The 144,179-nt window shown below is 47.9% G+C and overlaps 2 protein-coding genes across 2 annotated transcripts in view; both read left to right on the top strand.

The window, feature by feature from the left end:
* Positions 1-24,026: 24,026 nt before the first annotated feature.
* Positions 24,027-100,914, top strand: LOC126527777 (glutathione hydrolase 1 proenzyme-like). Its single transcript, XM_072286854.1, has 7 exons — positions 24,027-24,266; positions 52,310-52,530; positions 79,689-79,811; positions 80,729-80,829; positions 98,239-98,437; positions 100,634-100,797; positions 100,904-100,914. Exons 2-7 carry the CDS (start codon positions 52,322-52,324, stop codon positions 100,912-100,914), a joined length of 807 nt encoding a protein of 268 aa, XP_072142955.1. The 5' UTR covers positions 24,027-24,266; positions 52,310-52,321.
* Positions 100,915-107,237: 6,323 nt separating this feature from the next.
* LOC126527758 (scoloptoxin SSD20-like) overlaps positions 107,238-144,179 on the top strand; it is a 62,685-nt gene continuing 25,743 nt past the window's right edge. The window contains exons 1-3 of the mRNA XM_072286732.1: positions 107,238-107,436; positions 128,944-129,019; positions 138,549-138,739. Coding sequence (XP_072142833.1) covers positions 107,240-107,436; positions 128,944-129,019; positions 138,549-138,739 — 464 coding nt within the window. The 5' untranslated portion in view covers positions 107,238-107,239. The remainder of the gene's footprint in view (positions 107,437-128,943; positions 129,020-138,548; positions 138,740-144,179) is intronic.

Below are 144,179 nucleotides of genomic sequence, written 5' to 3'. Positions count from 1 at the left end.
CCAGTGGCTTTTGGGACACTGCAAAATCAACGAGAATGACCACGCCGATGAAGCCGCCTAATCTGGCCATGAAAATCGTCAATGTGTTTTGAATCCGCTTTCGTGAAGAGACGCTGCGGCTGGGCGGCGATTGATGTCCGTTGAATGAGCATTGACTTTGTGAGGCTCGAATGTTGTGTGAATCCTGTGTAAATAAAGTTATGCAGACACCATGGAAAGTGATTGTCAAAGTAAGCTAAAAACTTTCAGAATCCTCTGAAATATTTTGTCAGGAACCGAGAAGTCGCAGTCAAGCGCGAGAACAAGAGGACCAGTGTAGCAGGCTTCTAGCACAGAACTGCCCGTGCCGTGCGTGCGCATCGAGCACGCGCAACCATTTGTTCATTTTTTTTTCATCTTGCTTTGGTGCACATTGGAGAACCGTAGGAGGGTGAAATTAACGCTGGACTCTCCCACTACAACATGCTTCATAACCATATTGTAGTTTTGGCAAATAACATCTCAGTAATTTTGCAACTAAGAATCATTTCTGCGGCAGCTTAATGCTTATTAAGCCTTCGCTTGATGCATATTTTGCCTCTTTCACCGGTCCCTTAGGCAACGGTGTATGTTTTTTATAGTTTCCTGAGTTGAGTTGAGTTGAGTTGAGTGGTTGTAGGCTACTGGTGGGATTAGCCTTGCAGTAGCTGCCGGCAATTGCTCCACCGTAGCGACACCTAAAATACATAAATCATATAAATCAGACACAGACCTCACAACTACACATAGTCACTCCTAAGGTCACCATGTGGAGGCCAAATACGTGTCCTGCAGGTAATTTAAAAGAAGGCGAGAAACCTCCTTCCTATCTAACTGGTTCCCGCGCGGGAAAACAATGTCCTGAGGAGAACTGTGGGGAATTCCTGTCTTTTTGAGGGACCCGAATAACACGCTCCTTTCCGCGTTATACAGAGTACAGCACATAAGGTAATGTTCTATGTCACCGCACACACCACACGTTGAACATAATGGAGACAACGCCAGGTCAGTCTTACACATCCACGCAGGGGTACGAGCAGAGCCCGTGCGAATGCGGACCAGTAAAGTGGCTTGGTTTCTTTTGAGACCCTTAGTCACAAATGGCTTGTGAGGTGAGCTCCACAAAGAGCTGAAGTGGCACGACACCGCTTCTCTGAAGAGTCTCTTGTCCTCTTGAGGCACCTTTCTCAAAGGATTCCCAGACAGCGCTCTATGGGCGAGGCTGTCCGCCATCTCGTTGCCTATGATACCTATGTGCGAGGGCACCCATTGGAATCGTATGGAGAAGCCTTTGATATGCAGATTGTGCACCGAGCGTAGGGAGCTTAGACATAAAGCATCAGTAGGGAACCCATGCTCTAACCTTTGAAGGGCGGATTTCGAATCTGTAAGAATGACAACGGGTTGGGGCGTACAGAACCGTAGCTTCTTTAGAGCTACCTCAATGGCAACGCTTTCGGCCGTTGTGGAGGACGCGACTGCAGTGAAGCGAACCGACCAATCATACTTTAAAGAGGGAATGTGAAAAGCAGCTGCACTAGATCCTCTGACCTTGTCCACAGAGCCATCAGTAAAAATTTGAAGATAACGTGCATATTCAGTTTCAAGATGTTCCAGTACGAGCGAATGCGTTGCCGCCAAAGGAGAACTCCGCTTAGCACGAACGTGAGGAATTGTCAACGAACAATCGAGGCTCGCGAAGACCAAGGTGGTTTCAACCTCTTAGTTCGACCTCTAGCGTCAAGACCCAGGTAACCAAGAGTATTAAGGGCCAAGTACGCTCGGGACTCGGATCTCTTTCGAAAGCTCTGTAGAAGGGCTCGACCGGCTATCGTCTGTTTGAGGCGGCCAATTTGCGTCAATAACCTTTGTGAAGCGACTAGGCTAAGAGGTCTCGATAGAGGCTCATAAAGTACTGCATTGTTAGGAGCAGTCTGCGGAACGCCAAGAGCCCTCCTTAGGCCCTTTCTGTGCAAAACCTCGAGTCGTTCCAGCTGTGATAGTGAGGGGGAAATTAAAGGGAGCTGGTACATTATTCGACTCGTCACTAGTGCATCATGCAGCCTGATCATTGAAGAAGGGTGATTTCCCCATTGCTCACTTGCAACTCTACGGATCACATTGAGACGCGGAGATAGTGCTGTCACAATAGAGTCCACAGCTCGTCGCCACTGTGGACGGTAGTCAGTAATGACGCCCAAAAAGCGCTTGTGCTTCAATTGACGAAGGCAAGATTGATCAAGGTCTATCTTCAGCCGCGCATACCGTCTTCCTCTACCTGGAAACATGATGAAGCCAGATTTTTCCACCGAGAGAGTCAACCCTACACCTTGAAGGTAATTTTGAACTGAAAGTAATGCCTGTCGAGCTATGAGAGCTAAACGCTTGTGTTGATATCCGCTTAACCAAATACAAATGTCATCCGCATATATCGACATATGGATATGCCTGCAATGTTTTTGCACTTCAGCGGGAAGACCAGCCATTACAACATTAAACAGCGTCGGGGAAAGAACACTTCCCTGAGGTACACCTCGCCATACCACCCTTTCGGTGCTTATGGTACTTCCTAACCGCACTTGAATTTTACGTTCACTGATGAGTGAGTGAATGAATCGCAGAAGATAGCCCTGTACGCCTATGTCCATCAAGCTGTTTAGTATTGAACTCTGAAGGACGCTATCATAAGCCTTTGATACGTCTAGGAAAATAGCTAGTGTTGAGAGGCCGAAAGCTCTTTGATGTTCAATGTGGCTTATCAAGTCCAAGACCCTATCTTGCGCGCTTAAACCTGTGCGGAATCCAGTCATGCATGTTGGCAGAGCTCTTCTATCTTCGAGCCACCATGCTAAACGCTTACTTGCCAGCTTCTCCATGAGCCTAGCCACACACGACGTCAATGCTACAGGACGATACGAGGCCAAGTCTGTCATTTCTTTGCCGGGTTTCAGCACTGGGACAACACAAGCCACCTTCCATGAAGGAGGAACGTCGCCAGTCTCCCATAGTTTCCTGAAATTAACGTCAACCTTCAAACTACTAAGAGCGCGGAAATCGCCCCTTCTGTGACCTTAGCACCTACTGTTATTTCCTTGAGAGCAGGACTTCAATACTGCCAACTTGAAGCACGATTTAGCGATGTACATTAAGTGGCGTACCAACTATTTCTCAAGGGTGGAAGAGGGGCATACCGCAGATGATCTCACCCCCTCCGTTCTCTCTCTCTCTCTCTCTCTCTCTCTCTCTCTATATATATATATATATATATATATATATATATATATATATTTACAGGCGTATTAAAATTAAAATAATTGAACAAGCCTGGAAACGCTTGTGTCAGTTGTATTTTTTATATTTAACAAAGACAGACCTGTTCACCAATCACACATAATGAACCATGGGAGCCCGAAAAATTATTTGAATTTGAATTTATTTCTGACAACTATATGAAACCTCAAAATATTGCGCGGACTAAATGCAATGAGTGCCTCACAGAGTTCCGGGATACCGCCCAGTAGCAGAAGTGCAGCGCACATACAAAATGCACATTTCCTACAAACAATTTTAATAGTTAAACAAAGAATTTTACTTGGTGTTTAAGTGTACAGCATAAACGTTTCTGTAGTTTAGGTAATATTATTCGCCAACAGCAATCAACATAACTTACCTGTGATATTCGCAAGAAAAAAAAAATCAGCAGATGTGTGCGATCTTGAAGAATTACAACCCGATTTCGAATGAAGCTGTTCATTTCAAACAGTTGCAATAAACGTTCCAGTTTCTTGTAAGTCTATCGCATACCTTAAAGTGTTGCCTGTATATATATATATATATATATATATATATATATATATATATATATATATATATATGACCTTTCCATTTGAAAACTTGTCCGTATATAATGCTTTGGAGCTCGCCTTAACGAAACTTTTAAAAAGCCAGTAATTCATGAAACACGCATGTTAATTTGCCATAACACTTACCATGGTGTCGTGCCTCCCTGCCCTCCCCCCCTCGTTCCTGTAGTTTTGATATCGGTTGGGTTCGCTGTTCTCCCAGGGCAATGCGATAAATACTTAGTTCGCAAAATACATTCATAAAGCTCCGGATCGCTTGAATGCGTAATCTACTGCAAATATTATAATTAGACCCTTTATTTGAACTTTAGTAAATATTGCCCATATTTTCGGGAAGTATAAAGGAAATGTCTTGTTTAGTTCACCAAGGACATCGCTAAAACCAAGTGGGAACGTGTTATAACGCTTTAAAGTAGGGAAAGAAAGAGGATGGCTCAGTACTTACTTGTAACGCTTCTAACTGGACATGGAAAGTAAAAATTTCGCACATGGCACTTACCATGTCCATCCTCCCTTTCCAAAAAATATAAACATATTGTAACCTATAGCTATGTCGAGACACTGGAAAGCATAGGTGATAGTAGCAATATCACATGCTCTAAGGCTTGAGTAACAAATTATTTACAAAGGCTGTGTTTCATCCCGCCGCATTGAACTTCGCGCAGAGAGTTTTCCTAGCACACCACCAATTTTCGCTAATGTTCATCCTGGTGGATTTTCTGGTTCTGCCAGGGCAGCGGGCTGATTTCTTCCCCGCTTGTTAGGCACGCACATAACACTCTAAAGTGCTTGCATACGTAATTTATTGTGAAAGCTCCAATTACCCGCCTGCTTTGAAGTTCACTTACACATCAGCCATTAACGTAGTTTTACAGTCACCGAACATAAAGAAGGTACCTCCTTTAGTTCAGTGAGGACACCAGGCAAAACTAATGTATCACGCATAAAAAAGTAAAAAGGAAAAAAAGAAGAGGATTCAATGATTATTCGTAATACTTTTAAATAAGCTAGAAACGTAAAAGCTACGCGACACATACCACTTAAAGTGCTCCCTATTCCTTCAAAGTATAAAATATCTGCAGCGCAGTGTTCTCGTTGTACATTGGGAAAAGTTGCTAATAAAAGCAGCGTGATACTTTCGAACAACTTGCTTACAATTTTTTAATGCTGTATTTAATCAACACGCATTTACCATCGCACATAAACTTGGCTCATTCTTCCCAATTGTTCGCAAAATTTGACCTCAATTGTAGTTGTAACTATGCCAGCGCAGCCGTCTAAGTTTTACACCGCTCGCAGAATAACGCTATGAACCACTTACATGCATATTCTTCTGGAAAATACGCTTTTTACTCACCCATTTGGAACAATGCCTACACATTGGCCATAGCGTGCCCCTAATTTGCCCCTGATATAAAGAAGGTGCCTTCTTTAGCTCACCGAGAGCACCGGAGAAACAAACTAAGAATTTCGTGTGATACACGAACACATCAAAAAAAGAACAAAAAAAGAACGGGGGTTTAGTAGTTATCTGCAACTTCTTCATATAAAGCAGGAAAGGGAAAGTTTCGCAACGCATTGCGTTTAATATTCTCTCTGTTTTAATGGAATTTCAATCATCGATCTCTTGTGCTGTTGTTTTAGGAGTCTGTGAAACATTTCGGCTAGCGCCACTATAAAACCCTGAAGCGCTTTATTCAGTAACTTTCTACACCGGCTGTAATGAACCTACACAGAATAAACATATATCGCTCGTCAGTCAGAAAGAGCATTGCTTCCTACTTTGAATAAATCTAAACGCCGTGCCCCGCATATTTTACCGAGTATACCTGGGGAAAACAACTAAACGACGTGTATAACGCGTGATAATTGGAAGAAAGCGACTATTTTGTAATTGTTTCAGAGCACATAAGCAACCTACACAGTGCAAAATTTCGTTACGCTGACCAAAGAGCGACCTTCATTTTTACAGCGAAGCTGTATACCTCTACCATCCAAGGAACTTTTCGTGTCGTTGTAAGCAAAAACTTCCCATACGTGGGCCGATCCCGGAGATAATGCAATGCCGGGCCGATCCGCAGCGGAAGCGCAGTTCGTCATTACGGGGCCCGCATACGCAGCTTCGCTGGTCATCCTTCTTCACAGAGTAGAAGGGCACTGAGATGTTTTTCAAAATACACATACCTTCTGCGTTCGCTCCTGCCGGGAAACAAGTAATAGTATAGTTCTTATTTAGAAACAGCCTGTAAATGAAATCGTCAGTCAGAAGTGACACATGTATTTAGAAATAAGTCAAGTCAGTGTTCTACTGGCATTGAAATGGCTCTGCGAGTTCGACCAAGGTCATTTTCACGAGCATATCTACAATAAGTCATGATTACACAATGAAATTGAACAGTCATACCTGTAAAAAGTTTGATTATATTTAGATGGTGATAAGATACTCAGACTCTAACGCTATGTAGACTATCTCTGGGCAGAAATTAAATAGATCCAGCATTTGATAATTTAACGATTTCATGCAGTAAGGCACATCAGTCGTTGGGATCGGCTGATTATAATACTGTATCGGAACTTCCATCTCGCCCGAAGGTAAAAAATAGCAAGCTGATTCTGTTTTCCAATGCGCATATAGCTGTCCCCAAAAAGCTGGGCATGATGCAAGCTGCGCAAGGTGATATTTGTTAGGGCGGGGACTGCCCAGCGCCAGCAGTCCTCCGCAACGCTAGCGTACATGGCGAATACCATGCGTCCTCCACTACAAGGCATCCCGAGAAGTCACAAAAGATAATCCTCACTACCAGAGCAGGAGATGCACAGTAAAGAAAAGCATTACTTATGTGATCACTCCATTGAGAAAGAAAATTTAGCTTCAGGTGTAGTTTTGTTGAACTTTCCAACGTGCAGCCGAAAGTGCCTGCTTTCAAAAGTGCGTGTCGTTGGGGGGGGGGGGGGGGGGGGGGAGGGTTGACATATTGTGCCCACCCACTTCTGCCTCAGAGGAGAGGGGAGAAAGTGGCCCCCTTGCCCCCCCCCCCCCCCCCCGTATTTGCGCCTATGTTTACCTTTTACTCATTTTAACATGTGATGAATAAGACGGTAAGACGGCCTCCTGAGTTCTTGACATGAAAACGTAACAGGTGTGGTCCGTTTGAGTAATGTCTACGCAGAGGTCTGAAAATATGATGGATTGTGCCTACTAGAGCTCAAACGAGAGCAGCAGTGACGCTGAGCACTTGCTAATTATAGTTCTACAACAGATGTAACCGAAGGCTGTGGTGAGTCGACATTCAACATAAGTAAAAAAACACCGTCGCATGTACATACATTACCTACGCTGAGTTTCGCTGCATCGAGCTTATACTCGTGTTGGCAGTCAATGCTGATATTCGGGAACCCACACAAAGACCCTGCTTTTCATGGCACTGCAGTAGCGTGCAACAAAATGTTCACGCCGTCGAAGTTGAAGCCAGCCAAGATCAAGTCGGCTGCACTGACTCTCCTTGAGTGAGCAAGTGAAGGACAGTAAATCAAGTCCTCTGAAAGTATAGTTTAGGACTGCGCACTGTTGTGCTAGTTGGCGAAGCATATTGATGATCGCGCTGAGCAGAAAAAAAAATTGTCAGGAAGCGACAAGCCTGGGTGGGTAGGACAGACGCTCACAAGCAACAGAGGATTCTTGGCTTAGGAAGGGTATGGGTGAAGATAACGTCATCGTCTAAAATACTAAGGAAAAGAAAATGTATTATAACATTTGATCGCCTGTACCTGCCCTACCATTTGTTGTATTTTGAGTTTAACATTCACCGACATTTAGTAGGGAGAAAATCTGCTTATGTGGAGCAATATGTCAGTGATTACGTTCTTTCCGAAGCAGATGCACTCATCGGTGCACTTTATTAAAGATTATCCAAGTCTGTTTTGATGACAGGGGCGGTGCGATATGGCACACTAGAAAATTATGGGGGGCTTGCTGGCGAGTTTGCACTCCATTCTGGGGGCGAGCATACGAAAAAAAAAAAAAAAAAAACTTGGCACAAAGCAATGCGCCGTGTTCGATGTGATCAGCGTGTATCCGCCTTCCCTGCCTTTGTATTTTCACACAACTCGCGTCAAAAAGTAGAGAACGATGAGACTGAATTAAAAGCTCAAAAAACTTGCTCACAATCCTCGCTAACAGTTTACATGCTTCGTTAAGGCATGCGTCCGCCTCCTTCCGCGTAAAAGAATGGTCAAGGAAAGACACGCAACAAAATGAAACAGACGGCGCTGGAGAAGGTCACATTATGAAGAACTCAAAACAGATACCAGGGAAAACAGTTCAGGGAAGCTCTCATCGTCTCGTTCCCTCTGGCAGTGAATGTATTTTAAAATGTTGTCATAATTTGAACTATATTAAAATGTAAGTTCCTTAACAATTTATTAAGTTAGTCCGTCACCAGCCTGATGTAGTTTTCAGCTTTGCTTGTGGTTAGGCTGCAGCTAATACAAAAAAAAAATGCAATAAAATGAGAGCGGATGATCTTCGGGGCAAGAAGTCTTGGAGAGGCTGCATTGAGATGAAATATAACCGTCTGACATATATACTGATATTTTCTTGGTGAGACAGTGGCAGTGTACTTTTAATAAACTGTGATAAATAGTTATCTTTTTTTCTAATGCAGTTTTGCAAGAGCGATGTCGTGTTTTGTAAAACACACAAACACACACACACACACACACACGCACACGCACACGCACACACACACACACACACACACGCGCGCACGCACGCACGCACGCACGCACGCACAAACAAACAAACATACCTGGAGCATTTCTGTCGAAGTGTATGTGCAGTAAAGGCAGCACAGCCGGCATGAACGTTGTCTCCTGCATATTATTGTTTGAACACATATATACAATTAACAGGACAGGGAAAGCGAGGAGCAGGCTGACTGCATACCGCAGTTGGCCGGTAATCACAATACGTTGTGACGCAGTGTACAGGCTTTGATGCACAGGCTTTTGATGTCCATGACAAGTTGTTCCTGCGTGCGTGGCGACTTGAGGGACTTGCAGTGCCGCTCATGAAGCTGAGACGATCACCCAAGACTCAGATCTGAGTCTTGGGTCCGAGTCTTTGTTTTTTTAATCGAATTGCGTGACCTGGCGATCTATCGAAATCACTTCCGTACACATTATGGATGCTTTTTTTCGTACAGCCATCACCATGTCAAATACTTGCTGCTAAGCATGAGGTCGAAAGTTCGATTTCTCGCCATAGCAGCCGCATTCTACCTTAAGCTGCTATCAATAAAGCTGTTGTGCCATATCTGAAGTGCGCGTTAAAGAAACGGCATGTTATGGCACGAAAAGCTTTATTCTGGTCCTTCAGGTCGCGCTAGGTTCCTAGCCCGAAGCGGGCCGGTGCCATGTCGGGACCGAAAGGAGCATCTCGGCCGCATCGCGGGCCCGATGGACTGCCCATGACGTGCCCATGTGTGTTCTTCTAGTTCGGGGATATGGAGCGCCGCGGCCCAACGCTCTTTGGTGTTGTCTTTGTAGTTGCGTAACGCGGATCGCCGCCAGAACATATGTTCTAAGTCTGCGGCGCTACCGCATTGAGGGCAAGTGTATGAAGCCAAGGCTTCGGTAAATATTTTGCCTATTAAAAAGGGGTTGGGATAGGTTCCCGTCTGCTATAAAACGGTGACAAAAATTAATATTGAGCCCTCCACCTTTGAGCCAACGTTTCGACTAGTGGGCTTCTCCTTTTCAGGGCGACATATGCTTTCCTCGGCACAGTATCGTCTTGACTGAGTTCATCGTCTTGAATTTCCTTCTCTCGCCTTCCCCGTGTTTTCCGCGAAGCAGAAGAGCCGTTTATTTAACGCTACATCCTAAAGAAAGATATATGCACGCGTGTAGAGCATTTAAAGCTGCCAGAATGTCATTTAAATGCCTTCTTTCCCGTCTTTAGCAGATTATAATATCTACAGAATGATATTCAGCTGCGAAAGCAGCGGTTCTGACTTCAGTTTTAAAGCCATAAGTGTGGTTCGGCATCACCTCTGCTCTTGTTTTTCGAATCTTGCTTCAATAAATGTTGAGAACGTAGCTGAACGGACAAAGTTATATGCAAATGCCGCACTGCACGTCTCACTCGCCCTTCGAAGAGTGAATGTCGAATAGTGCATCGTGTGCTTTGTCATCACGTACTACCACGCGCCTATTTCTTAAGGTCCGAGGCGCACCATTTGATGAATTCTGTCTTGCGGCACTAAAAAGAGGGGCACAGTGTTGAAGCGTGCAGGAATTTGGAACTGCTTCGGCCTCGCACTGGCACGCACTGAAACCGTGGCTAGGTAAGTAGGCTGGATGAATGCCAGTCAAGCTACTATATACTGCCTGTTTCAATCGGCCTTTAAATGCGTTTGTCTGTACCACGGAGTTCACTTTCCAGACGTCAAGCTACTTTCCAGATTTCTGCTTTTCCGACATGAAAAACAATGGCAGTTTCAACGATTAGAGTGAAAGAAGAATTATTTGTGGCCACTCCCAATAAAATTTTTCCATCCGTCCATCCATTCCTAAGAAGCCTCCTTTTGCAGAGCGCGTGTTTTCCCCAGCATATAGCAGTCTTTTTTTTCACTGAATTATAGCATTTTGTCGACGACCAATATTTTGAGTAAAACCTGTAAAACTGTTACGCAGTGAACGCTATTGCTATGGAGACTTCGGAGAATCGTGTTACAATTTCTAATCTTTCATTGAGTGAGTCTACCTTCGCACTTGGAAAAGCGCTGCTGAAACTGCGCACCATGTCAGTGTGACATCCTCCTCTCTGTTGTTCTTTTTTTTTTTTTTACAATTGCGGTTTGCTTGTCTCGGCACTGATACGTGCTCACTAAAAGGCTGCAAAAAGTAGCGTCCCCTCCTCTCTACCGTCACTCTCTCTCTTTCCATTCTTCTCTGTTGTGTAGAAATAGTCGCTCCGATGGACCTCATTGACATTTAATAGTTTAGTTTTTGCTGGAAATGGTGCTTACAAAGCTGTTGTTTCAGAAGGCTCTGTCACTATGCTTGCATGAACCATTAGTGTTTGTGCGTGACTTGTGTTGGCTGCGAAGTCTGGCGGTAACTACATTGTACAAGACGGCGCAAATTTGAACGAAGGAGGCAAAGAACGAACGGTCACAAGCGCTGACTTCAAATTAAGTGGTAAAAAATAATACATGCTCCTAATATAAGCGTACTCTCACACGTGATCCCAACAGAACAGTCATTTTACCAAGTTGTTAACGTAGCTCAAACGAGTAAGAACCAAAGAGAAGAAGCGGACAAAAAGCCACTGCATGAGGCAAGCCAACCGATGGCTTGCTAGCACAAGGCTTGTGATCACGTGGCGTGTATGCTTATATACATTTATGTGCCCTTGATTACTAAACACTCAGTTGGAACTCAGTGCTAGTGTTCCTTTGTTCTTTCCGTACTCCGTCTACCTTTGCAGTGTGCTCATTTACAATTATTGCCAACTAGCTAGGTCACACGCACTGTTTACTCATCGCCAATTCTACCCAGAGATGTAAAGTTGAATTGCGGTTGAATCCGCAAGAAGTCGGTAACGACTTGTATTTTCAATGCCTGCGCGTCGAGCTGCCAACATCATACCACGGCAACAGCACGATCTATCTTAATGTTAAGTTCAAGCACTTATTTTTGTAACGAAGACTGGTGGATACAGTCTCTTCCGTGTCCTGCTCATGCCCTTGGTTATGTGAGAATCGATCTGTACGCGCCACTTACGATGCCATCCACTGGCAAACTATGCGTCATTGTCGTAGTCTACCATATGGTAGTGCGCCGGATCGTGGCCTCTACAGCTGTAAACGTAACCAGCGCCGTTGGATGCTTTCTGCTCCACCGCGTCATTGTTCGCCATAACGAGCCTCGGAAGCTGCTGAGAAATAGAGGCCGCGTGTTTTTGTCGCAGGTGGTTGAAGCCATGCTTGCTCAAGGCCACATTGACCACCTAACCCCCCAAGGTGTGCCATCCTCAACTAATCACCTTACGGAGTGTTTCAGTCGAACCTGCTGTGACATGCTCAGAATGTACGTTCTACAAGATGATGCCAACTGGGACTTCTCTTTATTTATGTAACAGAATGACACGCCAGCGCACAAACAAGACGCTGGTTTGTCTTTCTCTCTTGAACAGGTGGCGAATATACTTAGTTTTGTATATCTTCGCATACAGGTTTGGAAGAGAAATATCATATCTGTTAGTGCACACAATACAACGTCATCTTGGCTTCATTCTCCGGTTTTTATATGTATGTATATGCTTTTTCTACTAAGGTCCTCTTCCTGAGTTAAAGTCTAATAACTGTTCTGTAGCTTGATCCGGAATTTCTCTATTTTCCCTCTTACCAATTACTCATTGATCGGCTTCTTATGTACCAGTTTCTTCCGTTCCGTCCTCAAGTTTAGGCTAATTGGACATGTTACCATTCTATGGTCACTGCAGCACACCTTGCCGAGCACGTCCACATCTCGTATGATACCAGGGTTAGCGCAGAGTATGAAGTCTATTTCATTTCTAGTTTCGCCATTCGGGCTCCTCCACGTCCACTTTCGGTTATCCCGCTGCCGGAAGAAGGTATTCATTATCCGCAAATATTCCGTTCTGCTAACTCCACTAATAACTCTCGCCTGATATTTCTAGAGCCTATGCCATATTCCCCCACTGACTTGTCTCCAGCCTGCTTCTTGCCTACCGTGACATTGAAGTCGCCCATCAGTATAGTGTATTTTGTTTTGACTTTACCCATCGCATATTCTACGTCTTCATAGAAGCTTTCGACTTGCTGGTCATCATGACTGGATGTAGGCGCGTAGGCCTGTACGACCTCCAATTTGTACCTCTTATTAAGTTTCCCAAGACCTGCCACCCTCTCGTTAATGCTATAGAATTCCTGTATGTTACCAGCTATATCCTTATTATTCAGGAATCCGAATCCTAGTTCTCGTCTCTCCACTAAGCCCCGGTAGCACAGAACGTGCCCGCTTTTTAGCACTGTATATGCTTCATTTGTCCTGCTAACCTCACTGAGCCCTATTATATCCACTTTAATGCCCGCTAATTCCACCAATAGCATTGCTAGACTCGCCTCACTAGATAACGTTCTAGCGTTAAACGTTGCCAGGTTCAGATTCCAATGGTGGCCTGTCTGGATCCAGAGATTCTTAGCACCCTCTGCTGCGTCACAGGTCTGATCGCCGCCGAGGTCAGTTGCTTCGCAGCTGCTGGGGACTGAGGGCCGGGGCTTGATTGTTGTATTCATACAGGAGGTTGTGGCCAAGTACTCCACCAGGGTGGACAATCGAGGTTGCCATTATCCCTCAAGAGAAAAGTGTATAACAGCTGTGTCTTACCAGTACTAAGCGATGGGGCAGAAACCTGGAACCTGGAAGTTGAGGACGACGCAAGGACCTATGGAAAGAAGAATGATGGGTGTAACGTTAAGGGATAAGAAGAGAGCAGATTGGGTGAGGGAACAAACGCGAGTTAATGACATCTTAGTTGAAATTATGAAAAAGAAATGGTCATGGGCAGGGCATGTAATGAGAAGGGTAGATAACCAATGGTCGTTAAGGGTTACGGACTGGATTCCTAGTGAAGGGAAGCGTAAGAGGGGGCGGCAGAAAGTTAGGTGGGTTGATGAGATTAATAAGTTTGCAGGGACAACATGGCTACAATTAGCACATGAGCGAAGTATGGGAGAGAAGTAGGAGAAATATTGGAGAGGCTTTTGCCCTGCAGTGGCCGTAGCCAGGCTGATGATGATTATTATTATTGCTACGCAACGTCCTCTAGGTCTTTCTATAGACTGTCTTTTCTGTTGCAATGCTCCTCCCCGTACTATTGACATTATTTTGGTCTATCAACCAGACGCGTCATGCTTTGCCTCCCGTTTCAGCCGTCAGCAGATAAGCTTAAGGATGCCGTCACTTCGTCCTCACTTTCTTTGCCGACGTTCAATAACGGCAAAAAGGTGCCGCAATGGCGATTATGCCAATACCGATTTCGTTCCAGGCATAGTTGCCTGTTCCTGGACTTCTGCGCCTGGGAAGCATGCTGAAGTCCTTCCTAAGTATGGCAAACCTATCACACCGTTGAATGCACCTCTGCAGTCAACTACATAATAGAGCAAGTTGGACCAACATTCAATATTAGAAGCCATGGACAGGAATTTTTGCACCTCTCTCGCCTGAAATAATAATACTGCCCACTCGTTGGGACGTTTTAAGTAGCCAGCAGGCACGTAGCTAGTCCTTTTTCCCCACTCATAATTGCCTAACTTGCCTCATAATTGCCCAACATTGTCAAAAGCACTCTTGATATCAAGAAAGAAAACAGCCGTTCAACAGTCGTTACTAGGTCAATAACGCTGTCGATTGACGACCTACCCTTTCGGAAACCTGTCATCGCGTGTTGATAAATTCGATACGAAAATCTGCTCAACGTAGGCAACGTTATTCGGTTTGAAAAAAAAAAATGAATTCCCATAAAGGAGGAGCACATTTGGTTGGGCTTTGCAAACAACGCTGCGGGTTACCATCTGATGCTTGCATCGGTGGCTACCTCTCTTTGAAGTTAGGAGATTGGAATAAAAGTAGATTGGAATAGTTTTACGTTATAGGGACCCTGTACTGCAGCGGGGGCTGTCCATGGTGCAAGGAAAGGGCCTAGTGCCTAATGCCTAGTGACTCGGTACAGTTGCAACTGTGGGCTGGTGAAATAGCAAGGAAAAATCGAGAGCTAATGTTTCGCCACTATGTTTGCCGGAAGCAGTTCACTGAGAGAGACGCGGAGAGCATCGTTGCTCACCTGCGGCAAGTTGTTTTTTCATCCACTTTCATTTCCATTAATTTATCTTTTCTTTATTCCATTCTTTAAGCACAAGTAATCTCCCCTATGCTGTTCTTGGTGTCAGTGTTTGTTTTCCTTGGTGTCCACACACAAAAGCAACAATACATACAGCAACACTAGTATTGCTGTCACAGCATATTTCAGCAAGATGATGTCACTATACTTTGCTAGAAGGCACTCATCCGCAGTAATCAGACTTATAACATAGTTGTAAACATAAAGACATGCACACAAAAAGTGCAACTACCAAAAAAAGTGACTTGGAAGATGACTGCGAGGTAGCCTAATTTATAAAGCACCACACGCACAATGTGGTAGATGTTTTATTGACTTCCAATAACGACAAGATGCCATTTCGTCCACATTTTCCTTATTATTTTTTCATTTCATATGTACACATCAACCAACTTTCCCGCAGTTGCATTGAATGGCTTCATTGCTTATTTTTCTTTATATTATTATGGTTCCTAGTGATGCTGGTATTTCATTCCGTTCGCTGGTAATTTCATGTTAAAAAAGTAAAAATACCTAATCATATGAGAATGTGGTATGCTAATTTTAAGTTACTTGACCACGATGGGCAAAAGAAAAGGGGTCTTCATGGTCCCAAACTATATATATATATATATTCCCTAATTAAAGGTAAAGAAGTAATAACTACATAACTACACAAGGTTTAACAAACGCTTGAACTTGCCCACTGAATTAAAAAGGACGCTGTAATGGAGCGCTCAAGATTAATTTTTATCACCTGGGCGTTTTGTGAACCGCAACTAAAGCAGGACGCAAGAGTATTGTTTCTATAAGGTTCAGTCATAATGCAGCCGCTATATAGGACTCGAACCCGAGATGTGCTCCGCGGCGGCAGCGACAAGGCATGCTCCCGATTTTGGAACCTCGCTTCCATAAACGTCTAGAACATAGACGAAGGGATAAAGTTCAATGCAAATGCCGCGCTAGACTTGTTGTTTGCCCTTTCGACGGAACATAATTCTTCGTATCTAACAGTGCGTCCATTGCTTTGTTGACGAGTACTACCGCGCATTCTATCCATCATTTCTGAAGTCCGCGGAGCGACATTTGAGGTGCTCTGTCTTTGAATTACTAAAGAGAGACGCGCAGTGTTAAAGCGTGCACGTATCTGCAACTGGTTCGGCCTCGCATTGCCGTGCCCTGGCACCGTGGCTAGGTAAGTAGGCTGGATGAATGCCAGTCATGTTAATATATACTCCCAACCTGAATCACGATTTTAATACGTTTGTCTACCACGGAGTACACTTTGCAGGCATGGAGTTGCTTTGCAGACTTCTGCTTTTCTGACACGATAAACAATCGTAGTTTGGACGATTAGAGTGAAAAAAAGAAAGGAATTATTTCTGTCCATCCCTAAGAGGCCTCCTTTTGCAAAGTCATCCGCTGTCCATAGAAGCCCAATTTTTTTAGTGCATTGTGGCATTTTGTCGACGATCATTCGTTTGAGTGCGTCTGCAAAATTTGTACGCAGGGAACGCGATGGCTTGTGTCCGTTGTTTTGCGCTAAACAAAGTATTCATGACTATGGGGGCTTTGCAGAATTGTGTTACAATTTCTGGTCTCTGATTCAGGCCGTTTACCTTCGCACTTGGAAAAGCGCTGCTGAAATTGAGCACCATCTTAGTATAGTATGATGTTCTCCTCTCCATTGGTCTGTTTCCTTGTTTTTTACAATTGTAGTTGCCACAGAAAGGCTGCAAGATATAGCGTCCCTTCCTCTCTACCGTCAGTATCGCTCTTTATCTTATTGTCTGTTGCGTAGAAATATTCGTTCCAGTGAAACTCATTCACATTAATTATTTAGTTTTTTTTCTGGCGATTGCGCTGACAAGGCTATTAATTCGGATGGCCCTGCCGCAATGCTTACATGCACCCTTAGTATTTGTGCGTTAGTTGTCTTGGGTGCGAAGCCTGACGCTAACTACATAAAAAAAAAAAAACTTCGTAAAGGTGGAGGGAAAGAACAAAAAAACACAAGTGCAGAATTTAAACTAAGATTTTAAAACATAATACAAACTTCTAATATAAACGTGCTCCCACATGGGATCACAATAAAACAGTCACTTTGCCAAGTTCCTAAAGAAGCTGAAACAAGAAAGTACCGAACAAGAAGCGGACAAAATGCCACTGAGCCAAGGCAACTGACAGTTTGCTAAGGCATGGCTTGTGATGGCTTGGCGTGTATGCTGATATACATTTATGTGCCCTTCTTTAATAAACACTTAGTTGGAACTTACTGCTTGTGACCGTTTGTTCTTTCCCTCCTCCGTCCAGTTTTGCAGTGTGCTCATTTACAATTATTACCAACTAGCTACGTCACTCACACTTCTTACTCCATCGCCAATTCTACCCAGAGATGTGTAGTTCCTGGTAAATGCGCATGAAGTCGTCAACTTGTATGTTCAAAGCCTGGACTACGAGTTGCCGACATCATATCACCACAACAGCGTGATGTATCCTAATGTTAAGTTCACGCATTTATTTTTGTAACATAGAATGGTGGATACAGTCTCTTTTGTGTCCGGCTCATGCCTCCGGTTATGTGAGAATTGATCTGTACGCGCCACTTACGGTACCATCCACTGGCAAACTATGCGTCATTGTCGTAGTCTACCATGTGGTAGTGCGCTGAATCCGTGGCCTCTACAGCTGTGGACGTAACCAGTGCCGTTGGATGCTTTCTGCTCCACCGCGTCATTGTTCGCCATAACGACCCTCGGAAGCTGCTGAGAAATAGAGGCCGCGCGTTGCTGTCGCAAGTGGTTGAAGCCGTGCTTGCTGAAGGCAAGATTGACCACATAACCCCCCAAGGTGTGCCATTCTCAACTAATCACCTTACGGAGTGTTTCAGTCGAACCTGCTGTGACATGCTCAGAATGTACAGTCGCGGTCAAAAATACGCGGCCCACGGCTCCAGTCGGCGGAGCGGCCGCGAGCCGCACCGCGGCGCTCGCGTCGGCGCTGCGAGAGTTTGCGCTCTGACGACAGGTATCTCCCTACGTATCGTCCGTATCCGTTACGTATCCGCCCGTTACGTATCGTCCGTTACGTATCCGCCCGAGAGCGAGGGAGATACCTGTCGTCAGAGCGCAAACTCTCGCAGCGCCGACGCGAGCGCCGCGGTGCGGCTCGCGGCCGCTCCGCCGACTGGAGCCGTGGGCCGCGTATTTTTGACCGCGACTGTACGTTCTACAAGATGATGCCAACTGGGACTTCTCTTTACTTATGTAACAGAATGAGACGCGAGCGCACAAAGACGACGCTGGTTTGCCTTTCTCTCTTGAACAGGTGGCAAATATACTTAGTTTGTGTACCTTCGCATATGGCTTCGGAGGAGAAATATCACATCTGTTAAGTGCACACAATTCAACGTCATTTTGACTTCATTCTCAGTTTGATATGTTTGTATATATTATTGCTACGCAAAGTCCTCTAGGGCTTCATAGACTGTCTTTTCTGTCGCAATTCTCCTCCCCGTACTATGGACATTATTTTGCTCTATCAACCAGAATCGTCATGCGTTGCCTCTCTTTTCATCCATCAGCAGATATGCTTAAGAATGGCGTCAGTTAGTCCTCACTTTCTTCGCCGACGTTCAATAACGGCAAAAAGGTGCCGCGGTGGCGACTATGCCAATACCGATTTCGCTCCCGGCATAGTTGTTTGCTCCTGGACTTTCGCTACTGGAAAGCATGCTGAAGTCTTTTCTCAGTACGACAAACCTATCACGCCGTCGAATACACTTCTCTAGTCAGCTACATAATAAAACCAATTGCACCAACATTCAATATTATAAGCCATGGACGGGACCTTTTGCACGTCTCTTGCCTGAAACAATAATACTACCCACTCGTTTGCACGTTTTAAGTAGCCAACAGGCACGAAGCGAGAATATTTTCCCTTTCTCACAATTTCCTCCTAACCCGGCCGCTCTGGTCTGAATTCAAAGCAAAACTCACCCGCTTGCCTCGAGGGGAAAGAGAAACCGATAAAGTGATACCAGACGATATGATCGTAGCGAAAACTATGGCGATAATGTCGCTTAGTTGCCAGTCTATGACAATATGTTGGATAAGTTCGTTTCTTTTAACCTGAACAGATGCGCATCTCGTGCCAGAAAAGTGAGCACGTAGCTGCTCGAACTTGTGCTCGTATTTTGCTTGCGAAAATGAGCACATTTCTGAAGTTTCTGAGTTTCATTTCTGAAACAAAACATGGGCGGGTGGGTGGGGAAGCACACACTTTTTTGTCTATGTGGTTAGTCGCCAGGATGATTCGCCCCTTTCACCGGGGTTGTTACGAGGAGCAAGAGGAGCGCACGGACAAGGCCGATGATATCAGTCGTACCCGCAGTGCACCGATTTGAAGAAGAATTTGAAAGCGAAGCATTCTTTGCAAATCACCCCGCCTTTCCTGACCGCGGTTGCATGCCTCCTCCTGCACCGCTGGCTCACACTGTTTTTTTTATTCAGTTACCCTAACGGCCCTTGCAGGCATTACATAGGGGGGAGGGATAACAACAAGATAGTCCAACTCAATTGGAGAGGAAAGGCAATATAGAACACTGTAGTATAGGTAACCGAACACAACAAAAAATAAAGTAGAAAGAAAAAGAAAGAAATGCATACAACAAGAAAAAAAAATCCACGAGGGTGGCCATATGGGCTTGTTGGTCGGTCATAATTAAAAGGCATCTGTATAGCGCAACAAAACAAAGACACAAGAAGAAACGAAGACAACTTCTTTTCTTCTCGTGTCCTTGTTTTGTTGCGCAATACAGATACCTCTTGATGAAAAAAAAAAAAAAACTCTGTACAAGACATGTAAATGCACTTACAATGGGTCAAAGGCACAAAATTCTGTTTTTTTCTTGACATAAGTATTTAAAGTGTGCTTCAAATGGCTTACAAACGTGTCAGGATCATGTATAGAAGGAATTTCTTTTGGCAGCTTGTTTCAGTGATAAATACCAAGAAAGAGCGGTTATTGTCGAAGGAGATTCGTACGCGCTAACATGTGAAGCACTTTGAAGGGATGGTCGAGGCGGGGGAAAGTTCGTTGCGAGGGTTTGATATGGGTTGCAGTAAAGGATGACGGGGTATGATACACTCTGTGGAAGTGGAGTCGTCGTTTTCATAGAGAGGGTAATTGGAGGGACTCTTTGATAGCCGCGATGCTGGAAGTTCTAGAGCAGGTCTTAGCGATGGAACGTGCTGCTTTATTTTGTAAAGATTCAAGCTTGTTTATTCGGTAGGTCTGATTTGGATTCCGTATAATGGAAGCGTATTCCATCTTTGAACGAACTAGAGCTGAGTAAGCTAATAGTTTAGTTGACTGACTTGTTAAAAACAAATTCCGCCTAATCAGGCCAAGGGCGTTATTTGGTTTCGAAGTTACTTCATCAATGTGATCATACCATGCAAGGTTAGAAGTTAAATGGAGGCCCAAATATGTTAACGTAGACACATTCTCTATGCATATGTTGTTAATAAAATATGAACATAACTGAACGTTGCTGGCTCTGGTAAATGTCATTGTTTTTGTTTTAGAAACATTTATGTCCATTTACCATTGCTCGCACCAAAGTGAAATTATATTTAGGTCTGCCTGTAAAATATTAGTAGTGGTAGGTAGAGGGGGAATGCCGGCCGGCGCATGCGGGTGGTGGTGGAGAGGTCGAGGAGGACGTGAGGCGGAGAGGAGCGTTGAGACGGGAGAGAGGGCACTGGAGGAGATGGCCTGACATAGCACATGCGTCGCGCCGCCTACGAACCACGTGGACGGTCACATCTGCGCCACATAGGGGGGGGGGGGGGGGGGAGTACGCCAATGAAATGGCGCAGAAAGCCAGCTTGCCGCTTTCAACCTCCATAACGCCGAATGTGTTCAAAGACGCATTGCATGTGAATGTGCGTGTAAACACGGCCTCGTGAGCTTCACTGTATATAGATTAGAACACGGCACATTGGACCTGCTACATTTTAGGAGGGATATCTGTCCGTCTGCGACAACGCGCGCTAGCGGCGCGATAGCGTCACGGCTCGGGAAGGAGGAGATGCAGTTTTAGTTGTGGCGCGACAGATAAGGCGGTAAGAGTGCTCCCATTGTTAACGTGCTCTTCTATGAGCACGACGCAAAATATGTCCATATCGTTCCATATGCTCTAAATTTTCCCAGAAATCAATCAATAGAGTCAAGAAGACGAAGTGACGGACATTTTAATAGCAGTAATTGTAATTGCTCAATAATGCTCGGATGATTTGCCACGCTGCTCCTGCAACGAGCGATGAACAGTTTTCATTAGCATACGACGTCTGCCAGCCCCACATGCGTTGTGCGTACGTGCCTAAGCGACATTGGGAAGATGTTCGGTACATCCATAAATGTAAGCAATGTAGGATAACGCGAAATGCTTGAGCCCACCAAGCGGAATTTTCAACTTATTCGTTGTTTTGGGGATTGAGAGTTTCACCGATGGCTTTGCTATTGTCGAGAATGGAACTTCTGGTATGTCATGTGGTTCGAAATCCGACGGCAATAACTCTTGCTGCGACAGCACGGCTTCTGAGTAGGCGGCGACAGGCCGTATGCTTGTGACGTTAGTCAGTGGATGATTCCTGTGTCTAGTCAGTCGCCTTAGATGCACTCGCAATGACTCATGTTGCAGATAAACTCGAGTTGGGCACGCGCGTGCCTCTGCAATAGTGACCCCAGTAGACGGACATCGTGGTAGTCCTAGGCTAAATATCAGTGCGCGAGCCTGAGCACTTTCAAGTGTGCATACAGCAGTTGTACTAACCAGAGAAGGTACAGGCGCACTGTAGCAGAGGTAGCCAATAAAAAGTGCCTGGTACAGCTGTAGAAGAGATGATGTGGATGGCCGCCACGATTTTCCAGGCATTTGTCGAATGATTTGAGTAAAGATGTCCAGCTTTTTTCTGAATGTAGAGATGTGCTTCGACCAAGATAAGTCATGGTCGATTATGACTCCGAATAACTTGTAGCGGCTTACCGAAGGTATAATCATCCCATCAATCATAACGGGGTAGCAGGCCATTGACTTCTCTGTAAATTCAATGGTTACACTTTTTGTCGGTGAGAGCTGCAGTCCGCGACTGTTTAGGTATGTCGACGTTATTGACACCGCAAGCAGCAGCTTCGTTCGCACTTGCAAGCGCATTAAGCTCGTGGTCCATATGCAGATGTCATCTGCGTATATAGATACTGAGACTGTGCCTGCGAGTGTTTTAACGAGTCCAATGAGAACGACATTAAGTAAAGTTGGGCTCAGTACACCTCCTTGAGGCACCCCACGATAGGCGGGATGATTCCTTGTTTCACCGTCTTGAGTTCTCATGAATATCGTTCTCTCTTGAAGATAGTTGGCAACCACTGATCCATACGGTCACTGATGCCATATGCTTCAAGGACATTTAAAATTGCATCATGTAGAACATTGTCAAAAGCACCCTTGATATCAAGAAAAGCAGTAGCCGTCAATCGACGGCTACGTTTCTGATGTTCAACAGTCGTTACCAGGTCTCTAACGCTGTCTATTGACGCTCTATCCTTTCGGAAACCTGTCATCGCGGCTTGATAAATTCGATAAGAAAATGTGCTCATGTAGGCAGCGCTATTCGCTTTGAAAAAAAAAAAAAAAAAACTGACTTCCTATAAACAAGGAACGCATTTGATTGGGCTTTTCAAACAACGCTACGGGTTAGTGGAGGCTGTCCGTGGTGCAAGGAAAGGGACTAGTGCCTGCCTATAGTGCCTCGGTGCAGTTGCAAGTGCGGCCCTGGTAAAATCGCAAGGGAAGATCGAGAGCTAATGTTTCACCACTATGTTTGCAAGAAGCAATTCACGGAGAGAGACATAGGGAGAAGGTGTGTTACGGTGAAATAGAGAGGGAAGTTCTTGCAGAGAAGCCGAAATGAGCCGTTTGATTGCTCGACGGCACGCCGTAAATATTTCCGGATTGCACCAGATACTTGTCTTCTGTTCGCAAACAAAGACAGCCAACTGATTGCGACGTGAAGTACGTGAAGCATGATATGATGGAGGACTTCGGTGGGCCAAGATACGAAGATGAACGCTCCTTGCGACGGTCAACAGGATGAGATGGGGCTTCTTTCCGCATTCCAAGTTTCGCACGAGTCTTAGGACTGATTTTTCTTTCACTGCTTCGAAATTTGGGGAAGCAAGAAGCGGTTTCAGGAAAGAGCGCTTCCATTCACGCGTAGAAGCCGCTAGCGGCGGATGGTTTTAAATGGCCTTGGACTGGCTAGCGGCTGCGGCGAGCTAGGCGAGCGCGCCGCGCTTGTTTTCGAAGCTTGCTTCGAGAAAAGTGGGGAGCGTAGTTGAACGGATAAATGTCAATGCAAAGGCCGCTCTGGACGTCTTGCTCGCCCTTTAGACGGAATATAATTATTCGTATCCGACAGTGCGTCCATTGTTTTGTCGACGCGTACTACCGCACACTCTATCCAACCTTTCTGAAGTCCGTGGAGCACCACTTGAGGTACTCTGTCCTTGCGATACTAAAGAGAGGCGCACAGTGTTAAAGCATGCAGACATTTGCAACTGCTTCAGCCTCACATTGGCACGCACTGGCACCATGGCTATGTAAATGGGCTGGATGAATGCCGGTCAAGCTACTACATACTCCCTCTTTCAGCCGCATTTTTAATTCGTTTATCTACCACGGAGTTCACTTTTCAGACTTCGAACTGCTTCGCAGACTTCTGCTTTTATGACACGATAAGCAATGGCAGTTTCAACTAATGAAGTGAAAAAAGGATGATTCGTGGCCATTCCTGAGAAGCCTCCTTTTCCACAGTTATCTGCTGCTCATAGACGCCCCTTTTTAGTGCATTATAGGATCTTGTTGATGACCAATATTGGAAGTAGTGTCTGCAAAAATTTTAAGCAGTAAACACCATTGCTGTGGCGGATTTGGAGAATTGTGTTACAATTGCCGGTCTTTGTCATTGTATGTTTAAGTTCTGGCTCAGATAAACGCTGTCGTAACTGCGCGCCGTGCCAGTCCTCCTGTCCGTCATCCTTTTTTTTTCTTTTTTCCCCCCTTGTTTTTCAGTTGTGGTATTCTTGTCTCGACATTGAGACGTGCTCCCTAAGGAGCTGGAAAACATAGTGCGTCCTCATGTCTGCCCTTCATTTTCTATTCTCCCATGTCCTCCTATTCTTAGGCCTCTCTGCAGGACCTATTTGACATTTAATAATTTAGTTTTTGCTTAAAATGGTGCTTACCAAGCTGTTATTTCAGAATGCGTTGTGGCTAAGCTTACGTGTGCCGTTAGTATTTGTGTGCGAATTGTCTTGGCTGCGTAGTTTGGGGGTAGCTGCATCGTAAAAAAGACTGCACAAATCTGAACGGAGGACGGAAAGAACAAACGGACATAAGTGCTGATTTCCAAGTAAGTGTTTAATAAATACTTCTAATGTAAGCGTACTCGCACACGTGGTCACAATAGAACGTGCACTTTGCGTAATTGCCAACGAACCTAAAATGAGCGAGAACCGAAAACAAGAAGAAAAAAAAAAAGAAAACCTCTTGGTAGAGAATTTTGACAAAGGAAGTTAGATTAAGAGCGTACATCATTCTCTGTTCAGTTAAGACAGTCCAATTATTCTTCAATCAAGGGGCAGCTAAGGGCTTGCTAGCACAAGGCTTGTGATCCAGTGGCTAGTATGCTGTTGGAATCTCAGTGCTGACGCCCGTTGTTGCAAATGGGTCGCAAGCCCCAAGGGTAGCGTTGGCCTGGCGGCCTGGGGCACTGGAAGCATCCGAAGGTCCCGGCAAAGCATGAGTCAACTGGTAACAGAACAACTTGTTTATTCTAACATCGCAAAAGAGCGGCCGGTCAGGTCGACCGAAGTGGAGAGACGGGAGTGCACGTTACCCAACAGAAGAAATCGGAGCCTCTCTCGGCGTCCGGGGGCAGCTGCTTTTATAGTCTCGGAGTCGAGGGCAAGAGGGAACGCCTGATAGAGGCCCACGTGACGCGCGGCACGGACAAGCTGAGAGACACGTTGGGACGAGTGTAGTGACGCATCCGCCGGCCCGGCGCCGGACAGACCTCCTCGCTTCACACTTGGGGAGCTCCTCTCCCCGGCTGCCGCGCTTTGACAAGCGTGGGCACACACACACACACGCACACACGAAGACACGTGGCACTGAAACACGCCTGGACGCGCTTGGCGGGGAGGCTTTGCGGGAGCTCCGAACGGGCCAAAATGTCCGCCGCTTTGAACGAAGCCCCGGCGTCCGTTGCATCCGCGCCGGCTATACCGCGCGTCGTAGGCGAAACGTAACAGACCGCCCCGCCGGGGGAAGGAGATCCCGATGGTCAGGGGACTGCATCCGCTGTCCGGAGGGATGTCGCTTGATGATGCTCATAACCGAAGTCGGTCGTCCTTCGGCGTTTCTTGAGCGTAGCGCACAGAGAAGGCCTCGTTCTCTCGTTCAGGTTCACACAGGACACTGCAAAGTGACTTCGGGAGAGTTGACATTTTTGTTCTCGTTCCCGGCAAGCGTTAGAACTACGCCGAAACTCAACCGCTCAGTCAGCAAGCACGAAACAACCCTCACTAAGCCCTGCCAGGCTCTTTCCCCTTTTATACTACTGCCTAGTTCCTTACAGTAGTTTAGCAGCACTCAGAACGCGTCCACAAATCGGAAAATTGCACTAGAAAGCACATCATCACTTTGAAACACTACACAAAAGCAATATGTTAAAAATCCTGCCTCAGGAAGAAAAACATCAGTAACAAACAATTTTGAGGTTGATTCCCACGTTAGGGGCTTCGACTTAAGCCATCGGCGTTACCGTTGAGACTCCCCTTTTTGTAACGCACCTCAAAGGAATATTGTTGCAAAGCGAGGCTCCAGCGCAGGAGGCGGCCATTTTTGGGAGAGATGGTCTGCAGCCATTGGAGAGGGCAGTGATCCGTCTCAATGATAAACCTCGAGCCGGCTAGGTAGCATGACAATTTCTGAACGGCCCACACGATACACGCACACTCTTTCTCGGTGGCGCTGTACGCCTGCTCACGACTGGTCAGCTTACGACTAGCATACAGGACGGGGTGTTCTACTTCTCCATTTTCCCGTTGGCACAGTACAACGCCCATGCCTCGCTCACTAGCATCGCACTGAACAACGAACCCTTTTGTGTAGTCGGGCGATCGTAGCACAGGCTGGCTTGTTAGGGCGCTCTTTAGGGCGCTAAAAGCTCTTTCTTTTGTCTCGTCCCAGACGACTGTTTGCGGCTCTGTCTTTCTTAGAGCATCCGTCAGGGGAGCCGCGATATCAGAGTACCTGGGGATGTACCTCTGATAGTAGCCGGCGACACCTAAGAACGACCGAATATCGGTCTTCGTGCGCGGTTGCGGGAAGTCTCGCACAGCGGCCACCTTTATTTCAGAGGGGCGGCGACGACCCCGACCAATCACGTGACCGAGGTAGACAACCTCGGCCTGTGCTAACTGGCACTTGGGAGCCTTGACTGTCAAGCCCGCTTCGCGCAGGCAGGTTAGCACTGCCCGCAAGTGTGCCATATGCTCAGACCAGGATGCGGAGATTATCGCTACGTCGTCTAAATACGGTAAACCGAATTCTTGCTGTCCCCGCAACACTTTATCCATGAGGCTTGAAAAGCAGTATGGCGCGTTCTTCAAACCAAAACTCAAAACTTTAGGACGGAATGTCCCCATGGGTGAAATGAACGCCGCATACCTACTAGCCTCTTCTGTAAGTGAAACCTGCCAATAACCCCTGACAAGATCTAGGGTGGAAATAAACTGAGCACTACTAACTTTCTTAAGGCGCTCCTCGATGTTAGGGATCGGATAAATTTGATCCTTAGTGATGGAATTAAGCCTGCGGTAGTCGACGCAAGGACGAGGTTCCTTGCCCGGTACCTCAACTAAAATCAAAGGGGAGGTATAATCACTCTCACCCGCCTCAATAACACCGAGCTGTAGCATTTTCTTTACCTCAGCCTCCATAATATCGCTCTGGCGGGGTGACACCCGGTACGCCTTGGATCGTACTGGCTCTGGGGAGGTAAGTTCTATGTCATGAGTAAGGACAGAAGTCCTACCAGGCCTCTCAGAGAACAGACCTTGAAACTCTTGTAAGAGCTGGTGTAGTTCGGTTTTCTGCTCAGGCGACAGCGATGCTCGTCACTGAGCCTAGTCCCGGAAGCTCGACCGGAAGCTCTTCGGGAGCGTTTACCATCATACACACTACTGCTTCCCGTTGCTTATAGGGTTTGAGCAGATTACAGTGGTAACCTTGCTGTGCTTTCCGTTTTCCTGGCAGACTGACCACGTAGTTCACGTCCGACAGTTTTTGAACAATCCGTGCTGGGCCCTCCCACTGCACGTCGAGTTTGTTTTTTAGCGATGTGCGCAATATCATGACCTCATCGCCCACCTCAAAACGACGGGCCCTGGCTGTCCGATCATAATAAACCTTGGCCCTCTGCTGGGCCTTTGCCATTGCTTCACCTGACAACTCCTGTGCCCTTCTTAAGCGTTCGAGGAGCTTAAGCACGTACTCCACCACGACTGGGTCGTCGCCCCTGCCTTCCCACGATTCTCGAAGCATGCGAAGCGGAGATCGCAGCGAGCGACCGTACACTAGCTCAGCTGGCGAAAACCCCGTAGCCGCATGCGGCGCGGTCCGTAATGCAAACATCACCCCAGGCAGACACAGCTCCCAGTCAGTTTGATGTTCAAAACACAATGCTCTCAACACGCGCTTCATGACGGAGTGGAGCTTCTCAACGGAATTCGACTGGGGGTGGTGCACTGAGCTGTGTAACAGCTTTACCCCGCACCTTTCGAGAAAGGCTGTCGTCAAAGCGCTAGTAAACACTGTGCCCTGATCTGATTGGATTTCCGCAGGAAAACCAACTCGCGCAAATATGGACAGTAGTGCATTGACTATCTCAACTGAGCTGAGTTCCTTAAGCGGTACTGCTTCAGGGAACTTTGTCGCTGGGCAGGTCACAGTCAAAATGTGTCTGTACCCCGTGGTTGTTACCGGCAGAGGTCCCACTGTATCAATAACGAGCCGTCTAAAAGGCTCCGTAATGATAGGTACCAATTTCAACGGCGCCCTCGATTTGTCCCCTGGTTTGCCCACCCGCTGACAGGTGTCACATGTCGTCACAAAGTGGTCTGCGTCCCGAAAACACCCTGGCCAATAGTGCTCTTGCAAGAGACGGTCCTTAGTTTTCTTAACTCCTAGGTGTCCGGACCACGAACCCCCATGCGACAAGCGCAACAGATCCTGACGATAGCATTGAGGCACGATCAGCTGATCGAACTCCACTCCCCTGCGGTGTAGATACTTCCGGTACAGGACCCCATCTCTTTCCACAAAGCGAGCATTTTTCTTGGCGATACCTTCCTTGACAATGCAGCGTATGTTTTCTAGGCTGCCATCCTTCTTTTGCTCGGCTATCAAAGCCGACCGGCTGACTTTTAGCAACCTATTAAGTCCGTCTGACGTAGGCGCGATGAGCAAATCTGCAGATAGCTCTTCTAACTTTCCCGCATCGGGAATTTCCTCTCCAGTATCTGGTGCCTTTAACGCTACAGGCTCAATTTTATTCAGTTCAGGCGTGCTCTGAATATGAGCTTGCTGCGCCTCTGACCCTTTCTCATCGTTCGACAACGTCGGCCCCGCAACTACCGCCTTTGCAGCGAGCTCCCGAACCTTCGATCTGGTTAAGGCCTGAACGCTAGCCTCACCAAATAAAAGCCCCTTCTCGCGCAGGAGGTGATCGGACCTGTTCGAAAATAGGTACGGGTACTGGGGGGGCAGCATAGATGACACTGCGGCCTCCGTCTCAAGTGCTCCGAAAGGTCCTTCAATAAGCACTTTTGCTACGGGCAGACACACGCTATGAGCTTCCACTGCTTGCTTGATCCATGCGCACTCGCCCGTGAACATATCGGGTTCTACGTAAGAGGGGTGAACTACATCCATTGTAGCTGCGGAATCGCGAAGCACTCGGCATTCTTTCCCGTTCACGAGGAGGTCTCGCATGTAAGGCTCGAGAAGCTTCATGTTCTCGTCAGTGCTGCATAATGACAAAAACACGACTTTTGTTTTTGTTTCTGGACACTGCGCCGAAAAGTGACCCGGCTTCTGGCACGTATAACAAACGCGCGCTTGCCTCGTCTCGAACCTCTTTCTGCGTTCGGCTTCGGTTGCCGCCGTCTCCTTACGTTCGGTCGGACTGCTTTCACTCGCATCCGCACTACGTGTGTCCCCCTTTGCTCTCATGGGCGTGAACTTCGGCCTCTCAAACTTGGAGCCAAATTCACCCTTTTGACCGTCCTTAGCTCCGCGAGCCCGACGCGTCACAAACTCCTCGGCTAGCTCAGCGGCTCTAGCCACCGTACTAACGTCTGGCCTATCCAAGACCCAGTACCGCACGTTCTCAGGTAACCGACTATAAAACTGTTCTAGCCCGAAACACTGCAGAACTTTCTCGTGGTCACCAAACGCTTTCTCTTCTTTGAGCCACTGCTGCATGTTTGACATTAGCCTGTAGGCAAACTCTGTATATGACTCACTTTTGCCTTTCTCATTTTCCCGAAACTTCCGACGGAACGCCTCCGCTGACAGCCTGTACTTTTTTAGCAGACTCGATTTCACTTTGTCGAAATCCTCTGCCTCCTCTCTCTCCAAGCGAGCGACTACGTCGGCCGCCTCGCCGGGTAGCAAAGTGAGCAAGCGCTGTGGCCACGTTTCCCGAGAGAACCCCTGCTTCTCGCACGTTCGCTCAAAGTTAACCAGGAACAAACCAATGTCCTCTCCAAGCTTAAACGGCCGCATCAGGTCAGTCATTTTGAACAATACTCGTTCTCCTGCACCGTGTGCCTGACTTCCATTACGAGCGCGTTCCATCTCTACCTCGAGACGCTTCATTTCCAAAGCGTGTTGATGGTCGCGCTCTTCTTTTTTCTCTTGTTGCTCTCGCTCTATCTGTTCTTTACGTTCACGCTCTTCTTTTTCTTTCTGTTCTTTTCGTTCGCGCTCATCTTTCTCTTTCTGTTCTTTAAGTTCGCGCTCCTGTCTTTTTGGCCGCTCCTCAATGGTCTCAAGGCATTCCGACAGCTCGTCATCCTCAGCTTCTAACTCAAGAATAGCCCTCAGCAGTTCTGGTTTTCTGAGTTTGTCTGAGACATCCAGACCCAACTCTCTTGCAAGCTCCAGCAATTTCGGTTTGCGCAACGACTTCAAATCCATGGCTGCTCTGAACGCTGCTTTCTCTACTGCCTACTATTGTCTTGCCGCAAACTAACCCGGCAGCAACGACAACCACAATTACCAGCTCTGTTTCTGACACTAACAAAAGCCTGGCAAAACTCAGTAGAAGAAAGTCCCGCACTCACCAAACCTCGCAGCCAAGAATTCAGCGCAGTCGTTCCGCTGCAGGCAACCAGTCATCACACAGGGCTCGTTGCACTGCTCCCGGAGGGTCGTTGTGCTGCTCAGCATACAGTCAACCGCATATCTTCGCTGCTGGCCTCCGTTGTCGCGATCTCACCGCTGGCAACCAGATGTAGTAATCGCACCGCTGGCACGAGTTGTTGGAATCTCAGTGCTGACGCCCGTTGTTACAAATGGGTCGCAAGCCCCAAGGGTAGCGTTGGCCTGGCGGCCTGGGGCACTGGAAGCATCCGAAGGTCCCGGCAAAGCATGAGTCAACTGGTAACAGAACAACTTGTTTATTCTAACATCGCAAAAGAGCGGCCGGTCAGGTCGACCGAAGTGGAGAGACGGGAGTGCACGTTACCCAACAGAAGAAATCGGAGCCTCTCTCGGCGTCCGGGGGCAGCTGCTTTTATAGTCTCGGAGTCGAGGGCAAGAGGGAACGCCTGATAGAGGCCCACGTGACGCGCGGCACGGACAAGCTGAGAGACACGTTGGGACGAGTGTAGTGACGCATCCGCCGGCCCGGCGCCGGACAGACCTCCTCGCTTCACACTTGGGGAGCTCCTCTCCCCGGCTGCCGCGCTTTGACAAGCGTGGGCACACACACACACATGCACACACGAAGACACGTGGCACTGAAACACGCCTGGACGCGCTTGGCGGGGAGGCTTTGCGGGAGCTCCGAACGGGCCAAAATGTCCGCCGCTTTGAACGAAGCCCCGGCGTCCGTTGCATCCGCGCCGGCTATACCGCGCGTCGTAGGCGAAACGTAACAATGCCTATATACGTTTATGTGCGCTTCTTTAATAAACGCTGAATTGGAAGGCAATGCTTGTGTCCGTTTTTTCTTTGCTCCCTCCGTTTAGTGTTGCACGGTTTCCTTTTATAACTAATTATCATCTAGTCAGGTCACACAGGTTGGTTACTACATTGCCATTTCGACCCAGAGAAATGAGGCTCAGTTCCTGGTAAAACCCTAAGAAATCTTCAACGACTGATGGAGTGTTTCAATCGAACCCGTGGTGAAATTCTCACCATGTACGTTTTATCAAATCATGCCAACCGAGCTTCTTTTTATTGAGGTGATAGAACAGACTGCCAGCGCACATACAAGGTGCTAGTTAGTCCTTGTCTCTTGAATAGGTAGTACCGATACTCATATAGTTTTCTATACTTTTGCACATAGTCTTGGAGGAGAAAGACCACTGAGAAAGACCATTTAATGTACACGACGGCATATGGCCTCTGAGATTCGAAGATCCCGCAGGCCAACTAAAACTGCAAAAAGAAAAAAAACGTGCGCTGTTTAGCACACGCTACACTATAGCGTATAGCGTACGCTATAAGTCGCGTACGCTAAACTAAAACTGTCTAATAACAGCCGTGACAGCCTTTACTCGCAGCTGGCACACATGGGTGAGGAAGGGTGAAGGTAACAAAACGCTACCACTAGACAGGGCACTAGACACTGAATACATTTTTAATTTAAGGTACAGTACCGCACGTTTAAAATAAACAACATGCAAATTTGCCCGTGGACAAATGCAGGAGGGCTTACAGACGCAAATCCGCATTAATGCACCGCACCGTCTTGACCAAGTAGGATATAGAAATAAATTCTGGAGTGGAAGCTCTCACAGATTCTTACCAGCAGAGGTGAAGCCAGCACTTGCCCCTACTTCACCCTTGAACGCGTGCTGAACTACACGGCGAACAATCGCATTTAAATTGCTCTTGATCAGTTAATATAAAATTTAGACTAATGGGTAAGTAATATAGTGTTGCCTAGGGCTAAAATATTGCCATAGGCTGAGTAGTGACACCCTGATCTTCCATACAAGTTGCCGAGATTTTCAAGCTTCATCCTAAGACCAGCGACACAGACAGGCAGATCGAGAAGCGTCTTTACGGCAAAACTGGTATTGCGAAGGCACTGGAAGCGAGAAGAAAAGGCTTCTTGTTCTCCGCCAAATGCCAACGTTAATCTATTCTCCTGGTACAATGGAGGTGGCTGGGCTCACCTTTAGGACACCATCTTTACTCAAGAAGTTTTTTTGAACCTCATTGGTCTAGACGACACTATACCGAAGCGGCTGCCTAGCAAATAAACACTTTTGTACCCGCCACGGTATCTTTATGGCGATGGCGTTGCTTTGGGTCGCTGATACGAACCCGACCACGGCAGCTGCCTTTCGACAAGAACGAAATGCGAAAATGCTCGTTTACTTCGATTAAGGTGCACGGTAAAGGATCCCAGGTGGTTAAAATTAATATGGAGTACCCCCCCCCCCCCCCCCCCCATACCGCGCCTCATAATTAGATTATGAGTTTGGCAGGTAAAGCCCCATAATTAAATTGATCGTGTGAGACAACGGCAGTGCTTATTTCGCAAGCTGGGAAGAATGGCGCAGTACACGGCCTCAGGCAAACGCGTCGTCTCGCTGTGGGTTATGTGCACTGCGCGGACAATTACAAGTTGTGCACGCAAGGTTACGTTTAACATCGACACACCTCTCTCGTGTTGCACTAAACTCTGAAGAACTTAGGCATTCGCCGTAAACATCGCTGCCAGTTATTGACCATCGACGCAAGCAGCGCACAAAGTTTCGCTTACATCGATGCCCACAGTGCATGGGATCCACACAATATTTGGCCTGGCAGTAAGTGTCGCGCAGTAGCAAACCCTGAGTACAAAATCAACCTGATGAATTGTGTGCCAAGAAAATTTGTTTAGCCTGTGAAATGAGTTTAATTGGAAGACCATGACAGCCAAAGACGGAGAAGTTCTAAATTACATGGACTGCACTGGGAATCCCACCTAAGTTAAAAACATTGTAGTTAAACATGCCCTCAGTGACTCAACCTCAGCATTTGCTCAAAAACGCTACAATACACAGACCTGTACATTTTTTCTAGGGAAGTTTCAATGCGAAAACGTATTGATAAAGTGCTAGTTTATTTCGTCACATTTTGAACAGCTGACAAAGAAGTCGTCACTTTTGCCGTAACGTTCTTACCTTAGGCCAGTCTCATGAAACGTCATTGTATGGCTAAAACTTCGCGGCGCCATTCATTCACTCATGCAGAAGAGGAAACGCTTTTTCTTATACGAACGCATTATAATCCTCCCAAAGGTGTTGTATGAAAATGATAAATTATTTACCATCTCTTCTGAGACCTGAATTGTTTAATGAGACACGTACGTTTCTGCATTGAAACTGAGGAAATTTTCTTTGCGTTGACGCAGTTCTTGAACATTAATATGACACAGAAGCGCGACATGTTACAAGGCGACAGCCTTGTAAAATCAAAACATCGACGTATACTCTGAAGCCTCTTTCCATCTGTCTGAACTCTAGAAAAAAAAAAAAAAGAAAAAAGGAAAACGCGCCGACGTTTACGATGCTCCCTAACGCGAATTTTGAGCGCAACTGCTCAGGTGTTTTGAATTCGCGATATATTGTGGCAAATAATTTGACCCTGGACGACAAGGTGCTCTTGGCGGCGGCGTGGTGCCTCTGCTCGGGCAGCTCGTTTGGCACCGGCGGTAGACCAAGAACTTGCGCGGTTTCATCGCTCATTGTCAAGAAAAAATAAAAACGAAATGAAAGCGTGAACACGAGGAAAGCGTGGCTCGCGCGGAGCACATTTTCTAGCGGCGGCGACGCAGGCGAAGTAGCGCATGCGTAGTAGGTTGGAGCCCACGCCAGCGCTTTGTTTCCTTGTAGGTGTTGCATCTGGGTCGCAAGCCCCAAGGGTAGCGTTGGCCTGGCGGCCTGGGGCACAACTGGAAGCATCCGAAGGTACTGGCAAAGGATGAGTCGATTGCTAACAGAACTTGTTTATTATAGCATCGCAAAAGAGCGGCCGGTCAGATCGACCGAAGTGGAGAGACGGGAGAGCACGTTACTCGACGGAAGAAATCGGAGCCTCTCTCGGCGTCCGTGGGCTGCTGCTTTTATACTCTCGGAGTCGAGGGCAAGCAGGAACGGCTCGGGATGAGGCGCACGTGACGGCGGTGCACGGACACGCTGAGACTAGAAGTGACGCATCCGCCGGGCCGGCGCCGGTCAGACCTCCTCGCTTCACAGTTGGGGAGCTCTTCTCCCCGGCTGCCGCGCTTTGACAAGCGTGGGCACCAACATGTACACACACACACACACACACACACACGAAGGCACGTAGCATTGAAACATGCCTGGACGCGCTTAGGAGGAAGCGTTGCGGCAGCGCTGAACTGGGCCAAAATGTCCGCCGCTTTGAACGAAGCCCCGGCGTCCGTTGCATCCGCGCCGGCTATACCGCGCGTCGTAGGCGAAACGTAACAGACCGCCCCGCCGGGAGAAGGAGATCCCGATGGTCAGGGGACTGCATCCGCTGTCCGGAGGGATGTCGCTCGATGATGCTCATAACCGAAGTCGGTCGTCTCTCGGCGTTTCTTGAGCGCAGCGCACACAGAAGGTCTCGTTCTCACGTTCAGGTTCACACAGGACACTGCAAAGTGACTTCGGGAGAGTTGCCATTTTTGTTCTCGTTCCCAGCAAGCGTTAGAACTACGCCGAAACTCAACCGCTCAGTCAGCAAGCACGACACAACCCTCACTAAGCCATGCCAGGCTCTTTCCCCTTTTATACTACTGCCTAGTTCCTTACACTAGTCTAGCAGCACTCAGAACGCGTCCACAAATGGGAAAATTGCACTAGAAAGCACGTCATCACTTTGAAACACTAAACAAAAGCAATATGTTAAAAATCTTGCCTCAGGAAGAAAAACATCAATAACAAACAACTTTGAGGCTGATTCCTACGTTAGGGGCTTCGACTTAAGCCATCGGCGTTACCGTTGAGACTCCCCTTTTTGTAACGCACCTTAAAGGAATTTTGTTGCAAAGTGAGGCTCCAGCGCAGGAGGCGGCCATTGCTCGGCTATCAAAGCCGACTGGCTGACATTTAGCAACCTATTAAGTCCATCTGACGTAGGCGCGATGAGAAAATCTGCAGATAGCTCTTCTAACTTTCCCGTGTCGGGCATTTCCTCTCCAGTATCTGGTGCCTTCAACGCTACAGGCTCAATTTTATTCAGTTTGGATGTGCTCTGAATATCAGCTTGCTGCGCCTCCGACCCTTTCTCATTGTTCGACAACGTCGGCCCCGCAACTACCGCCTTTGCAGCGAGCTCCCGAACTCTCGATCTCGTTAAGGCCTGAACGCTAGCCTCACCAAACAAAAGCCCCTTCTCGCTCAGGAGGTGATCGAACCTGTTCGAAAAAAAGTACGGGTACTGGGGGGGGGGGGGGGGGGGGGCAGCATAGATGACACTGCGGCCTCCGTCTCAAGTGCTCCGAAAGGTCCTTCAATAAGCACTTTTGCTACGGGCAGACACATGCTATGAGCTTCCACGGCTTGCTTGATCCATGCGCACTCGCCCGTGAACATATCGGGTTCTACGTAAGAGGGGTGAACTACATCCATTGTAGCTGCGGAATCACGAAGCACTCGGCACTCTTTCCCGTTCACGAGGAGCTCTCGCATGTAAGGCTCGAGAAGCTTCATGTTCTCGTCAGTGCTGCATAATGACAAAAACACGACTTTTGTTTTTGTTTCCGGACACTGCGCCGAAAAGTGACCCGGCTTCTGGCACGTATAACACACGCGCGCTTGCCTCGTCTCGAACCGCTTTCTGCGTTCGGCTTCGGCTGCCGCCGCCTCCTTACGTTCGGTCGGACTGCTTTCACTCGCATCCGCACTACGTTTGTCCCCCCTTGCTCTCACGGGTGTGAACTTCGGCCTCTCAAGCTTGGAGCCAAATTCACCCTTTTGACCGTCCTTAGCTCCGCGAGCCCGACGCGTCACAAACTCCTCGGCTAGCTCGGCGGCTTTAGCCACCGTACTAACGTCTGGCCTATCCAAGACCCAGTACCGCACGTTCTCAGGTAACCGACTATGAAACTGTTCCAGCCCGAAACACTGCAGAACTTTCTCGTGGTCATCAAACGCTTTCTCTTTTTTGAGCCACTCCTGCATGTTTGACATTAGCCTGTAGGCAAACTCTGTATATGACTCAGTTCTTCCTTTCTCATTTTCCCGAAACTTCCGACGGTACGCCTCTGCTGACAGCCTGTACTTTTTTAGCAGACTCGATTTCACTTTGTCGAAATCCGCTGCCTCCTCTCTCTTCAAGCGAGCGACTACGTCGGCCGCCTCGCCGGGTAACAAAGTGAGCAAGCGCTGTGGCCACGTTTCCCGAGAGAGCCCCTGCTTCTCGCACGTTCGCTCAAAGTTAACCAGGAACAAACCAATGTCCTCTCCAAGCATAAACGGCCGCATCAGGTCAGTCATTTTGAACGATACTCGTTCTCCTGCACCGTTTGCCTCACTTCCATTACGAGCGCGTTCCATCTCTACCTCGAGACGCTTCATTTCCAAAGCGTGTTGACAGTCGCGCTCGTCTTTCTCTTTTTGCTCTTTGCGTTCGCGCTCCTCTTTTTCTTTCTCTTTTTGTTCTTTACGTTCGCGCTCCTGTCTTTTTGCCGTCTCCCTCTCCTCAATGGCCTCCGTTGCTGCTGGCCTCCGTCGTCGCGATCCCACCATACTTTTTCTTTCTCTATGATCCCACCGCTGCCACACGCAAACACACACACACACACACACGAAGACACGTGGCATTGAAACATGCCTGCACGCGCTTGGGAGGAAGCGTTGCGGCAGCGCTGAACGGGCCAAAATGTCCGCCGCTTTGAACGAAGCCCCGGCGTCCGTTGCATCCGCACCGGCTATACCGCGCGTCGTAGGCGAAACGTAACATAGGGTATCGGTGGACGAGCTCGCCGCATGCCTTGTCGCTGCCGCCGCGGAGCGCGTCTCGTGTTCGAGTCCTATATAGCGGCTGCATTCTGACTGAACCTTATAGAAACAATACTCTTGCGTCCTGCTTTAGTTGCGGGTCAAAAAACGCCTAGGTGATCAAAATTATTCTTGAGTCCTCCATTACAGCGTCCGTTTTAATCCAGTGGGCAAGTTCAAGCGTTTGTTAAACCTTGTTTATATACATACATACATACATACACACACACACACATATATATATATATATATATATATATATATATATATATATATATATATATATATATATATATATATACATTATGCATAATACAGGGAAATTACGGCCTATATATGCTCATTTCTTTTTCTCTTCCCGAAAGCATACGAAGTGGACGAGCCTTTTAGTTATCGCTGCAACCTAAAGAGAAAAAACTAAATGAAATACTATGTGCGTATAATGCATTTCAAGCTGTCAGAACTTCATTTACATGCCTGTTACGCCTTTAGCCGTTTACGATATCTACAGAATGTTCATCAGCTGCGGAAGCCACGGTTGCGACGTCAGCTTTAATGTAATGATATGGTTCGGAATCAACTGTTCCCTTATTTTTCCTAGCTTCCTTCGATAAACGTGGAGAACGCAGCTGAATGAACAAAGTTTAGTGCAAATGCAACGCTAGACGTCTTGCTCGCCCTTTTAACGGAGAGAGAAAGAGAGAGAGAGAGATAGAGAGACTTTATTTGGTCCATTAAGGGTTTAGCGTTCGGTCTTCGTCTTCATCGCTGCAGGCACTTGACCTCCTTAGCAGGGTTGGGCCCCTAGTCCAGGGCTCCACTGAGCCGCGCTGCTTCGCTTGCGTGCTGCACCATTGCCCTTTGGGCGGCGAGCTCGCAGCTGGTGAGCCGGCTCTCCCACTGCTCCGCACTCGGTGTTTTGTGTTGGTGGAATGTGCAGTTACGTTTACACTCCCAGGTTATATGGTAAAGCGTGGGGGTTGCCCCGCACCACGGGCAACCCCCATGATTCTTCGTATACAAAAGTGCGTCCATTGCTCTGTCGACGCATACTATACCGCGCGCTCTATCCAATATTCCTGGAGTCCGCGGAGCACCACTTGAGGTGCTCTACCTGCGATACTAAAGAGAGACGCAGAGTGTTAAAGTGCGCAGGCATTTGCAACTGTTTCGGCCTTGCATTGGCCCACACTGGCACCGTGGCTAGTTAAGTAGGCTGGATGAATGCCGGTCAAGCTTACTATATGCTCCCTGTTGAAATCACATTTTAAATACGTTTGTCTACCACGGAGTTCCCTTTGGAGGTGTCGAGTTGCTTTGCAGGCTTCAGCTTTTCTGACACGAAAAACAATGGCAGTTTCAATGACTGGAGTGAAAAAAGAAAGAATAATTGTTGGCCATACCTAAGAAGCATCCTTTTGCACAGTCATCCGCTGGTCAAAGAAGCCCTTTTTAGTGCATTATAAGATTTTCTCGACGACCAATATTTCAAGTAGTATCTGCAAAACTCTTAAGCAGGAAACGCGATTGCTATGGCGGCTTTAGAGAATTGTGTTACAATTGCTGGTCTTTGTTATTGTGTGTTTAAGTTCGCGCTCAGAAAAGCGCTGTCGAAACATTGCGCCGTGCCAGTCCTCCTCTCCGTCATTCTTTTCTTTTCTTAAGTACGTGGAATGGTACGTGGAATTTCACAAAGTATATCCTGAGGTAATGGCGGACTTGGTGTTGTTCTGCTCGTTGCCTGGTCTCGTTATTAGCGCGAAGCGTACAACTCTCGATATATGCGGCTGTCATTTGCATATGGGCTTCAAGAGTGAGACGTTAGGAAGTTTGCGAACGAGATAAAAAGGCTGCAATAGTCCTGTCAACATATTTGGCAAGGCCAGGAGCTTTCACTTGAGCCGTGTGCGCTGGTTGCTTTTGTCGGAAAGCGATGGCACCGTACGCTATGCGACTAATGGACAATTTGCACCAAACAAACGAACGCGCCGATTTCTTGCCGTCTTATAGAGCCTCACGTCTCGTACATGACAAAGCGTTTGGCCGTCATTGTGGACGTTCTCGCGCTTATCGGCGGGAACACCTGGGGTGCTACAGTACCGCCAGTGTTGCAACTAAATACCGTGCTATTTTCGGGCTTCCTTTGGTATTTCTTACCTGTACTATGTGGCACGACAAATACTCACAGGATTAAGAATGTCCAAACCGAAGCACTCAGAACGTGTCTTGGTCTCCCAAAAGTTACGTCATTGATTGCAACTGTGGGCATAGCCAGAGATTCTCGTATTAAAGTCTGTACTGCTGGAGATGTGCTCCGAGCACACTTTCGACATGTGACTCGAACTTTTTCATACTATCTTGCTTGCTTGATAACAAAGAGGCTGCATTCAACATTTGCCAAAAGTATTGTACGACATTAGTACTACTTGCCAACACTATTCGCGCCAGATATACGAATGTCAGCACCATTGTGGTGTTCGCCCCTCTCGCAAGTACAATTCACCATTCCAGGCACCAGAAAAAAGAAAAGGCTGGATTGCGTTGCGAGATTTAAAGCAAATACATTTAGAAACTCTTTACAATGTACAGAAATTCCGGCAATGTGTCTTCACAGATGGGTCGGTAAAACAAAACAGATCTGCTGATGCTGTTATCATACCGGTAAAACGGGAAGAAATTAAGTTGAAAGCATCAAGTGGGGACCGCATCGACGGATGTAGAACTTGCTGGACTGCGTGCTTTTTTGAATTCTGTAATGAGGAATAGCCACATAAATGGACAGTTTTCTGTGATGAAACGGCAGCCCTTCAGTGCATACAGATCCCAGTCCATCATGGACCCAGTGAAAAAGTGGCGTCGGAAATTCGACATGCATATTATTGCAGCCATGATGCGGAGCATGACATAATCTTTCAATGGCTTCTGAAGCACCGCAAAATCCGCGGGAATGACCACGCTGATGAAGCCGCCTAATCTGGCCATGAAAGTCATCAATGTGTTTTGAATCCGCTTTCGTGAAGAGACGCTGCGGCAGGGTGGCGATTGATGTCCGTTGAATGTGCATTGACTCAGTGAGACTCGAACGTTGCCACGATGTGTCGTTTACCTTCGCTGTCTTCGCATATAATGAAATATCTACCACCTGTGTTACAACGACGTTAACAGACGATACCGTGCTGTTTGTGGCTTGGCGTGACATCGATAAGTCTTCTGGCTTCATTATTGCAATTGCCAACATCCCCATGTGCGATACACAAAGCCGTGATGAGATGGTCACGCACATCATACCTTATCTTTGTTTGCCCGTGCTATAGTGCCGATGGGCAAGGGATGACCAGAGTGCTGAAAGAAATGGACAATTGAACACTATCGGAAATAAATGCTCCATGTCAGTACTCCCCAGAAAACTCCGCACAGATGTCCTGATTCGCGGTACAATGGTTCCTGCGATCGACGCGTCTTCATGATAGGCTCTGGGAACGCCGCCCGCTACCGCTCCATAGTGCACACGTTTTGTTCGTGCTTCTCTCTCTCTCTTTTTTTTCTCTCTCTCTTTCTCTCTCTCTCTCTTTCTTTCCTCCCTACCGCTCTCCTTCTATATTTATGTGTACGCCGTCACCGTCAAATGGAACTAACTGTGGTTAACCACCCACATTCCTGCCTTTTTACACACGCTTTCCCTCTCTCACTTTAAACTGTTTCTTTCTCGCTCGGCTTAAACATCTATCGCCATTCTGATTTCTAATATACGCTTCTATAATCCCTCGGGACACGGTATCCCTGAGTCTAAGCAGAACAGTGGTCGCACAGTACGACAGTTCGCAATTCGCCATCTTATGCAATGCGTCGCGAAATGCGAGCCTCTTAAACTGTGAAGATTATTTCTCTGCTCCCGGGGGAGCATGACTTTCTTTGCCTACGGGAGCAAACATCAGTACGTTGCTTCGTGAGTTGTGTCGTCAGGTGTCGATCTTTGCGTGCTAGTGAAGCTACAACGTTGTGTGCACATACCAAGCGGTGTCTTGTAGTTGCACAACGCTGCGCATACTTGGCTAGCGTCGTAATGTACCAGTTGCATACCTCAGTACAAGTCACACAGCTGCATATTGACGAAAGCCGAAACTTTCGCATTCCGCGGATATGCAAACTGTTCCTGCGTGTTTCTTGAATATGTATGTGCTGTTATATACGCAGGTGTTCGCTTCGACTCGTACACCACTTGTCACGTGGCTTATGTTTGCCAAAAATTAGGAAAAGCAACCTATCTGATGTATACTACAATATCAAAATATTGTGTCCTTGAAACGGGAGTTAACAGTTGGGTATGAATATTTCCACGGGTTGGAAAAGTACGGTGTTTCATTGTGGTATCCTTGTTCCGCAATCCGGAGTGATAAAATTAGTATTTCGTTCCAAAGAGTATTTTTACAAATTCTTTGTTATGCGTAGTTTTAACAACGCCGACCCCCGAAGTGATTACTTAGCGGCTATGGTGTTGGGCTGCTAAGCACGAGGTCGCACGATTGAATCCCGGCCACGGCTGCCGCATTTCAATGGGGGCGAAATACGAAAACACCCGTGTACTTAGGTTTAATTCCATGGTAAAGAACCCCAGGTGGTCCAAATTTCCAGAGTCCCCCACAATCGGATATTGGTTTCGGCCCGTAAAATACCATATTTAATGTTTAATTTTAAGCATACCGGCAGCATCAATGTCTTTATTTCTCAAGCTTGGCAAATTTCATTAGTTTTCTTTATTTGGTTGCTTTAATGTGTAGATCGTTAAAGAACTTTTCTGCATACTCTATCTGCCTTCCAGATGTCATCGTCCTCTGGAAGGTTTTCGTAACCCTCCTTTAAGGACTAAGTAGCTTCGCTACGCGGGCACGAACATATTGTGTACCCTATAAACTTTAAACATTCTTGAGGAAATGTCATCAAAATTTAGGCATTGGAATTGAGTTATTATATATTTATTCGTACATTTTAAATATATGATGATAATATGTACTATCTGCTGCCAGACGTTGTCTTCAAGCTCTAAGCTGCGGATGTAGCAGGGTAGAGTCTTGATTTGGTTTTCGATTCTCAATAAAATTGCAAATGTATTAAGCATTGGACTTTATTAGCATAGTATTTTTGCAAGGTTTTTCTAAATGTGGATTTCACCAGTTGATATTTTTGAGCGCAAGATCCTCCTAGCGTGAGCATTTTGAGCATCTATCCTCCTAGCGTGACGTCACACCAGTGAGCGCCCTCTCTCGGTAGCGCCGCAGCAGCAGCGCGCAAGGCTTCGCCTCCACCATCGGTGCCGCGAGCTGGGGCCCCGTCTCTCGGTCTGGCGTGACGTCACATGGTCACGTGACGCGCAGCTGTGTAAGGAGGCGCCACGACCACCGATGGGCCGAAAGTGCGAGCAGTATTGCTTTCGCAATAAAAGCCCTGAGAGCCTCCTTGGGCAGCCCTGCGTTAGGGTGACCAGCATCACACTTCTAGCCATACAACAAACATTTACAGGACCACTTTTGTGCTGAAGACTTTGAGAAGCCTAGAGTGTATGGGCATTCCACTTATCCTTTGCTCATTTATACATACGCATCTTGAGGTTGAAACGAACGGCCAGGTGATATTCACAACACATGCTTCAAATTTTGAGCTTGTAAGCCGAGCACATGCAATGAACTGAAGTCAGCATACATATTATGTTTCATGTTGAAATGCTACGGTGCATACCCAAATAACGTTGTGCTTGAAGCATAACAAGAAACACAAAAGAACAGAACACCCAGTAGCTTTAGTTTCACTCTGTCACTATGCATGTTACATAAACCGCTCTAAAAGCACAAGAATTTTGTACATCGCCCATGTAACTTAGAAAAAAAGGTGCTGCGTCACCAGCAGGCGTTCCTGTTTTTTTTTTTACACAGACAGCCAATCGTGGCAGTCTAAGAAAACAGTCATAAATAAGTTGAGAAGAGTAGCCTCTCATGAACGCACTAGACAGCCGCGTTCATAAATCGCAATGTAGCAAACTGTCGCTCATTATCAGTGTACAGAAGTGCAGATACGATGCTGTAATCACGCAAATAGCTCATATTGGCCCTCCACAAGATTTAGTGCACAAAGTGGTCATCGAAGTTGATTTTTACACCTGCTGTGCACAGATCGTCTTACGATTACGGCCAAACACTGGTGCGCACACGGCAATCGCATGTGTGTCGTGCGTATACGGGCGTCTACGGCGGACGATGTTGCCCGGTAGAGTGCAGAACGCGCGGTATCCGATTAGAAACTAAATTAAATGTATCCGATTTAGCTTGTGAAATTATACAATGAACGTACGTACGTGTGACACTGTAAGGTGTTAGTTTCGTCCTACTTGGAAACATTTAATAGAAGCCGACGGCGGTCCCCGAGGTCCATGCCCAAAAGCACAAGCTTGCCTCATTCCGGCTCGAAGTGACGAAATGTTTCCTTCGTAGCTCGCTCCGCGGAAAGGGGAAAAAAAACGCGTGCATAAGCTCCCGATAGCAGCGCTAAGCTGCTGCCCACAATCGTAGCACAGTTTCAGCAGTAAACGCGATCGGCGTGCAAAACAACCACCGGCTGCATTACTTCGCACAAAATAACATTTTATTTTCGTTCTTAGCAACCATGTAATTATGGGGTTTTACGTGCCAAAACCACTTTATGATTATGAGGCACGCCGTAGCGGAGGACTCCGGAAATTTCGACCACCTGGGGTTCTTTAACGTGCACCTAAATCTAAGTACACGGGTGTTTTCGCATTTCGCCCCCATCGAAATGCGGCAGTCGTGGCCGGGATTCGATCCTGCGATCTCGTGCTCAGCAGCCTAACACCATAGCCACTGAGCAACCACGGCGGGTTCTTAGCAACCATTATCTCCGGACACACAGTATTTGTGCTTCAGTAAGCACTCAACCCGATGTGTCACCGAATATCAAGCTCTTCCAACACGGCGGCCTTCCTGCGACACAGTCGGCTTGGAAGGTATATGGCGGTGGCCGCTCAGTGTTGCCAGTCAAATCCCGACCTTTGCAGTACTCTGAAAAATTTTCCAGTGAGTCTAGATTGAAAGGGTAAATAAACAAGGGTCATTTAAAAGACTGTCAGCTTAACAGCTCTAACTGAATGTAAAGAACGGGATCTCTGACTTTGCGTATAAGACCTTGTTTTCTATTGCGGACAACATAATTTACGTAATTGCGGGTTAACTTCCTGGTTTAATTGATGCAGTGTAAATCAATGTGTGTACGAAGTGTAGGGAACTAGTAGCAAAGTACACGACACTTCTACAACTTGGGTTACAATGCCTAGTACTGCAAACAGCCCACAGCAGCTTGAAATCAGGGCTGGCCAAAGATGCTTTGCAAAAATTGTATTATGTTAGCGACATTTTTACAGCGAATTTGTGTGGCTCTATCCTCCAACGCATCTGTCGTGTCCGCGAGCAGAGATAGGGGCCCATCCCGGAGTTTGTGCAATACCGGGCCGACCTGCGGCGGGAGTGAAGCGGGCTTCAAGTACTCCGCCCTTAATATTATTATCAATAAATAATAATAACTGAAATAACTAAATTATTATGCATTATTTCTAGTCGATGAGTATACTAGAATTGTTTGTGAACAGGGCATGGACTAGCGAGCAGAAGGCATTGCCCTATACGCATGGGACAAAATATATGTACAAACATACACCCTTGACTCGCAAGAGGTCCAATGTGACTGAATGCGGGGATGTCCGTGCCATACAAACGAAAGACGAAATTATGATGTCCACTGCGTATATATCTCCAGGCACAGCCAAGTGTGATATCTAGAAGTTCATGACCACGCACTTTGTATGGGTTAGTCGTGATGACACTACCCTTGTGATCAATGTTGCACACTTAAATGCGGACCTTTAGTACCCAGTCTGTGCTAGAAAAGTTTGGTTTGGAATGACACACTAAGTCCCTCAGCTATTCAGCAACGGTCATGTATAGATTTAACTTTGGCCAAGATTCTGTCTAAGGTTGTAAACGAACCAATGAGTGTATATCACAGTAATCACAAAACTATCGTCGCTACCATTACTAAATGATGAAAATACATACACGTACATCCGGCGACAAAATATTACGGACCATGAAATTTGAGAAAAGACTGAATATCTCCGCAACCTCACAACATAGTCTGGTATTTGCATTTCGGGCCTCGACTAGAATATGCTAACAACATTGTCGCACACAGAATTACTGGCTACTCCTACAGGCTTCCCGGGAATCGAACGTTTTTCGGAGTTCCCGTGGTCTGTAAACTTCGGCCGCCGGGTGTACCTTTGTCTAACCCTGTGTGCTGTGCAACATCTTTTTTGTGATGCACCGTGAATACAGAGAGCACATAAAGCTGGAATGACTTTTCTTAATCTACTTATCTGTTGGCGTAAAGTGTTCGTTAACGACATATTCATAATGTGCAATCCTTTTAGGATTTTTCTTCAAAGAGAAAGCTTGTGCAGCCCAAGAACGTGTCATGTGTATTGTATTGGCACAAAGCGCCGCAGGATACCACCGCTATTCACACTACTGCCCACTTATAGCTCCAATTACCTCGTGATTTGTAAGAATAAGAAATTTAAGGGTAAGCTAAAAAAATAAAACATATCTAAGTAAAATAGAGAGGTGGTACCGTATCACGCAATCACAGTTAATACGTAGAAACACAATACAAGCGGCACCACTAGTAGCTATGACATTTAAGCATGAAGTAGTTCGATTTCTAGCCTTGTTTGTTATCATTGATGTAACCACTCCTGCTTGGGCCCCAATAGGGCCTACAGTATTTGTAAATAAATAAATAAATAAATAAATAAATAAATAAATAAATAAATAAATAAATGTCAGCTTACCTGTTAAGCTCAGACAATAGAAAATTCAGTGCCTGTGGTAAATAGCTTAGAACGGCCCGTGTGGACGCTCATGAAAAAGAGAAACAGAGTAAATGGTATTATAATGCTTGTCGAATCCCCTTTCTAACATCTAGCCACCGTCAGACTAACAAAGCACCACGCAAGAGAAACTTCGATAACAACACTATAGCGACATTATAGTTAGCGCGAAAGACACCAAAAGAACTGACAAACACAGCACAGTATTGTGGCTACAAGCAGGTGTCATGGCACTGACGCAAATAAAAACAAAAAATAATCTAGAAGACAAAAGGTTGGCTGCGTTCAGACGTTCATGCGCTTGTTTTGCCGAGATGGTGCGAGCACCACCACGTGACTCTGCTCAACGTCCGCTCATCGCCCGCCCTCGCTGGAGGGCTCGGGCGGAAAGATAAAAGAATGTCGCTGCCTTACGTTTCATTCAGGTGGCTTAGTGGCAACAGTATCAGATTGAGAAGTGGAGTTCAGCCAATGTTTATGGTTCCGCACGGTGATGTTGCGATAGCCCCCCAGTATCTTGTATCTTAAGATACACAATACATTCTTTCATGTATCGGTAATACAGGTACTTATACACGTCTTTGCAAGATGTATCGTGGTACAAGAACAAGATACCCAAAAGTATCTAAGAATCTAGGATACATGTATCTTCGATATACTGCCCAGCACTGCTTGAAATGCAAGAAAAAAAAAAAAAACAAGCATTCGTCATTTACCCAGGCATCATTTATCCTTTATATATTGTCACGGCTCACTGGAGACAAGAAAGGAGAGCGGTATTTATTCGAGAGAGTTAGGGCAAGCGCTCAGTCCAGACTTCTTCTCTAGCGCCTCGGTTGCACAGACGAGGTCGTCGTCTTTATCGTCAGCGTGGTTGGGCACAGATGTTGTCGCGGCATTTGCCCTCCTCTAGAAAGAGCATTGCCCCCAGGCTCGGCGGGTAGCATCTGGTGTCCAGCAAACCAGAGCGTGTCCATGTCATTCAGAAAAATAAGGTTTCATGCGCACCACGTGCACAGTCTTAGGCAGGTCGTGACGGCGCCTCGAGCAAGATGGGCTGTCAGGAACGACTTCATAGTTGACGTCGCTAAGGCGTCGTAGAACCTTGTACGGCCCGAAGTATCGGCGCAGAAGTTTCTCCGCGAGGCCTCGGTGGCGTACTGGAGCCCAAACCCAGACTCTCTGGCCGGGCTGGTAGACGACACATGGATGGTGTTGATTGTAACGTCGGGCAACACGGTCTTGCTGGCTGGCTATGCGAACGCGCGCGAGCTGTCTTGCTTAGTCGGCGCGCTCTGTAAAATCTGCGGCATCAGTCTCGGAATCGCTGGAATCATGAGGGAGCATAGCATCCAGCATTGTAGTTACTTCTCGACCGTGGAGGAGACTGAATGGCGTCATTCTTGTTGTTTCTTGCCGAGCCGTATTATAAGCAAACGTTACATAGGGTACCCAGTTCTTGTGTTCCACATCGACATACATGCACAGCATGTCTGCGAGAGTCTTGTTGAGGCGCTCCGTAAGTCCATTGCTTTGCGGGTGATAGGATGTCGTCCTTCTGTGTGCCGTACCACTGAGGGTGAGTACAGTTCGCAAAAGTTCAGCCGTGAACGCGGTTCCCCTGTCGGTTACGATGACCGCTGGAGCACCGTGCCACAGGACGATGTTTTTGATGAAGAACTGCGCTGCCTCGGCTGCTGTGCTGCTAGGAAGTGCCTTGGTTTCAGCATATCGCGTGAGGTAATCTGTCGCAACTATGATCCATTTATTTCCGGCAGAAGATATTGGGAATGGGCCCAAAAGGTCCATCCCAATTCGTGCAAACGGTGTTTTCGGTACTGGAACGGGATGTAATAATCCGGCAGGTTTCGTAGGTGGCACTTTTCTGCGCTGAGAGTCAAGGCACGTTCGAACGTAGTGCTTCACCTGTGCTGCGAGCCGTGGCCAGTAATACTTCGCTTTAATCCGTGCTAATGTTCTTGTGTAGCCTAAGTGACCTGAGGCAGCTTCGTCGTGACAGGCCTGCAAAATTTCATTGCGGAGAGGTTTAGGGACGACTAGCAGATATCTCTTCCATATTGAAGAGAAGTTCCTCCTAAAAAGAACACTGTTGCGTAGGCAGAATGATGACACGTGCCTTGAGAACAATCTGGGCTTGTTTGTGGTGCGGCCTTCTAAGAAATCAATAAGTGACGCGAGCTCCTGGTCCTCTTGCTGTTGTTGAGAGATGGTGGCCGCATCAACAACTCCCAAAAAACCTGCGGATTCGTCATCGTCTCCGCCTGACGACTCGATCGGCGATCTGGAAAGGCAGTCAGCGTCTAAGTGCTGCCTTCCCGATTTATAGACCACTGTCATGTCGTACTCTTGAAGCCGTAGGCTCCAGCGTGCCAAACGTGCAGATAGATTTTTCATGTTGGTCAACCAACAGAGAGAATGGTGGTCACGTATAACTTTAAATGGGCGGCCGTATATGTACAGGCGGAACTTGGTAACTGCCCATACTACAGCCAAGCATTCCTTCTCGGTGGTGGAGTAGTTCGACTCGGTACGTGACAATGTTCTACTCGCGTAAGCGATGACTCGCTCAGCGCCGTCTTGCCGTTGAACAAGGACGGCGCCTAGACCTACGTTGCTGGCATCGGTGTGGATCATTGTCGGCGCATCCACGTCAAAGTGGGCAAGAACAGGCGGAGTTTGTAGGCGGTGCCGCAACTCGTTAAATGCCGCCTCCTGCTCCTCGCCCCACACAAACGTGACATCTTCTCTGGTTAAGCAGGTGAGCGGTGAGGCGATGCGTGCAAAACCCGCAATAAATCGCCGGTAATATGCGCATAGGCCCAGGAAGCGTCTGACTGCCTTTTTTTCTCTAGGCCTTGAAAACTTTGCGACGGCTGCGATTTTCTCAGGAGCAGGTCTGACACCTGTGTTACTTACTACGTGGCCCAAAAACTGTAGTTCTTCATAGCCAAAGTGGCACTTTTTAGGTTTTAAGGTAAGCCCAGCGGACCGTATGGCTTGAAGAACCGACCGTAGCCGTCTGAGATGTTCATCAAATGTGGCAAAATAAACAATGACATCGTCTAGGTAGACTAAGCAAGTCTTCCACTTAAGGTCTGAGAGAACAGTATCCATTAGTCTTTGGGACGTGGCTGGGGCGGAACACAAACCAAAAGGGAGAACTTTGAATTCATAGAGCCCATCAGGCGTTACAAAAGCCGTCTTTTCGCGATCCCGCTCATCGACCTCTATTTGCCAGTATCCAATTTTTAAGCCCATCGATGAGAAGTACCGTGCATGCCGTAGCCTGTCGAGGGAATCGTCGATGCATGGTAAGGGGTACACATCTTTTTTTGTAACCAGATTGAGCTTGCGATAATCGATACAAAACCGCAGGCTACCATCCTTCTTAACGAGTACCACGGGCGATGCCCAAGGGCTTTTTGACGGCTGGATGACATCATCTTCTAGCATTTTCTTGACTTGCTGCTGTATTGCTTCACGCTCTTTCTCAGCCACGCGATACGGATGCTGTCCGATGGGTATTGCTGCTTCCTCCGTAATGATGCGGTGTTCCGTCAGAGGAGTTTGACGTACTCGGGAGGTTGTAGAGAAGCAGTCCTTAAAATCGTCAAGCAGTTCCCTGAGACTTTGTTTCTGTTGCGGCGCTAAAACAGGGTCAACATCGACGACGGGTGCATGTGACATCGTATCGGTGGTCGATTCCTCTTTTACAGCACAGCAGTGCTGAACGTGGTCAATTTCATCAAAGTACCCCACAGCGGTGCCTTTACTGATGTGCCGGCGTTCATTGGTAAAATTTGTCAGAAGTACCTCTGTGGGACCACCGATTAGGCTAACGATACCGCGAGCGATGGCAACACCTTGATGGAACAGAAGTGCAGTTAGTTGTTCGGCTACACCGTCCTTGTTAAATTGTTCTCCGCAACTGACGGAGACAAGACTGCATGATAGTGGTGGTATGCAGACGTCGTCGTCGGCGACACGTAACGATATACGTTGGCACTCTTCGTCTTGGCTCGTGTCTGTACTAGTTGACAAGGTTATCTCGCCGTCCCGTATGTTAACCACGGCGCCGTACTCCCGCAAGAAGTCCATTCCAAGGATGAGGGATCTGCAGCACTGCTTTAAAATAATAAAACTGGCGACAAAAGGTGTATTTCCTATCTGGAGTCGTGCAGTACATTTTCCTATAGGTGTCATTATCTGGCCCCCGGCATTTCGAATATAAGGGCCCGTCCATTGCATTTTGACTTTGTTAAGCCGGTCTGCCAACTGCTCACTCATTATCGAAAAGTCTGCGCCAGTATCAACTAAAGCTGTCACGTCGTGCCCATCAATCGTTAAGAGTAGGTTGGCACTCACAAATTCGTCGGCGTTCCGTTTCTCCGGGTTGCTCTGCTCGTTTCTCTCTAATGTTGGGGGTCTTTCGGCAGTTCGACGACTTGCAACCTTCCCACCGGAGGTCGCCAATTTCAGTTTCCCCGCCGTGGGCTTGGAGAGCGGCCTCTGACCACGTCGGCGAAACTGCGACGGTTCGGCGAAGAATAACGCAACGGAGACGGCGAGCGCGACCGGAGATTAGCTGAGCTGCCTTGTTCCCGAGTGACACTGTCGTCGAAGCGTCGATGCCTCTCTGGGAAATGTCGCGGTGTGGCAGGTGACATTTCCTGGGTGCCACCCTGGCGATGAGGGCAAAAACGATAAATATGCCCTGGTTCGCCACATTGAAAACACAATTGTCGGCGATCAGCTGTGCGCCATACGTCGGTCCTGCGAAGCTGGGGTCACCTGAAATGCTCCCTCTGTATCCAGGCAGCAATGGGTGGCTGCTGGTGGTACTGCTGTACTGGCCCGGTAGAAAGCGGGCGACGAACAGCGTCTGCGTAGCTGTATGCGCGCGGTTCGAAGCGTGGCTCGGGACAAGGTTCAGGGAGTGGCTCAGGTGATGCAAATGCTTGCCGGATTTCTTGGCGGACCGAAGCAACAGTGAACTCCTTCGGTGTCGCAGTTTGCTTCGCAATCTCCTCACGCACAATGCCTCTTATTAGTTCACGCAGTGAGGTCTCGTCTGTCACTGTCAGTACTGCGGCTCCTGCAGGCGCATCGTTAGTCAGGCGTTCGTATTGCCGGCAACGCTGCTGCAGCGCCCGCTCGATTGCTGTGGCTTCCTTAATGAACTCTTCTACTGTTGTAGGCGGGTTACGCACAAGACCAGCGAATAGCTGTTCTTTGACGCCACGCATGAGAAGGCTCAGCTTTTTCGAATCAGGCATGTTGGGATCCGCGCGGCGAAACAAACGAGACATGTCCTCGGCAAACATCGAAACACTTTCGTTGGGCTTCTGAATGCGCAACTCGAGAAGGCGTTGTGCATTATCGCGGCGATCAGTGCTTCCGAAGGTGTCAAGTAGCCGATGGTAAAATTCGTCCCACGTTGTCAAATGTACCTCGCGGTTTTGGAACCACGTCCTTGCGCTACCTTCAAGAGCGAAGTACACATTGGAAAGCTTCTGGTCCGGACGCCACTAATTGACCTTAGCTACGCGTTCGTACTGGTCCAGCCAGTCTTCGGCATGTTCATACGTGTCACTGTGGAAGCTAGTGGGGACTAGATTGTTTTGAATGGTCACCTGTGTTGGACTTGCAAGCGCCATTTCCTGAGTCGGTGAGGTCACTGGCAAAGTTCCTTGGAAGAGGCCGAATTCCGGGCAAGGACCTTGCAGGCGGCGGCTTTCGCGGTGCACAGGTGTCTCGACGCGTGGATGATGTCTTGAAGGGCTGGATGCAGGGCTACTCGCAGGAGTCGTCCCTATCATTAGGCGATGATGCGATACCCAGCACCTCCACCAGTGTCACGGCTCACTGGAGACAAGAAAGGAGAGCGGTATTTATTCGAGAGAGTTAGGGCAAGCGCTCCGTCCAGGCTTCTTCTTCTCTAGCGCCTCGCTTGCACAGACGAGGTCACCGTCTTTAACGTCAGCGTGGTTGGGCACAGATGGTGTCGCGGCAATATCTTCCTTCTAAGGTTAACCAACCTTAGCTAACGACGGAATACAATGATATATAAAAAAACAAGAACAAACAAACAAACAAACAAACAAACAAACAAACAAACAAACAAACAAACAAACAAACAAACCCATTTCTCAGTTTTGATTCTGTTTCTATTGTTACCTTTTCCAGAGTGTCCTGACGATGAAGTTCTCTCTGTCGATCTGGGCATTGGTGATTTGTAATGCACTCGTCACTGTCAGAGTCAAGGGCACAACAACGGATTCAGGAGTTGAAACAGGGGCCACGTGCAAGCCTTGCGAAGATGAATACCCGTGGTCACCGTCCGTGCTCGGCAATTTCAGCAAGTGGGCCGTCTCTACGGACGCTGAGCAATGTAAAAACGTCAGCAGGTGAGAAGCGGCCGCTTTTCCCATGGAGGTATTGGAGGTATGCTTTAAAGGGACACTAAAGTAAAGAATGATTTCTTCTGCATCAGTAAGTTACCGTTCTACAACACCAAAAACACCACTCTTGCAATGATAAGACGTTTGGTAAGCCAGAAAAAGCGCAAGAACGAAATACGGGTGGCGACACCTACTTAAGTTCCCGCACCTGGGGGCTGTGACGTCTTGGATTTTGATGGCATCTTCTAGGGCCTACCAACTATATATAGCGGTACAGATTGACTAGAGTGTGTTCTAAAGGAACCAAATAATAAACATGGCATGGTTTCGGAAACCTTTACTCAGCCAACGCGGCCCAAATGCGAAAACATTCTTTGGAATCCCTGACGTCACACTGACGTACCGGCTTCGACATTTCGGCGCAAAATTCAAATACTGATATTTCCACCGTCATTTTCTCATCCAATATTCATTCTATTTTTATGAGATGACTGCCTCCAGGCTTCTCAAACAATGCTTCATTAGTCTGAACTGATTTATTCTTTCGCTTTAGTGTCCCTTTAAGGTGACCTTTCTGACAACTAGATGCATAATTTTATGGTTTTAGGAAACGCATTTTAACTCTTTGATGACCGAATTTTTCAGCAAGACGCACGTGAAAGCTTTACCCTTTCCTCACACCAACAGTATACATCCAAATACGCTATACAGTAAGATATCGAGATAAATGTGTAGCAGAATTTATTCCTATCAATTTGTTGTCCCAGAAAAACGTTACAACAGACGAAAAACCACTTGAACTGTCATCACGCGAAGAGGCACCGCGCGCAACCATGCCGAAATCATGACTGTGCGCACCGCAGTTTTCGGAAATACGGGAACCGCAACCTAAAGGAGAACCGCAGCCAAAGGCAAAGACAGAAAACCTATAAGTATTTCTGAACTTCGGGTACGGAGGTCTGTATCTAAGCCACAGAAAATAAGACAGGGGCGACCGCAGAGGACGATGACATCAACAAGCACGCCCTGGAGGTAGGCGACGGTGCGGGCGTGACCGCGTGAGTGAGTGCTCGGAGGCAAACAGCTTGAGTTATGTGCTCTGGTGAGCGGAAACGCAATGTCAATTGACTTTGGGGGACTCTATAGAGGTGGCCGCACCTCTCAACACCCAGGGGTGTCGAATACGTGCGAAGTATCAAATATAACATTGCACCATATATCTAGGGCGAAAATTCCTCAAAGGTTAAATAGTACGGGAAAGATTACGCGCATCCGGAAGATTCAGACTTTTCTAGCTAGAATAAGACACATGTAGTGCTTTCAGAACTATGGCCATACGAACGTAGGCCGATGAGTGAATAGGACTTCGCTTGAAAAATGCTGACAAATGATTGACTCTAGGTAAAAGTATGATTTATTAGTATAACTCTGACCTTGTCAGCATCGTGTCTCCTAATTCAACCGTCTTAATGAACATTAGGAAAATTGTGGATCTAAATTTATCATGAGTATAGCGGTCTGGGTCGTACATCCAAGGCAAAGCAAATCGCCGACAAAAAAAAAAAGGAAAAGAAAGAAAGAAAAAGGACATGGGGAAGGCATCCCTCCTTTTAAAGAAGCCTACAATATCAAGCGAAAATCGCCAAATGCATGTTGTAGCTGGTTCTTGGCTCACTAGTGGGTGAAGCAAATTTTGCTTTCAATATCAGCCAGCTGTCGCTGTATAATTTAGATATGGAGCTAGCAATTTTAAATTTACAGAGTTTTTAAAGATAGTCTGTTTCAGGTAACGTAATTCTAGTCCTTGAGCAGGATTGTTTAAAGAGGCGCGGATATTACTTGCATGATAAATCAAAACACATATTCAACTAATTAACAAGAACACTAGTCAACTTCTTAATTAGTTACTTTACGGCACATATCGCAATTTAGGAATGGTAGACGGTGAGTTTGCAAGGTGTATTCAACTGGAGTGAATTTTCAAAATGACACCAGTTTGGTGATTTGCGCCATATAACCTTCCGTAAAAATGCACTGTTGTTCCGCTTACCTTTTCAACAAAACGATCTTTTTTGCATTAAAGCACAAGAGTAACTGGAACGCCCATGTATATCGCCACGCACATTGGGAAATATCTAAAACATTATTTAAAGCCCAAGCAAAGCTAGACGCTTTTAAACATTCCGAGCTCCTGCTCTCCACCTATGCGATAGAAGAATCTGTTTCTTCGCTTCTAACTTTGTCAACTTTAGTCGGCTCACCTTTTATCAGACATCTTGTACTCCCTATAAAGCTGGACAAACTTCCATTTGTTATACGCTGCAGTTCAGTCAAGGCCATTATTTCCCCAACATAGTTTTATTCAGCATCGGACTTCAGAGAAGTACTGGTGAGACCTTAATATTAAAAAAAATATATCAAACTATTTTCTTTTACAGGTACATTGCAGTCTGGCATACATATTCAGTTAGTCCCATAGAACATTTTCTGTGGCAGCAGTAAACAGCGTGATTGAGGTTCCCTTTTTTCGTGCCATACGGACCTTTCTCATAGCGTGAATACATTTGCCAGTAAATTACTTTCCGCAACTCTTACTGATGAAGCATAATTCTATACCCAACGAATGGCCCTTTTTAGACAAAAAAAAAAGTAATTGACCATTGTTCTGTAGATCGAAGGTGTGATGCTTCCGCCTGTAGCCTGCGACCAGTCACGGCTGGAGTTATCTGCAAGATACACAATATAAAGAAAATACAATATAGTCGAGGTTTGTATTTAACGTTAGACATTGCATGAAAAGTACATATTGTTAGCACACACATCCTTGTAAATCACCAAATCGCTTTTCTCTTTCCGCGACATGCACAGAACCTTCCTCTGAAAATCGAGAATGTCGTACATGGTAACGGATTAACGTAATTTTTAACGATTAACAGCGTTTAACAGCGGTTAACATTCAAAGATTTACATTCAACGATTAACAGCGAAAAAATAACAGCGGAGGCTGGGTTACTGATGTTCGCATGAGAGAAAAATGTCGGTCCTTTATCGCTTATGCGATGTAGCTGAGTAGACCCCGAGAAGGCGATGCTGACAGATACGGTGCAATCTGCAAGTAGCGAACGCAATGTTAGTACAACTGAGTACATAGTCCGAGAGAGCAGGACCTGCTTGAAGCCGGAGAGCCTGGACACCCGCTGTTCTTGCACAAGAACGTGTAGGTGTTTGCGTTTTGCGGGTCATCGTACAGCCCTATTCTTGTGGCATCGTTTACGGGTGGAGAATTTCGCATAAGTGCGTGTCATTTTAAGTGGATTTTACACGTTTATTAAAAAAAATGCAGGAACCTTGTACCTGGCATAGCCTGAAACATGGTGTGATAGCTTGATTATATAATTTATATCGTACCTCGTAATTACGTTTTGATTTCGAAGACAGAATGAGAACGCTTTATGTTTCATCTGCTTTTGCTTGCTGTTCACCGCACATAACCTTAAACTTTTTTACCTTGCTGCAACCAATTATTAATCAAGAGCCTCTTTGAAGAATTTGTGCAATCATTATTGTTTCCAACGGGAAGTGCAGACAAGGACATTAAAGAGAATGCCCTGAGTTTGCTTCTATCTGCCTTTTCATGTTAGTTGTACGCTTTATATTTTTAAAAATTTATTGCTATGATTTATTGTTGCTCTACATTCATTTTAATTACTTTTCACGTACCGCGTAAGCGTTTATATTCTGGCGTATTACGTGCCAAAACTACGATACCATTACGAGGCACGCCGTAGTGGCGACCGGACTAACTTCAACCACCTGGAGTTCTTTAACGTGCACATAAATCAATAAACACGGGTGTCATTGCGTTTCGCCCCCATCTAAATGCGGCCGCCATACCCGGTAATCGAACCCATGTCGTAGAGCTTAGCAGCGCAACAGCTAAGCTACCACCGCGGGTAAAGCAGCATTTCAATGCATGTGCATACCTGGGGCGGAATTCATTAAGCTGTGCCGTTCTTACGCAGTTCCTTAGCGAACAAGTTGTTAGGTAAAGATAAGAGCACCACCGAAACGGCAGCGAAGTTAACTTACGACATCGTATGAGATCGAGGAGGAAGCAAAGCTTGGATTGTATGACAAGGAATGAAAGAAGCGCGGTTAGCCCATATCGTGATTTCACACTATGTGTCTGTATTTGAGACTATGCTCTCACGACAAGTCAATGCACACCTCACTTTGGCAACTTTCGTTTCCGGGCGTCTGCTACATTCCCGACAAGCGCAACCATGCTCGCCCATTCACCGTGCCGTCAAAGCAATGATAGTGCCCATTATAAAAGTGACTAAACGTGTTTATTTTGGTGCTAGCGCTGCAAAAGGAAACAAAAGAGAAAACTGCCCATAAATAGTACATAACGAGGACACATAACGGCACGCCGCGTCTAAAGAGGCTTTGGTATCAACAGTAGGTACACAACTTCCAATGTTTCTACATCTAAAGAAGAAGAACCAGGTGTAATCAAGTTGCTTCTTGTCGCAACGATTGCACGAAGCCAAATTTAGACACCTTGTGCACGCCATATTCAAGACTGCATGCATTGCCTTTACTGCGGAACTTGAGGTTGGCCAGTATACTTTTGTTATCACGCCTGGTAATTCTAGGCATCGATCACTAGTTTCTCTTGGATTAACAAGCGGTGACGACAGGCGCGAATTTTATTTTCGTATCTACTGCCTAAAACGTTGAAATAGTCAGAGACACGGCTTGCCCTGTCACCTGTCATGAGAAATTTGGTTTAACTAACAGGAAAAAATATGAAAGCCATAATGGCTAACATGCACCAGCTAATGGATGCATAAAGCCTAGAAGTGCTTCACTAAAGCGCGTTTCGTTTCGCACCTAGAGAAGCAATGGATACTCGTTTCTTCTTATGGAGGAGGAGGGGAAATATTTGGCGCGGAAAAAGTGCATTATCTATCTCGCGTCACGCCGGCAAGCCTATGGAAACCATACAGAAGCACCAATCAACGGTGACTTTTTTTTCGCTGCCCTTGACATTTATTTAGAAATAATCTCTGACTAGGTATAGGTGTGCGATCATGGTGGCCACATTCCGACAAAGGCGAAGTGCACAAAAGTCCATACAATAAACTTTCGGAGCACAGTCGCAAATCATACGTTGGTGACGTCGGTGGTTCTTCAAAGTCCAAGTGGCAGCTTATGCAGGCCAAAGCTAAGCTAATCAGTCAGCGTTACGAAAACAACAAGAACACTTCCATGAATTTACCAGCTTCATCAGAACACACGTTCAAGTGCACCAGAACACTGCACACCACTGCACGAAAAGCACACGTCCTTTTTAAATTCAAGATTCTTTCCGATCATATAGGCCCAAGTCGTCGATATTGTTCCACGGACACATTTGTTACTCCGTAGCCATGAATGCAAATATAGTACGTGGCCAAGGAGTGGGTGGGGGTACTGAAGTGGTAGTAGACGCAGTTCTGTAATCACGCGAATGCGACATCGCTGAAACTCGGGCCAAAAGTAAGACAGCGTGAAGATTATGGAAGGATTTTCGATGTTATAAAACATGCGAAGCCGAAGCTATCCCTGAAGCAGAGTGGAGTGCTGACGACTTGCTCATACATGCGCTGTGGCTGAACGTAAACATGCCACTTCCGCATAAATGAAACAATCCCTGAGTTGTCTGCCGAACGCTAAAAGCACCGCAGCCTTGGTGTGAAGTTCGTTCAGTCTTTCATTATCAGCGATATGATGTGCACATACACTATTAAATACACACAATTTTCACAGCTTCATACTAACGCACGGAACCAAGCGATCGAACTGTGCAGTACCCGTACAGAACACGCTGAGGCAGCATAATTCCATCGGCACAAATGCTTCCATCTTGCTGACACGGTGTATTTTGATGACTGATCAGCGTCGTGCACGCTTCAAATTGTGAAAGTGCACCTGAAAGTGTATGCAACGCCGTTATTCCAGGTGAACATCGCCGTCGTTAACTGTTACACGCCGCCATGTTAACTGAACTACTGCGCAGCAGGCATGGAGCACCGTAAGACGATCACCATATGGAAGAAAATTATTGCGAAGAATTCACAAACGCCTATTAAGGCTTTCTTAGGTGAGCGGAGGAAAAGATGGAATGAACATCACATGAAGCTGCTGAAAGGCGGGAGTGACGTCATTTGACCAAGGACTCATCGTGGTCTGGCATCTAGAATAAGCATTTCCTGCCAATTATAAGACGATGATGGCTGTCATCTGCTCTCACTTTTCTTCTATCGTCTGTTCTCCATGTGGACTGTTGCAGGCTTTGTGCTTGCAAAACAAAAAATGTAGTGGTGCCTTTAGCAACGTTATATGTACACAACGAAAGCAAATACGCGAATAATTCCATGGAATGCGCTATTACTTCAAGGAAAGAACGCGCCTCCGATGATATGCGTCACTATCGTTATTTATATACGCGAATGAACGAGAAAAAGGGACCCGAAGGACGCGTGCTGCAGGCATATGACGGCCACAGACAATGAAGGAGAGGAGAGCGTAAGGAAATTATTGTTCGACGAATTCAAGCGTAGAAATTATAGGGCAAACGGAAATGAAAGTGCACGAAAATACAACTTAACCTTTGTGTAAGCCGACGAATAACTTGGGTGCGTGCGTGCGTGCATGCGTGCGTTCACTCAATCCACTCAAGGTCTGAAGACTCACTAAATTCGTAGGACTTATCTGCATATGCTTAAATAACCATATATGCGCATTTTTATCGCATCGCTAAATAAACAAAATTCAGAAATAGGTAGATATTATATGTCTCTGGCAAACGCGCATAAGTGCCCCGATATGAGGTGATACCCTATTGGGTGTATTTCTTTTCACACCGAACGGCACGTTCTGGCGTCATGGCTGGCGTCATGTGAACTTCAATGTATTGGATTGCAGGCCGCTTTCTTACGTAACCCTGCTGACCTATTACACGCTGCTTCATGGCGACATTATTCTTTGTACTGCAATGGAATCGAGTGGCCTAAACCATCCCGACAGGCGCTGTCCGCTAAAAGGTTATCCCCACAAAAGAGTACCCATACTCTTTCCTTTAGCCCGATTGACTACAAGAGAACTCATGCGACGATGATTCGCCCCTTTCCTGAGCTGTATTTTATTTCTTAGTCCACATGATTTTCATATCAATGGTAGTGCAGAACTTTATTCGCCATTTCTTTTTTGACATGTTATCACAGTGACGTCTCGTTTCGTATCATAGACAGGATTTCCATGCGTCTTATGGATACCTTGCCTCGCTCAATAAAGTGCAGCTTGAGCAGAACCGTGGGCGCAGACGATACCGTGAGGAACTAGCGCTGAATTGAAATAACCAGCAATCTAACAGAAACTGGGCTAACAACACGCATAGCGGTAGCAAGCTGACCACTAGCTACAACTTCTGACAATTGGGGCCCCCTAGGTGCTTTGCCATTCTTTGATCTCACATTCGCAGCACTTCATCACGGGCAAGCTTTAACCTGGATAAAACATGGCAGACGCGCCCAAAATAAATAAACGCAAACTTGATGGTCGTCATCAGCGGCCACTTCACTTGTACTTGCTGCTACCCAATAGAGTGTCATGAAGGTATGAAAAATCTGGTTATTGTGCGTATAAATAAACACAGCCTCTCAGACATTCAGCAGAAGCTCGCAGCACAGCAATAATCTTACTGCCTTCCACAGCAGTACATGCCCATTACAATTATGCACTAAAACTGCTCAATGCATTTTAGATCACAAATCGGATGATGATGAAGCAACATCTACTGGGCCCGAAATAAATCGGTGGTGCACGCAGGCACCAGATGGGGTGGTTCCCTAGTTACGGGACCCATATGTTTCCAGCAGCTCCTGGCCCCTGTCCGTCAGTGCGAGCTGAATCGGTAAGGCGGGGCTGGATAACAAGGTCTCCCATCGCTCAAGGGGTTGGGGATTGGGGGTGTTGGTGGGAAGGGGAGGAGGGAAGGTCTTGAGTTCTGTGCACTCTGCCAAGACGTGCGGCAGGGTGCCCTTTTCTCTTCTGCAAAAAGGACAGAGCATATCGTATTCCGCAGGGTACATGCGGTTCATCAATACGGGATGCGCAAGCGATCCCGCCTGCGCTCGACGCAGGATCGTCTGTTGTTGCCTGGTAAGTTTGGGGTGCGGTTCTGGCAGTCTGCACCTTCCCTCTCGGTACATCCGGGTAATGTCCCGAAAGCTGGTAACCGGGTGCGGTAGCTCTTCCGGCTCGTGCTCGGCCCGGATTGACATTTCTCGGGCATGGTAGTCGGCGATGGTGTTGCCTGCCACCTGCGAGTGAGCCGGGACCCAGACGAGCTCTATGGCTCTTCCCGGAGGCTTGTGCTTGGCTAGAATGGCTCGGGTCGCGGAGGAGATTACCCCCCTGCGGAAGCTTCTGTAGCCTGTCTTAGAGTCAGTGACTATGGTGTCCATGCTCGGCTGTGCGAGTGCGAGGGCCACGGCCGCTTCTTCGGCAACTGCGGGGTCTGTTGTCTTCAGGGACGCGCTGACGATCAGCCTGTCTTTTGATGTAACCACCACCGCTGCACGGTCACTGTGTTTTCGGAGCGAGGCGTCCGCGTAGAGGACCCTGGGGTTCTCTTCCAGCTTCCGGGCTAGGGCTTTGGCTCGCGCGGTGCGCCTCTCCTCGTCCTTGCCCGGTGTCATGTTCCGGGGAAGGGGTTTTGTCTGAATGATCGTTTTCCAGTCTTCCGGAAGGGCCGTCTTGATGGGTACTGGCTCGATCTGCCATCCTATCTTGCGTAGGACGGCTCGTCCGTGTTCCGTGTGACTGAGCCGGATTCTCCTCTGACTAGAGAGGTGGGCTTCGATGAGCTCCTCCACTGTGTTGTGGGCGCCCATGTCTAGCAGTTTTTGCGTGGACGAGTATATCGGCATGCCCAGTGCTTGTTTCGTTGCCTTACGAAGCATCGTGTTTAGGGTGTCCCTATTCGCCTTCGTCAGCTGGAGATACGGAGCGGAGTAGGTAACCCGCGACACGACGAACGCGCGTACCAGGCGCATGGCATCGTCCTCTTTAAGGCCTCGGTTTCTGTTGGATACCCTCCGAATCATACCAAGTATCTGTTCGGTTGGAGTCTTGATCTTTGTGATGGCGGCCTGTGCCTTTCCGTCGTTCTGAAGTGATCGGACGCGCCACAAAATTATAAGCACGTGCCATCTTCGGCTATCAGTTGTGGCCTCTGGCCGATCGGCCGCTGCAGCCTGCTCCTATGCTTATCCGCGTCAGCTCGAGCGCCACAGATAGACTTAATTAGGTTAGTAAGACTGCTATCCACCTGTCGTAGATATTTATTCTTAAGTAACCAGCTGCGACAGCTTTTGAGGTCTTCTGAATCGACTTACGCTTGCTCGTGGCGCTAGTACTTAAGCTCGCACCTGTGCTACCATTACATACATGCTTGTCTTTTTACTACAGTGTTCGTCTTTGCAGCGGCAAACATCGCAAGCTTGCTGATCTTACGAACAATCTTAACTTTGTGAATACATTTATTTCGTAAGATGTTTCTAGCGCCAAAATTTTTTCGTAAGTTCGTTTAGTAAATTCTGCCCCTGATTTTCCGTCTGATCGCCTGCTACAAAGGGCAGAGCACCAATAATAATATTCATCATCAACAAATTTCCTCCAACGTATCCGGGCTGGGCCTGATCATGCACATGCTGGTCCTGGCTAAGTTTAGTAAGAAACGCGCGGGCACGGGCTTGGAACCAAGGGCCCTGGTCGGGCTCGGGCTGGGTTCGGTCATATACGCCCAGGCCCGGCCGAGACCGGGCTTGGTCTCAAGGGTTCGAGCTGCGCTAGGGCTTCATAAAGCGGGCTCATGCAGTGCTCTAATTAAAACCAAAAGTTCGTATAGACAAAAGAAAAAAAAGAGACCATAATGCCAATGCCAATATATCAAGGGAGTTTCATCATTTACTGCTTTTAAATGCTTCTCAGATGATTGTGAAGAAAGGGGGTTAACCGAGGGGCCCTATTTTTATTCGTCATATCATAAGAAGCCAACAAACACTCAGTGCTTGTTGGCTTCTTATGATATCTCAGATGATTGTGACATTCAAGAATTGTCGGATAAGTTTGAACAAAACTTACGGGGGACGCTTAGCACTATCTAAGTATCTTTTATCTAATAATCAGCATGAATTTCAGCAAGGACGCCCTTGTGAAAAACAATTATTTGAACTTATAACTGACATTCATCAAGCTGTTCACGATTCCATAAAGATCGATGCCATATTTATTGACATCAAGAAAGCATTCGATAATGTTCCCCATTCTCACTTAATGATGAAACTTAGCCGCGGCTTAACATACATGGTAAAATTATTAATTGGATCTCAACTTTTTTAACCAATAGCTACCAATTTGTTTCCGCAAGTGATCAGTTTTCCGTTTTAGCACTAGTTAAATCTGGCGTTCCTCAGGGCTCCGTACTTGGACCAATTTTATTCTTAATTTACATTGATGACGTCAGTAACAACCTGCCCTCAACAGTTCGATTGTTTGCAGATGACTGCGTTCTTCACAGAAAACTTATTACCTCTGAAGATACTAATATTTGACAGGCAGACCTAAACATAATTTCACTTTGGTGTGAGCAATGGCAGATGGAAATAAATGTTTCTAAAACAAAAACAATGGCATTTACCAGAGCCAGCAGCGTTCAGTTAAGTTCATATTTTATTAACAACAAGTGCATAGAGAATGTGTATACGTTAAGATATTTGCGCGTCCATTTAACTTTTAACCTTACATGGAATGATCACATTGATGAAATAATTTCGAAAGCAACTAAAACACTCGGATTCATTAGACGAAATTTGAATTGAGTAAGTCAGTCAAATAAACTATTAGCTTACCCAGCTCTAGCTCGTTCAAAGTTGGAATACGCTCCCATAATATGGCCACATCCAATATGACCAACTATTGTTACTGAGCCCGCCACCGCCGCCCTGGTCTGCCGCGAGTGGGGGAGTGCTCGCGGGAACGTAGTTCGAGGCTCCTTTCCACGCGCCGTCCAAGACGCAAGACAATGGGCACCCGGCCGCGCTGCGGGGGTCAGCTGAGGGAATGAAAGGCACCTTTCCTGATACAAGCCCCGAGTTCTACGAAGTCCGTCTGACGTCGGCTCCGGACCGTCAACATGTGCGGAAGTGTGTGTGTGTAAGCCGCCCCGCAGAGAGGCGGCTTGTTTACGATGTATGGACGAACGTTTCCGTCACCTTGGGATCGAGGGGGGGGGGGGGGGGGGGACCGAGTTTTAATAGCCGCTGTTGTGCGGATGCTCAGAGGACTTTCTCAAGCAGTCATGTTAGACTGATGTACTTTCTCAAGCAGTCATGTTAGACTGATGTACTTGCTCTCGCAGTCATGCTAGACTGATGTAGATACTGTAAATAAACCCATTTTCGTCGTTCTCGATGAGAAGCAATCCTTCCCTTCATCAACGTCCTCAGCGTGGATAAGTTGGACGACGGCATATATTTTCTAATTCATGCCGGATTCCCCTCTTGACAACGGGTTACGAGCGATGGGATTGAGCCCCCAATCCTAACACCTCGTGGACCTGCTTCACCAGTTTCGCGATTGCTTCTTGTCGGCATCCAGAGTTGGTCAGACACCAGTTATGAAACACCGGATTATCACTGAGGAGACAGCGAGACCAATTCGATAAAACCCGTACCCCGTACCGTGTAGCTCCAAAAGAACGCGAAGCGATCCGATAGCAAGTGAAGAACATGCTCGACTACGACGTTATCCAATCATCAAAAAGCCCGTGGGCACCGCCGGTAGTGATGGTCAAAAAGAAAGACGGCAGTCTACATTTTTGTGCCGACTACCGTAAGCAGAACCGGTTGACAAAGAAACACGCATACCTATTACCGCCAATCGACGATTCTCTCGACAGGCTGAGGCATGCCCGCTACTTCTCGTCAATGTACCTCAAAAGTGACTATTGGCAAATCGAGGTTGACGAGAGAGACAGAGAAAAGACTGTTCTCGTAACGCATCCTCATATAATAATAATTATCATCATCATCACCATCAGCATCATCATCGTCATCTTCATAGTCGTCGTCGTCGTCACCACCATCATCATCACAAGCCTATTTTATGTCCACTGCAGGACGAAGGCCTCTCCCTGTGATCTCCAATTACCCCTGTCCGGCGCCGACCCATTCCAACTGGCACCCGCAAATTTCCTAATTTCGTCGCACCACCTAGCCTCCTGCCGTCCTCTACTGCGCTTCCCTTCTCTTGGTAACGCCTGATGGGCTTTACGAATTCAAGGTATTGCCTTTCGGTTTATGCCCAGCTCCAGCAACTATTCAGCGACTCATGGATATGGTTCTGTAAGACATGAAGTGGCAGACATGCCTAGTATATCTCGACGACCTCATGGTTTTTTCGGAAAGTTCGAGGAACACCTGAGCAGGCTGCTGGCGGTTCTACAAACGATATGGTCCGCCGGCTTAACACTGAAAGCAAAAAAGTTTCACTTTGGTTTCGAGGAACTCCAGTTCTTGGGTCATGTTGTGAGTCATCAAGGCGTCCGCCCTGACCCCGACAAGATCACGGCCGTCGCAGTTTCCAACGCCAACGGACAAGAAGGCAGTGTGGCGTTCCCTAGGTCTCTGCACGTATTGCCGAAGATTTATTGCCAATTTTTCACATATAGCTTCACCGTTAACGCACCTTACAAGAGTGTTGTCAGCAATGATCACTCGCTCTGCTGGCGGACGAACTTGAAGGATCCGTCCGGTCGACTAGGGTGTTAGAGCCTAAGGCTTCAATAATTCGATATGAGAGTGGTATACAAGTCCGGACGAAAGCACTCCGACGCCGACTGCCTTTCAGAGCCCTGGACTAGGGGCCCAACCCTGCTAAGAAGGTCAAGCGTCTGCAGCAATGAAGACGAAGACCGAACGCTAAACCCTTAATGGACCAAATAGTTTTCTCTCTCTCTCTCTCTCAAGGTCACCTATTGAGCAGGAAGTCAGAGAAGATGACGAAGACATGGCTTTTATAGGTGTTCAAGACAATGCCACCATTGCTCGTCAGCAGCGGGAAGACAGCGAACTGATTACGGTTATTGATTTTTTAGAAGGCCGGGTTACAGCGCGCCCAATACGTTTGCAAGAAACTTGCCATCATTCTGCTTCCGTAACGATGTTCTTTACAAGAACAACTCTGCAAGCGGAAGCAGCTGCCTACTTGTCGTCCCAACGTCTCTCCGTCATGAGGTCTTGCAAGCCTACCACGATGAACCGACATCTGGCCACCTCGGTTACGCGCGAACCCTGGCCCGAGTCAAAAAGAAATATTACTGGCCAATGATTGCCGCCTTTGTGAAATATTACGTGCGTACGTGCCCCGATTGTCAACGACGCAGACCACCACATATGAAATCCGCTGGGCTGCTTCAACCAGTCCAACTGCCCACGACCCCATTTGCCCAAATCGGGATGGACCTTCTTGGACCATTTCCGAGTTACAATACTGGCAATAAGTGAGTAATAGTTGCCGCCGATTACCTGACACGCTATGCAGAAAACAAGGCTCTTCCCAGCAGCACCGCAGTCGAAGCAGCTCGATTCTTTTTTTAAAACGTGGTTCTGAGGCACGGTGAGCCAACGATGATAATAACGGACAGAGGGACTGCCCTTACGGCTGCACTCCTAAAGACAGTGCTTAGCCTCAGCGGCACGGCTCACTGTCACCCGCAAACGAACTGCCTAACAGAACGCTTGAATCGCTCATGCTGAGCGATTCGCCAACATGCTGAGCATGTACTGTTGTGACTTCGAGGTGGAGGACGAAAGACGGACTCTTTCCGCAGACGAAAAAGAAGCGAAAAAATTTATACAATACTTACAGATAGTGGATGACAGCCTACATGTAGCTGCAGGAGCACATCAGACCAACTGGGCGGCTGGAAGCCACTCTCTCTCCTCACAATGGGCCGCTTCTCCCTTAAGTCCTCTCGGCGACTCCTCGTCGGCCGGAATCAGTTTGGTGGCTTCTCGTCGGCAGGAACCAGGTGAGGCAGGGTGATGACGTCGCCCGCGTCGAATTCTTGATACGTCGTGGAGATGGCTGGGTGCTTCTTGAAGTCGCCTCCCGTGTCGAATCGTTGATTCGTCGAGAAGTGGCAGCGCCCGTCGCCTCACTGATATGCACGTGGTGCAAGCAGTATGGAAGATCCCGTCGCCTCGATGATAGGCACGTGGTATGGCACAACACCACCCCCGCCGCCAGATAATACATCCAGAAGTTGAGCTGTTCGACGCGGCTCGACGAATGCGATGTGCTGATTGAGTGACGTCCTTGATGGGGTTAAGGAAATGGCTTTGCCGCCTTTTCATCCGCTGGTCTTTCCTTTGCTTGGACCTGAGAAAGCTCTCGCAATGACCGAAAATCAACGCCAACCACTTCGGTGAAAGTGAGCACCCTCCCAATGCTCTCCACAACGCCAGACCAAACTCCATGAAAACAAACGCTCTAACCACCTCTGTGCTCTCAGCAGCACCATTACGGTTATTGTACTAAACACGAAACAAGCATCCGATAAAGAGCCCAGGATACAGACCTCCACAAATAGTGCTCTCAACGAAGACACATTAAATAAGAATAAACAGCTAAAGAATAGATTGCAAAGCAATTTCTAGCAGTCATTTGGGCAGGCAAGACGCAGCTGTGGCAATCGAAGAAAGTTAATATTTTGCCCTGTCCCGCTCAAGTAAAATTCTTTCGCTTGTCATTGGATTTGCCAACTTGCTGACATGCTTCACATGACAGAACACGTGTTTCAACCTCTTTTCAGCATCCTGGCCAATAGAAATCTTGCGCTAGCCTAGCCTTTGTCTTCTTGATCCCGAAGTGACCCCCCAAGCATTCCCACGCGCTAACTCTAAAAGCTGTGGTCGGTACTTTTCTGGCACGAGTAGTTGGTTGCATGTCCGACCCTTGAAATCCTGATATTTCCGGTACTTGAGACCTGACCTAGTGTAAAACGAGATGTTATTTCGGGCCCCTCCTTCATTTACATTAGCCTGCAGCACAGTTAGCAAAGTGTCACTTTTCTGTGCCGCAATAAGCGCCTCTCGTTTAACCCTAGAAAGCTGCGTCCAGCAAAAGGATGCGGGACTAAGCAGTGAACCTTCCACTTCAGCCCTAGGCACCCCGTTTTCGCGAGTCTCGAAAGGCTCAACACCCACTGTCACTGATCCGGTAATTGATCCATCACAAGTCTGAGTCCTCTGCTTTTCATCAGCCGTATCTCCCGGCCGAGGCTGCCGCTGTGAGGACGTTACATTGTCAGTAATTTTCTCGTTGGAAGATGAGCTTTCATGTTTCTTTGAGAGCGCGCGTGACCGCGATCGCGTTAATGCCATGCAAGCGAAACTGGTAGGGAACGACCGGCCCTCCTTTTCTAAAAGGTGTTCCGATTTGTTCGAAAAAAGACATGAAAAGTGTTCGGGTAAACATGGACTCACGGCTGCCTCCGTTTCCAACCTTCCGAAAACAGCCTCAAGGGTTACCCTGGCAATTGGCAAGCACGCGCTCTGCCCTTCTGCGACTTGTCTGATCCAGGCGCATTCCCCTGTATAGTCTCCGGGAGAAACACAGGACGGATGCGCAACATCCATGGTGGCGGCGGAATCGCGAAGTGCTCTGCACATTGTCCCGTTTGCCACGACCTCCTGAATATATGGCCCGAGCAGCCTCAGATTTTCGTCTGAATGGCCAATGCTGGCGAATGAGATTTGATCCGTGTAATTTGAGGAAATATGGCCTTCCTTGTTGCAACGGAGGCGGATAGTTGGTCTCCGGGCCTCGAACGCCCGCTCTCTGTCTGCCTTAGCTTTAGCGGCCCCAGCCGACTGGGCTGTCTCTGCTATCCTTTCCCTCGCCACCTCAGCCTTAGTCGATACTCCCTTGCTGAACTCGCCGCTCGTGGATGATTTCTTATTCGGCGAAATGGGTTGCGAGGGGAAAACCGCTTTACAGAATAGTCCTTTTTTTCTAGCCTACCTTCCTGAATCGGTTTTTCTTGAACGTTTCGGCGCGTGTAATATTTCTCCACGAGCTGCACTTCCTTCTCTAGCTCTTGGACTTGCACTTCCTACCTCTTGGAGCCTGTCCTGCAGCCAAAGTCAAAGTTCTTCAGGAAGAACTCGATAAAACTGCTCCAGTGCTATGTATTCAAGCACACGTCTGCACTTTTGAGCCACTCTTTTATGTTAGACTTTAACTCGTACGCAAACTCAGTATGCGACTCGCTGCCCCTTTTTGCCTGTCTAAACCGCTGTCGAAATGCCTCGGCGGAGAGGCGGCATTTGCGAAGAAGCGCAGCTTTTACCTTTCCATAGTTCTCGTAGTCTTCTTTAGACAAGCGTGCGAGAACTTCCGCGGCCTCTCTTGGGACTACTGAAAGAAGTTTTTGAGACCAAAGGCTTTCGTCCAGCCCTATCTTTTCACACGTACGTTCAAAATTCACGAGAAAAAGTGCGATATCACCGCCTATCCTGTACGGTAGCATCAGGTCCTGTAATCTCAGTTTAGGCGCATCGTCTCCACCGGGAAGGGAACTTAAGCGCGCCGAGCTAATTCGAATTTGCTCTATTTCCAGTTCTCTAATTTTAAAAGCGTGGTCTCGCTCTTCGCGCCTTTCTTTCTCCTCTGCCTCATCGCGCCTTTTCTGCTCCTCTTCGCGCCTTCTTTTCTCGTTCCTCCTCTCAAGAATTACTCCCCAAACCTCTTCGACTTCCTCCTCAGTTACCTCTTGTACCTTCATAATGTTCAGAATGGCTTTCTTTCACCTTGCCGTGGCAACCGAAATGCCCATCTCCTGACAAACATCAAGAAGGTCCTGTATCCTGAGCTTCTCCATCGCGATCTGACAGCTCGTCTCCAGTTTTGCATCTGAACTAGCTTTGCTTCCGAAGCCGAAAATCTAAGCAAGGCATGACGCAGGCAAAACCACTACAACGCGTTCAGAATACTTGAGCAATGGCCCTTAGCATTTACGTGTGCGACAAAGTCTGGCGATGTGAAAGGCAAACGTCGGGCACTCACCCCTCCAAAGTAGCTCACGCCGGTAGTTGGCTGCCGTTTAGCGCTGTAGCGGGCGTTACCTGGCTTCGAATCCCACAGCTTGCCATCCACTGTTGTGACTTCGGGGTGGAGGACAAAAGACGGACTCTTTCCGCTGACGAGGAAGAAACGAAAAACTTTATACAATATTTACAGATAGTGGATGATAGCGTACATGTAGCTGCAGGAGCGCATCAGACCGACTAGGCGGCTGCAAGCGACTGTCCCTTCTCAGAATGTGCCGGTTCTCCCTTGAATCCCTTCGGTGACTCCTCGTCGGCAGGAACCAGTTTGGTGACTTCTCGTTGGCAGGAACCAGGCGGGCCAAGGTGATGATGTCGCCCGCGTCGAATTCTCGATTCATCGCGGAGATAATTGGGTGTTTCTTGAAGTGGCCTGCCATGTCAAATTCTTGATTCGTTGTGAAGAAGTGGGAGCTCCCGTCACCTCGCTGATGTGCACGTGGGGCACGTAGTATGGCAGCTTCCGTCGCCTCGTGGTAGCCACGTGGTTGCCGCAGTATAGCAGCTCCCGTCGCCTCGATGATAGGCACGTGGTATGGCACAACAGTACGTAGACGTGGAACACAAAAATCGGGATGACATTCTACCGTGCATCACATTCGCTTAGAACACTGCTCAACAGAAAACAACGCGAAAGACCCCGGGCCCTATAACGTAAAACTATTCCAATATGTTTTTATTCCAATCTCCTGACGTCAAATTTGCGTAACCGCCGACGCAAGCATCGGGCGGTCACCGGCAGGGTTGTCTGAGCAGACCAATCAAACGCTCTCTTCGTTCATAGGAGGTCACTTTTGTTTGCTTGAAAAACGAATAACATTGCCTACACTGAGCGGCTTGTCTTATCTAATTGGCTGACAAGAGGCGAGGAGCATGCTCAAGCGGATAGGGATTCGATGGGGCCGGGCCACTGCACTAAATATCGATAACCGGATGAAGAAGGTGGTGCCGGCGTCTGCGATTGGTCCGCTTTTCCTTACTTAGCTTACGGTGGCTGTTCGAAAATCGCGGCGGCATGCAACGGAAGCTTAAGAATGACAGGACTACGTCAACAGGACTACGACGCAGCAGGACTATTACGTAACCGCCGACGCAAACATCGGGCTGTGACTCGCAGCGCTGCCTGAACAACCCAATCAAACGCCTTCGTCGTTTATAGGAGGTCACTTTTGTTTCCTTGAAAAACGAATAACATTGCCTACACTGCGTGGCCTGTCTTATCTAATTGGCTGACAAGATGCGAGGAGCACGCTCAAGTGGAAAGGGATCCGATGGGGCCGAGCCACTTAATTGAATATTGATAACCGGATGAAGAGGGTGGTGCTGGCGTCTGCGATTGGTCCGCTTTCGCTCACTTAGCTTGCGGTGGCTGGTCGAAAATCGTGGCGGCATGGAACGGAAGTTTAACAGCGAAGCTAAAAAAGATCCTCAGCAAAGAACAGTTGGCAGAATGAGATCGTAAATGTGCCGAAAAGTGCTCGAAAACGTTACACGGCCACGCAAAAAGTTTTATCATACGCAAACAAACCCTTGCTTTCCGGAAGGTGCAGGTGCGGCAGGTGCGATCTACGGCAGCCATATTTTATTCCTTTCGGAACGGGGCAGCCTGTGGCTATTCAAAAGAAACGTCAGTTTTGTTCGGCATACTAATGCATCTGTCACGCGTACACGTCACTTTGACGTGTTGAGTTTTTGCGGGTTTGTGACGTCGCGTGGCAGGCAGGTGAAGTGGGTGCAGCTCGAAAACTTTTGACCTATAGCCGAGGGCTAGTGGCGAAAAGGCGTCGAATCAAAAATAAATATTTTTCTTTTGTTCGGTCAAATCATGCATAATCAGTGTGTATGCGTCATATCAGATGGGAAGCTATCGCGGTTTTTGTGACGTCGCGTGGCAGGTGAAGTGAGGGAGGTCCAGAAAAGTTTTCGACAAATCCCGGAGGGCTGATTGCAGAATTAGAATAGAAATGTTTGGAGTAGTTTCACGTTATAGCACCCCTGGAAACCAACGACTGATCACTCGCGTGCATGGTCACGCGAACAGTGGCGCGTTCGAACGATCGTGTTAGTCCATTCCGGTGTCCTACTTTTAAGCCTTTCGTAGGATGGTCCCGCAAACGGTAGGCCAGTACGCGAAACGTCCACGCGGCTTACTGATCCTAAGCCGCGCCCCAAGCCAAAGAGGAGGAGCCTACAACAGAACACCTATATAAACTTATAGAAGGGAAACTGTACCTTCCACAGTGGAACGTAAATAAGAGTAGCGGTGGCGTTGGGAACTAAAGTATGCGACTGAGAGATGGTGCTAGCAAAGTCAAAACTAATATCATCATTATTACGTAGTGAGCAATATGGCTGCTACGGTAGTGGCTGGTGGGGCTTGTCGCGCTGCTCGCTCGCTGGTTTCGGGCGCTTTGTTTCATGTGTACGGTACTTTAATGTAACTACAGATACATTTATATCGCCAGGTGACCGAGAGGCCTCAACTGGCAAACAAAATAACACTTAAAACAAATAAGCTTACATTGTTTATTGTCATGGTGATGAAGCAGTACATGCCACACTTTTCGTACAGGTCAGGTGGAGTTAATGCTTTCAGTCACTGAGTTTACAACATACAGAATCATAGCTATTTAATGAAATTGAAAGCTGAAATTGAGTTTTCTCAACGTGTTCGGCCAAAGTAGGGAGAACGAAGCTTCAGACGATATTTATGTTGGGCTACCCTTGTACTTGTATCGAGCACAGTGCTGCTTGACGTGCTTCATAGTAAATTATCTGAATTCAGTGATTTCAGCTACATTAAGAAACGAAACATAAAAAGTGCTTGGCAAAGACGTACTTTCCGCAAGATAAGCTCGAGCTGCAATGTCCTATTGTTTTCATAACACACTAGCGGGAGGCACGAAGTGCAGGGGTAAAAGAAGCGTTATGCTAAACTTTACATCACACATTGTCTGCTCTTGATGTTTCTGCTGCACATTTAGGGGCAGTAAAAGCTTCGACACAAGCGGAGTATTCGTAGAAAAGCGAGGAAAGTTGCGGAAACACCAGTGCTTACAAAGACCTTTGCAAATATTTCGTGAATAAGCAAGGACACCAAATAAACATATAAGGCCAATTATTGCTCAGGGATCTTTGGAAAATGCAATTTAAGGTTTAAGCTTGAAAACACATCTCGATTTGTGTATTCAAACTAGTCAAAGAGGTTGCAAGGAGATCAACATTTCAATTGAATGACAGCGGTGAGCAAGGGAAGCCTCAGCCTGAAGCCAACGTTTCAACAAGCAAACATATTTGTGAGGGCCTTGACGAAGACAAGTTCCCACTCTGAGGCTGCCCTTTCTCGTCCACTGTTGATTGGCTGAATGCTAAGCCAAACTTACACCGAGTATATTTTAAAACGTTATTGGGAACACACTGCTCAGGTTTGTCTTCTGCTGTTTGAAGAGAAAGAAAAATTGCTTTTAGCGATTTGTCACGTTTGAGAAGTGTGGAGTAGGCCGGCTGTGTGCATTTGCCTTTTCTGGCTATCTGGTGCAGGGCTAGCCTAGTTATTGATTTCATGCAAATGTGCGTGAGCCTTTTGCAGTTAACGAATGTAAAATAATGCGCGAATCCAGGTCTAACTCTAATCCTAGCTCTTACCATCGGAACAACGTTCTGTTAGATTTCATCATGTCATATAAATATCTGGTTGTACACATTACAAATAACTTAAATTGGACCATTAATATAAAATACGTCATTAACAATGCTAATCAGATATGCTCGGGCTCTTATGGCGCAACTTTTCCAAAGCACCGTCCACTTCAAAACTACGGCTTTACAAGACTCTAATACGCTCGAAACTTAAATATGCATCTGCAATATGGGATCCTAGTAGCGTTAATGTTATTACTTCACTCTACTCTTTTCATTCTTTTTCATTATAACAGTACCGCGAGTAGTTTAATGAAAACTAACCTAGCATTTATTCCACTAGCTAACCGCCGAAAAGTCGCCAGTATTTCGCTATTTCATAAAGTTTCCATCCCACCACACTTCACGACGACTTCATATTGCGACCTCAGTACATTTCAAACGGCGTTGATTATCGCAGTAAGGTATGAATTTATTCATGCTACACAAAATCCTTCTTTCAATGTTTCATCCTCCGTACATCTCAGGAATAGAACCACCTTCCCTCAAGTATGATAGCCATCATCAATAGCAAATTTTTTGCTAAACATTCGCTAACATTGCATAGTCAGGAGAATCATTACGTTACCAGAACTCACTGCTCTTGTATATGTGTTTGCTTCACTCTTCTACTTTGTAACCACTTCCCCTTTTAATGCCATATGGCCCTGAGGGTACTTTAACTAAAATGTAGAATTATAAACTGAAGAGTGACTGCCAGGGTTTTAGTCAACATGAAGTATAATTTCTTAATAATTGCTAGAGCGCTTTTGAAGGTAATAAAATATTTGCATTTTAATGAAACAAACTAACGTTGAGAGGGAGCATGTTATACTTGGTGGTAATGCCTGTCAAACTGATTTGCAAAGAGCAGACGACATAGCTTGTGAATTAGCAAGTAGAAGCTTGCTACATTGTTTCTCTTATGGTCATCATGGCTATAACGACTTGAAAAGAAAGAAGCTGGCACTCAACATGCTACTTCTCTGGTTGTCATAAAACTCCCTTAAATGCACGTAAGCTTGTACATAACGTTTCATCATTGCCGCTCGATACGATACAAAACTGTAGACGGCTGCTTTCCTGATGCTCACACCCCTCTATCTTGTAAACTTGCAAATATTTCATGGTGAGCCACATAGTTCAAGAGGACCTGCTGTCATTACGGCGACTGTGGAACTTCTTATGGTTTGGTGTGTGCAGGTTGCAGACCAATAATCTCTTATTTGTCCGTCTTCCTGAAAAGAGAATTGATAAAACCATGACAAACATGTAAGAAAAAAATCGTGAAAGAAAAGTTAGTCCAATAAATGAACAAATAACGGTTCTAGGTGAAGTGTTCAGAAACATACCTAGTTAGAATTCTGGCCCAGTGGTGACACATTCGCTGTTACCTTGCACGTTAGAGACAATAGAGTCCAAAGGGGCGAACAAATATGAGCAGCGTCTTGGAAGCTGTAGTAGAAAGAAAAAAGAGCCTCAATTATTATGGCGGAAGTGTGGGTGAGTTTGTAGTTCATGTATGACTAAGAACAGTGCACAAAACGTGCCATGACAGAAAAGCGCACACACAACAGTGTTTTGAGTCTGCATTTCTTTCAATGGCGTCCTTGTGTGGGCTGTGCTTATTGAAGCCTCGATTAGATAGATTAAATTTTTTGCCAGACACTAAGTAATAAACACAGTAATTTTGTTAGGTACCAAATGCAATTATTCCAACTATCACCGAAAGTACATTTGCACTAATGTGCAGTGAATTTATCGCAGCGCATGATTTATTTAGAAACAGCCAAAATTATTATTTATGCTGTACTTCGTGTTGGGAATATTAGCAACGTGGCAAAATAACAAGAGCCTAGCTTGAGTTCCCTTTGAAGAGCAATAACTTTAAAATTATTATTTTACACTTTTAACAGATGACTACTGGAATCTGTTTTATCCGCCTTGCACGCAAAGAAATTTGAAGTTGAAAATGCGAAGCAATGCTTTTTTACTCACTGGTGCACAGACCCAGATGCTGCAAGGTTAATCCGTTTTCGTGGGTAGTTTCCAAACGCACTGTGCTAGGTTCCAGCGGCGAATTTTCACGCTAGCTAGCGCATTGTCTTTAAAAGCAACATGTCATTACGCGGCGAGACGCAGCAGATAACTAACGACGGAAGCCGTGCATGCAGCCGTCATATCACTGAAACGCCGCAGCTGATAAAATTCACCATCTTTAAGCACGTTCGCTTGGTGGCGGCTGTTGAATGTTGTACGCATAAATTGACGGAGATATTATTGTTATCTTATTAAAACGAACCTGCGTGATGCTGCTCAATGAAAACGACCACCCCGTTCGCAAACATTGCCGCTGTACAATTTGAATCGATTAACGATACTGCAATCGATACCAGCGGGCTGCTGTATACCAGACGTCAGTGGGTCTCAAAACCTTTATTCAAGTAAAAAAACACAGACTTTATCGACTCAAGTTCACTAATAACAACTGTCTACTTATTATTGCGAAGCAATACTACTTTAGGTCGCACTTCAGCCTGTTCCGTGGCGAGGCGGTGGTAGGCACCATTGACCTTTAGCGTGACCTCGCTGCGTGACGTCACACCACGTGACCTAGAGTGACGTCACACTAGCTGTGTAAAAACGGGGCCCCATCTCACGCCGTCGCGAGGCGAGGCGGTAGCCACCAACGGCGGCCTAACTCCCGCTCCTCTCAGGCATTACTGAGTATATTACTCAATTACTACCAGCTGATCCGAGAATAACACACTATTGCTTCGCAATCACTAGGCTTAACCAAGCTAAGCCACGGCCGTTTTTTATGCGAAGCATACTAGCCGCACAACTACGCTCTTCCTTGCTGCGCCGCGCGCGGCCGCGTAGCTACCATATGACGTCATAACAGCTGCAAAAGCGGAGGCTCAACTCGTGCGCTCGCTTGCGGCCGCGTAGCTACATAGCCGGGTCTCAGCTCGTGCGCTCGCCTGCGGTCGCACAGGTGGTACTGCGGCCTAACTCCCGCTCCTCCCGCTAGGGCACTGACGTCACAACAGCTGCAAGCCGGGCTCAACTCTTGCGCTCGCCTGCGGTCGCACAGCCGGTGCTGCGGCCTAACTCCCGTTCCTCCCGCTAGGGCACTGGCGTCATAACAGCTGTATAAAAGAGCGGCGCGCTCTCGTCGAGGCCAGTTGTATAGCGCGATGGCGGGAAAGGAAAGGGCCGCTCGTCAGACCGCAAAGCGCAAGTTACAAAGAGCCACGAAAACGGCCGAAGAACGAGAAGTTCGGCTTGCCAAGCGACGTGCACAGTACGCGGCTAAACAGCAGCGTTCCTCCACAGAGTCCGAGGTAAAGGATGAAGTTGCGAGTGTATCTGGGAGTACTTCTACTCTAGTATGCTTCGCATCCTGGGCTTAACCTTAGCTAAGCCGCAGTCATTTTTTTTAACAAAATGACAAGTTAACTATGTTTGTTGGTTACTATATGTACATTTACAGATTAAACATTTAGCTGCGTTGAGCGCCCCTAGCAGAAGAAATACAGATTAATTACAGTAGCTCCACTTGCGCGCTTCATCCTGGAAGGCGCCGCGGTTGTTTTTTTGCCCTCTGTGGCGATCGCTGAAACTTGAGAGCGTGCGCGGCTGAGCCTACTTCCTTTCGCGGCCCAGTTAGGTGGCGTTGGCAGCGCAACACTCCTGAAATCTCTTGTAATATTCTGCAACCACATTGACCGCCACCAGCGCTAGCTACGCGTCCAAGCCGGATTACAGAAGATGCTGGAGCCATGCAGGGAAAACAACATTAAGGGACACGTGAGAGTCGAGCGTCCCCACACCTTATACGAACATTTTTCACGTGCGCAGCACCCTGTTAAACAAGGCCGGTATTCAAAGAAACTATTTGAGCTGGCCAAGGATCACTGTCGCTTTAATCGTTATGTTCGATAGAGCGGGTACAGAAACAGAAGTCTTGTACGGAATATTTGAAGTAATATACCTTTGCGTAATTAATAGTCACCAAGTGCAGTCGGAATGTGGACGTGCTCGGCAAGGTGCGCTGCAGTGACCATAGGATGGTAAGAACTCGAATTAGCCTAGACTTGAGGAGGGAACGGAAGAAACTGGTACACAAGAAGCCAATCAATGAGTTAGTGGTAAGAGGGAAACTAGAGGAATTCCGGATCAAGCTACAGAACAGGTATTCGGCTTTAACTCAGGAAGAAGACTTTAGCGTTGAAACAATGAACGACAATCTTATCGGCATCATTAAGGAGTGTGCAATAGAAGTCGGTGGTAACTCCGTTAGACAGGATACCAGTAAGCTATCGCAGGAGACGAAAGACCTGATCAAGAAACGCCAATGTATGAAAGCCTCTAACCCGACAGCTAGAATAGAACTGGCAGAACTCTCGAAGTTAATCAACAAGCGTAAGACAGCTGACATAAGGAAGTATAATATGGATGGAATTGAACATGCTCTCAGGAATGGAGGAAGCCTAAAAGCAGTGAAGAAGAAGCTAGGAATAAGCAAGAACCAAATGTATGCGTTAAGAGACAAAGCCGGCAATATCATGACTAATATGGATGAGATAGTTCAAGTAGCTGAGGAGTTCTATACAGATTTATACAGTAACAGTAGCACCCACGAAGATACTGTGAGAGAGAATAGTCTAGAGGAATTTGAAATTTCACAAGTAACGGCGGAAGAAGTAAAGAACACCTTGGGAGGCAGCTGGGGAGGATAAGGTAACAGCAGACTTGTAGAAGGATGGTGGGCACATTGTTCCAAAACACTGGCCACCCTGTATACACAATGCCTCATGACCTCGAGCGCACCGCAATCTTGGAAGAACGCTAACATAATCCTAATCCATCAGAAAGGGGACGCCAAGGACCTGAAATATTATAGACCGATCAGCTTACTGTCCGCTGCCTACAAAGTATTTACTAAGGTAATCGCAAATAGAATCATGAACACCTTAGACTTCTGTCAACCAAAGGACCAGGCAGGATTCCGTAAAGGCTACTCAACAATAGACCACATTCACACTATCAATCAGGTGATAGAGAAATGTGCGGAATATAACCAACCCTTATATATAGCTTTCATTGATTACGAAAAAGCGTTTGATTCAGTCGAAACCTCAGCAGTCATGGAGGCATTACGGAATCAGGGGGTGGACGAGCCATATGTAAAAATACTGAAAGATATCTATAGCGGCTCCACAGCCACCGTAGTCCTCCATAAAGAAAGCAACAAAATCCCAATAAAGAAGGGCGTCAGGCAGGGAGATACGATCTCTCCAATGCTATTCACAGCATGTTTACAGGAGGTATTCAGAGACCTGGAGTGGGAAGAATTGGGGATAAGAGTTAATAGAGAATACCTTAGTAACTTGCGATTCGCTGATGATATTGCCTTGCTTAGTAACTCAGGGGACCAATTGCAATGCATGCTCACTGACCTGGAGAGGCGAAGCAGAAGGGTGGGTCTAAAAATTAATGTGCAGAAAACTAAAGTAATGTTTAACAGTCTCGGAAGAGAACAGCAGTTTACGATAGGTAGTGATGCACTGGAAGTGGTAAGGGAAAACATCTCCTTAGGACAGGTAGTGACTGCGGATCCGGATCATGAGACTGAAATAATCAGAAGTATAAGAATGGGCTGGGGTGCGTTTGCAGGCATTCTCAGATCATGAACAGCAGGCTGCCCTTATCCCTCAAGAGAAAAGTGTATAACAGCTGTGTCTTACCGGTGCTCACGTACAGGGCAGAAACCTGGAGGCTTACGAAAAGGGTTCTACTCAAATTGAGGACGACGCAACGGGCTATGGAAAAAAGAATGTTGGTGTAACGTTGTAGGATAAGAAAACAGCAGATTGAGTGAGGGAACAAACGCGAGTAAATGACATCATAGTTGAAATCAAGAAAAAGAAATGAGCATGGGCAGGACATTTAATGAGGAGGGAAGATAACCGATGGTCATTAAGGGTTACGGACTGGATTCCAAGGGAAGGGAAACGTAGCAGGGGGCGGCAGAAAGTTAGGTGGGCGGATGAGATTAAGAAGTTTGCAGGGACAACATGGCCACAATTAGTACATGACAGGGGTTGTTGGAGAAGTATGGGAGAGGCCTTTGCCCTTCAGTGGGCGTAACCAGGCTGATGATGATGATGATGAAGTACAGTCGCTATGATAAAAGCTGCAATTAGAGACGAAATGCACGGTTTCCTCTTTTAAATTCGGCTAACTTAATATGTGCAGGCGCATCTACGCCAAGAATGGTACTACTGTGGACGCCGCCATTGCCACGCTTCTTTGCATGGGTGTCGTCCTGCCGCATTCCATGGGCATCGGAGGAGGCTTCATAGCCACTGTATATTCGAGGTACGTGTTGACCATTGTGTAGCGAAGAATAATCTCTTCCTTCTTAGTATTTGGACTTGTAATTTGTCTAATTTGAAGTTTGTTAGCCAATAAGTGAAATTAAGGAAAACATAGCCTGTATTACATTAGTGGTGGTGGTGGTGAAAAACGTTGATTTGCTCTATTTTACAGTGATTTTTGCGCCTTCATATGGAGCCTTCCATTTTCTCTCCAGGGTCGGTTCCCCTAATCCAGGGCTCCGCTGTGGGCAGCTGCCCTGCATGACATTAGAGACTTTTAGCGGGTCCGCTATTCCGGCAAACGAGGGCAGTTTGAGCGGCGGGAGCAGTGCAGCCGTCTGGTGGCGTAGAGCTCAACCAGACAAACATAGACTAAAATTGCAGTAACCTACTATATTCTGCTTCGCTGCTGGTGCAAATTTTCGGCAGCGGCGTAGTCGTGAATACGATTACGCCGCTGTCGAAAATCAACATCCGGGCTAAGAAGAATTTAGTAATTGGCTTTGTGTTTATGTGGTTGAGCTTTGCACCACCAGCTGGCGCCACCAATCTGGCCGCTGAAGTTTACGCCCCCGCTCATCCGGCAAACCGCCCGCGCTTGCTGGAACACCGGACACACTAAAATTCTCTATTGCCACTGACATGCCGGAGTTCGTTTACTTTGCTGCAAGTATATTAGTGTTGCAATGCAGAATTAGTATAATGGCGCTTGCACTTTTGAATTTATTCATATGTGATGGCCGGAGAAAAAGCACCATCCCAGAGGACATCAGGTTGAATCGTTTACGGACAGCTGGTTCGGCATTTCTATTCGAAGCATTCGTATTTTTCACTATTGCATGTAGCATAAAATGACACGGGCTAAGCCCGAAAGACTCTCCGGTTTATATATCAGAACTATAAAACTGATTTTTTCAGGACTACGAAGCAAGCGAAGGTTTTGATCGCTCGAGAAACAGCACCCATGGAGGCCACAGAGAATATGTTCGTCAACAAATCAATTTATGCGAGCATTTGGGGTAAGTTTTTGGCTTGTGATGTGTGCCCGTGTTCTTCCCAAAAGTTAGCCTTGTTCATGTGAGGAGTGAGCAGGTTTATCAATTTTCGAAGGGTACTGAAGAAAGAATGATGTGTGACGAAGTGCTCAGGAAAAAAAAGTATGTTTGTCGGAATACAAGCACAATGCGGCGCATTCATTTTCCTTGCGGTGGTCAGCTGCCCAATATACAAATTTTTTAGTGTGAAGGTTGCTCATACTTCATACTTGTCCGTGTGATCATGTTATGGCAGAGCTGCATAAGCAAAAACGTGTATGAGCTGACGCCAGCATGTCTGAAGAACGACAAAGGAGCCAATGTTAAGGGGGGATAACATCCCGGGGTAAGGGGTGGTAACCCTAGGGGAGGGGGGGGCCCGTCAGCCCAGGGCCCCTATGATGGCGCTTGCAGCATCTGTTGCCCGGTGGGACAGCTTGTAAAAAGATAACCCCGCGTTATAACCACACACACGCACACGCACACACACACACACACACACACACACACACACACACACACACACACACACACACACACACACACACACACACACACACACACACACACACACACACACACACACACACACACACACACACACACACACACACACGCACACACACACACACACACGCACGCACACGCACACACACACACATGCAATTGAGCGTTTTACTCGGTGGTCCTGTGGGCTGCTGCCTAAGAAACTGTATTTTGACTACTAATGTAGTCTTACTTTGTGATCTGAGCTTGTTCGGCCAAATGGATGTGAACAAAATGTGCCAAGAACTACAGAATGTCGAACCGGACATAATAACGGAGCTCAGATAACTGAAGACGACTCGAAAACTGGCTCCAATGCATGCGATGAAGCACAGGGCCTCAGCAAAGGTATGACACTTGAGCTCAGGGACCAAGTTAGCCAAGCTCCTTGTTAGTTTGAGCGCAAAGAACAAGAAATTATGGCAGAACGCATTTCACGACGACTGTCGATGGTAATGAGGATAGCAGTCAAGCTATGTAGCGACAGACGGTACTCCTGAAGTCACGTTTATTTAAGACGTGTAGTGGTAATTTTCCGATTTTTGATACTTCAGCTATATGAAACATATTCCGATATCGTTTCAGTTTGCTATGACACTCGCTTACCAAGGTCGCCCATGAGCATGGAGGCATGACAACGACTGGATGACGCCGGCGGAGTGACGATGACATCAAGAAGAAAGAAAGATATCGATGGAACGACAAAGGCGTATAACGACGACGGCACAACAACAATGCGATTTCAGTTCTTAAATTAAGCCGATGGTATCATAACGACAAAGGACGACGATGGGACGAGAACAATGAGAGGACGACGACTGTTTGACGACGATGGCGTGTCGACGAGGGTATGAAGGCAACCGGGTGAAAAGCGCGAATGACGAAGATGGCTCGACAAAGATGTCATGACAATGACGGTATGACAACGTACAAATGATAGCGTCTGTGTGATGAGTATTGAATGATAACGGCGGCATGAAAACAGCAGCACAATTACGACTGAATGACTACAGCATGATTACGATTGAATTACGAACCAGGAATGACACCGATGGATCGACGAAAGTGGTATGACGACGATGGCACGACGACAATAGGAGGATGAAACTGAAGCGCGTGACGGCCAGGACATGAAGACAACGGTATGACGGCGATGGCATGAAGGAAGTCCGTTGTCAAAGTTACAATGATGACGTTGGAACGGCCGCAATGGCCGTCCAATGACGGCATGACAACAAATTCATGACGACGACTCTATGATGGCGATGCAGCGATGGCGATAGCACGACAGCGGTATGAAGACAATGGCATGACGATGAGTGTATGATGAAAATGGCGCGGCGACTACGGCATGACAAGTGTCGGATGACAAAACTGGAATTACGGCGATGTAACGACCATGACGGCATCACGACGATTAGGCCATACTGCGGCCTAAGCTTTTAGGCAATTTGGGTGGCTAGGTCGGGGTAGAAGGTATGACGACGACAGCATGGCGAGAGTAAGATCACGAAGCTGGAATGACCACAATAGATCAATCTCGACGGCGTGACGACCAGCCGTACATACGTAGTTGGCCAAGCAAGCAACACATATTCAAACTGGTTTACAAAAGAAACCCGGCGACAATGCTGGACGCCATGCTGCCGCTTGTCACCGACGCAGACAATCTCGACGTCGCCGCCTATATTCAGCTCGCGGAAGAAACCGAAAAACTCGCTTACCTGCGCATCAAGAACCAGCAAAGTACGGGAAGCCCGACACCACAATCTTCGACAACGCTGAGCGGAGTTTTAGCTCGGCTACCATGTTTAGGTTCGGACAAAGCTAGGACAAAGCAAAAATAGTTCTAAATGAAGTTCAGAAGCCATCCTTGTTAGCTTCAAAATTACACTTATGCAGCGGGCAGCATCCGGAAATATATGGTAAAACACCTATGGCCGTGTTTCTTTTTAAGTAAAATATTTGTTGTTGGCTTTGTGAGTGACTTGAAACACCAATGTCATTTCGTTAAAAGCCTACCTGTTACGCGTGAGTGTATTAGTTACCCTCTGTAAAAATTGTAAGTTTTTCGTTTAAGGTTAAGCGCGTTGGTTTTTTGAGTGAATGCATAATTTACACCGAGAAGCGTTGGTAGTTCTGTTGACAGCTCGGTTTAGTGGACGCAAGGAATACACGTTTTACCCGCCATAATTGCTTAGTGGCTATGGTGTTGGGCTGCTAAGCATGAGGTCGCGGGATTGAATCCCGGTCACTGCGGCCGCATTTCGATGGAGGCGAAATGCGGAAACACCCGTGTACTTAGATTTACGTGCACGTTAAAGAACCCCAGGTGATTGGAATTTCCGGAGTCCCCCACTACGGCGTATCTCATAACCAGAAAACAGTGTTGATACGTACAACCCCATAATTTTTAATACACATTTGGCAGCTTGAGAACGGAGACTGAACTGGCTTTATTCAAAAGTAAACGCAGGTTTGCTGAGTGGCGTTGGTGGCGCCCCAGTCGGGCAGCCGCTTCGGTTCCAAGAAAGAGCAGGTCATAATGACCCCCCCCCCCCGGACGATGCAAGGCGACGTAAACTGGATTACCGCGATGCGGCGACAACGTAGTGACGGACGGGCGCTGCAAGTCTCCCCCCCCCAGCATGCCGGAGACTCAGGTGTGAATGGTCAAAGAAATGAAGAGTTAATGTTTAAGATAGGCTGTTTCCCGCGGTCGCAAGACATTGTATCTTCTTTGCCACGAACGTCCATCTTCAAGGTTTCCTCTGAACGCGAAACCAAACGAGAGGGTCCTTCATAGGAAGGAGTCAACGGTGGCTTGGTAGAGTCGCTGCGCAGAACGACATGCATGGTTGTGTCCATTGTCGGGAAACTAAACACAGGCTCCCCTCGGCCAATACGTGTGGCTGTAGGTCGAAGCCGGTCGAGCCAGGAATGCAGCCTCTCTAAGTGCTGCGCGGCAGTTGTGCCTCGTTGGGTGCCGAAAATCTGGCCTGGCGCGCGGATTTTTGACCCGCAGATCACCTCGGCTGCACTGACTCTGAAGTCATCCTTGATTATTGCTCGCAGCCCCAGTAGTACTAGAGGTAGCCTTTCCACCAAGTGCTGTCTGCCAATAACGTCTTCAGTTGTCGGTGGAGATGCTCGACCATGCCTTGCTCTGTGGGTGATAAGCCATGGTGTTATGAAGGCGCGTGCTGACCAGTCTCGCCAGGGCAGAAAAAAGCAAGCTTTGGAATTGCCGGCCTCGGTCATAGTTATGGGCAAAGAACAACCGTACCGCGACACCCATGTGGCAAGAAATACTTCCGCCACTGTTTCGGCCATGATGTCTTGTAGAAGGGTCGCCTCAGGTCAATTTGAGTACCGGTCGACACACGTTAGGAGGTACTTAAAACCTTAGCAGGGCGGAAGAGGCCTCAGGAAGTCTAGACGCACGTGATGGAAACGGCTCTCTGGTTGTAGAAACGGCTGCACTGCTGAATGCGCGTGCCGAGTCACATTCACGGCTTGACAGGCGTGGCAGCTTCTTGCCCAGCTGCAAAAGTCTTTTCCTGGCCAGACAAAGCGACCCATAGTAAGCCTGTGTGTCGTTCTCATGTCGGGATGCGTTAGCCCGCGCAGTGAATCGAATATGGGCCCCCGAAACTGATGGGGTACTAAAGGGAGAAGAGTTGCATGCGATGCGTCGCACGTGACCAATGTTGTGTAGAAAAGCGCCACCACCGCAGCTGGAGCGAGGAGCCTCTTTCCCATAAGTGGCACACCTCGGGGTCATATCGCTGGGTAGCCACTAGAGCTTGGAACCCCAAAGGGCCAGCAGGCACAGCGCCGATCCACGACAGTGCATGAGCTGCCTGTTATTCGGTCCCAGAGATGTGGCGGTTGGCCGTAGAAAATCTGGAAATAAAGGAAAGTTGCCAAAGATCACGTTTTGAGCGCGATGAAATGTTATTCTTGAAAATGAAGGTTAACGGTTTGTGGTCAGTCAGAAAGTGAAAGCTACAGTCTTCAAGAAAAAAAAAAAAAGAAACGGAAATGCTTAACAGCAGAGTAGATGGTCAACATCTCCCTCCCGATGGTGCTGTAGCGAGCTTCTGTAGGTTTCAGGCGCTTTGAGAAGAAGCCCAGCCTGTGCCCTCACTCTGCTGCAGTACTGCATCCACTGCCGTGGTCGACGCGTCTACCATAAGGCGAGTTGGCGCATCGGGAAACGGATGAATCAGCAACACAGCATTGGCCAACCACGTTTTGGCTTCCTGGAAGGAGTGTTCGTGCTCCGAGTACCAGTGGAAGGTAGGCGATTTCTGAAGTCGCGACGCAGCAGATCGGTAAGCGGCCGAAGAACTTGGACACAGAATGGTATGAAGCGCCTGTTAAAGTTTGAGCCCCAGAAACTCGCGCAATTTTCGGAAAGATGTTGGATAGATCCTTGATTGCCCGCACCGGTGTTTCCAGTGGCTTGATGTCTTGGGGCGAAATGCGATGGCCGAGAAAATCCAGGGCTTTAAGGCCCAAGATGCATCGCTGTGGCTTTAGGACCAGGCCGTGTTCATCCAGTCACTGAAATAGAAGGCGAAAGTGCTGTTTGTGCTCTTCGTCTGTGCGGCTTGCAACGAGAATGTCGTCAAGGTAGACGAAAATTAACGGGAGTCCGCGCGTAATCTCGTCGATGAACCTTTGAAATATTTGCGCCGCATTCTTGAAACCATAAGGCATACGGACAAACTCAAGTAGGCCAAATGAGGTAATGATTGCTGTCTTCGGAGTGTCGCTGAGTTATACAGGAATTTAGTGGTATGTGGTCATCAAATCAACCTTGCTGCGTATTTTGGTTCCTACAAGACGAGCGCCGAAGTGATGTATGTGGGGAAGGGAAAACTGATCCGGAGAAATGACGGCATTCAAAGCTCGGTAATCACCACAAGGCCACAAGGTCGCCACTGTCCTGCTTTAGAACCAAAGGGAGAGTTGAAGACCAACTGCTGGAGGAAGGACGAATAACGCCGAGTGGAAGCAGGTGTCCGAACTCACGCCAGAAAAATTCCAAACTCCGTCCAGCGAGCCTGCTTGGCGGGGCAGCAACAGGTGGGCTGGTGGTGGTGATATGTACGTCACCTTGTGTTTCGAGGGAAGCGCATCGTTTCGAGGCTGCGTGAGTTGCAGGTACTTAGAAAATATCTTGTCGTACGTTGATACCGGCCGAAATGTACAGATGCCAGTTGAGGCGAGCTTGGACTGCAGGCCAAGTACATCGGAGGATTAACGTTATCCTTTAGGCACCGATCGCGAACACTCACATCTACGTCCACTCCGAGTATGGCAAAGCTGACGTCGGTGATCACGAACACCCATCTGTGCCAGCGCCGCAGTCCGATGCCTAGCGTTATTGACCTGAGCACATACCACGCGATGGCAGTGTTGTTCATTGCGTGGAGCGTGGGTGTGGATTTGCCGCGTTGGCAATCTGCGGCCGTGGCCGGAAGGATAGACAGCTCGACTCCGGTGTCGATGAGGAGGCGGGTGATGGTGATGCGGTCGGCTACGAAGAATAGGCTGCTTGCTCGATGGCCAGTGTCGTATGCCGCCGTTGCGACTAGTCGGTGCGTTTGCCGTCCACGAACAGGGCTAAGTGCAGTGACTTCCTTGTTCGCGAAAGCGACGATGGTATCAGTAGAACTGCCGCGGCGAGTCTATGTGCACTGCGAGACTGAGGATATTAGTGCAATTACTATTACACGACACGCGTCAGCGAGCTCACCGCTAATGTCCTTATTTCCTTCCCTCCTCTCTCTCCCTGTCATCTTTGTTTTTCTCTTTCCTATTCTCCCGGCGTAGGGTAGCCAACGGGACGTTATTATGGTTGACCTACCCTCACCACTGCTTTTCTCTTTCCTGCCTTCCTTTCGAAGCCGAACGGTTGCGCCGAAGTTGGTCGTCACGTTGCTGCAAGTCATCAGCTTCTCCATTGCACTCGTAAGGCGGCCGTCTGTTGCCTCCAGGTTCGAGAGTCGGTCTCCTGGCTCTGAGACTCCCGCAGCGGTGATAGGTAGCTGTGCCGAAGGCGAGCACTGGCAGATGCAGTCAGCGAGTGCGGCTAGCCGATCGATACTTATCCTCGGAACCCGCTAGTGCCATGCGTGCGGAGTGTGGGAGGCGTTGCAAGAGCAGCTCGCTCAAAATTGGAAGCTGGCTCTCGTTTGCGCGCTCTCACCGAGTAATTGACGCAACCGGTGCAGCAATTGTGACGGTCGTTGGCCGCAGAGTTCTTCTGAGAGGAGCTGCTGGAGCATAATCTGTTGCGATGGCTCGAAGCACTGCCGGACCGTGCGTTTCAGCTGTCGTATGCTGTGGCCGAAGGCGTACCCGCAATGAAGTCGTCTATGGCATCAACGATGTCGAAGGATAGCGCGGCGACGACGTGCAGGTACTTTACCGTCTGAGAAGTAATGCGCTGGAGTAGAAAACAGGCCTCTGCTTGCATAAACCAAACTCAGAGATTCATGGGGCAAAATCTGAGAAGTTGAAGCTCTGCGGAGATGACAGGAGACATAATCGTGGTGTCGTCTGTGTCAGCAGAAGTAGGAGCAGCGTCGTCCATGGCTCGTGTTCGAAAAAAAAATGGCATTGGCTTAGCTCGGCTATGCCAGGATATACGTAGCGAAAGCAATGGTTAGCCTTGGTTAATCTTCATTGCAAGTCCTGGTTAGTCTGGTTGTCTTGCTATGTTGCGGCGTTTAGCCAGTCGTTAGGCGCGCTGTTCGTCTGTTTCCTGAGCGATTCGTTTCCTCTTCATCTCGTTCCGATGTCGATTCCAGGCCTCCGCCTGCTTATCGGAAATGTCGCGCTCTATACTGCCGCCTCAACTGTGGTTGCAGCGCATGCGAGCTCTCCTTTTCAATTCTCCGACATGTTATCAGGCATGCGACGCAGCTGGCGAAGCGAGCGGAGGCGAGCGCAACGACGAGGAACGCGTGTGACGTCATGCCAAACGGCCGGCGCGGAAAGGCGCGGCGCTGCGCAGCGGCGGAACACCTGTGGTTCGGTGCTACTAGTGGCGCATGCGCAGTAGGGACTAGGGAGCGAGAGAGAGAGAGAGAGAGAAATATGCGCGGCGAGGCACGCGTTGTGACGTCATGTGCCTCTTCGGAGCACCGCCGCGGCGAAATCGCAAGTTCGCGGCAAGTAAAACTTTCGCTTTAAAAAGAAGGAACCGTCCTCGGTTACCTTGTTGGGAGCTCGATTTAACGGACGCCAGGAATACACCTTTTGACAGCATGAGAACGCAGAGTCAACTAGCTTTATTCAAAATTAAAATCGGGCTTGCCGAGTGGCAGTGGTGACGCCATAGTCGGGCAGCCACTTCGGTTGCAAGAAAGAGCAGGATGCAATGACCCCCACGACGATGCAAGGCGATGTAAGATGGATTTCCGTGAAACGGGGACAGCGTAGTGACGGACCGTCACTACAGTTCCTTTAGCACGTGTCCTGTGCGGACGGAAGGAAACAGAATTTGAATAGGTTGCTCGTATATTGATGGCGGCAACGTCCTTAGTTTTCTATTAAGCGTGCGTGGAATCAGTTGAAAGCAGACGCGCTTTTTAGCTTCTTCCGAGTACGTAAGTTACGCAATTTTAAATTTGTTCTTCATTTAAGGTGTGTCCTACAGGGACAAAAGGAACAAACGTGAGTAAGCGTTAGGGAACATCTGCGTGAGAAGCAATATGCGCTGTGAATAGTGAGCGCAAAATTGGCGCGATTTTGTGTTTGTAGTCGCAGAGTCGACGTGGTTGTGCAGCGCTAGCAGTAGATCAGTAGTCCACTGTGAAGAGTATGAACAGGCTGTTCATGAAGTTAGGCTGCATCGGTTATTCATAGCCTGTGGTGTAGTGCTACACGTTACCTTTTTTCCTTTGTAGAAAGAGGAATGTAGATTTATTATGGTGCGCAAGTCATCCTCGAAGCATCCATACATTGCTTATGTATGGTTATAACGGTTATTTTCATTAATTGTTTAGTTTTCTCACGATTCTTTTGCAACGGCAATATCACTCTGTCCTCGTCGGCATTCGATGAGATATATGGAAAGCTGTTTAGAAATTAGCTTTGTCCTCCAATTTCACCGAAGTAACGGAAGATGTGAGTAAACAAAGAAAAATGCAAAACCTTAATTTCCATTAATAAAACAGTCTTTCGAGTGATTAAACAGATATTACTCCAATATTTCAAAATTGATTTTTGATGGCTGAAGACAATATATTTATTTTTACAGGATGAGTCCCCACGCAGTAAAGTTAAAAATTTGTCATGAATATTGTGAGCAAAATGAGATTTGTTCGTTTTTTTACTAGCCAGAATTAACATTTGCGTGCGGCTTTACCAGCCACGCAGGTGTACGCAGATAGATCTTGTATGCATGAGACAAATGGTCTAGCTTTCTGAATACGATACAGTTACAATCAGGGTGAGGGATGCCACTCAGACCATAGCTATATAAACTCGTAGAGTACATATAACAACGCTCTGATCGGTGTGTGTTGCATGCTCTGAGCCACGCAAGCCGTTGTAGCGTTCAACACATCCAACACAAGCCACTCAGAGCCGTGCTTTGGGCAGCATGTGTTGGATGTGTTGCGTAGTGTAGGGTATTATGGCCCCAGATGTCACTGGTTCCATCTCATATGTTCTACTTTGCGTGCTTATACGTACATGTATTATCTACTAAAACCACATCCCAGATTTTGACTCTATTGTATTACATGCATGATGCTGACATGAGGTGAGTGAAAGTTACTCCCTTAATGGGTTACTATATAACAATATCGTTCTGTAATATTACGGGAAAACAACGAAGAGAGTAATTAACCATACAAAAGTAAGTTAGAACAGAATATATACATGTTACAAGAACTGCCATGATATTTCTGTTTTTATCAAAATTTTATCATAAACGCAGTGGTGGTGTGTTGCACTTGAGGAAGAGCTACGTAGGAAGCATTTTAACGCGACAGCGTTAAGGAGCTCGTATTGCAGAAAAGCCCGTGTCGTCGACGTTGGCCGTGAGCGATAAATCCCAGAAGGCATTTCACAAATAAAGAACATCTTGCAAGATGGGCTGGTGGGAATCGAACCAGGGTCTCCGGAGTGTGAGACGGAGACGCTACCACTCAGCCACTAGTTCGTTCCTTCAAAACGGGACAAAATCGCCTCTAGTGAATGCGGTGTTGCCTTAGAAACGTGCCGTAGAAAGTTATACTGCGGTGTATATCGGTAATTATGACCATGTAACTTACAGAAGTCGCAGTTTCACGAGTAGCGAAGTACGTTTCCGCTAAATTTCTCCTGCGCTCTGCGCACACGCAGAGCCATCTTGCGGCAAACACAGAATTGATTGAAACTTTTATTAGAAGGGATGGCCCGTGGCCTAAGATAGAGGTGGGGGTTAGGTGAAAGGAAGGATGCCTGCCTCCTTCGCAAAGGAGAGCAAAGCGTTGATTCTTCTGGTGGCATCTGCTTGAGGTGCGACCCAGTCTTCGTACGATGTCACCTTTAGAGGTCGGGTGTGCTTGTCCCTAAGGGTGGCTGTGGCAGGACAGGACCAGATCATATGTTTAAGATCGACGTTGGTCGCAGGGCAGTTGGGGCATTCCACTTCTGTTCTTCTCCACTTGCTCAGGACATCCGGTGTAATAGATGCCTTAGCTCTTGCTTTGTGGATGAGGACCTGGGCTGTTCTAGGAAGGCGAGTGGGAATGGGAGGAAGGATGCTAGGAATGGACTCCCGTAGTAGAGCCTTCCTCTCGTGTTTCAACCGGGCAATCTGTTGATCTGGTACAACGACGGATGACGGGGAGCTATAGGTATGGTCCAGCAGGGACGGGCTCACTTCACGGCTGCGATGGCGGTCTTCTCTAATTTTCTCGCCTGCAGCTTCATGGGCCGCCCTGTTCCCAGCTCCCCTCATGTTGTGACCAGGTGTCCAGTGTACGAAAATGCGTGCATGTCTATTGTCCCGCAGGTGGCGGCAGGCTTGTTTTATGCGGTTGCGCTATGGTAGTCGTGTAGGATCGGGAGTTCAGTTGCTTGACGGCCTCTTGACTGTCGGTGTAGATGTGAACCGTGTCTTCGATGCGCGCCTCACAGAGTTGAATGGCTTCTTCGATGGCCAGTAGTTCAAGATCGGTGGCTGTCCAGGAAGCATAGCCGCTGTGGCTCACGGCGTGTGCTTGCCCGTTTTCTCTGTAAAAAGCGGTAGCAGCATACATTTTTCCTGAATGTTCATCGTATTGTAACGCAGCATCAGTATATATTTTTGTTCCTTCATGCTTTCGTTCCGCGTCTAGTACACTTTGTTGTCGGTGTGCCCTGCCTTCACCTTTGGTGTTCTTAGGTAGTGGTCTGGGTTCCGTAACCCTTATTTCATCCCAGGGTGGAAGGAGGTGATCCAGCTCTGGCAGGTGCAGGTTGGTGCCATACAGTGCAGATAGCAGTCGCTGACCATTCCACGTGTTCTTCAGCCTCGTTTCATGGTTATCCTTGTGGGTTTTAACCAATGCTTCCACCGTCGGGAGGCCGGAGTATCTGTGCAGGTCTTCTATTTTTGCGTGTATTGGTAGGCCGGTGATCGCCCTCATAGCCATGTTGTGTAGCTTGTCAAGTTGCTTGTAGTTTGCGGCCGTCAGGTCGTAATGTGGGGCTCCGTACCTTATCTTGGCGATGAGAACTGCTACCGTAAGCCGCCGTGCAACCTCTGTTCCTGCCCCTCCGCTGTGGTGGGTTAGCCTCCTGATAAGGTGCACCATCGGTTTCCATTGCTGCTTCAAATGTTGCAGCCATGTGCTTGCCGTGCCGTCCTTGTTGATTGGGATGCCCAATATTCTGAGGTATCCCTCTTCCGGTTGGCGAATTTGGTGGCCATCGAAGTAAAGGGTTACGTCGGAACTTCCATGTTTGTCATGTATCGTGATGTAGTGCGTCTTCTCCGGCGAGGGCCTCATGCCTGTTGGTTTCAGCTCCTGATCAATTATGTCCAGTGCATTTTGTAGCGTTGTTACTTGTTCAGCTGAACTGAGCCTATAGGTCGTCCACAGGGTTATATCATCAGCGTACATTGTAAACCAAAGGTTTTCAACTGCGTTTAACTTCCACGCGATCTTGGCCATGACGACATTAAAGAGTGTAGGGGAGATGACTGACCCCTGTGGGACCCCTACAGAGTTGGTGAAGTGGCTGGCTAGATGACCAGGAGATAGCTGAAATTCGTATGTCCTGTCTTTTAAGAATGCTTTCACGAAGTTTACAATTCTGGTGCCTGCTCGAGTGCTTTCGACTGCTTTTATAATAGCAGGGTGGCCAATGGTATCAAAAGCTTTCTTCAAGTCAACTGCTACTAGAATGTCTGGTCGTCCTCTGCAAAATTTCCTCTCGCGGTTGATGGTGGTATGCAGAAGATAGAGGCTATCCTGTGTGCCCAACTGCGGCCGGAATCCGGTCTGGAAGGGGTGGAAGTACCCACACTCTTCGAGGTGGTGGGAGAAGCGTGTAGTAACCATCTTTTCCATTAACTTACAAATGGTCGGAGTAAGTGAGACTGGTCGCATATTGTCGAGTTGCGTCGGTTGCTTGCCAGGTTTCGGTATAGGTATGACAACGGAATGCTTCCAGTGCTTAGGAAGGGAGCCATCTTGCCAGTGCTTGTTTATCAACTCTAGGAGCTTGTGCTTAGTATTTGTGTCTGCGTTGCGGAGCATGCTCCAGGAGATCCCGTCTTTTCCTGGGGCACTGTTCCGCTTCACTTGCGAAAGGGCTAGCTCCAACTCAAACAGGCTGAATGGAGCATTGATGCCGTCGGAGTTCTCAGACGGCAGAGGGGTGTAAATATCGTATGGTGGCAAATGAACGGGCTGCGGGAAAAAGGCGTATGCTGCCTCATGCTCTAGTTCATCGACGGTCTGACCGGTGCGGATCAGGATGTTCTCTATGTTATTCCTAGTCTTCTTTTGACCATTCATAGCTCGGAAGGTGCGCCACAAGCGCCCTGTACCGGAACGGTGTGACAGAGTGCTACAGAAGTCTAGCCATCTCTCCCGGGTGAGCTGCTTAGAGTATCGTCTCACCTCTGCTGTTCTTTTGCGCAAAGTCAGCAATTTTTTATAATCCTTTCTTGATAATAGGTATTCTTGTTCTGCCTGCTTCCTGCTCTCCCAGAGATTGAGGAGGTGGGTATCTGGTGTGGGGACATCTGTTGTCACCAGTGTGGAAGTGGTGGCTTGTTCTTTGGCCCTGCGCAGGAGGTCCTCAACAGGAAGTTCCTCTAGATGTTCATCGAGTGCCTCTCTGAACTTTTGCCAATTGACTGTTTGAGTAGTGCGTCTTCGTTTTCTGAGAGTCGAGTTCAGCTCAATCCAAATTGGGTAATGATCACTACCCATTGTCTCATGGCCGCACCGCCAATCCTTAATGATGTTTCCAGAGTGCCAGGTCAGGTCTGGAATCGTGTCACGTTGCCCAGGTTGCATACCGCGTCGCGTGGGATAGTCGATATCATTGGCCAAAAAAAGGCCTGCCTTTTCCGTGGCTGCATTAAGTCTTGTTCCTTTTGAGCTTGAGTTTCGGTAGCCCCATGTTTCATGCGGCGCATTGAAGTCCCCACCTATCAGAATGGCATCCCTTGGGTAGGCGTGTTTCAGCTGCCATAACCAATCATAATTTGTATCCTGCGATTTTGCCGATGGTCTGTAGTATGCGCTAGCGATGACTATATGCTTGTTGTTGTAGCGTATTCTCGCTGCTACAATTTCCTGATGTGGTGTGCAGAAGGTGGCGGTGTCCAGCTGCGCATGCGGTGTGTCTTTATGTACAAAAATGGCGGCTTGTGCTTGTATTTTCTCCTGTCCACAATGAGCATGTGTGATGCTGGGAGAAAACATAGCTTTGTAGTGATGAAGACCCGGAGATGTTCCCTTGGTCTCCTGCAGTAGAAGAATGCTTGGATAACCTATATGCTCGAATAGAAGATTCAATTCTGATGCACAGGCTTGAAGACCTCGACAATTCCACTGTAGGATGTCCGGTGTATCTTCGGGGGAAACAGGCGCCATATTTATGCTGTTAGTAGGGGGCCGACCTTTGCTTTCCGGCGGAGATGTGCTTGGTTGGGGGTGGCTGCTTGTTTTCTAGGGTGTCCAGTCGCTGTAATATGTAATCTTGCTCAAGGCGGAGCCTCTGCTGTTATGAACTTGGCTTATGAACTTGGCTGAGCTGGTTGCTAATCGTGTCTAGCGCACACAGTTTCGTCATGATTGTGGCCAGTTGGGTAGTTACGTTGGTCTGTTCGGCTTGCTTCTCCTCTTGGGCGTCAAGTCTTTTCCCGATATCCGCCAATGCTGCCGTAATCCTTTCGTTCGCAAGCATATCGGGTTTTTCGTATGCCGACTGCGATGTGGGCGGCGGGCATACCTTTTGTGGGGATGGGTTTGGAGGAGCAGAGGTCTTATCCGGCATTGGAGGAGTACAAGGGCTGGTCAGGGGGTTTTCGGCCCAGAATCTAGCTGATGCCTTCTGAAACTTCTCTGCGCTTTCGACTTTTTTCTTTTCTTCTAGTAACTCGTTGAAAGCACGTTGTGTAGTAATCATCAAGGACCGTGCCTTCTCTAGATCGGCTTGCGCTTTGGCTATAGCTTGGTCAAGCTTAGATAGTGACTGGCGAGGTTGCTTCGGTTGACTTGACGGGCTGCGGTGCCTACTCGGTGTTTTGTGTGGATGGTGCTTGGATTGACCGCTTGCTTCCTGTTGTGGTGCTGGCGACTTCGATTCCTGTCTGTGCATTGCTGGGGTGACTGACCTTTTGTTATTACGTCTAGTGGCATCATATCGTCGCGTTGGGCTTCTTGACCGTACTGATCGAGGCGAAGGCGCCTGGGATGCTCTGTACGGACACGTGGGGCTTGTTGCCATATGGCCTTCTTCTTGGCATCTGACACAAAAAGGCACTCCGCACTGGGCGTCTTGGTCATGGTCGACTCCACACTGGGAACACACCGGTTGATTTGGACAAAATGTTTGCATGTGGCCACTTTTGTGACAAGAAAGGCATAATACTGGCCTGTTCTTGAATGGGTAGGTCTTGAGCGGGCAGTTATAATAATAGACCCTTTGCGGAATGCTAGGTGCCTCTAACGTGACGAGGGCTGTGCTGGTTTTGCCTAACATCCTCGCTGCAAGAACTGTGCCATGCGGGGAGAAAATGTTTTCCATGAGATCCCGGTTGGTGCTACCAGGCTCAACCTGGTGTATTACAAACCGCACCGTGTTCTTTGGAGGTGCCATGTAGCTAGTGACATTGACAGTACCCCACTTCGGGTCGGATAGCGTCTTGACTTGCCTCGAAATGTTCACAGCATGCTGCTGTTCTTTCACAATAGCCGTGATTGTGTTGCTTCTGCTGTCAGGTTTGTAAACCGCTAGCTTAGCTAAATGTGCGTCAACCGCAAGTTTGTTCAGTGCAGTGGCTAGTGTGGCGCGGGGAAATGACGAAATGTTGCGCCTCTCCGTGGGCCTAAGGACTACTACATGGTATGGTAATTCTTTAAGGTACTTGAAGTTTTCTGCCTTCCGCTCCTTAATAGCCTGCCGCTTGCCTGGTACAGTTTGCCATTGGGTCGCATTGACTGCCTGCGTCTCGGCTGCGTCTGGGGTCTCGCTGTCATTTGCTACTTGCGTCTCGGGTGCCGCCGTGGTGTCTCTGGCCAACGCTGCTCCGGCGCTGGCTGCCTGCGTCTCGGCTGCGTCCGCGCCTGGGGCGAGTTTCGCTTGCTTAGCTTGCGGCTGGTCAACACAAGAGACGCTGGGGTCATCTTCTCTTTGCGCGGCCTTGCTTTTCAGAACGTCAATTTCCATGCGTTCTAAGGATGCGTCGACTTGCGATGGTGGCCCCATGACGACGGTGTTACGTCGAGCGGCCAAGGCCAAGATTAGGCCTAGCGTTAGACCTAACGCTAGGCCCAACTTTAATGATCACGTTTATAATGAAGGCGGCGTTCAAATCACAATGTGAAAAGGGGGTAGAACTTACAACTTGCTGTCGAAGTACGCATGAGGTGACAGTGACCGCGTTTGGGTTGGTCAGGTCGAAAGTAGATGCCGTGGGAAGCCGCACTGTCAACAAGTCTCCTCTCGCCCCTGAACGGCGTCTCTGCTGCTATCGCAAACACAGAAGACCCCCTCCTCGCAATGTACGGCGCTGCCCCGACACGTGGCGCGCCACTCGCCCCATGACCGCGTCCGCCTTCATGGCGCGTCGGGGCCCGGCTATCTCTGCCGATCGCGACGTTTGGCTGGCGTAGCGCGTTTGAGTAGGCGGTGCGAACGGGGTGCGATAACGCTATCGCGTTTCACTCTTGAAGGCGAAGCTTAAGCTTCCTCCATTTTTTTTTCACTTTATTCAAGAAAAAGAAACGTCACGTGGACCAGCACTGTTTTCAAAGGACGTTTCTGATCCTGAGACTGCTTTGCATCGCGTGCTTTGAGGTAAAACAGGGAAATTGTTTTGATCAGCATCCACTTTCCGGAATTTTATGAGGTTTGTTTGGCGTTTGACAAAAAAAGTTCAATTCTATTGACTTTAGCAAACAGAAATCTCATTTTTTGCAAGAGCTGCAGGAAATAAGAAGAAAGACTGAAGTGCCGTGTTTCCAACTCCAACTTAGCAATAAATAACAATGCTATCATTTTGTAAACTGCACCAATTAAGATGCATCAAGGGGGCAAGGAGTAGGAATAAACCTTAATAAAGAAATGAGTAAGGAACAGTGTCAAAATTAAACTATTATACACTGCTTTAACATGCATCATCTGCCATTTGTGAGAAACACTTTGGGACAACCGCCGCAAGCACAGTGTTCCGGCAAGCAAGTTTATTCCCTTTAGTTACTCTAATAGGTGCCGTTTACGGAACAGAGATATCTCTTTTTGATGCAAAGTTACAGGTTTCTAAAGCTAGTGCTTGATTTTGTTGAGGCTCACTGATTTAAGGTAGTTTTTGTAAAAAGCACGAATTTCTTAATCAAAATTCTGCTTTATATAAGTTTATAATTTAACTTTCACTCTGAAGGGCACCAAACTTCCTTGATATTGCTCAAACGGCTGTCTGACGGGACCAGTTCTGCGTTTTAAGCGCATTTTAAAAGAGCAGTCAGAGCTAGCCTTGAGCCAAAAGCTTCGACCCTTCAATCACCCGCCTCGACATGATGGCTGTATACGTACGATAGTCTGTCCGCACCTCGCATGCTGTGGTTGGCTCCCTTTCGTCATAGTAAGCCATTGTGTTTTGCTACGGCTGAATTTTCAGCTAATTCATCGTAAATCGCCGCTTTCTGTTTGTTGTCTGACGTGGCACATTTATAATTTCAGAAACGTGCTGGCTGCCTGTGCGTACCACTGTTGGCATTAAAGTTGGCTGAACGACATTAACTATCCATCGATGAATAGGCGGACTGGGCTGATTGTGAGAGAGTGTCTAGTGCCCACTTTCTAAGAAACCACAGGTCAACTCATGCTTTCAGTTGTCGCATGATCGCTATTGATTTATGGCCATTGCCGCAGTACATTGGTGATGGTGTTACATGAGTTCATGAAGGCAGGCCTATTGGCTCAGTGCAGCGAAGGACACCGTGCACACCACTAGTATTTGTTAAAATGTTTCAAGGCTCTTCAAAGCACGTCATAATTAAGCTGAGCCTTTTATTCCCTGCAAAATATGCGCAGCATTTTGGAATAGTGCATAATTTTTAAGTAATGTGCTTAATTGTACACTGTACTTGCCGAATACGTATGTACATACAGGTGGCCTTGCGGTGGCAGTGCCGGGAGAGCTACGTGGTTACGAAGCTCTTCACAAATACCTCAACGGCACGTTGAAATGGGCTGACCTGTTCGAAGACGCCATCCTGCTGGCTAAATGTGGTTTCCCAGTAGGGAAGCATCTTGCAGCTGCCCTGAAAGAAGGCGAAGTTGTGAAAACCGCATTGGCGAATAAGACTAGGTATGCACAGCACAAACTTTCCGTTCTTGCATGAACCAATTGCTGAAATAAGTAACATTGGGTCGCCAAGCATTTCGGTCACTTTTCTGTGTGGAGCACCACATGTAGCGACATTGTCACGGCCTGATATGCCGTTCATTTCTATATGATAGAAAAAAGTCTTTACATATTGTATTGGGCTGGAGCCTTTCCAGCGATTGTACTAACGTGTGGAAGACGTCAGGTGGGCAAGCCATCGATGTCAGTTAATTAATTAGATAAACTTCCTTCACTACTTTCTTTGTATATTTATGCTTTAAGACAATGATGCAGTTCAAGCATTGCAGGGCATGATCGCCGTAGCCTGAGTCAAATTACGCATGTTTAAGCCAGCCACCGATATCTGTTACAAATTTTTGCCATCGTTGGGTCATAATAGTGCCTGTTCTGGGCACGCATGGCCAGTGAATAGTCACGATTATCAACTATATTTTTTAAAAGAACTTGTGCTAGAATGCAAAAGCTTTGCAAGAAGCATTCCTGCACTTCCTTCAAGATGGAGAAAGCTGACGTGGAGCGGCGTTGCTTTCGAAGGAAGCTTCTGATCTGGGACAGCTACATAGCGATGTCTCCTTTGTTCATTTGCTGAAGAAATATCACGTGAGTGAAGTGTAGGTGTTTTAAAGGTGTCTTTGAAGTTGCGTGACATCGCTAAACCACCTTATGCATAGGTTATTCACCATAATTTGTGGTACGATGATTCTAGCAAGATGCGCAAATCACCGTGCACATGCATATGAAAGTGCATCGTCGCATTTCAGTCATTTCTGCACGTAAACATTTTTATTGCGATTCGACCTATAATATTCGCATTGTTCTTGAAGGGTGCCAAAATTTATGTTTTCCTCTTTTGTTTTTTTAAAGATGTGCCTAAATTTCAGGATTACAATTTCTTATAACTTTGCGCACTATGCCACATTTACGCAATAATCAAACTTAATGACATCTTCAACATTCAAAGTTATGGAAACAGCGACTGTTCAGTTTACCTAAAAATTCGTAGGTTGTTTTACGTGGTGATACGTAATGAAATTGTAATGCGCCACCTGACGTATATGCATGCCCAACAAATAAAAATTATCCACACGACACGAGCGAATAGCGAAGTGAATGAGAGCTGGCGGCTGTGGAACTTGTGTCGAGCAGGTGGCCACATGTCAAGAGTGCCGATAGGATAGTGCAACGTAGCGCTTTCGGATGTTACCCGGTGACGGACGCATTTGTACATGGAGCATATCCATGTTTCAGTCCGACAGCTACCAGTGATCAAATATTCATACCTTGCCTTGCGTGAGCAAGGAAGCTGATCTAACTGGCTACGCAAACGGCGATCATTTTTTTAAAATTTGTATTATCCTCAGGGTTTTCACATCGCAAAGGAGAGGAGCATAGAAACAAGCAACAGCAATGCAGCACCACTAGTAGCAGCAGAAAAGGTGCATCACTTAGGTGAACAACCAAAACAGGTGAAATAATTGAAAATGATGATATTCACATGGCTAGTTAAAGTGAAAATGTCCGCTCAACCTGTATGCTCCAGACACACGTTAACGAGAACACGTATCGATGCATCGTATAGAAGGAGGCGGAGAATAGATATTTTAGTACGTTGCTGAAAGAAAAAAACAGGACCAATTTCGTGCTTACTTTTAGACAACGTGGGCAGGAATGCGTTGCGATATGGTCTTTTACCTTTGCACTTGGGGACGAGCTAAGGTTGCCATATTTTTCATAGTGCGCGCACTCGTTCCTGTCAGGTGAATAAACCATTAAACGTCTATAGCTATAAATAGTAACATATCCTCAAATTTGTATAGCGTACGTAGTCACACTGTCAAGCTCGGAAATAAAAAGGAGTTTGCTGATTCACGAAGTGCTTTGGGAAATATGGCTATAGAGTGAACATACAGTTGGCGCTAAATTTAAAAAAAAAGGCCCCAGGTTCTTTTTCCGAAGAAATTCTGAGAGGCAAGAATACCTTTCAGAGTTCGGAGATCGAATAAATCCTACACATCATGGATCACGTGAAACACTCCGGCCTGACTCAGCACTGTTACGCTTCCGTTCTCTCCCCAGTCTTCCCTACATGCATATGTATCTGTATAATACATAGAACAATAAATATTGTGGGGACAAACAAGGTGCTTTTTTACGCAGGCGGTTCTTCATGAATCCAGACACCGGCAAGGTGTTGACTGAAGGGGATACACTAATTCAAGAAGACTTAGCAAACACATTGGAGGATATTGCAAAATATGGTGCCGACTATTTCTACAATGGAACTTTCGCCGTAAAACTTGTGGAAGATGTCAAGAGCAATGGCAAGTTTTACGAAAAATTTCTTAATGAAGTATTTCAGTGTAGCAGAAAAAAAAGAACGATAAAAGATAAAACGCTGGTGTTCTGACTCATGCGATTGCTTTCTAGTAATTGGGTGAAATAGCTCAGATTTTTATTCCAGGTAACGGCTACAGAACTATTCAGTATACGTATAACACTCAGCACATAGCAACCAACAAAAACTTTCATCCAGTAAGATGGCAACAGTGGCGCCATTGGCGACGCGTACGGCTCGAGTGATGGCAGGCGTAAGAACTTTTTTGAGGCGATGACATACGTTAGCGCTCGTTATGGACAGTTGGCCTCTAGTATCAATTAATGCGGACACCGGAACACCATCTACGTCTACTTCAATTAGGTTCGTGTTGGTGAGGAGCGCCAACGGAGGATCTGGAGAGGACGAACGTGATGCAGCACTACCACCAAGAGCTGCATGGCCTAGTTTTCCGTCCGGGATGGTTCATTATTGCTCGGCTACGAATAGCGCCGTGGCTGGGGCGACGGGGACCAACGGCGCTGAGGTGACGGCGAGCGAGCAGGACGACTGACATCGACGGTTACGTCAGAGGTAGGAGGCATACGGCGAAGCGAGTAACGGTGCGAGTCGGCATATGGGCGAGGAGACGAGGAAAAGGAGCTCGAATACGGCGACGTCCAGCAGGCGCGGCAGTGGCGAGTGACATAGCCAATGCGGAGGCAACGGAAGCAAATGGTCTTGTTGTCCGGAGATCTCCACTCAGCAGGGTTGTGGTATCTGGGAGGGCAATACCGATGGCCGTGAGGCGGAGCAGTCGGCACCGATCGGACGTCAGGTCGGGAGACGGAGCAGGCAGCAGGGAAACCTAGGTGTGCAAATTCTTGCCGTACAACTGCCTGAATGAGAGAGATCGCTGGGGCTGGTTGGTCAATGGTGGGCTCAAGTGGGCGTGAATGGAACGACTCAGGACTTGTAGCCTCGAGTTCGCGGCGAACAATACGTGTGACGTGCTCACTTAAAGGCGGTGGAGCGGTAAGGTCAAAAGCAAGACGACATCGAAGCCGTGTTAGGAAGCCGGGAGAACTGTGGAATGACGCGGCGGCTTTTGGCGAGCTAAAAGCAGCGGCATTCCTTCACAATGACGTCGATGGTGGACACATAGTTGGCTAGCGTAATGGTAGAGTCCCAGCGGTGGTTTTAGCTAACACGCTCATACAGGTTGAGCCAGTCCTCAACGTCGACATTATCTTGGCCGGAGAATATGATAGGATCGTGGGGGTTGGTAAACGTAAAGTACGTTGTTCCCGTGGTCGCAGGAGTAGAAGGAGACAAGGTGGTCGTCACCGGGAGCCATGGCGGAAAGCAGAGCGGTGCGGCCGCTGCAGAGCTCCGTGGCGAGGACGGGGAACGGCAGCCTCCACCACAATGTTACGCGGACGAGTTAGTAAGACGAGCAACTATTTAAAGGTTATATTTGCTACAGCGGTTGCAGCGCTGACCGGTTAGATTCACAGCGCGAGCCCAGTTCGTTCTTCCTCCTCTTTTCTCTAGTGATGGCCTCCACGCGCCTCGTTCAAACAAGCAAATACCACACGCGTGTAGCAATATCAACAAACTTAGTCCAATTTCGTTCAGTTCATGCACTGGCAAGCCAATGGAAAAAACAGTGCATGCCAGACTTTCAGCGTATTTGGAAGAAAACGATTACATGCCCCACACCATGTTTGGCTTCAGGTAGCGCCTATCCACGGAAGACGCACTGCTGCTGCTCAAAATGGAAGTTATTGACCCACCCAACAAACGCAATAGCAGAGTCATCTTAGCCTTGAATCTCAAGGGCGCTTTCGATAGTGTGAAAGACTCAAGATTCCGGACAACCTGCGGAACACGAAGTGTGGAAGAAGAACTTTTGAATACGTCAGGGACTTTATACAAGATAGACAAGCTGATGTAAAAATTGGAGATGTTAGGTCCGAAGCAATCCTTATGGGCACTAGGGGTACGCCACAAGGAGCAGTCCTCTCCCCTCTGCTCTTCAATATATAACAGCATATAAGAAGGCGCTAGGACTGTCGTTCAAAACCTCTACAGAGTGCTTGTTGCAGTTGGGGGGGGGGGGGGGGGGGCACAACACAAAAGATGAGATAATTGAGGCCCACCTATCAAGTCACTGTGCCGGATTGGTAGGAATGAAAACTTGACGCAAAGTGCTGGAGGACTTGAATATCAGCTGTTCTTACTATACGGAAACAAGACAAGACATTCAGATGGAGTGGAGGAGCAAGTTTGTGACCCTGCACTTTCCTAAATACCTGCACCCAGGACATCATCAAGCAAGGAGGAAGGCAAGAGCCAAGAAGATAGACCGCATCTATTCTAAATTAGAGGGAGCCCTCTTCGAGGATGCTGCGGGTCCTGTAGGAGGAGTCTCCACAATATCGGTGGTACATCAAGGGCAAGCGGTCAATGGACTTTCTGTTCGGCACGGAAAAATTGCAGAATTGAAACAGGTGGCGATCCCCATTGAAGCTTCGCATTCTAATTCCGAATACATCACTACGGACTCGCAAACTGCATATAGAAATTACACGCGGGGGCCGAATTTCACCGCTAGTTTGGAGGATCCTAAAACAATCTGGGGTCTTCGCTTCGCACAAAGAGTTCATTTGGGTACCAGGTCGTGAGGATGTAGAAAGAAATTAGTGAGCACACGCTGCCGCCCGAGCTTTCCTCCCCCGGGGTCCCTCCTTCTCCCTCCCTGAAGACTCGGACTTCCCATTGCCATTAGTAACTTATGCAGATGTATTACATCAATTGCGCTTATCGCGACAAAAACACCCGGGCCCGGCCAATGGATTAGATAAGGCAAAAGAATGCCATTTACGGAGATCACAAATCAAGTCGTTTCCAGACGAGCTACATATGCCATCGAGCCACAATCTGTTTTAGGCGAATGTAAATTCTGTGGGCAGAAAACAGATTTGTACCATATGATATGGGCCTGCTAGGCTAATAGTGCTTTAGAGACTATACAACAGCCAACGTGGGAAGTATGGGAGGCAGCCCTGTCCTGCTAAACCCTGGAGGACCAGCAAGCAATCCCTCGTGGAAAGAGCCAGGGCAGCGTTCTTAGCCAACGGAATTACAGAATAAGAATCCGACCACCCTTCTCCTGACTGCCCTCCCCTTTTCCTGTCTATAAAACGTTTCATCATCCTAACTGAGCAGCGTGACCCGGCGCACACACGTACTGTCTTCCCGCTAACATAGAATGTGAAGCGACATGTGGTGGGTTTGTTGCACCATTTCCGAGGGGGCCGGCACAAGTTGGCAAGGGCAGTCGATCGTCCTGAATTACGACTTCACCGAGTGACCATTACGTTTATGCATGCACAACTTGTTTCGGCGCAACTACGGGCCTTCATTCGCGATGAGCACAGCCGCGTGTGCACCTGTAATCACTTTCCGCCACTGATATTGTGGATTGTGAGGTGTCTGCTCCGCTACCTCGGCGTAGCACACGAAAACTGTCCGAGTAGCTCGTTGGTCAACAGATCGCTTAATTCCGTGGTGTTTCAAATGTACTCACCGTGGTGTTTAGTGGAGACGACGCTGCACTCCCAAACACGAAGTTCGAGGATCAAGTCGCAGCCGTGGCGGTCGCAATTCGAAGGTGGCGAAATGTAAAACAATCCGTGGTGCGGTCCATTGGGTGCACTTTAAAGATTCCCAGGAAGTCAAAATAACTCGGAGTTCAGCCTTACGGCGTGCCTCATAATCAGTACGCCGTTTTCGAACGTAAAATTCCCGATATTATTTTAATGCGATTAGCATTCGTTGCATACTTTAGTCATTTTAATGTCTGTCTGTCTGTCTGTCTGTCTGTCTGTCTGTCTGTCTGTCTGTCTGTCTGCCTGTCTGTCTGTCTGTCTGTCTGTCTGTCTGTCTGTCTGTCTGTCTGTCTGTCTGTCTGTCTGTCTGTCTGTCTGTCTGTCTGTCTGTCTGTCTGTCTGTCTGTCTGTCTGTCTGTCTGTCTGTCTGTCTGTCTGTCTGTCTGTCTGTCTGTCTGTCTGTCTGTCCGTCCGTCCGTCCGTCCGTCCGTCCGTCTGTCTGTCTGTCTGTCTGTCTGTCTGTCTGTCTGTCTGTCTGTCTGTCTGTCTGTCTGTCTGTCTGTCTGTCCGTCCGTCCGTCCGTCCGTCCGTCCGTCCATCCGTCCGTCCGTCCGTCCGTCCGTCCGTCCGTCCTATTACGCCGATGTAGTATCTCAAGTTGTCGACCAGCTTGGACCACTAGATATGTGCTGGTAGTTAATACACCTCCCTCATTGCGGGCATTGCATCATCGTTATTTCAGCTTCGTGATCTGAGCTTTGCCAAGCCGTCATCGTAACGCTTTCTAAGTAGACCCAGTGGCATAAATTGTTTAATAGATTGGGCCACTAGCTATGTGCTTGGCGTCGTAATGCCTTCATGATCGTTCCATCGTCGCCGCTCTAGCTTCATCATCGGCTCTCATCGTGCCATCGTTGTCACACCATCGTCATGATGCCATTGCCGTCATTCCTTCAACGTCATTCCATCTTAGTTAGCAGGACTCATCATGTCATCTCGTCATGCCATCGTCGTCGTACAGTTCACATGCCATTGTCATACCATTGTCGTCATGCCATCGTTTTCACAATGTAGTTTAACCACCGTTATCGCTTCAGTAACGTCATGCTGTGATCTTCGTGCTGTTGTCTTCATACATCCCTCGTCGATCCACCAATGTCATTCCTTCTTCGTCATTCTATCTTGACCATGCTGTCTTCATTCAGTCGTGATTAGGAGCAGTTGTCATGTCATTATCATTGCGTTGTCGTCAGACAGTCGCTCTGATCTATTTGTTGGTCGTCATGACATCGTGGTCGTACCATCGTCGTCATTCTAGCTTCGTTATTCCATTATCGTCATAACGTCGTCGTCCCGCCATCGTAGTCGTCACGCCATCGACATCATCTTAATATCGTGATGTCATCGTCACGCTATCGTCGTTATTCCATGGGTATAATTTAGGAACAATCATCTCATTTTCATCTTGCTGTCATTATCATACCGGCTTAGACGATTCATCGATGTCACATCTTTTTCGTAATTACATCGCTGTCATGAGTCCGCTTCACAGTAGTCGTCATTCTATTCGCCATTGGGAGTATGTCTCAAATATACGAAGCACCAGAAGCCTCAGAGTGATGACTAGAGATGTGCAATGTACGTGACTTTAGAAATTGCTCCAATGCGAATCGCATTACCGTCGACAGCAATCGTGAGGAGAGTTGTGCCGTAATTTTTTTATCAAACAGTTGACTTTGGTAGCACTGTAGAAAGCTGAAATAGACGCAACGACATTTGACCAATGCATCGAGTTTATTGAAGGGTAGCTGCGCGCGAATGTTGAGCGAAATAAAAACACACTTTCTGTGTTAAATCAAGCGGTAAACTGCCAACCTAGTGGTCCTTTCCTCGAGCTCTTCTATCGGGCATTTGTGGTGCGCAGGGCAAAGTAATGGTGGAGTGGTGTGGCTATCCACCACCAAGTTACTCAGCGGTCCCATTCGGAATATTTCTCCACTATTGTTTATGTCGAATGCACTTATTAGTTAGGGGGCCTAAATCAGGCCCTCAAACTTACAATGCTTAGAAATCCAAAATCAAGAAAGGGGCTGACATATGAAGCTTTATACCACAATGCTTAGAAATAGGTTCATACACCAAACGCGCCGGCGAATAAAGTTAGCTGAAGCGCATGTGGGCGTTTGGGCGAATCCATTTTTTTTGTTGCATGAACAGGGAAGTTATTAGCTTCACATTATCAGAAGAATGCTGTCTAGTAAATAAGCCTGTTTATTTACATTATTCGCAGAAGTTTCACAACCCCCCAAATCAATGTCACCTTTTATGTTTCAATGACAGCGTAAGAAAGGTAGGTATTATTTCGTATTATGCTCACATACGTTGACTCGCCGCGTTATTTTTGGCCATCCAAGCTTGCGATATGAGCGACAGGAGAGCGGGTGCGCGGAATTCAATGTGATATGAAACTGAGCCCTCCGAATTAGTAGAAGATAGGCTGTGCAGTGCCTTTTTCAGCGTGCATAACGACAAGCGAGACAGTGCGAGTGAAACAGTGAGGGAGAGAAGGGACTATCAGTAAACGTTATTAGCTATTTAGCGACATGTAAATATTGCGCTGTTTAATGGTTATATATATTAATCTCATTACTTTACAAGAAAGCGTCCAGCGGACATCCCTGTAAGCGCAATCGCTTGCAACGTACTTTCCATCACCGTTGTTGGCATGGCGTGCATAAAATTTTTTTTATAGATCTCAGGAACAAGTGTATTGTTAACGCACTAGTTGTGATGCAAGTTTATGACACTTGTTTGTTTTGTATTTCAGATGGTATCATGACAGAGGCGGACCTTAAAAACTACAGCGTGAAATGGGTTGATCCCATCAACGTTACCTTCCAAGATAACCTCACTATGTTCTCGGCGCCTCCACCAGGAAGCGGACCAGTGCTTGCTTATATCATGGCAATCGTGGATGCGTTCCGCACGTCCAGTGACTACCAGCTTCCGGACAATGAGCAAACTCTTCACAAGTGAGAGCTATAAAAATTAACTTTTCTACACGAATCCTCGCATGGCCATTTGTGTTAGTTGCTTTCTCAGTCTACGTACAAAATTAGTGCGGTTGGTCCCCGGGCTATAAAACACCACATGTAGATCAGAGCCACCGAACAAAACGAAATACGTATTTTGTTGAGACGCAAAGGGCAAAATTCTAACGAATGAGCGCATTAGGAAAGGCATTTCACAGCTCTAATAAGACAGGCCAAGAAAGTGTGGATCAATTTGCTTCAGAACGTTGCAGATCGAGAGGCGTCTGAGGTTAACACGTGTGGAAAGGCATGAAGCAAACTGTGTCCCACATAGTTATGAAGCCGTTTTCCGAAAACAAGGGGTGGTGACAACCAATCGGGAGACTGCTGCCGAGCTGCCCGGATGTTCTCTCGCATGCCACCCTGTATCGATTGCGCCGAGCACACGAAGGCACAACTTCCACGTCGTCAGTCTAGTAATAACGGCTCGCCATAGAAGGTTTCGCATAAGAAGGGAACAAAGACAGTTCTCTTAATTTTTACCTTTATTTGTTCTGTGTATTTATCTTAATTTGACAAGAGCGACTGTGTTATTGTCATGTGTGAAGATTTATTACACTACGAGTATATGTCACAATATTGTTGAGGTGAAGGCAGATAATTATTTCCCTTCGTGGAAAAGTGCATGTTCTTTTTCGAAGGGTCAGGATGGATCAGGGGATATCTTTTTTATTTATGCTCTATCTTCCGCAAATGGGGTATGCTTTTATTCATGTAGTGCTGACATGGAACACGAACAGCTCATCACAAGGACCAAACATGTACACAATACCTGAGTAAACTTGCAATGGCGTATATTGGGAACATTCGGCTCAGCAACAAGAACAATAATAATATTATTAATAAAGTTGATCAATAAATCAAATGTTTTTTAGGCATTTTTAAAAAGTTTGCACCCTTTGGGGGCCTATCTTGTCCCATAACAATAATTGTCGTCTGTCTTTTCCGCATTTTCTTTCTGTAACGCTGCGAGCTGGGCACTTCTAAGTCACAAACGGCGTGCGCGATGTCAGCATTCTTACATTCTTAAACAAATGTACACTCTTTGGGTCGTATCTTGCCACGCAACAATGCTTATCATCTGCCTCGCTTGCGTTTCCTTTCTTGAAAACGCGGCGCTCGCTACTTTCCTGTCGAGAATGCTCCGTTGTCTTGATAACGCGCATGCCATTCGTGACTTGGAAGTAGCGGGCTCGCAGCGTTAAAGAAAGGAAATGCGGACAAAACAGATGACGATTATCGTTGCGGGACAAAATACGCCCCAAAGGGCGGAAATTTCTTTAAGAGTGAGGGTGACAAGCATCGCCGACAGGAAGTAGCGAGCACAGCGTTTTCAAGAAAGGCAACGCAAGCAAGACATATGGCGATTATTATTGCGGGACAAATATGCACCCCAATGAGTGCAACTGTTTTCAGAGTGTATTTTGCTGGATCAGATGCGGAGACTTTGTACCGGTGCATAGTTAAAGAGTAATACGAGGGACCCTGAAAACAAATGTGGTAGACAAAAACAATGCGAGATAGAGAAACAAATAGTGAAACAGAGAACGAGGAGTCATGCGTAAAACAGAGTTAATCATACAGTGTTGTCGCGTTGTAGCGACGTTGAAAAACAGTAGCAAAAATTGAATCACAAAACTACCCCTTCATTGGACGAGCTTGTGCCCCGAAAATAGGTTTACTCAACGAACAACGATAGTGGAGAGCGCAGTGAGCGATGTCCGAAATCTCAGCTACCCGCCGCGGTTGCTCAGTGGCTATGGTGTTGCGCTGCTGAGCACGAGGTCGCGGGATCGAATCCCGGCCTCGGCGGCCGCATTTCGATGGGGGCGAAATGCGAAAACACCCCTGTACTTAGATTTAGGTGCACGTTAAAGAACTCCAGGTGGTCAAAATTCCCGGAGTCCCCCACTACGGCGTGCCTCATAATCAGAAAGTCGTCTTGGCACGTAAAACCCCATAATTAAATTTTTAAAATCTCATCTGCGTGAAGCGCATCGGCTATTGTATATGACTCGTCGAAGGTTCCAATGTAATCGCTGGTGCCCGCGTGTCCTGCAGAAACTATTGCGCAGTTCGTGTCGCGCATATGATGTGAACCGGGCTGGTATACCACGTAGCGTCGTCAAACAATGTAGTGCGGGCTGTCGGTCCTCTGCTGGTTCTTGATGGGCAGGGGGGCGGGCTGGCTGTCAGACTTCGTTTGGCGCGCTGGAGATAGGCCGAGACATCGAGGTTGTCTTCCTCGATTACTTGTCCGGCTGTTTTACAGGATATCTTGAGTAAGCTCAACCACAAAATCATTCCTTTGCCGGTGATCAGAATTTCTAGGTCACCACGTCTTGACGAAATATTTTGCCACTTCAGCTGCAGTACCTTTAGTTTGAGCGTAGCGGCTATAGAAGTCGGTAGCCACGACAATCCTCTTATTCCAGTAGGTTGATGTCCGAAATGGCCCCAAGTCCATTCCGATCTGCTAGAATGGTCGGCAAGGTGGTTTGATCGGCTGCAACAATCCCGCGGGCCTTGCCTGTTGTGTCTTGTCTCGCTGGCAGTGTCGGCATGTTCGGACGTAGTGGGCAACGTCGGCGGTCAGGGGCGGCGTGTAATACTTCTGTTGTGTCTTCGATAGTATACGTGAGAATCCGAGGTGCCCAGCGGTCATCTCGTGACGTAGGACGTGCACTACTTCTGGACGCAGTGCTGAGAGAACAAGGCAGTAGTTGGCGCGGATTGTTTGGAAGTTCTTCTTTGCAAGTATGTCGTTTTGCAGGAGAACGAAGAAAATACTCGCCTAAATGCCCTAGGGACAACGTTGGTGTCGCCTTTCAAGCACTCGACGAGGTTTTCTAACTCCGTGTCCGTTCGTTGCTGTTAAGCGGAGTGTTCCGTGCATATGGTTCCCAGAAAGGCGTCATAATACTCGTTGTTTGGTGGCGGCGGGTCAATGGGGGCTCGTGATGGACAATTGGCATCAGAGTGCTTCCGTCTCGACTTATAGACCACGGTCATGTCAAATTCCTGCAGTCTGAGACTCCATCGTGCGAGGCGTCCTGAATGGTCCTTTAAATTTCCCAGCTGTTGGAATCTCAGCGCTGACGCCCGTTGTTGCAATCGGACCGCTGGCACGAGTTGTTGCAATCGGGTCGCAAGCCCCAAGGGTAGCGTTGGCCTGGCGGCCTGGGGCACAACTGGAAGCATCCGAAGGTCCCGGCAAAGCATGAGTCGACTGGTAACAGAACAACTTGTTTATTCTAGCATCGCAAAAGAGTGGGCGGTCAGGTCGACCGAAGTGGAGAGACGGGAGAGCACGTTACTCAACTGAAGAAATCGGAGCCTCTCTCTTGGCATCCGGGGGCAGCTGCTCTTATACTCTCGGAGTCGAGGGCAAGAGGAAGGCCTCGTGACGAGACCACGTGACGGCGGGGCACGGACAGGCTGAGAGACACGTTGAGACGAGTGTAGTGACGCATCCGCCAAGCCGGCGCCGGTCAGACCTCCTCGCTTCACACTTGGGGAGCTCCACTCCCCGGCTGCCGCGCTTTGACAAGCGTGGGCACACACACACACACGCACACACGAAGACACGTGGCACTGAAACACGCCTGGACGCGCTTGGCGGGGAGGCTTTGCGGCAGCTCCGAACGGGCCAAAATGTCCGCCGCTTTGAACGAAGCCGCGGCGTCCGTTGCATCCGCGCCGGCTGTACCGCGCGTCGTAGGCGAAACGTAACAGACCGCCCCGCCGGGGGAAGGAGATCCCGATGGTCAGGGGACTGCATCCGCTGTCCGGAGGGATGTCGCTTGATGATGCTCATAACCGAAGTCGGTCGTCCTTCGGCGTTTCTTGAGCGCAGCGCACAGAGAAGGCCTCGTTCTCTCGTTCAGGTTCACACAGGACACTGCAAAGTGACTTCGGGAGAGTTGACATTTTTGTTCTCGTTCCCGGCAAGCGTTAGAACTACGCCGAAACTCAACCGCTCAGTCAGCAAGCACAGCACAACCCTCACTAAGCCCTGCCAGGCTCTTTCCCCTTTTATACTACTGCCTAGTTCCTTACAGTAGTTTAGCAGCACTCAGAACGCGTCCACAAATCGGAAAATTGCACTAGAAAGCACATCATCACTTTGAAACACTACACAAAAGCAATATGTTAAAAATCCTGCCTCAGGAAGAAAAACATCAGTAACAAACAATTTTGAGGCTGATTCCCACGTTAGGGGCTTCGACTTAAGCCATCGGCGTTAGCGTTGAGACTCCCCTTTTTGTAACGCACCTCAAAGGAATATTGTTGCAAAGCGAGGCTCCAGCGCAGGAGGCGGCCATTTTTGGGAGAGATGGTCTGCAGCCATTGGAGAGGGCAGTGATCCGTCTCAATGATAAACCTCGAGCCGGCTAGGTAGCATGACAATTTCTGAACGGCCCACACTATACACGCACACTCTTTCTCGGTGGCGCTGTACGCCTGCTCACGACTGGTCAACTTACGACTAGCATACAGGACGGGGTGTTCTACTTCTCCATTTTCCCGTTGGCACAGTACAACGCCCATGCCTCGCTCACTAGCATCGCACTGAACAGCGAACCCTTTTGTGTAGTCGGGCGATCATAGCACAGGCTGGCTTGTTAGGGCGCTCTTTAGGGCGCTAAAAGCTCTTTCCTTTGTCTCGTCCCAGATGACTGTTTGCGGCTCTGTCTTTCTTAGAGCATCCGTCAGGGGAGCCGCGATATCAGAGTACCTGGGGATGTACCTCTGATAGTAGCCGGCGACACCTAAGAACGACCGAATATCGGTCTTCGTGCGCGGTTGCGGGAAGTCTCGCACAGCGGCCACCTTTATTTCAGAGGGGCGGCGACGACCCCGACCAATCACGTGACCGAGGTAGACAACCTCGGCCTGTGCTAACTGGCACTTGGGAGCCTTGACTGTCAAGCCCGCTTCGCGCAGGCAGGTTAGCACTGCCCGCAAGTGTGCCATATGCTCAGACCAGGATGCGGAGATTATCGCTACGTCGTCTAAATACGGTAAACCGAATTCTTGCTGTCCCCGCAACACTTTATCCATGAGGCTTGAAAAGCAGTATGGCGCGTTCTTCAAACCAAAACTCAAAACTTTAGGACGGAATGTCCCCATGGGTGAAATGAACGCCGCATACCTACTAGCCTCTTCTGTAAGTGAAACCTGCCAATAACCCCTGACAAGATCTAGGGTGGAAATAAACTGAGCACTACTAACTTTCTTAAGGCGCTCCTCGATGTTAGGGATCGGATAAATTTGATCCTTAGTGATGGAATTAAGCCTGCGGTAGTCGACGCAAGGACGAGGTTCCTTGCCCGGTACCTCAACTAAAATCAAAGGGGAGGTATAATCACTCTCACCCGCCTCAATAACACCGAGCTGTAGCATTTTCTTTACCTCAGCCTCCATAATATCGTGCTGGCGGGGTGACACCCGGTACGCCTTGGATCGTACTGGCTCTGGGGAGGTAAGTTCTATGTCATGAGTAAGGACAGAAGTCCTACCAGGCCTCTCAGAGAACAGACCTTGAAACTCTTGTAAGAGCTGGTGTAGTTCGGTTTTCTGCTCAGGCGACAGCGATGCTTTACTGATTAAGTCACTAATGACTTGATCGGTGTCTTTCCTGTTCGTCCCTGAGCCTAGTCCCGGAAGCTCGACCGGAAGCTCTTCGGGAACGTTTACCATCATGCACACCACTGCTTCCCGTTGTTTATAGGGTTTGAGCAGATTACAGTGGTAAACTTGCTGTGCTTTCCGCTTTCCTGGCAGACTCACCACGTAGTTAACGTCCGACAGTTTTTGAACAATCCGTGCTGGGCCCTCCCACTGCACGTCGAGTTTGTTCTTTAGCGACGTGCGCAATATCATGACCTCATCGCCCACCTCAAAACGACGGGCCCTGGCTGTCCGATCATAATAAACCTCGGCCCTCTGCTGGGCCTTTGCCATTGCTTCACCTGACAACTCCTGTGCCCTTCTTAAGCGTTCGAGGAGCCTAAGCACGTACTCCACCACGACTGGGTCGTCGCCCCTGCCTTCCCACGATTCTCGAAGCATGCGAAGCGGAGATCGCAGCGAGCGACCGTACACCAGCTCAGCTGGCGAAAACCCCGTAGCCGCATGCGGCGCGGTCCGTAATGCAAACATCACCCCAGGCAGACACAGCTCCCAGTCAGTTTGATGTTCAAAACACAATGCTCTCAACACGCGCTTCATGACGGAGTGGAGCTTCTCAACGGAATTCGACTGGGGGTGGTGCACTGAGCTGTGTAACAGCTTTACCCCGCACCTTTCGAGAAAGGCTGTCGTCAAAGCGCTAGTAAACACTGTGCCCTGATCTGATTGGATTTCCGCAGGAAAACCAACTCGCGCAAATATGGACAGTAGTGCATTGACTATCTCAACTGAGCTGAGTTCTTTAAGCGGCACTGCTTCAGGGAACTTTGTCGCTGGGCAGATCACAGTCAAAATGTGTCTGTACCCCGTGGCTGTTACCGGCAGAGGTCCCACTGTATCAATAACGAGCCGTCTAAAAGGCTCCGTAATGATAGGTACCAACTTCAACGGTGCCCTCGATTTGTCCCCTGGTTTGCCCACCCGCTGACAGGTGTCACATGTCTTCACAAAGTGGTCTGCGTCCCGAAAACACCCTGGCCAATAGTACTCTTGCAAGAGACGGTCCTTAGTTTTCTTAACTCCTAGGTGTCCGGACCACGAACCCCTATGCGACAAGCGCAACAGATCCTGACGATAGCATTGAGGCACGATCAGCTGATCGAACTCCACTCCCCTGCGGTCTAGATACTTCCGGTACAGGACCCCACCTCTTTCCACAAAGCGAGCATTTTTCTTGGCGGTACCTTCCTTGACAATGCAGCGTATGTTTTCTAGGCTGCCATCCTTCTTTTGCTCGGCTATCAAAGCCGCCCGGCTGACTTTTAGCAACCTATTAAGTCCGTCTGACGTAGGCGCGATGAGCAAATCTGCAGATAGCTCTTCTAACTTTCCCGTGTCGGGCATTTCCTCTCCAGTATCTGGTGCCTTTAACGCTACAGGCTCAATTTTATTCAGTTCGGGCGTGCTCTGAATATCAGCTTGCTGCACCTCTGACCCTTTCTCATTGTTCCACAACGTCGGCCCCGCAACTACCGCCTTTGCAGCGAGCTCCCGAACCTTCGATCTGGTTAAGGCCTGAACGCTAGCCTCACCAAACAAAAGCCCCTTCTCGCGCAGGAGGTGATCGGATCTGTTCGAAAATAGGTACGGGTACTAGGGGGGCAGCATAGATGACACTGCGGCCTCCGTCTCAAGCGCTCCGAAAGGTCCTTCAATAAGCACTTTTGCTACGGGCAGACACAAGCTATTAGCTTCCACGGCTTGCTTGATCCATGCGCACTCGCCCGTGAACATATCGGGTTCTACGTAAGATGGGTGAACTACATCCATCGTAGCTGCGGAATCGCGAAGCACTCGGCACTCTTTCCCGTTCACGAGGAGGTCTCGCATGTAAGGCTCGAGAAGCTTCATGTTCTCGTCAGTGCTGCATAATGACAAAAACACGGCTTTTGTTTTTGTTTCTGGACACTGCGCCGAAAAGTGACCCGGCTTCTGACACGTATAACACACGCGCACTTGCCTCGTCTCGAACCGCTTTCTGCGTTCGGCTTCGGCTGCCGCCGTCTCCTTACGTTCGGTCGGACTGCTTTCACTCGCATCCGCACTACGTCTGTCCCCCTTTGCTCTCATGGGCGTGAACTTCGGCCTCTCAAACTTGGGGCCAAATTCACCCTTTTGACCGTCATCCTTAGCTCCACGAGCCCGACGCGTCACAAACTCTTCGGCTAGCTCAGCGGCTCTAGCCACCGTACTAACGTCTGGCCTATCCAAGACCCAGTACCGCACATTCTCAGGTAACCGACTATAAAACTGTTCCAGCCCGAAACACTGCAGAACTTTCTCGTGATCACCCAACGCTTTCTCTTCTTTGAGCCACTCCTGCATGTTTGACATAAGCCTGTAGGCAAACTCTGTATATGACTCACTTTTACCTTTCTCATTTTCCCGAAACTTCCGACGGAACGCCTCCGCTGACAGCCTGTACTTTTTTAGCAGACTCGATTTCACTTTGTCGAAATCCTCTGCCTCCTCTCTATTCAAGCGAGCGACTACGTCGGCCGCCTCGCCGGGTAACAAAGTAAGCAAGCGCTGTGGCCACGTTTCCCAAGAGAACCCCTGCTTCTCGCACGTTCGCTCAAAGTTAACCAGGAACAAACCAATGTCCTCTCCAAGCTTAAACGGCCGCATCAGGTCAGTCATTTTGATCAATACTCGTTCTCCTGCACCGTGTGCCTGACTTCCATTACGAGCGCGTTCCATGTCAATCTCGAGACGCTTCATTTCCAAAGCGTGTTGACGGTCGCGCTCCTCTTTTTCTTTCTCTTTTAGCTCTTTAAGTTTGCGCTCCTGTCTTTTTGCCGTCTCCCTCTCCTCAATGGTCTCAAGGCATTCCGACAGCTCGTCATCCTCAGCTTCTAACTCCAGAATAGCCCTTAGCAGTTCTGGTTTTCTGAGTTTGTCTGAGACATCCAGACCCAACTCTCTTGCAAGCTCCAGCAATTTCGGTTTGCGCAACGACTTCAAATCCATGGCTGCTCTGAATGCTGCTTTCTCTACTGCCTTCTATTGTCTTGCCGCAAACTAACCCGGCAGCAACGACAACCACAATTACCAGCTCTGTTTCTGACACTAACAAAAGCCTGGCAAAACTCAGAAGAAGAAAGTCCCGCACTCACCAAACCTCGCAGCCAAGAATTCAGCGCAGTCGTTCCGCTGCAGGCAACCAGTCATCACACAGGGCTCGTTGCACTGCTCCCGGATGGTCGTTGTGCTGCTCAGCATACAGTCAACCGCATATCTTCGCTGCTGGCCTCCGTTGTCGCGATCTCACCGCTACCAGCCAGTTGTTGGAATCTCAGCGCTGACGACCGTTGTTGCAATCGGACCGCTGGCACGAGTTGTTGCAATCGGGTCGCAAGCCCCAAGGGTAGCGTTGGCCTGGCGGCCTGGGGCACAACTGGAAGCATCCGAAGGTCCCGGCAAAGCATGAGTCGACTGGTAACAGAACAACTTGTTTATTCTAGCATCGCAAAAGAGCGGGCGGTCAGGTCGACCGAAGTGGAGAGACGGGAGAGCACGTTACTCAACAGAAGAAATTGGAGCCTCTCTCTTGGCGTCCGGGGGCAGCTGCTCTTATACTCTCGGAGTCGAGGGCAAGAGGAAGGCCTCGTGACGAGACCACGTGACGGCGGGCCACGGACAGGCTGAGAGACACGTTGAGACGAGTGTAGTGACGCATCCGCCAAGCCGGCGCCGGTCAGACCTCCTCGCTTCACACTTGGGGAGCTCCTCTCCCCGGCTGCCGCGCTTTGACAAGCGTGGGCACACACACACACACGCACACACGAAGACACGTGGCACTGAAACACGCCTGGACGCGCTTGGCGGGGAGGCGTTGCGGCAGCTCCGAACGGGCCAAAATGTCCGCCGCTTTGAACGAAGCCCCGGCGTCCGTTGCATCCGCGCCGGCTATACTGCGCGTCGTAGGCGAAACGTAACACAGCCAACACAAGGCACGGTGGTCGCTTACGAGTATGAAGGGCCAGCCGTATAGGTAATGGCGGAATTTAGTTGTAGCCCAAATGATGGCAAGGTATTCTTTCTACGTCGTCAAATAATTGGTTTCTGCTTTCGACAGAGACCGGCTAGCACAAGCAATGACCCTTTCAAATTCTTCATTCCTTTGGACTTGGACGGCGCCGAGGCCTAGGGTTGTCGCGTCGGTGTGTTTTTCCATGTCATCGTCTTCTTCGAAGTCAGCGAGTGCTAGTGGCGACCTCTGGCATCGTTTAATCTCTTCGAATGCTTCAATTTGCGTTGTTGCCCCGGATTTCGTCTTTTCCCCAAATTATGAAAGCAAACTAAAGAAAAGGGGGGAAGCACGTACCTACTACAAAGCAATAATGGGTTTAAAGCCTATAAACGGTAAAAAATGAGGGGCGAAAGTCCCAAAGCGCACAATTTAATATAAAAGCCAATTGCAAAATGAAAAGGTGGGCACGCTAACTACTAATGTCCTAAGGCTCACTCAGCGAGGACACAAAGGCCTCGCATAAAGCGTTTAATGATAAAACATGAAGAATTAGACGATGAAGCACAGGGATCATGAAGCAGGTGCCCGAAGAGTTTGTACGCCTGAATCATCATCAGGTTTCCGAGGACAGCAATGCTTGAAGACGGGTCCAGGGAGAGGAAGCTGAAAAACTGATATAAAGGAGAGTAATCCCCTGGAAATGACCAGTAGAATGGGCATGGGCAACCAAACTAGTGGTCATTGCCTACACAAAAGGCGACAGCAATGAGGTTGTGCAAAAGGAAGTGTAGTAATAAAAGCTGCAGCCCGAGAATTATATCCTTCAGATGTATAGATACCGGCAAACATATTGAGCAGAATGGGCCGCTGGATCGTTCCATCTATGCTTTCACCGGGAGCAGCCCCGCTCCTCCACAAGCCCGTAAGCAGGCCGGAGGAACGCGCCGGCGAATTGAATGGAAAAATTGAATGGAAGAAGATGAGAAAAAAAAAAGAAAAAAAGAGGAAGAAAAAATTATAAACCGTGTGGACTCGACCGACGTCTCGACCACTCGACCACTTAAATTCGACGTCGGATTTTGCGATACATGTCAATGGGCCGGCGATGCGTGAAGTCTTTGACGAAGCGCCTGTAATAGGCATACAGGCCAAGGAATCTGCACAGCTTTTTAGTCGGCGGGCTGTGTAAAGTTAGCGATGACAGGTGTCTTCTGCGACTCAAAACGGACTACAAATTTGCTGATGACGTGGCCCAGGAACAGAAGTTTATCCTAGGCAAACAGACACTTTTTCGGCTTCAGAGTGAGCCCTATAATGGCTTGATGGCCTCTAGTACTGTCCCAAGCTGCCCAAGATGATCGTCAAGATTCCTGGCGAAGTCAACGACGTCATCCAAGTAGACGGGACAGGTCTTTACTTAAACCCTGCTAATATCGTGTCCATCACGTGCTGAAAAGTTGCAGGTGCAACGGGCCACAGGCCGAATGGCATGATGTTTAACTCGTAGAGGGGCGTCATGAAGGCGGTTTTGTCGCGATCCCTCTAGTCGACTTATATTTTCCAGTGGCCAGTCTTGAGATCCATCAATGAGAAATACATAGCATTGCTGAGCCGGTCCAATGCGTCGTCTGTCCGTGGGAGTCAGTATATGTCCTTCTTCGTGATCTCGTTGAGCCGACTATGAACCAAGCAAAAACAGAGGGTTCTGTCCTTTTTCTTCACCAAAACTACAGGAGACACCTACGGGTTCTTCGAAGACTAGATGATTTTGTCGCGTAGAATTTCATCGACATATTGCTTTATGGCTTTTGTTTCCGCCTCAAAACTCGGTACGAGCTCTGAAAGAGTGGTAGAGCGCATTTTGGTTACAATGCGATGTTTAGCAACAGGTGTTTGTAGAATCCTCGATCATATCGAAAAGCAGTTTTTGTATCTTCAGAGAAAACTTTCGAGCTGTTGCTGCTTGCTCATGGAGAGACTCGCATTGACGTCGAAGGCTGGTTCGAGAACTATGGCTGTCGGGGTAAATGCGGCAGAATGCGAGAGGACCACCGCATTGCTGGTTTCCGCAATTTCTTCAATATCTGCGATCGTCGTGCCTTTGTTGAAGTGTTTGTATTCCTGGCTGATGTTTGTCAGCATTACATACGTTTTTCCTCCACGCTGTCTTGTGATTCCTCTTGAAAATAGAATTTTGGTGTGTAGAAGTAGATGTTGGTTGCCCTCGATGACGCCTTCTACATCTTCTGGTGTTTTGGAGGCGAGGGAACTGATGATACTGCAGCGAGGCGGGAGGCTGACTTGAACTTCAAGCACACGCAAGGCATCATGACTTAGAGAGCTCTCCAGCGATATCACATGGTCTTCGGATAGCGTTTTTGACTTGGACTTGAGTCGATGACTGCGCCGTGATGGCTCAGGAAGTCCATGCTAAGAAATACGTCTTGCGAGCACTGTTGGAGGACAACGAACTTCGCAGGGTCATGAACTGTAATCCTTGTCGTGCAGATTCCAGTCGGCATTATCAGGTGTCCTGCAGCTGTCCGAAATTGAGGGCCGTCCCATCCAGTCTTGACTTTCTTCAACTTTGCGGCGAATAATCCATTGCGGCTGCAGTGTCTACGAAGGCGCTGACTTCGCGGCCGTCGAGAAGCACGTTGGGGTCGGTGGCTTTTTGCCTTGCGTTGCAGTTGGGCCGCGGCGGCATGTCACGGCTGTGTCACGTTGTCTATAGTGATGTTACAGCGGGTAGTCAGGTATCCTTTAGGCGACGTTTTCTTGTCTACTAGGCTTCGTTCGGGTTGCGTAGTGTCATCGCTACGTCGTCGAGAAGGTCTTGTCAGCGACTTTATCTTTTGCTGCTTTTAGTTTTCCGGATATGGAATTATGGACCGGCCACGACCTGGACCTTTGTACGGTCGGCACTTCGGTGACAGGTGCCGTCATAGTGACGGCGAACGCGAACGACATCGGGGCCTCGACTGCGTTGCGGCGATGTTGTCGGCGATGTGAAGGCGTCGCTCGCCCAGCTATGGACGCAGTGCGTTGACGGCGAAGCCCCGTATCCCATCTCCCGGTATGGGCTTCAGCGGTAAACATGGCCCACTTCTCCGCAGTTATATGAAAGCGGGCGGTGGTCGGGAGCGCGCCACATGTCTCTCTACCTGGGGCTTTCCGTGGGCTGACAGGTGGATGGGCTGGCGGCGGCGGCGGCGGTGGCAGCGGTTGCTGCGACGGTACAGCAGCGTTACCAGGCTCTGGCTTGGATGGGAAAAGGAAGCTGACAGCGGACAACGATGGCATAGGTCATTTTTTTCAGGCTGGGACTGTGATGATTCCTACCGCAGTTCAGGAACTCCCAATAACTGGTGGATGTCTTCTCGCACGACGGCTGCGATCTTGGGAACGTCCTCTTGTTACTCCTCACGCACAGTTGCCCGGATGGTCTCACGCAAGCCCGTGGTGCCAAGTGCCTTGGATTCATGCTTCGGTGTAACCATTTGACGATTATATTGTATGGCACGCATTTCCAGCGTCTTGTCGATGGCAGTGGCTTCCGATGGAAATTCCACAACGATCTTCTGTGGGTTGCGAATTAGTCCGGCGAGCAGGTCTCACGCTTCACTGCCCCCGCATGATGAAACGAACTTTATTCTCCTCAGACATATTCGGGTCGGCATGGCGAAACAGACGGGCCATCCCTTCCGTGTCCTGTGTAAATGGCAACGTTCTCGTTCAGGAGCTACACTCAGGCTTCTAACAGGGCGTTTGTCTTTTTCTTGCCCACGAAGCTCGTAAAGGTCTGCTTGACGCCGTTGTGGAACAGGTTCCATATGGTCAGGGTAGACTCCCGTTTCTCACACCAGGTCCTCGCGGTATATTCCAAGGAGAAGTACACGTGACGCAAATTGTTCCCAGAGTTCCCGCTATTGAACTACGCGACCCTTTCGTATGTCTCTAGCTAGCTTTCGAGGTCTTTAGCTGATGACCCACGAAAGATCGGTGGCTCCCTGGGTTGTTCCAGTACGATCGGAGACACAGGTGCTGTCATTAATTGTCCTTGCCTTGGTCTTCATACAGTATCCCGTATCCTCCTTGCCTTGCTCCGCCGATGATTTTTGCAGTCTGCGGGTAGCTCGATGCTCTGTGGCAACGTTGGCGATGTCCTCGCGGCTTGGGATTGCCAGGGTTTTCGTTACACAACGAAGCACCTCCAACAGGTGTCGCGTTGTGGTGACTCACCTTTTACTAGACGAACGTCTGCCCAGAACACAGGTTAAACTCAAAGAACAACGATAGGGACGAGAACAGTAAGCGATCGTGTAAAACCTCATATGCTAGTGAAGCGCATCGGTTTTTATACATGACTCGTCAAAGGTTCCAGCGTAATAACCGATGTATTCGCCGGCACCACTTAATATGCCGTATGCACTCTACATCCTGCACTTTACACTATCGTGTAGAGTGAAGGATTTGGTGGGTCACAAAGCAAGTTTTTCGCTCCTTGATAGCATAGCAAACGATTGTACACGACAAAAAACAATGTTCCTGGGCAAAAATGCCTTCTAACCTTAGTCCTAATCCGCACTAATAAGACGGCTCGCTCCGAGCAATGGAGAAAATAAATAAAACTAAGAGGCCCAACTTCCTGTGAATTTCTATACTTTGTATTTATGTAGGTAATCATGTTGTATGCTTGACGCCTTGTTGCGGCCGCCTCACTGTTTTTTGTTTCATTACTTCTTTCTCTACCTACCATTGTTTTGTCTACCATAATTCAGTCCTCTGTAAATTATTTCTCGTGCATTACTTTTAATGTACACTAGTACATAGGCTCCGTGTATGTTCCTCGGCACTATAATAAACACTTGATGATTCAGTGATTGAATACCTGACGATGGTGATCGTGATCAGCTTTCAGGTTCAGTTTACGCGAGCTTTCACGTCCAAGTATACAGCTATCGGGAGCGAGGGCATACCGTGGCATCGTCTACCGTCAGTACCAGAATTACGTGAAGAGTTGGATTACCTGCAGATTGTCTCTTTTCATGGCACCTGGTCGGACGCAGCCTTTGTGTCGTATCAGCACAGAATTTCGGTCAATCGTCGCGAATGCTTTTAAAAGCGAGCATATTTTGCTTTAAACCGGCGGATTTGTACGCTGTACAAGAAAAATATGCGTTTTTTTCGTGCGCTTTGATCGAGCATTGCTTTGTTTTCGCTTGCCCTAGAACTGTGCTCCACGAAAATAGGCGGACACGCTAGCTCTACGGAACATAAGGGCTCTTAATAAATAAATAAATAAATAAATAAATAAATAAATAAATAAATAAATAAATAAATAAATAAATAAATAAATAAATAAATAATCTTGTGGTTTGTGTTAAAGCAAACATATATGCAAAAAATCTGGGAACTTTGCCGTCAACAGTAATGAGTTCGAATGCGAGAAAGGATGCGTCTTTGAAACCAGCGTGGAAAACGACGGCGACATGAACTGGGCACCGGACGAGCGCTATGTCGGTACCCCAGCACGCAGCGTTCGTCCTGTGCCCTTTTCGTGTTGACGTCGTTATCAACGCTGATTTCAAGTGTGCATACATTCCAACTAGCTTATATTTCTACTCTACGAGATTAGTCCCGCAACTGTGAGGAGGAGCAACTATTCTGCGCGGTAACACAACCCATTGGGTAAATGTTTGGCCTTTAGTTGACTTGAACATTAAAGAGAATTATTCCTATCGTGTTCAGGAGCTATTTGCTGATATTGGTTTTCTAAGAACGAATGAACGCACACGTGTTATTTCATTGGTTCAGTCAGGCCATCGTACTTGCCCGTTTACTGTTACATACTGTTTCCTATCTGCTTAGAAGTTATTAATATATCTACAATTTTCCTGTTATTTAAGCGTTAGCCGCAGTGTCATTCATTTGAAAATATTATTAAAAAAAAAACATTCGTCTGGTCTACAGGTAGCAAAGTTGTGTTACCCCTCGGCATGAGTGTCTCATTCATTTCTTGCGCATAAGCAGAGAAAAATGGCGGGAAATCATGCTTTGGTGATGTTTTTCCGCATTGAGTGATAGAAACGATGAGACGCAACATAACTTTTCTGCTATTTGTCAGCAAGCACCACGAAAAGAAATAAAATGTTGTGAAACAGTGATAGGTGCGAAGTGTTTACAGTTTTGCACAATGGCATACAAATACCTAATTTTACATGACTTCCTTGATTTGAATAATGTCAACTTGGATTTATGCGTTGTTGGTATACCACACCATCGCGAGAATTCCTTATCCGACTTGAAAACGAGCTTAAAAACGAGGTATGCCAATGGCACACCTTAACAACATGTTTTCACAACACCGTCAAGAACACCATGCCCCACGCGTACTTAAAGCAAATATTTTTAAAATGTTAACGTACGGCGCAACGAATACGTATCTGCAGTGTAACATGTTCAGGATTGCCAATGAGAGGCTTTGACAGTTGTCAATGTGTTCATAGGGGCTGGTTGATTCATCTTCAGAATAAAAACAAGAACAGCGCAACACAGGATGAGCGAGTAAAGAGCACAGAGCAATTAGCGCAGCACAGTGCCTTTTTATTCCAAGTACACAGACAGCGACTAAAACAAGCGCGCGTCCTGATATCAATCGCATGGCTCAGAAGTTCGGGGAGAAGCCGCTCGATAGTGTAGACTGCACGATTTGGAGGGTCACAAAACAATATTTTTTGCTCCTTGATAGCATAGCAAGCGATTGTCCAAGAGAAAAGACAAAGTTCCTGGACAAAAATACCTCCTAACGTGTCTCCTACACCGCGCGAATACGAGGGCTGTCTACCAGCTATGGAAAAAAGAAAAAAACTGAGTAGAGGCCCTACCCCCTCTGCGCGCTAGACGAAAAGTGTGGAGCATGTCATGTGGTATTTTTCGCTGTAGCGGCCATGTTGTCGGGGCACAATGGCGGTTTTGTTATGATGGTGTGTACTTATGTGTGTGCTGCTCCGTAAGTCTCCTACTGTGGCAAAGGCGTCGTGTGTGCATGATTGCTTTAGTCTCCGTGTCTTGTTCCGCTGTGTTGTCTGGACCGTGCTCTGCCGGCTGTTGCTGTGGTCGGGGGACTGGAAGAAGTAAAAAAAGCTTGAAGCGAGCGGGCATATAACGTCGTACACCACGCACCACGCCACAGACGAAGGTCAATCTGGAAATCTATTTTCAGTATTCGGTGGAATCATGCTAACGTATCATCACAGACTGAAACCGCTGTGCTTCAGAACATGCAGGATAAACACCTTGCAAGGCAGTGACAGCTGTGCAGTGCTCCCGCTTTTGACAGCGAGCGACGCATTTGTGGCACGTAAAACAGCCCTGTGGGAGGATGGGAAAGAAGCGCCTCCTGTGAGTAATTAAGGGATGAACCCTTCTTACTGCAGATATCTATGTGATCGAGGAGCGCAGGAAAGTGAAGGTTGGCGGATGCGGTTCCGTCGAACAATGCTCGACAAAACGTTGTACGCCTGCGCGTACGTCAAACGGCTGATGGTGGCACGTAGATCCGGTAAACGCGCTAGCCGCACACATACGCGCTTACTGTTCAGCACCGCTCGGAGGATACCAGAGAACTTTGTTTCCGTGAAGCTTCGCTTACTATACGAATACGAAGAACTTTATTAGAAGGATCATGAGAAGCGCCGCCCCTTAGGGCGACACTTTCACTTACCATAGGAACAATGTACTTCAGGCCACAGTCAGTGTATATAAACGCGTAACGACGTTTCCCTCTGCTGGCATTTCGGTCGGCGCGCTTTGGCTCGTTACGTCTCCGCGATGCGCGGCCGCCAGAAACTTGTTCGATAAAGCCTAGAAAGCCACTACCAGCATACGCGTTTGTTCTCGTAAACTGCAGATGGGCTAGCCATAGATGGCAATGTGCGTGACGTGTGATGCCAGTCATCGCCTTTGCATTCTTGCAGTGAAGTGAAAATGCACCGATATATTTTCACAAAAGCCGGCAAAAGTAACGGGAGACAGGCCTCACAGGCAAATTTGCGGAGTTCACTATGAACTCCTTTCAACGCTGGAGCAAGATACTAGCACATCAGGTCTTAGGCAACGGTTTCGCATTGCTATACACCGCGGTTTCATCTGTTGGTCGGATAATTACGGCGAGTGCATGTGCGTGCAAGCCTGGCGTGGTTGTATGTAAGCTACTTTTCAAGAAGGAAACTGAAGAGAAAAGTGCAGCGCCGTAACTGTCTCTCATTGTGAGGGCACCCCAGCAGCCCGGCACATGGGAGGGGTAACGCGAATAAAAGAAGAGAAGAGGAAGGATACCTCTACAGTAAAGCCCCTTAAAGTTCGTGAAGTAGCGCCACACTTTGAAGAATGCCTCCTCCTCCTCGCGCGCACTGGCCGACGCCGTGTCGCTATTGGCCTAATGGCACCACGTCAGCCTTCGCGCCGACTTCGTTTGTTTACAGTCGTGCTTCAGCGTCATTTTTGCTTGAGAACCGTCTACGGACGTTTTCGTTCTACGGAGTGGCGAGGAGCGCACGTTGGCGCCGTTGCTATTCTGTGTTGGTTCGTCTGCGAACGCCTTGAACTAAGTTTCGTGACAAGCGCGACGTCGCTTCAGGGCTTTTCGATCACCATAACATGCTGCGCCTTCGTACGCCAAAATAGTTTCTGAAAAAACAAAAAGTTCTTCTCAATACCGTCCGTTAAGCGCTACGAGTTAAGAAAGACAGATTCATCGAATTGGGAGGAGGAACATCAGACCAACATTATCCACACGACTGTAGGAGGTAGCTGCGAGTATCTCATAGTATAGTCCTACGGGACGTGTACTCTGTTTAGATAAGCAGTACGGGGTCGTATTTGGTGCGCTTAATCGTACTGTACCCCAACAGGCTTGAATTCGCGGGCAACCTTTAGGATTCTGCGCATTCCTTTTGACAAATTTGAGGCTCTAGCGTGAAAACTCATCTTAGGAAAGCAACTGTCTGCATTTTGTGGTTACTGACTAGCCTAGTTTTAAGCGAATAGCTTTGTTTGCCTCTTTTGTTCGTTTTCGTTATTGGCGGTCGCCCAGTAGACTCGCGATACAAAGATAAAGTGTTTGTGCCCTCCCGAAACCTCGTTCGTCACTGAACGACCGCATCATAAGTTTTTGAGACGTACGTGGTAATTCATGTCAGCTTTAAACTGAGGGTAGGTTAAGATGCAGTGGTGCAGCACTCGCAAAGAAAACGTGCGGTCGCCCGCTCATTCACTGGCTGGTTTAGTCGTCGTTCGCTCGTTCGTTTAGTCGTTCGCTTACCCGTTTGTTCAACTATTACCTCGTTCTACCACGACGTCTCTGAGACACACGTAATGAGACAACAAATGGTGCCTCAATATGAACTACCCTCCGTGGTTGCTCAGTGGCTATGGTGTTGGGCTGCTGAGCACGAGGTCGCGGGATCGAATCTCGGCCATGGCGGCAGTATTCCGATAAGGGCAAAATGCTAAAACACCAGTGTACTTAGATTTAAGTGCACGCTAAGGAATCCCCGGTGGTGGAAATTTCCGGAGTCCTCCACTACGAAGTGCCTCATAATCAGCAAGTGGTTCTGGCGCGTAAAACCCCGCAATTTTTTAAAATATGAACGACTTACCGCAATTTCGGCCGCGTCATAATGCAGTAATTTTTTGTGTTGGGCTGCTGAGCACGAGGTCGCGGGATCGAATCCCGGCCATGGCGGCAGCATTCCGATAAGGGCAAAATGCTAAAACACCCGTGTACTTAGATTTAAGTGCACGTTAAAGAACCCCCGGTGGTGAAAATTTCCGGAGTCCTCCACTACGACGTGCCTCATAATCAGAAAGTGGTTTTGGCACGTAAAACCCCGCATTTTTTAAAAATATGAATGACTTACCGCAATTTCGGCCGCGTCATAGCGCAGTAATTCTTTGTGTTGGGCTGCTGAGCACGAGGTCGCGGGATCGAATCCCGGCCATGGCGGCAGCATTCCGATAAGGACAAAATGCTAAAACACCCGCGTACTTAGATTTAAGCGCACGTTAAAGAACCCCCGGTGGTGAAAATTTCCGGAGTCCTCCACTACGACGTGCCTCATAATCAGAAAGTGGTTTTGCCACGTAAAACCTCGCATTTTTTTTAATATGAACGACTTACCGAAATTTCGGCCGCATCATAGCGCAGTAATTCTTTGTGCGGTCGTCACTTCACTAAAGTCATATCTCGCAAATGTTATTTCGTAGCGTGTGCAACCGTCTTAACTGCATGCACCTTAGTGCAGCTCGGGTCGCGACAAGTACGTCACTGCGTGAACGGACGAGCTAATTAACGCACGATGAAATGTTATCCGTGATGAGTCAATACCAGGAAAAAATAGTGCACTTGTTTGAGCCTGAATGCACCGCTGTTACCGCATTCCCGCTTCGCGAACAAATAAAAAAAAATCTGATTTCATTTTCTATATACGCAGAATCTCCACTCGGTGATCGGCCGCGCGTATCTCTGTCGACTTTTGAGGCGCGAGAAACATAGCACAAGTAGCACAAGCGCCCACCTCTGGGCCTTTGCGCGTGCTTAGAAGATTGCACGTTGACGGCACTGTAGCTTGTAATACTCTTTCGAATCTTCAGAGCAGCCATCGTTCCTGCCCTAGGGCAGGAACAAAGGCCGACAGAGCTCTGTCGGCCTTTGTACGTCATAGCTGATACGTGCCGGGAATTCACACGGTAAGGACGGCGGGCATTATTTAGGCTACTGAGGGCTGGCATTTGTTCGTAAATGTATTATTTACAATCATTCGCAACAAGGCCTTGCGACACGCACTTGACAAATGTTGCGTACCTAATTGTAGCCCACGTGTTACATTCGGAGTCGTCAGGGCACAGTGTTAAAACTCGTTCAGATACTTTCTTTTAAAGATAGTTATCAAAACAGGAGAAAAAAAGCAGCTGTCACTGAATTTGTATAACCGCCCACATTGAAAGTCTATGCTGTTGACGAAGTTACTCGGAGCTAGAAAGCCAACGTGGACGCTTAAAGCGCACCGCCTTGCTATGCGCGCATTCACTCTGCGGAAGCTCGTCTGCTATGCTCGAGTGGTGCCGGCAGCGCCACGGTCGAGAAGGGAGCGTGAAAGAGAGGAGATGCGAGGTGGATTCAAGGCGGACGAGGAGAGTGTCGTTACTTTAGGAAGTTTAAGGGGCTTTAAGGTACGTACTCGCTTGCGGAAATAAGCGCGCGCAAGGCGGCGCTTGCCGTCTTCTCGTCTCGTGTCCAGTCTACCTTTTGCGCTGTTAACACCAGGATGGAAAACCAACAAGCCCAAGCTGCTATTCTAGAGTATTCTTGCCGCGAAAGCGCCTTTCGCGGCGCGCGCTTATTTGCGCAAGAGAGGACGTACCTTTACTCCACAGTTGCGCGGCAAGGCCCACCGCCCGGCGTAGTTGGCGCCGAAGGCAAAAAATGTGAACAAGAGAGAAGAATCTGCCCAGACAAGATGGCGGAGTAACGACAATTTCCGGTGACACTGAGCTTCTCAAAGAGTGACGTATAAGCCTCTCCTCAGTTTTTCATTCCGCCATGTTGGCAGCTCTGCGAACGGTACCATGGCGAAGCGCTGTCACGTGATCACATTACGGCTCAAGAACGATGCCAGCGCCAGCGCTTGCAGTGGTGGTGCTCGAGCCCAGTAGCGTGAAGATTTATATTACGCGGATATTGCAAGAATCACTTCTGCTTTTATTTTTATATACAGGTTCATCGAAGCTTGCAAATATGGTTACGCTAAAAGAGCTCTCCTCGGGGACGTCGACTTCGTGAACTGCCAGGAGGTATGTCCTTTTTTCTAGCACTGGCTGTAGTTCATTCGATTGCCGACATTTATCTACCACGGCACGGAGTTTCATTGAGAAGTATGCAAGTATTGTATATATGCCTTATTGAAAAATCTAAACTGCGTTGTTACGTCATTGCATCGAAGAAGATTGGTAGGCGTTGTGCCCATTTTGGAGGTAGTTGCCAGCATGCTCTCTCTCTTACATGCATCTCTGTCCATTTCATGTATGCTTTCATATGAATAACAACAATAATATTGAAAGGATGTATTCCAGCTTTTCTGGGCACTCACCTAGGTGACTGAGCTTGTGCATTGCAGGTACAAGAGATAAAAATGGCGCTTTCACTAGCTTACGCCCAATTTAATGCCAGTAGCCTAACAGACTTGTTTATTGTCTGTTTTGGGGCGACATACGGTGCTTATAGATGATGTTAGTAGGTTAGAGCTAAGTACTTGAGTGAACGACATGAATTCTCGCAGGATCGTCAAATTTATCCTGAAACATCGCACACCAATTTTTATTTGAGGACACTAGAATCAACCACCGCATACCTGTGTGACCTTACGGAATCACAGCCCAAGCTGCAGCGAAGCGCAATTTTTCCTTTATAAGTAGGGCCATGGTGTCCGGAGCATTTTTACAGGAAGACACGTTCCCGTTTTCTGTAGAAATCTTGTGCGGTCATCCTGCGCTGTGATATTACAGTGAAGCTGTAAGCTCTACGCTGTAAGCTCTACCGTCTAAGGAAATTTTCGTGTCGTTGTTGGTATGGCAAGCAATAAACTCCCGATACGTGGGCCATACCGGAGATAGTGCGATGCCGGGCCGACCCGCGGCGGAGGTGAAGCAGGCTTGAGCGCTTCTCCGGTGACTGCATTGCGCAGTCACCGATGCTGGAGCCCTGAGCGATTTCTCCTGCGTTCTGCTGCATCGGGACTTCTCTCAGCTCGGCCGCCACCGTATCCTGCTCTAACCAAGGCGATTCCGGAAAGTCGCCCATGTGCCCTGATACGAGAAAGGCCTCCAGCCGCCTCGTTAACTTTCTCATCGCTACTGCAACAAGCCTTGTATCCGGAAGGGACGCCTTCCGGAATGGATCCTCTTGTTAGACCGGCGACGGCATCGCTTTTCGCACGCTCAGTCTCTGAGGGTTTTGCCACCTCGCATTTTTCACGTTCTTAATTCTCTGGCACAAGCTCAGTTTCGTCCAAAGTACAAACTTTGCACTGGTCCCTTTGATATTGTATCTCGCTCTCCACAGAAATACCGAAATGGCGCAACAGTGCCGGTTTAGCCAGATCGTACTTCTTGAACTCGACATCAGGAAGGCTAGCTAAGCAAAAGGACACGTTACAGGGAAGTACCTCCAACAGCCCTACAGACCAAAAGTGACGATCCAGTTGTATCTCCGCGCAAATATTCTCGAAAAAATCAAGAAAACTTTATGTTTCGTCGTCGTCGATTACGTGCACCCAGATCGTGCCTCGAGCCCCCTGAGATGCTGGATTTCCGTATCAATTTCCTCTATTTCCCTTTTGGGCTCGTTGTCGCACCTTATTTTGGCTTCTTTCGCGCGTTCGCTTTAGCTTTCCCTCTGGCCCTGAATATCCTCCCAAGCCTCCCCGATGTCCTCGTCATCTCGGCCGCTTGCCTCTATCACACAGATTACCTCCGTCTTCTTCGGGTCTTTCCCACAATGAATCCCCAATTCCTCATTTATCGCGTTTAGTTTCGTTCTCCGCAACTTCTTCCACTCCATCGCCACTTCTTTTGCCGACAAGTTTCTCAGGGAATTAAGTGCAGAAGCAAGTTATCTTTGATCTAGGCTTCAAACACCCTTGTTACCAGGAAGAACCGCGTTAAGCGTGGCAACTCTCAAGGAGAAAAGGTCGTGTACTCACCAAGCGGAAGTCGAAGTGCTGCGCAGACTATCCCACCGCTGCCACCAATGTTGCAAATGTGGTCCGAAGAAGTGGAATATACTTTGATCGTGGAGGATTAAGGGAAAGTGGGGCTGGGCCCGATAACGAGGACATTTTACACACTCGTTTATATTACATATTATGTACATTATTATTACGGGGAGGAAAAAAAAAACGCTTGCCAATATAGTTGCGCGATATATGCAACGGGCAGAAGACAGACATACAAGATAGCCCGAGCGCACGACTATCGGTGGTCGTTGCCTTCGCCAGTCCTCTTATCATCGTCGCTCCTGCAGCGCTTCCTGCCATCACCCCCGGCGGCGAAGGCGCTGTTCCGGCGCTTGGTAGGTTGAGTGATATCGCTTCAGTCGAGCGACGTGAACGATATCAGAGGAGGATCGTGGCGTGGAGTCATTGAGATGTTGTAACTTGTAGGTCACGTATGTCAAGACACGGCATTTGCCTGAGTAGGGTGAAATCAGCATCTCAGAAACCACCAACTCGTCATGCTGGTTTCCAAAGAAGCACGATGTCACCAGGGTTAAAGTGGGCAGCGTGGTGGCAAGCGTCATACATGCGTCGTTGCTTTTCTTGGGCAGTGGTCAGACGCAGGTGGGCAATCTCACGTGTCTCAGTCGCTTTAGATATGGCATCTCGAGCATATTGTCAGGTTGTATCGAGAACAGCTGGGAGATTCGTGTCAAACGGTAGTATAGGGTATCGACCATACAAGAGAAAAAATGGAGAGAACCCAGCAAAATGAGGGCCGGACGTATTGTAGGCGAATGTAACGAACAGCAGAGCGACGTCCCAGTCACCGTGGTCGGTGGAGACGTAGATAGCAATGGATTGAATTCTGTGATAGTTCTGTTGAGCCTCTCTGTGAGGCCGTTGGTCTGAGGGTGATAAGCTGTTGTAAACTTGTGCTTTGTAGCGCAGGCGTGCAAGATGTCCTGTACAACCTGTGAGAGAAAGTACTGGCCCCGATCGGTAAGGAGTAGTCGGGAAGCACCGTGGTGAAGTATCACTGCGCCGAGAAGGAAGTCAGCGACGTCGGTTGCACAACTGGTAGGGAGAGCCCGCACGATCGCGTGCCGGGTGGGGTAGCCCGTAGTAGCTGCTATTCGCTTGTTTCCACTAAGTGATAGAGGAAAATGGACAAGGAGACCAAGACCAACTTGAAAGAGTGGCGAAGATGGTATTTCAATAGGCTGGAAACGGCCAGCTGGTTGGGCTGCTGGTTTTTTGCGGTGCTGAAAAGATTACAGCAGGCGACGTAACGGCAAACGGAACGATAAATACCGGGTCAGAAGAAACGACGCCGAACATGGTCATATGTCTTTGAGACTCCCAGATGACCAGAGGGTGGGACGTCATGAAACTGCGAGCACAGCCTCACGCACATGCTTGGGAGTGACCAGTAGCCATTCAGGGCCATCAGGGCGCATGTTGTAACTGTACGATATGCCATATTGCAGCACAAACATACGCGAAGAGGGTGAACTTGGCAGGTCCGTCAGGCTGAGAATGATGTCTCTCAGGTAAGGGTCACGGCGTTGCTCATCGGCGATGTCACCAAACGCGGTAAGCACGAGGCCTCCGGGTGACTCGCCGGTCCCATGCTGGTCTGGTGGTTCTACTGTATGAGCTGAGAAGCAGTCAGCGTCCTCATGGAGTCGGCCTATCTTACACACCACTGTGTAAGAGTATTCTTGAAGTCGTAGAGGCCACCAACTCAGACGTCCAGCTGGATCTTTTTAGGACGAAAGCAAGCATAGGGCGTGGTGAATGGTGATAACAACGAAAGGCCGTCAGTAGAGGTAGGGGCGAAATTTACCTACTGCCCAAACGAGGGCGAGGAATTCACGCACGGTGATCGAGTAATTGCGTTCGGCTGGTGACAGAAGACGCCTGGCGTACGCAATGACACGGTCGCAACCGTGCTGTGGTTGTGCCAAAACAGCGCCGATACCGTGGCCGCTGGCGTCGGTGAGAGCCTTCGTTGGGGCGGACACTCCAAAGTGGGTGAGAATTAGTGCCGACGTGAGTCGTGTCGTCAGTTCAGCGAATACACTAGCTTGGTCGGGACACCAGACAAAAGTCGTGTCTTTCTTAAAGTTGAATTAGAGGGCGTGCGATGTCAGTAAAATTTCGCATGAATCTGCAGAAGTAGGAGCAGAAGCCTGCACAGAATGGAGCGTCGGTTGCGCAGGTGGCCACAGGCAAAGTCTTGACCGCGTGAACTTTCTCCGGATCGGGACGAACACCGGAAGAGTCGACGAGGTGTCCGAGCACAGTAAGTTCCCGGTGGCCGCCGATCATTCCTTGGAATGATGAACACGTAACCCGAATGGCATCACCTAAAACTGATAGAGCCCATCAGGTGTAATAAACGCCGCCTTTTCACGATCCATGTCGTGGACTGCAATCTGCCAATACCCCGAACGAAGGTCTATCGAATAAAAATACTTGGAACCACTGAGACAGTGAAAGGGGTCATCTGTCTGAGGTAAGGGGTAGACGCCTTTTTTGTTACTTGGTTAAGGTTCCTGTAGTCGGTAGAGAAGCGCCACCTGTTGTCCTTTTTTCTAGCGAGCACGACAGGAGATGCCCATGGGCTTGAAGAAGGTTCAATTATATTGCTACTCGCGCGTGGTATTTGATTGTTTGAGCGAGGCGCGAGGGCTCCATGACTCGAGAAAAGGGGAGGACGAACGAACTGGGCTCGCGCTGTGAATCTAACCGGTCAGCGCTGCAACCGCTGTCGTAAATATAACATGTAAATAGTTGCTCGTCTTACTGACTCGTCCTTCGCGTAACAGTATCACGGGCAAGCATTTTGTCAACTTCCTTTTGTATAACTTGGCGCTCAGCGTAGGAGACACGATACGAACGTCGGTGTATGGGTTTGGCATCGCCGGTTTCAGTCAGATGCTTGACAACTGTTTGATCCAGTGGTTAGTCATCGAGATCAAAAATGTCCTGGAATGACATGAGCAGGCCCTGAAGCGCGTGTAAGCTTTCGGCCGGAAGATCCGTGGCGATCAACTTCGCTATGTTATCTAACATCGTAGGGTTCGAATCAATAGCAGCAGGAGGCAGTGCAGCAGGCTCAGTTAAGAGGGAACCATGATAGTCGGAGGCTGGAGCTAAGGTTCCAAGAGAGCTACCCTGGGTTATCACCTGAGGGCCTAGCCCAATATATACAATAGGGAAACAAGCGACATTGCCCCTTATACTGATGACTGAGCCCGTGGGCATGACTATCGGCGATAGTCGTCTTCGTCAGTCCTCTCATCATCGTTCACTTCTGCAGCGCGTCGTAGCAGTATTTACAAAAATTTCCAAGAAGTAAAGAGAAATAAGTTCATGAAGAAGTCCTAGCAGCCAGTCTCTCCAGGCGTCCATCGCTCTTTTTATGCCCTGCTTGGTCATGGTTCAGTCATCTCCACAAATCCGGCGTCAGGAGACCGATGACATCAGGTCCCACCAATCCGGAGGTTTGTTGCCCTTTCCCTCCGAATAGAGCTTTGCCGGAAACACACGCACATCACTGGGCACAATCAGCAAGGGGATGGAGGTAGTACACTGACCTCGTCTCCGCTGTGAACGCGCCAATTTGGGCGGCTGACAGGTGAAGGACCGTCCCCTCGCTAATGGCCCAAACCTCTCTTGACAGAGATGCTCCAGTGGGGGCCTTAAATCATGTCATTTGATGACAATTTTGATGAGGTCGTCGGCCCGTTCCCCGTAAGCGCGCTATCTGTGACCGGAGGTTGTCGCTGGTGGGGGGGGGGGGGGGGATGGCTGATAACGACAGCGAGAAGACGGCAGCGTGCGACAAGAACAGGCTTCACCGTGTCGTGTGCTGTAGCGCCAAGCGAGGCGCGGCATTTTGCGAACGTGAATTGGCTCGTTGTAGCGAAACCTATTCGGCTTTTCAGTTAAGCCTATAATCGGGAACATCGCGCACCGTGGACAAGCAAGCGATAACGACAAACTGACAAGCACGCGGTTTCTTGGCGCACGCGGAACAAATTTCACTGCGTAACGCCACAGGGAACTCGGCGCCGTATCAAACGACAAGAAAAAGACAGCGCTGGCCGTGCTCATCGCACTTGCGCCGTGCCCTTTCGAGTGGTTTTTGTACGAAAATAATGAACTGCAGAAGCACAGATTGGCAACCACTAATAGCTTGTTTTCCTTACCTTCATCGATAAAGGACTACTCTTCCACTCCAACAGTCGGCACAGCCGAGCACAAAGGGACGGCGTAGTCCCTTCCTCTGAAGTGGTCCAAGCAGAGGCCGTAGGCGTTAAACATCTGCTCGCATGTTAGCCCTGCCAGGACTCCCTATTTAGCGTCATTTCCCCATATGTCAAATCTGAAAAATGGGCAAATACCGCGTGGTCATGATTAAAGAACACTTTAAAGCGCAACCGGAGTGGAGAGTACGAAGGAGCGATTAAAGGAATTTGCCCTTCTAGGCACAGGCTGAAAAGTGGAGCGAACCTATGTCGTCACATAGGTAACTCGAACTTGTATTTCAAAATGCGAACGGTGGCTGCTACGTAATCGATTTTTTTTTTACTTCTGCCGTGTTCATGGTCAAAGGCGGTAATATAATAGCAAAAAGCTGGTCACCGGAATGCTCTCCAGCGTAACCAGTTTGTGCAGCAAGCATTCAAATTCCTTCGGTAGATATAAATTGCAAGTTTTCTACCCGTGGAAAAAAAAATGAAGATCAACCACTAAGATATGACGAAGCGAAATTTCCATATGCGCGTCTGCTAGCATCAATCGGCCAAGTAGCTTCAGTTTCTTACAACGCAGAAAAATGCGCCACGCCAAACCAAAAAAGATATTTATTTGGAAACAAGCGCGGAAGATCTTTCGTTTTGTCCTACTGTTGTTTGATAAGCACAGTGCTTGTTTCTTCATAAAGACTGCAGAAGAAGTGTGCTTATCTCTCGTCCGCTGCGAAACGGAAAATTTCGCCAGTGCGTTGCTCCTCGAGTTGACACATAACACAGCCGCCCAGCAAGTCTTGTATCCTTACCTCAGTGTTTCCGACATTGCCAGAAAATCCGTAGGCACCGAAAGAAAGTTTTAAACTGCAAAACATGCGAAAAGAACGTGCAAGTGCATAGAAAGCGGCAAGAGCAGACGAAGAGAATGGCAGCCGGAACGATGAGAGCGATAGCGCCGCCCATTGGCGCAACAAATGAAGCGACAAAATAAAGATATAACATGCCGAAAAAGAATATAGCCAAAAGCACATTTTATTTCTACACGTAATTGCATCGCTGCACTTTATTGTTATGTAGTCTGGAAAGGTAGAGCCACATATGAAAAAGTTATTTAATTTTTCTTTGGCTACCAGTGTCATGGCAACGCTTTATTGACAATACCAAAGCAAGCCCCGCTATCCACCCACTGGTTAAAGCTTTATATTCGCGTAATAAATGTCTCTGAATATTGGCATGCTGAAGGCCACAACAGGTTGCGCAAGAACTGATTCAAGAATTCACCAAAGTCGCATGTTTGAGCTACGCGTCGTATCTCAGCCACGAACTCTTGTATGACCTCGGTTTCAGTCTGCGACCTGCGATGAAACTTGGCCGATTCACCGATAGCGGATGGTTCTGGACATTGAGGCAGTGCTGTCTATTACCTCAAAAAGCCTCTCCCGCCACCTTTTTCCTCACCTAGAGCCCGAACTTACCAGTCTTCGTTTGCCGACGTATACCAGTGAAGCCATCCAGCCGGTTGGCGGGCACCACGTCACCGTCCAGACCAACGCTCAGAAGCAGCTGCTACCACTCTACGTCATTCTACAATACGGACAAGCGCTTCTAGCACGAGAGTGGCTTCAGCACATTCAGCTCGACTGGGACTGCACACAGGAATTGAACGCCGTCGAATGTGTGCACCTGGATCGGAGGACGCTCCAACGTAACTCGCGTCACTGATGCAGAAGCATGAGGACCCGTTCAGCGACGAAGTCGGTCCAATCAATGGTGAGAAGGCAACTCTTTGGGATGATTCTGGTTGCGAGGCAGTGCATGTAGCGCTTGAAACGGCTTGTTTGAATGCGTTTCGGGAGCGGTAAGTAAGTCTTCGACCAAATTAAGCTGACAAATAACACAAGCTTTAGTTCTTCTGCTATCTTATCCGCACGGAAATAAGGCAGTAATCGCTCTTCGTATGAACGCCAGTCGCTTATAGACTCATCAAAATGTTCAACTTGCCCAAAACTGGACATGGCTAAGGCGTTGATGATGGCATCGTCGCGGTTCTTGTACAGGTGCCGAAGGCCTTCAGAGGACGTTATCCAAGGGTACTCTCGGCATCTTCGTCGCCATTATGCCGTGTTCACGGCAAAGCAACTCCGCTGGCAGAATGGAATCGTTTATTACATGGTTGTACGAAAAAAAAATGTGTTCGTTTGCGCGGCGCGCCTTATTTAGAGCTACCCTATTTTCAAGCGAAGGTTGATAGCGGAGGGTGCGAGAGCAAAACCGCTGCTATCCCCATGCTAGGGCGTGCTCTGCAGCAGGCCTTGCTGAGAAACCCGCGCCCACCAGTCGCGGTGGCTTAGCGGCTACGGTGTTGTTGCGCTGCTAAGCTCTAGATTGCGGGATCAAATCCCGGCCTCAGTGGGCGCATTTTGCTTTGGGCGAAATGCGAAAACGCCCGCGTACCTTGCACTGAGGGCACGTTGAAAATCCCGACGTTGAAATTATTCCGACGCATCCGACTACGGCGCGCCTCATACTGATACCGTGGCTTTCGCACTTAAAACCCCAGAATTCCTTCAATTAAGAAGTCCGCGCAAGGTCAATTGGCCTGCGCGTGGCTTCCGAGACGAGAAGCATGGCACGTCGGTGCTTTCGAACGCTTGGAATTGTTCCCTCGCTTACGGAACGCTCGGCACCGCTTTGAGTTTCAGGATCCATGATTTAAACCGCTCGCGCAACATTACAGTGCGTTGTTCATGAGCTCACTCGGCACACGTCCTGTCTTTACGAGAAGCGAAGTGCAACTGAGGGTGATCCAGAACAGACCACCGTTACTCGCATTGTACATACATACATAAACACACACGCAAGCACCTATCTATATAATAAATATACCTCTTCCATATGACCAGCTTCACACACATACAGAATTTCCACTTTGGCACTCCTAATGCCAGCGCATTAAGAACCATAGTGCCTCATGGCAAGCAGAAGTTCCCCATTGCCGTGCTGCTTCTCCCGACATTTAGCACCAACCAGTAGTTCCATAGAAACTGGATCCAGGATAAAGGGTAAAGTCCATGTTAGCTACACGTCGCTAATAGCTATAGGTTCGTGCACACCTTTAAGGCTGAAAATGAATTCACGAAGCTAGGTATGTAAAAATGAAATCGGGGCCTCCCGCTTCTGCCTCTTAATAGCTGTCGGGAGGCAGGTCCTAGGCCACCAAGCGCTCCCATGATTGGCGCCTGCGCAAAGACCATTGATACCAATATAAATGTTTACTGTGGGGTAACAAAGTAGAGCTATGCTTTACGTACAATGTGTTTTTAATTTCTCGTTTTTTTTTTGCTGCAGGTGATCAACAACATGACGTCTCGCAAATATGCTGAAGATACTAAGTCAAAAATTAACTTGACGCACACATTCGATGATCCTACCAAATATGGTTTTATCAACGAGACTTACTTACCGGAAACTGGCACTGCACACGCAGTGTTTTGGGGAGAAGACGTCGTAATATCTGTTTCCAGCACCATAAACTATTAGTAAGATCTTTATTCCTTTAACTTTCCTTTCATGTAGTGCGCTGGAAGGGAACAAATGTTGACGTAACATAGTCAATTTGCCTGATATTCTGATACATAAATAGTATAATTTTTGCAGAATTCACTTTAGGTTTGATAACACAAGCATGGTATTGGATACCGCTTGATAACGTTACTTTTCTTACAAGCCTACATTTAGGCTCTACCCAATTCCGGAGATGAAAAACCTCACATAAAGAAATGTAAAACCAGTAAAATAATTTTGAGAACCAATGAACCGTCAACACTAATGAAGAGAGCGAGAGAGAGAAGCTATAATGGTGGACAATATTACAGCGGGCCGCTCCCCGCCGCGAGGCATGGTCCCGAGCTGGTCTCAAGAGTTGACGCTGGACAGAAAAGCTTTCTACTTAGCTGTGTTCGGGTGTGCTTTGCCTAGTATCGAGTTTGCTATATGGCACGCCCATGTGGTGTGATAAAATGTGACCGCTGCATTACCGTCGTAACAGTGAAGCTGCACGCGCTTGGGATGGGTACTGGTACGACGACGGCGAAACCCGTGATCTGCTCATTCACAGAGGCCATGTCTTTTTCTCTGTCGTTTATCAAGATCGTCTCGCAGCATGTTGTAGTATTCAACGCACAGCTGCGGCCTATTACGTGTGCACAAAGGAACACCCTGATAAAAACATTTCAATTGTACTTTTACTGACATAACCAGGATGTGCTTTGCATCAAGCCAACCTAATTGGTTTGACGCCCTCCTTTTCGTTAATCCCGTTGCTATTACATACAAGCAAATGAAGTATCTATGCCAGAATATAAGTGGCACACATGCGCGGTAAAAATGTTGTAGGCTTTACGGTTTCTTTCTTGTTATCCTTAAGTAAATTTTAGTTGTAGTCGAGCGTTTGCGTTATCTGCCTCTCCTTCTCTGCCCTCTTCTTTGCGCTTGTAAGTTGAATGATAACCAAAGAACCCGTTGAACAGCACCACAGTGACAGTATTTTTTGTCATGCACGCTTATAATACCGCCTTAAGGCTACGACGGGTTTTCCCTATTTCTTCTGTTCTGTTGACGCGGACTATCCCCTACTCTCGGCGCCATGTTGCCGTACAACCCGGGCGCTGCTCAAATCCCCCACTTTCAAAACTTACTCAACATGCTTAAAGTACTCCATAACGCAGTGGTAATATTTACCAATACTTTTTCTCGTCGCCACACTATTGCTTTTGTTGCACTGTTGCTCCTGTCAGCCTTACTTCATTAACTATGGAGCTGCAGTTGACAGATTCTGACCTTCTTCTGCGAATAGGTTGCAGCATTTGCAAATGGCGAGTGGGCATTAAGCGCAGTGATTCTTCATGAATGGTGACCCGGTAGCGGGTAACATGCTTCCACTGCTTAGTGTGAGGTTACGTGAGTATGCTGTACTAAGTGAAAATAAGCATTCTTCGAGTGGGGCACCAAAACACGCGCATATATACAGAAATCGATCATGATAATATACGCTAGCCTGTAGGGGGGGCGTTCATTATGAATACCGCCAAAGCTGTCACTGACGTGTTGAAGAACACTGGTTTTCTGTTTTACGCGAAATATAGTAGAAAAAAAAAAAACACTTATTTGAAAGCATCGAGTAGAGGGCCTTGCAGTTTTAAAGCGAGGCTTTCTTTAACTGCTACCCCATCATTTCACCTGGGTGAGCCTGTCTGTTTGTCTTACATTGGCTGGTTGGGTTCTTGCCGAGTAGATTCAACCTCACTCTTAAAAACAGAAGCGCGTTCGGCAGCGGGATTCAAACCTCGACCCACCAGTGCAACAGCCTGATGCTCTAAACATTAGGCCATAACCGCATGTGTACTTCTCTCGTACTGACATCAACTAGAGAGAGAGAGAGAGAAGTTTAATGATACGAAATGCTCAGAGGTTGGCCTGAGGTAAATTCCTCTAGCCAGCTACTCGGCATTGGGGGAAGGGGAAGAGGGAAAGAAAGAGGGAAGAGGTGCATGATGGGTGACGATGACGATAGAAGGAAGATGTAGAACATATCGCAAGCACTTTGGCATGCTCAAAGTCTGCAATCCAGGCCCGTAATTTTTAAAAACTTCAGTAATGCCTGAATGGCCTTGAAACTCGATTGAGCATCTGGCCAAGGGCCTAAAATAACGTCCTCCGACAACGGTGCGCTGTCGAGACGCGTAAGGTCGTTGTCCAACCTTTCACGCTCTTCCACGTACTTAGGGCAGTCACAAAGCTCATGACCTATAGTCTCAGTCACATTGCACACCTCACAGTGAGGAGACTTGGTGCGTCGCATGAGGTGCACGTATCCGTGCGTAAACGCTACCCCCAGCCTTAGTCTGTGCAGAAGACTGGCACAGCTTCTTTGAATTTTCGGTGGTAGCCTAAAATTCATGGCAGGGTCCAATCTCTGGAGTCGTCTGTGGCGATTATCCGGATTGTCCCAGTGCTTTGCTGTCAATTTTCGGATGACACTGGAGAGGAGACAGTTGGCGTCCGCTCTTGAAAAAGGAATGGAAAGCAGTGACTCTCGTTCTTCGAGTGCTTTCTTCGCTTCGGCGTCGGCCAGTTCGTTGCCCTGTATACCACAGTGACTGGGAATCCACTGAAATGTGATGTGGTGGCCGTTTTCTTGCGCTAAAGTGTAGAGCTCGGCAGATTGAAGAGCCAACACTCTGTAAGCGCTCTCTTTCAACACCACTCTAAGTAGTTGAAGAGCCGATTTTGCGTCGCTGAAGACTGTCCATATTTGAGGAGGCTGTCGCGAAATATATTGAACGGCCTCTCTGATTGCCACTAGTTCCGTAGATGTTGAAGTCGTCTCGTTATGCAGACGAAACCTTCGAATGACTTGATGCGCAGGCACGACGAAAGCCGCACCAGACGCATACGCCGATACCGATCCGTCTGTATACACGCTCACCGAGGAGTCATATTCTTTCGATATATATTCAAGTGTTAAATGTCTGAGGCCGACGGTAGGCATTCGCGATTCTTTAGAAATTCCCGGAATAGATAGATGTACCGGTATTTTGGACATTACCCATGGGGGCATATGTGGAAGGTCAGCCGGGGCAAAGTATGCTGGTATGGCAGATTCTTGCCATTTAACGGCTCTTGAAAAAGTGGAGTCCGGCCGTATATCGGGTAATGTCGATAAGGGATGGCGTCCATGACGACAAAGCAGTCGCAGGAATACTCGAAGAGGTTCGCATCGTAGATAGACAGGTAAAGGGGTGACGCTAGCCTCCTCAATTGTTCCGTGGGTTGAGGTGCAACGTGGAACACCGAGACATGTTTTCAGTATCTGTGCCTGGGCACTTTCCAGCGTGCGTAAACATGACGGGCTCATACCTGATAAAACTGGCAGGCTATACCGAATGTATCCGACGTAGAGAGCCTGGTACAGCCGGAGTAGCGAACGCTCAGATGGACCCCACTTCATACCGGCCAGAAAGCGAAAAACTTGAGCAAGCCCAGTTAATTTTTTCTTCAACATTGCCACATGTTTCGACCATGAAACACCGCGGTCAATGACAACGCCGAGGTACTTGTGGTGGGTGACATATGGGATGGCATTTCCATTGACCATAATTCGATACCAACACATAAGCTTCCCTGTTAACGCTATCGCAGCGCACTTGTCTGGGGCCAGTTGCAGTCCTTGGCACTGCAGGTACTGAGACGTTAAAGAAACAGCTCGCTGCAATCTGGCACGAATTTGCGGTCGCGTGACTGCGGATGCCCATATGCATATGTCGTCTGCGTATGTACTGATGCGTACTGTATCAGGAATTATTTCCGCAAGGCCAATAACGGCAACATTGAAAAGAGTCGGGCTGAGAACTCCTCCTTGAGGCACTCCACGGACCACAGCGTGTCTTGTCGTTTCGCCATCATTCGTGGACATGAAGACTGTACGACCATCTAGGTAATTATCAATCCACATGTAGAGACGGCCGCCGATGCCTAAATTACTGAGGGCATCAAGAATGGCTTCGTGCAGTACATTGTCATAAGCTCCTTTTATGTCTAAAAAAACTGCTCCTACAAGTCGGTGTCGCTTTATTTCGTGTTCGATCGTGGACACGAGATCAATTACCCCATCTATTGCAGACCGGCCACGTCTAAATCCGGTCATCATTTCAGGATAAAGCTCATTTTTTCCATGAACCATTCTCATCTAGTGAGCACCATCCGTTCCATCACCTTACCGACACAGCTAGCTAAAGCTACTGGTCCGTAAGATGACATTTCGTAAGGCGATTTTCCTGGCTTTAGGAGGGCGACCAAACGGCTGGTTTTCCACTGCTTCGGGACTGTACTGGATGACCACGTGGCGTTATAGTATGACAGCAGGACTTTCCGACCTTCCATCCCAAGGTGGCACAGAGCAGTATATGAAATACCGTCAGGTCCAGGGGCAGAAGATCGTCTCGACGCAGCAAGTGCAGCTTCCAATTCCGGCATCGTGAAAGGAAGGTCAAGACGATCATCTTTAGGAGGTAGAACGGGTCGATCCAATGTTGGACATGCTGAAGCACCGGTACAGGTGACTCTCTTACAGAAGTCTTCGGCAACCTGCACTTCCGTCAGAGATTGGTGAAGTGCTAGAGCACGGAAAGGATGTTTTTGCTGAGGAGGGGCGCGAAGGCTTCGTACTATCTGCCAGATCCTAGAAAGTGGCTTTCGAGGATCTAGAGACGAACAGAAGGTCCTCCACCGTTGTTTTCCCATTTTTTGAAGGTGACGCCGTATTTTTCGTTGAGCTCGTCGACATAAAGTAAGGCCTAATGACGATTGAGTTCGCCTAACCTTCCTTTCCGCTCTACGACGGATCGCTCGGAGCCGTTCATATTCAATATCAATCGCCGATCTGGATGTAGGTGCACTGATGAACTTAGTTGTCTTCTGCACTGATGATACAATAATGTCTTCTATATAAGATGGTGAAGTGATGTCTCCACAGTACTCTTCGACAGATGTAGTGAATGTGGACCAATCAGTGCAGCGTACAGCAGATGCAGTTGATTGCACAAACCACTTCATCTGCACATATGTTGGTATATGATCGCTCCCATGCGTTTCTATGTCCAAGCACCAGTTGACTAAGGGCAGGAGGCTCTGAGATACAATAGTGAGGTCTAAGCAACTTCCGTAGGTAGTGCCGTGGATGTAAGTTGGAGATCCATCGTTGATGACAGCCAGACCTTCAGTGTCTATGAAGTCCATCAAGTTCCTACCCCGACAGTTCATTGCGGCACTTCCCCAGTAAGGATGATGAGCGTTGAAGTCTCCAATAACAACATGAGGGCCTGGGGAACTTTGTAATACAGTGGATAGATAAGAGAGTTCAAGTTTTTGTCTAGGAGGTATGTAGGCGCCGATGATCGAAAACACATGTAGTTTATGTTT

The sequence above is a fragment of the Dermacentor andersoni genome, chromosome 3 (assembly GCF_023375885.2).
Source record: "Dermacentor andersoni chromosome 3, qqDerAnde1_hic_scaffold, whole genome shotgun sequence".
NCBI lineage: Eukaryota > Metazoa > Arthropoda > Arachnida > Ixodida > Ixodidae > Dermacentor > Dermacentor andersoni.
The sequence above is the reverse complement of the archived record's forward strand: the minus strand, read 5'-3'. Positions and strand labels throughout refer to the sequence as shown.

Bases quoted from the DNA above. Each gene is read 5' to 3' on its own strand.
- LOC126527777 (XM_072286854.1), top strand. From the start codon at position 52,322: ATGAAGTTCTCTCTGTCGATCTGGGCATTGGTGATTTGTAATGCACTC. The intron at 52,531-79,688 runs GTGAGAAGCGGC...TAATATGTGCAG, and splicing joins CAATGTAAAAACGTCAGCAG to GCGCATCTACGCCAAGAATG. The intron at 79,812-80,728 runs GTACGTGTTGAC...TGATTTTTTCAG, and splicing joins ATAGCCACTGTATATTCGAG to GACTACGAAGCAAGCGAAGG.